Source organism: Dipodomys merriami, unplaced genomic scaffold, assembly GCF_024711535.1.
Source record: "Dipodomys merriami isolate MVZ:Mamm:240054 unplaced genomic scaffold, mDipMer1.0.p SCAF_39, whole genome shotgun sequence".
NCBI lineage: Eukaryota > Metazoa > Chordata > Mammalia > Rodentia > Heteromyidae > Dipodomys > Dipodomys merriami.
In genome coordinates, this window is record NW_027205492.1 from 3,453,857 (window position 1) to 3,582,500 (window position 128,644).

The window sequence follows — 128,644 nt, forward strand, 5'->3', positions numbered from 1 at the left end:
TAGCTAAGATTACAGGTGTGAGCCACCAGCACCCAACTGAAATCTTCCCTCTTAACATTCTTTAATTCCATGATGAAATCTTACATAAACAGTAAGTTCAGTAAGGCACTTGTACAGCTCATAGATAATATCAGATCTATTTCAGAGAAACAAGATCTTGACCTTCTTACTATCTTTTCAGCCTGACCCCTCCTACCTACACCTGTTGAACCTTCTACTTACCAGAAGTCAATCCTCTGCCAGCAAGAAAAGGAAAAAAAAAAACAAAACACTGACATATAAAAAATGGGCTTCTGCCAGGTGCCGGTGGCTCATGCCTGTAATCCTGGCTACTCAAGAAGCTGAGATCTGAGTAATGTGGTTCAAAGCCAGCCAGGGCAGGAAAGTCCATGAGACTCTAATCTCCAATAAACCACTCAGAAAACTGGAAGTGGTGCTGTGGCTCAAGTGGTAGAGCACTTGCCTTGAGCTGAAGAGCTAAGGGACAGCACCCAGGCCCTGAGTTCAAACCCCCTGACCAACCAAAAAAAACCCCCAAGTTTCTAGAAATTTAAAATGTGACTGTAGAAACAGAAATTCAACACAAAGGTTGAAAAAAGAGAGATAAAGCCATTCCTCAAAGAATAGAATAAAATGACAAATGAAAAATGCAGAAGAATTTAAAAAACCAGAAGACTAATATACAATAAATAGGAATTCCAATAAGAGAAAATAGAGAAATTATATGATTGAAAAACAAAAGACAGGGGTGGGAATATAGCTCAGTGGTAGAGGGCTTGTGTAGCATGTGTGAGGCCATGAGTTTGACCTCCAAAACCAGAATTTCTTCTTTTTTAAAAACAGGAACTTTCATAGAGTTGAGAAACATTAATCTTTAACTTGAGAAGCCACATGAATGTCTAGTGCAAAGGATATAAAAGAAATGACATCAAGCCACCTTGTTGTGAAATGTCAAAATAATGTAAAGACACTAAAGGTTTTCAGAGAGAATAAAACAGGACTTAGCCAGAGAAACAATCACACCAGTAGAAGACTTCTCAATAGTGATGCCTGAAACGAGACAGTGGGAGAGCAGCTCCAACATTTCAAAGGCAAGGAAAACTCTATAACCCACACATGTTGTCAAATGGGAAGGCATCACATTTTCCAAGTTTATCTCCCATCCATCTTTCCTTGGAAAGCCACTGGAAAATCTGTTCCATCAAAGTGAGAGAAAAAGTATAAAAAGGAGGAGATCCCAGGAATGAGGATGAGTCAACCGAAGGAAATCTAGGTAATCTGACATAGAACTGGGACAGGGCAAGGGAACCCTTGATCATTTCAACTGACACAAGAAACATCTGACAAAGTTAAACATCCTTTCATAAAACCCACCACCAGAAAATTAGAAATGGAAGAGAACTTTCTCAACATGACAAAAGACATCTACAAACACTCTACGGCTGGCATTATGCTCAGTGGTGAAAGAATGGACACATTTCCCCCTTAATCAGAAATAAGAAACCAAGACAGAAACAAAACAAGACCACCACTGTTCAATCATGTATTGGATGTGCTAGCCAAGGCAAGTACGTAAGAAAAGGAAAGAAAAAGCATCTAAATTAGGAAGGAATAAGATTATATTCTCAGTAACATGGTCTTAGATCTAGAAATTCCCCCAGAGAATCTATAAAAGGGCTGCCAGAGTGAATGGATTAATATAGCAAAGCTTCAGGGTACAGAATCAATGTTTCTGTACACCTACAAGGCCAGTCCGAAAAGGAAAGTCAGCTTTCCATGACTTTTACAATTATACCACAAAGTTAAGGGAAAAATATTTTTTGTGGCCAGTTCTGGGGTTTGAACTCAGGGCCTGGGGATGGTCTCTGGAGCCTCTCTGTGCTCAAGGCTAGAGCTCTACCACTTGAGCCACAGCACCACTTCCGGCCTTTTCTGTTTAAGTGGTACTGAGGAATCAAACCCAGGGCTTCATGCATGCTAGGCAAGCACTCTAACACTAAGCCACATTTCCAGACTGAGAAATATTATTATTTTGGGGGGGGGGTCCGGTCATGGGGCTTGAACTCTGGGCCTGGACGCTATCCCTCAGCATTTCAGCTCAAGGCTAACGCTCTACCACTTGAGCCACAGCGCCACTTCCGGCTTTTTTTTCTTTTTTGCTTATGTGGTGCTGAGGAATCGAACCCAGGGCCTCAGGCATGCAAGGCAAGCGCTCTACCACTGAGCCACCTTCCCAGTCCCTAGCTTGAGAAATTTTTTTTTGGGGGGTCCGGTCGTGGGGCCTGAACTCTGGACCTGGGTGCTGTCCCTTAGCTCTTCAGCTCAAGGCTAGCGTTCTACCACTTGAGCCACAATGCCACTTCCGGCCTTTTTTTTTCTTTTTGCTTGCCACAATGCCACTTCTGGCTTTTTTTTTTCTTTTTGCTTATGTGATGCTGAGGAATCGAACCCAGGGCTTCATGCGTGCTAGGCAAGCGCTCTACCACTGAGCCACCTTCCCAGCCCCGTGAGAAATATTTTTATAAGACATCAATGGTCAGGCGCTGGTGGCTTATGCCTAGCTACTCAGAAGACTGAGATCTAAGGACCACTGTTCAAAGCCAGCCCAGGAAACTCTGTGAGACTTGTCTCCAACTAACCACCAGAAAAGTGGAAGTGGTGCTGTGGTTCAAAGTGGTAGACCACTAACCTTGAGCAGAAAAGCTCAGGGACAGCACCCAGGCCCTGAGTTCAAGCCCCAAGAACACCACCAACAACAAAAAAAGTCTGGCAAAAAGCAGGACCTTAACAGAAATAATTAAAAGGAAAAAAAGGGCTTGGAGTAGAATGACTCAGAGAGGACTTGCCTAGGAAATATAAGGTCCTGAGTTCAAATTCCCAATACTAATAAAAAAAGAAAGATGATCATATAACATCATGGATGTATTTCATGCCACTGAATCATACACTTGAACTGGCTAAAATGGTAAGTTTTATGTTACATATATTTACCACAAAAAGGTTTTTTTTTTTTTTGTATTTTTATTGTGAAAATACTGTACAGAGGGGTTACAATTACATGGGCAAGATAATGAGAACATTTTTTTTTTTTTTTTTTGGGTCCGGTCGTGGGGCCTGACCTCTGGGCCTGGGCGCTATCCCTCAGCTCTTCAGCTCAAGGCTAGCGCTCTACCACTTGAGCCACAGCGCCACTTCCGGCTTTTTTCTTTTTACTTATGTGGTGCTGAGGAATCGAACCCAGGGCCTCATGCATGCAAGGCAAGCACTCTACCACTGAGCCACCTTCCCAGCCCATGAGTACATTTCTTATCAAGCATTGTTGCCTCCTCCTTTGTTTCCCCTTCCCATCCCTTTCCATATCCTCCCCTCCCTGCCCCAAAAGGTAATTTTTTTAAAAGAGGAAGACATATGATCTAGAAAGTAGGCCATCCTACAAGAGGGAAACACAGAATTTTCTTTTTTTTTGGGGGGGGGGTCCAGTCGTGGGGCCTGAACTCTGGGCCTGGGCACTGTCCCTCAGCTCTTCAGCTCAAGGCTAGTGCTCTACCACTTGAGCCACAGCGCCACTTCCGGCTTTTTTTTCTTTTTTGCTTATGTGATGCTGAGGAATCGAACCCAGGGCCTCAGGCATGCAAGGCAAGCGCTCTACCACTGAGCCACCTTCCCAGCCCAAAACACAGAATTTTCAAAGTGATGGGAAAGGAAAGGTTGGGTTGACAGCAGATATCTGTCAGGTCAGAATGGGAAGATGAAAGAAGACAGAAGGATGGAGGATATTCTGTACTCTGTCAGAGTTCCATAAAATAGTGTATCAATCTCTGTAAAAATATCAAATATGCAGTCAAACACTGATTGAACCTATCAGAGTAAATCATCTAGTGACATTGGAGCCAGCACACTGGTTTAGGTGACAAAACCTACAGAGGGATTTCTCACTGCGTATATCCATCGTTGAACAGCACATGACTATATGCATATACATAGAATATATGTGATATATGTTATATCCATATGTAGTTTCTGAAGCCATCTGGTGAAGCAATTCTAAGTCCTCAGGAAAAGGAGAAGTGTGTGTTGAGCGGATAAAGTCTAAATCTCTATGCTGTGGAGTAAGAAAGAGGCCCTTGGAAGGCTTACTTGACTGAAGTCTGGAAGAAGAGCAGCATTAGTCCAGTGTTCACACACAGACACACAGAAGTCTATTCCAAAGGGAACATTAGAAAAGGGTGAGGAAAGTGGGGAAGAAACTGATTTTTTAATTTAAATTTTATTGTAAAGGTGATGTACAGTGGAGTTAAGTTATATAAGTCAGGTCATGAGTAAATTTCTTTTTGAACAATGTCACCCCCTCCTTCATTTTTTCCCAGTTTCCCCCATTGAACTGATCTTTTCCTTATCCACCTACAAATACTATTGGATTTTTAAATTGTGTTTCTTTGGGTTTTTTATTGTTGTTATTTTACTTTCTAGGATACTTGTTTTTCCAAAAAGAAAACCATGGCCTATATTCCTCCTGTTAGTAAGTCTGCTGGGTGACGGTCCTGCTCACATGGGAAATGGATTTCTCTGTACTGACTCTGACCCATTCATTTATTTCATTCTGCCTGTAGATGAATCTGCAGGTGAGGCTACTGGTGAACATGGGGCAGGAGCAGATAAAGACCCTATAGGTGAGCTGCAGTATGTCAAGGGGGAAAGGGGAATATTCATGGAATGGGGGACAGATATCTTTTGGCTCATGGTATCAATCCAAACTGGGCTGGCTCCATTACCTGGGACCTGAGATGAAGCAGAACATCATGACAGGGACAATGACAAAACATAACTGCTTACCTCATGGAATCCAGGAAATAGACAAAGAGGAGCACAGGACAAGATATAGCCCCCAAGGACACCCCCTAGCCAGTATCTATTACCTTCAGCTATTTCTACTTCCAAATATGGCCATAGCCTCTCAATAATGCCATCACATGATGAATCCATCAGTGGCTTGACCTAATCATTGATTAGATCAGAGTCTTTATGTTCTAATCACCTCTCAGTGGTTGCATCCACCAACCTGGGATCAAGCCTTCAACACCCAGCCTTCTGAGGAATGCGCTCAGCCCTAATAGTGAGTCCCACTGGTGGTTCAGTCTTCTACCCTGAGAACATATCTTTGACCATTGTATCCAATCAAGAGTGCATTCGGGGAGGGTGGCAGAAGGATGAAGAAGGAAGGTAAGGAGGAATATGTCATTGTACCAGTGGCCTTGATCATTATCTGCACATCATTAAGAAAGAAGGGCAAGGCCAGGGCCAGTGGCTCACACCTGTAATCCTAACAACTTGGAAGACTGAGACTGAGTTAGCCTGGGAAGACAGAACCTTGAGACTACAATTAAGCAGCAAGAAGCAGGAACTGGAGGCTTGTTGGTGCCTCCCGTTTGTGGTAGAATGCCAGTTGTGAGTGGAAAATTCACACGAGTACGTGAGGCCCTGAGTTTAAGCACCCCCACCAAAAATAAATAAAAGGAGAAAGGGCAAGTTCAAACATTGCTAGCAGGCTTTGTCCATTGCTCTTTTTTTTTTTTTTGAGGTAGTACTCACTATGTAGTCCAGTCTTCCTGCCTCTGCCTCTCAATTACTGGGATTAAAAATGCACCACTATACCCATCTCTACCAAAGTCAGTTGAAACAACTATTTATAGTAACTTGGTAGATAAATCAGAAATCATCAAGTGCTCCCTCTTACAGGAGTTTCTATCAGGCAGAAGTACTAGCACAATGCCACAGGATACAAATGCAAAAGCTATTCTCCGGAGCCTTACTCCAAATTTTTGTGTGTGCCAATACTAGGGCTTGAACTCACAGCCTTGGGCTAAGCTAAGGGACAGTCCCTTAGCTTTTTCATGCAAGGCTAACATTCTACCTCTTGAGCCACAGTTCTACTTCTAGCTTTTTGGTGACTAATTGGAGACAAGAGTCTCATGGAATTTTATTCCCTGGCTGGCTTCGAACTGTGATCCTCAGATCTCAGCCTCCTGAGTAGCTAGAATTACAGATATGAGCCAGCTCAATGTTTTGAAGACTGTAACAGTCCCAATGCTCAACAGCAATGGAAGGGGGAACTTGCATTATGAAAATAGTCTCACTCTATACAGTATCACACAGCTGTTAAAATAAATTCAATCTCTCCATGTTGGCATGGAGAGAGATACACAGGAGAAAAGGAAGTGACTTAAGGAGCAGTATGTTCTCTGGAAGAAAATAGGTGACAATCTGTCCTTTCAGGCACAGACCAAAGTCTGGAAGGATTGTCACTCCTTCGCTGTTGCACTCACCTCTGGAAATGGGATTGGAGATAGGGTTGGAGGAAGCTTTCACTTTTTATATGAGCTTCTTCTGAATGTTGAAATTCTTGGAGACAGGGTGTGCAATCAACACTATTGTGGGATTTTTTTTAAACCCAGCTATGGGAGTCAGGGAAGGAGGAGTCTGGTAGAGCAGCAACTCAGCAGGGGCCAAAGGGACAGGCTCCCTGGCTGCTGTCCTGATTTGCTCTGTGCATTGGGGCCAGCCACCTCCCTTCTCTGGGCCCAGGCCAGACACCAGCCACAGTGACACTGGGGGAAGTGGGGAGTGTAGCCACGCAGAACTCCTCTGAACCACAGTTCTTAAAGCACTGGACCTGACCATGAAGTTGTTGACATCTTGATGAAATGACAGTAAGAAAGCAGAAAGAAAGTCACATTGACTTTCACAGTGCCTTCTGAGAGGTCACTGGCCAGAGCTTTTGTCAGCTGTCCAGTGGGCAAGGTCCTGCATGGCTTGGGTTAGAAACCCTTGGCTTGGGCAACGTAGAGTTGATCGCAAGAAAGCTTTTTGCTCCATGGGAGCTGGGAGTGACTGAGCCCTGGGTCCCTGAGCCTTGTATCTCCAAAGGGCAGAGCAAAGTGCAAATCTCAGCTCAGCTCTAATTCTCTTTCCAGGAGGGTGCCAGGGCAGGAACACCCTGAATTCCAGACATTGGCTAAACACAAGAATTCCAGAGGTGGCTAACAGTGAGGCTGGTGCAGAGGCCGTGAGCTGACCTTCCCTGGAAGTATCTATAGGACTAAGTACAGAGGCTAATGGGAGAGAGAATTGGATGAGGTCCCCATTATTCGTTCTCCAGCTCCAAGGGAAAGGGAAAACAGCTTAGCTGATGGAATTAGGGAGAGTTATGGGGAACAGTGGGCATTTGAGCTGAACTTCAGAAGGGGGGACATTTTAGAGAATGAACACATGAGTGTTAAAAAGGGAGCTGAACTGGGAGAGATTGAGGGAAGGGGTGACATTGTCTAAAAAGAAATGTACTCTTTACCTGACGTTTGCAACAGTAATCCCTGCAAGCATCACCTTTATAATAACAATTTAAAAAATTATAAAAAGGAAAGAGACTTGGGAGACCCTCCCTCAAGGCCCAGCACCCCCCTTCACCCCTTCACTTGAGGCTCTGGTAGCTGAAATCCCTCGCCCAAGGTCACATAGCTGAAGTTGTGTAGTAGCTTTTAACACTTCACAGGGTCTCCAGAGCCAGGGCTGTCCAGAAACCAGTGGGCATAGCTAGCATGGTAATTCAGTACAGCGGTTAATTAGTAACTTGAAGGCCCCAAAAGCGAGCTTTCAGCTGGCAAAGCTGGAAGATTGAACTTGAGTTGGTTTGAGAGCTAGGCGAGTGGGTGACAGGTCGTTCCTGTCCGGGAAGGTTGCTCAGTGAGTCAGGATTGGGTTTCAGGTCAGAAGGGCCAGGAAGAAAGAGAGAGGGCAAAGCTCTGCAGGACCTGCTGTGGGACCCAGGGATTCCAGGTGAGGGGCTCACCTGGGAACAGGGCATCTGCTTGCTGGCCTGCTAGTCTTGGGAACTAACTACTTACCTAGCTTCTTTCTTTCCTCATGCCTTTCCTTTTTTCCTTCCTAAATGTGTGCCTTCTTTCCTTTTTCCCTCTATCCCTCTCTCCTTCCCTTTCTCCCTTCTTCCCTCCCTCCCTCTCTTCCTTCCTAGTTGTTAGTTATTTCTTGCTTAATTAATTCTTTCTTTCTTCTTCTCTCCTTTTCTCTTTAAAAATGGTTTTATCATTCTTCTAAAGGTGATGTACAGAAAGGGTTACAGTTACATAAGTCAGGTAAAGAGCAGATTTCTTTTTGGACAATGTCACCCCTTTCCTCACTCTTTCCCAGTTTTTCTCTCCCATCCACACCCAAAAGTTGCATAGTTCATTTTCAACATAGTATCTGGTGAGTACCAATTTGTGTGTGTGTGGATGCTAGGACTAGAGCTTGAACTCAGCACTTGAACTTAAGGCCTTGTGCTCTCCTGTGGCTTTTTCATTCTAACACTTGAGACACACCTCCAGTTCCTCTTTTTCTTTTTTTTCTCTTACTTTCTATCTTTCTTTTTTCTTTTTTTGGTAATAAGACTGTTATCACTAGTCCTTTTTCTTGTTAGTTTGTTTCATTTTGTGTTTTTTTTTTGTTGTTGGTCAAGGGGCCTGAACTCTGGGTCTGGGTGCTGGCCCTCAGCTCTTTAGCGCTCTATCATTTGAACCACAGTGACATTTCACTTCTGGCTTTTTTCTTTGTGCTTATGTGGAGCTGAGGAATTGAGCCCAGGGCCTCATGCATGCAAGGCAAGCGCTCTACCACTGAGCCATCTTCCCAGCCCCTCATTAGTCCTTTTTCTTTAACTCTGTTTTTTGTTTTGTTTTGTTTTTTGGTAACAGGACCTAACTGTGTAGTCCAGGCTGGCCTGGAATTCATTATGTACTCAGCTTCTTTCCACTCTATCTCCTTTCTTTGTCTCCTCCTTGTTTAACTCACTGTCTTATTTTCTTCTGAGTCACCCAATTTCCCTTCTCCACTGCTCAGGTTCTTATTCTCTAATGAACCAACTTACATCTTCACTTCACCCCTACTTTCATTCCTCCTTTCCTCTACTTTCCTAGCCTCTTCTAGAAATTCCAGGCCATGGGCTTTGGAGTCAGACTGCCTGGTTCAAAACCTGGTTATACCATTTATTGACACTTATTTATTCTGTGCTGGTAAAGTCATTTTTGCTTCTCATGCCTCAATTTCCATTTTCTTAAAGCCAGCATAAAGAGACTGGAGGTATATCCCAGAGGTAGAGCATTTGCCTAGAATGCATGAAGCCCTCAGTTCCAGGGTAGGTTAACAAAGATATTGTTCCAGGAGATGCTCGGGCAAGTGGCCATCCCATTTTACAGATGTGGGGGAAGGGGAACGGAGAGAAGCAGGTCCATAAGTGATGGACCAAGGGAAGGCAGGTCTGGAGGGACTCATGTGAGTTCACAGAGACAGCCATGGGTTATGGAGTCAGAAAAATAAATTGATGCTTAACCTCTAGCTGGAAAAAAAATCACATGACAGTGATGCAGAAGAGAAGGAAGCCTGAGGACCCAAGAGCTGCTCGGCGTGGGGGTTCCCAGGTGAGAGGGTGGAGGCTGAGGAATGGGTCTATCAAAGCTGCCCGGGGCTGTGAACTTAAATGTTATGTGAACACACACACACACACACACACACACACACACACACACACACACACACACACACACACACACACACACACACACACACACACACACACAGAGTGTATATATGTACTCGGCTCCTTCTCACTTTTACAAAATTGGTACTCCCAGCATACCTAGCACCTTGAAACTCACTTTTATTGCTTAATCTTGCACCAGATACACATGTTTGCTTTTTTTTTTTTTTTTTTTTTTTGGTACGGTTGTGGGGCCTGAACTCTGGGCCTGAGCACTGTCCCTCAGCTCTTCAGCTCAAGGCTAGCGCTCTACCACTTGAGCCACAGTGTCACTTCCGGCTTTTTTCTTTTTGCTTATGTGGTGCTAAGAAATCGAACCCAGGGCCTCTGGCATGCAAAGCAAGTGCTCTACCACTGAGCCACCTTCCCAGCCCCTGCCTTTTTTTTTTTTTTTTTTTTTGTATGTATGTGCCAGTATTGAACTCAGAGCCTCTCACTCTTGCTTAGCTTTTTTGCTCAGGACTCTATTACTTGAGCTACAACTCCACCTCTAGCATTTTAGAGATGAGTCTTTGGGGGCAAGGTACCTGTGGCTCATGCCTGTAATCCTAGCTACTCAGGAGGCTGAGATCTGAGAATCATGGTTTGAAGCCAGCCCAGGAAGGAAAGTCCATGAGACTCTTATCGCCAATTAATCACTGAAAAAGCTAGAAGTGGTACTCAAGTGGTAGAATGCTAGGTTTTGAGCAAAAAGAGCTTAGGGACAGTGCCTGTGCCCAGAGTTCAAGGCCCAGGACGGACAAAAAATAAATAAATATTAAAATGTCTTGGATTTGTTCTCTCCACCCAGCTTTGAACCTTGGTCCTCATACCTTAGCCTCCTGAATATCTAGGTCCTATCTTTTTTTTTTTTTTTTTTTTTTGGGTCCGGTTGTGGGGCCTGAACTCTGGGCCTGGGCGCTGTCCCTCAGCTGTTCAGCTCAAGGCTAGCGCTCTACCACTTGAGTCACAGCGCCACTTCTGGCTTTTTTTTTCTTTTTGCTTATGTGGTGCTGAGGAATCGAACCCAGGGCCTTGAGCATGCAAGGCAAGCGCTCTACCACAGAGCCACCTTCCCAGCCCCTAGGTCCTATCTTGACTGATGTAGGTACATAGAGTTTGGAGTTATGAAAGCTTCTGTTTCATATATGTAACATAATTCATTCCTTGATTTCATTAGTCAAATTTGTCCTGTGCACCTACTATGTCCTGGGTCCATTTGAACCAGGAGAGTTCAATAATGAGCAAGGAAAGTTTTTGCTCTTGTTAAGCTGATCTTCTGAGTTTGTTTATTTTTTGTTTTTGTTTTTGTTTTGTCAGTCATGGGGCTTGAACTCTGGGCCTGAGCGCTGTCCTTTAGCTCTTCAGTTCAAGGCTAGCGCTCTACCTCTTGAGCTACAGTGCCACTTCTGGTTTTCTGGTGGTTTATTGGAGATAAGAGTTTCACAGACTTTCCTGCCCAGGCTGGCTTTGAACCACGATCCTCAGATCTCAGCCTCCTAAGTGGCTAGGATTACAGGCATGAGCCATCGGCGCCCAGCTTTCTGAGTTTTTATGTTTGTTAGTTTGTTTTGTTTGTCTTGTTTTGTTTTGTGCGAGTCCTGAGGTTTGAACTCAGGGTTTAGGCATAGTCTCTGAGCTTCTTTTATTCAAGGCTAGCACTCTACCACTTGAGCCACAGTTCCACTTCTGGTTTTTCTGTGATTAATTGGAGAGAAGAGTCTCATGTACTTCCTTGTGTACTTCCTCAGATTTCAGCCTCCTGAATAGCTAGGATTACAAGCACAAGCTACCAGTGCCCAACTCTGATGTTCTAATTTGAGCTTGAAAATGCAAACATTGGGCTGGGAAGGTGGCTCAGTGGTAGAGCGCTTGCCTTGCATGCCTGAGGCCCTGGGTTCGATTCCTCAGCACCACATAAGCAAAAAGAAAAAAGCCGGAAGTGGCGCTGTGGCTCAAGTGGTAGAGCGCTAGCCTTGAGCTGAAGAGCTGAGGGACAGTGCCCAGGCCCAAAGTTCAGGCCCCACGACCGGACCCAAAAAAAAAAAAAATGCAAACATTTAAACTGGGGCATGATGAGGGTCAAAGAGTAAGAAGTGTTGGGAGGTAAAATCTGAAGCACTGAAAGTGCTGAGTGATGAGCTAGGTAGCTATAGTAGTGGGACCACACATCTTATTTTGCCCAGGATTGAACCAGGTTAGCACTGATAGCCCCAGATCCCAGACAGATCATGATGAGCTACCATCTGTAGTCAGCACAGGCCTCTCTAGGTAACACTGAGGTACAGACTTCTGCTGTGCTGGTAAAAACCAACCATGCAGATATTGAGGGACGAGCTTTTTTAGACAAAGCCAAAGCACAAGGACCTGGGGACAAAAGGGCACTTGATGTGCTTGAAGGATATGGAGAGAAAGCAAGAGAGGTTGGGGTGGGGGAGGGGGGCAGTCAGGGATGAGGAACCACGGGTAGGGTAGAGCTGGGAGCTAGGAGCCAGGTTGAACATTCACAGACCACGTACAGGCTCGGGGCTTTAATTCTAGAGATGATGTGAAAGATGCTGCAGTTTTAGATCAGTTAAGACACATGATCTAGCCAGGTGCCTGTGTCTCATACCCAAAATCCTAAATACTTGGGAAGCTTAGATCTGAGGATGGTGATTTTAAGCCAGTCTAGGCAGAAAAGGCCATGAGATTCTTATCTCGAATTAACAAAAACACTAAAAGTGGAGCTGTGGCCCAAAGTGGTAGAGGGCTAGCTCAGGGAAAGTGGCCAGGTCCTGAGTTCAAGCGGCATGACCAACTAAAATAATTTTTTTTTTTTTTGTCGGTCGTGGGGCTTGAACTCTGGGCCTGGGTGCTGTCCCTGAGCTCTTCAGCTCAAGGCGAGCGCTCTAGCACTTGAGCTACAGCGCCACTTCTGGTTTTCTGGTGGTTTATTGGAGATAGGAGTCTCACGGTCTCTCCTGCCCGGGCTGGCTTTGAACCACGATCCTCAGATCTCAGCCTCCTGAGTAGCTAGGATTACAGGCGTGAGCCACCAGCGCCCAGCAATAATTTTTTTTTCTAAAAGGCACAAAATCTGATTTACATTTTAGAAAATTCACCCTGGGGGACTGGGAAGGTGGCTCAGTAGTAGAGGGTTTGCCTCTCATGCATGAGGCCCTGGCTTTGATTCCTCAGCACCACATAAATAGAAAAAGCTGCAAGTGGCGCTGTGGCTCAAGTGGTAGAGTACTACCCTTGAGCTGAAGAGCTGAGGGATAGCACCCAGGCTCAGAGTTCAAACCCCATGACCGACAAAAAAAAATTCACTCTGACTTTTGGTGGAGAAAGGTGAGGGAGTAAAGGAGTACAGATAGAATCAGAGAACAAGCAGAGAAGTTATGGCAATGATACATCCAAGTGAAGCTGATGCTCAGACAGGTGGCCGTGGGACTGGGGTTTGGGGATTGAATACATCCATACCCATATAGGTTTGAGTTTATTGTTAGTTGATCCATGATAATGGTACATTTGTAGGGTACAGTGTGATGTCTTAGTGCATGGGTACATTACGTAATGATCAAATCAGAATATTTTGGGCTGAGAATGTGGCTTAGTGGTAGAGTGCTTACCTAGCATGCATGAAGCCCTGGGTTCAATTCCTCAGTACCACATACACAGAAAAAGCCAGAAATGATGTTATAGCTCAAGTGGTAGAGTGCTAGCCTTGAGCCAAAGAAGCTCAGGGACGGTGCCAAGGCCCTGAGTTCAAGCCCCAGGACCGCCCTCCCCCCACCAAAAAAGAAAAGAATATTTTGTATGTCTGTCACCTCAAGCATGTCTTTGTTCTTTGGAGGCAAGGATTTAAAATCCTCTCTCTTAGTAACATGGAAATATATAATGTAGTATTGTGAACTATCGTCACTTTACCATGCAACAGGACACTAGAATTTACTTCTCCTAGCTAACAATTTTTTTGGGGGGTCCTGTCGTGGGGCCTGAACTCTGGGCCTGGGCACTGTCCCTCAGCTCTTCAGCTCAAGGCTAGCGCTCTACCACTTGAGCCACAGCGCCACTTCCAGCTTTTTTCTTTTTTCTTATGTGGTGCTGAGGAATCGAACCCAGGGCCTCAGGCATGCAAGGCAAGCGCTCTACCACTGAGCTACCTGCCCAGCCCCCAACAATAATTTTGTATCTTTTAATCTTTCTCTCGTTCTCTACCCCAGCCTCTGGTAACACCACTATTCTACTCTCTACCTCCATGAGATCAACTTTTAATTTTTAGATTCCACAAATGAATGACATCATGTGGTATTCATCTTTTGCTGCCTGTCTTTATTTCACTTCGCATGATGCCCTCCAGGTTCATCCATGTTGCTACAAATCACAGGATTTCACATTTTTATGGATGAATAATATTCCATTGTGTGTGTGTGTGTGTGTGTGTGTGTGTGTGTGTGTGTGTATATACCACAGTTTCTTTATCCATCTATGCTCTGATAGACACTTTGACTAATTCCATATCTTAGCTATCATGAATAGTGCTACACTGAACATATGAATACTGTACAAGTGTCTCTGACATGTTGGTTTTATTGTCTAGATAGGTTTTGAAGGGGATGTCATGAAGAAGTGAAGGTGGGTAAGGGTGCAGTGTTTCTAGAACGAATTTCAAGTCACTGTCTTGAGCAGATATAGGTAATAGCACCATTACTGAGTTGGAAGATTGATGGAAGAGCCGTCTGGGAAAGGCAAAGGAGTGGAAGACCAAATCTTTGTTTTGGACATGTAATTAGTGAAGGGTTGAAGAAACAGATATGTAAGTTTAGGGATCACGAGATCAGAAAAATTAGAATTGGGAGATCAATCAGGGATCATTGACTATAACTGGTTAAGCCCTTAAACTGGTTTTGATCAACTAGGAAATAAGTAACTAGAAATCCAAGGACTGAGCCGGGGCTGAAAGACAAAAAGAGGAAAGAGAATGAAATAGGAGAGGTGAAGAAGGGGCAGCCCGTGAGCCAAAGGAATCCCCCAGGAGCAGGTAGACAGAGTGTGCCAAGGACAGAGGCGAGTAGGGTGGGGGTGGAGGCACTGAGGAGTGAAGGTTCCATCAGGGCCTTGTTGTTGAAAAGCAGCACCCTTGTGCTTGAGCTGTGTTGTGTCAACACGACACCCTGCAGATCTGTGTACTGGTGCAACATTTCTATTTTATGGAAAGACATGGGCCTTTGAGGCTGTTTACTTGAGCTTTTCCGGCTCCCAGCATTTCTGAGCCTTCAGAAGACCCCCTATGCCACTGCGCTCAGTTTCCACCCTGTCCAACCTCCTCAACCCTGTGGACCCCTCCTCAGTAGTGAGTTGGAGAGCCATACAGAAAGTTCCAGAAGGGCAGGGACTCTGTTGGGTCCATCAGTAAATTCATTCTCCAGAGCACCCGTCCATTCTTCTTGGGCCCATGGGACGGGAATGGACCCAGTGAGAACCTAATTTCATACCAAAACACACAGCCTTCGATGAGCCAGGGTGCCCCTGGGACCCTGCTTGGCTCACAGACAGCCGGAGAGCTGTGTGCCAACTAGACCTGCTCCAGGAAGAGTGCATCCAAGCTCTGGAAGGGAAGTCCCAAGGGGACCAGCTTCTCAGCACTCAAAGGCCAAAGCTGCCTAGACTCTGACCCAGGCCCAGCTTCTCTGGAGCTTCTGTGGGTTATTGGAAAGTGGTATATCTCAGAAGCCATGGTACAGGTCTTTGGGCCTCTTCTCCAGCCTAAGTGATCTCCACAGGGCCTAGGTAGGCCCCTCAGATGCTATGTTCTTACAGACAGACCCCACCCAACACATGTGTACATGTGAATCTATATATTCACACAGAAGTTTACTGGTATACCCCAATGTGGGCACACGATCATGTACATGCATGCATCACATTACACAATCACATACTAATAGCAAGCACATACTCACAACAAACACACTCACATAAAATACATATAGATGCACTACACAGGTATGTACCCTAACACCCCACATGCACACCACACAGTAGAATACAATGATGTACAATCACAGGTGCACAGATACATCTGTCCCTACAACCACAATGATACATAAACACACACACACACACACACACACACACACACACACACACACAAACACACTCAAACACTTGAAATAATGGGCCACAATGATACACCAGAGACACACTGAAGCACATCTCTGAACAGCACACACCCTGACCCACACACTCACACCCGACCTAACAAACCCCAAGGGTCTCTAGGCTCTTTTAGGGCTGTCGTCTAACCCACTTCTACCCCCCAGGGGGAGATGGTGTCTCTGAAGGAACAGAGATCCCCCATTGCATCTTAAGCTCTGCTGGATCCTGGGTGACATCAGCCAGCCCACTTGCTGCTGTTGCTGCTGCCACCGCCGCCACCAGAAGCTCTGAGCTCTGTGCTGAGGGCACCAGGCACTAACACTTCGCCCTTGTTGGGAGAACAGAGAGAGGCTCTTGTCCACTGCCTGTGCTGGGCAACAACTACTGCTTCTCCTAGAGGCCTCTCTTCGGGACTGCACAGGTACGTGGGACCAGGGAAGCCAGGGGACCTGGCACTGGGGCCAGCTCGGAGAGGGGAGGGAGGGTGTTACAGGTAATGCAGGATCCAGCCTTGATTCCCCTCCAAACCAACCTCCTCTGCCTCAGCACTGCGGGCCCCTTCCCCTGTAGTGAGTTGTATAGTCAGCCACACAGAAAGTTCTAGAAGGACGTGTGGCTATGTTGGACCTAGCTACTTCCCAGAACATGTATTCACCCCTTCCTGGGCCCCTGGGGACTGGAAAAGACCCAGTGAGAATCTAGGAGGCTTAGATGAAGCCACATGGTGCTCCTACAGATCACTGTGTTGGGGCTGGGCAGAGCTGGGCCTCTCAGACCAGCCTAGCTGGAGGTTTTTGTTCTTTCCTTTGGTCTCTTTCTTGGCCTCCCATAAGGCCATACATAGGGTAAGTGACTCCCTGTCAAGAGGATGGTCTCCTCTCAGAGAGCCAGGCTCACAGCAGACCACAGTGGGGTCTTGAGATGCACGTTTTCCCTCAGCCCTCATGGGAAGTGCAGGGGCTTGTGTGGTCCTGAGCTCCCTGAGCCACGGCCTGGAGCTCCTGGCTGCTTCCATGAGGGCAGACACTGTACTGCTGGTTTGAATAGACCAGCTGGCCACCCCTCCACTGCCTGACTCAGATAGACACTGGCTAGTGTTGGGGCTTTCCTGGCTCTGGTCCAAAGGCCCCCAGGCCAGCTACTGTTCCTCTAGCACTGAGTAGAAGCCCTGTGGCGAAGAGACCAGTGCAGAATCTAGCCTAGCACTGTCCACAAAAGCACAGGACTGCCAGCAAGCCTGTGAACTCAGCTTGTCCCTTGCAAACTATGGGGCTCTAGAAAGTGCTTTTTTTTTTTTTTTTTTTTTGGTGCTGGTGGTGGTACTGGGTTTTACAAGTAATCACTTAAGTAATCACTTAAGCCACACTCCCAGCCCCTACCCTTTTATGTTTATTTTTGATAGAGTCTTAAGTTTTTGCTAGGGGCCAGCCGCAGACTGAAATCTTCTCATCTTCTCATCCTCCAGCTCCCTCCTAGCTGGGACCACAGGTACACATCACCAAGTCCCAGCTCATTTTTGAAATAGGGACTCACTGATGTTTGTGTCCAGGCTAGCCTCAAACCACAATCTTCCTATCTCCACCTCTCAAGTAGCTGGGATTATAGATGTGGGTCCCTGTGCCCACCTTAAAAAATATTTTTCTAATATTGAATATAGTGGCACATGCATACAATCCCAGCAACTGGCAAGTTGAGGCAGTGGACTCCTGGCTGGCTTTGAGTATATGTGAGATCCTGTCTTAAAAAGAAATGTAGAGAGAGACGGAGGACAGGGGAGGAAGGAAGAAGGAAAGAAAATAAGGGAGGGAGAGAAAGAAAGACCTTTTCCAAGCCTCAGGCCTTCAGTGGGGGAAAGGTTCACACTTTTGGCCTATAAGAGGCCTTCCTGCGCTGAAGGAAGGATACCTTCTGGTATCCATCCTTGAAGCACTAGGCTGAGGCTTTCTCCTCTCTGTACCTACCCAATCACAGCTGCAGAATGGCTTCCAGCCCAGCCGGGATCTCTAGCCCCCAGGTGAGTGATTCTTTATTTCCTACTCTGCAGTAAGTGGGAATCTGTGGAGAGACTGACTGATTCCATAGGCTATGCCAGACCAGGAGCAGGAGCAGGTGAGATGGTGAATGGACAGATGGATGAGGGTGGGGTCAGTGGGTGGGTAGAAGAGTGGAAAGAAAGGAAAGAAAAAGGTAGCTCATAAGAGATGTTGAAGGGACCTGAAACAAGACCACGGAGGGAGGGGGATCTGTTGCTCTCAATCACTTTTTTTTTTAATGTCTTCAGCCATCCAGGGCCAATGGGAACATCAACCTGGGGCCTTCAGCCAACCCAAAGTGAGTTCTGATCTCTCAAGCAACTCTCCTACCTGCATTCTCTCAGAGCTGGTTCTCTGTGTCTTGGGTCTGGTGTTTAAGCCCCTCAGCCCTGGGATCTTCCCCTGGATTCCTCTGCCGCTGATTTCTGTGGCTCTTCCTGGTCTTCTGTCTGAATGCCCCTCCAATCAGCAGTATTAGCAGTTGCCAACTCTCAGGCTCTTCCTCAGGGTTGAAAGACCAGATCCTGGTCTCTTGTCTGTGCCTTGTACCTTTGGGCCTATTGTTGACTAGACAATAAACTACCTGTGGGGGAGAAGGGCAATCTTAAAGTTCCTCTGGGCTGAGAGGACCTGACACCCTTAAGAGTAAGTCCTGGACACCTGGATGATGGCCCACTTCCAAAGTAAGAGAGAAGCCTGGATTTGCACTCACTCAGAGACAGAGCTCAGTTTTCTGGGTTTGCAAATACTGATTCATGCATGCTCTTCCATCATCTTACAGTGCCCGGCCCACAGATTTTGACTTCCTCAAAGTCATTGGGAAAGGGAACTATGGGAAGGTAAGTAAACAGATCAGAGGCCTGGGCCTCCCTTCTCCAGTCTCTTTTACCCAGTGCACCCAGCTCACAGTGGGTGGGCTGGAGGTCCTCTCCTGCCATCAGAAAATCCACAGTTACCCATGGGACCTTGCATCTGTGCTTTTGCTCAGGTCCTACTGGCCAAGCGCAAGTCCGACGGGATGTTCTATGCAGTGAAAGTTCTGCAGAAAAAGTCCATCTTAAAGAACAAAGAGGTACCGGAGCTCAAAGCAGACATTTTCTTGCTTCTTCACTGCCACCCTAGCATGGCTTCCTTTCCCAAATGCACCACCACCACATCACACACATAACCCTCCAACACACACACCTCCAAGAGTCCATGAGGTTGGGTGCAGAGGTAATCCCAACAGGACATGAACTCTTCTCAAGGAAGACAGGTCAGAATGCCTCACTAGGGAGCCTTCAGGAAGACCAGCAGGGTCTCTGCCTTCCCATAATATGGAGACTGTGATGGACATGCTGTCTGTCATTGCAATGTGAGAGTCATACTTCACATTCTGCCCTTTCAAGCCATTCCATTCTAGTGCTTCAACTGACAAGTCTCTTCCATTTGAAGGGCGGGGAGAGAAAGGGGGCAGGATTATCTGTCAAGTCAGGATTTGGCTGAGTGGTTTGTGCTAACAAGGACCTCATAGGGGCAAGAGGTAACCTTGCAGCTGGTCTTGGCAAAGAGAGTGAACTTCCAGACTGGGTATAGGACATGAGCAAAGGTGTGAAGATGGGTAGTACCTGGCTTTTTTAATCCTATGTTTCCTACAGATTTTTCTTGGTACTCATTTCTATAGTCATCGTGTATGCTTTTCCCTTTACTCTGGTCACAGGGATTCTGATCTAGGGGCTAGAGTTACACTCATGAATACTAGGCAAGGAGTCTGACTCTGAGGAAAATAGCCATTGTGAGTGAACAGGGGCACGAGAAAGTCTTGGGCAGGACAATCCCCATTGGTGAGGCCACCGCAGATGACGCGGGATATGAAAGCCCTGTCTGTGTTGACTCCGCAGCAGAGCCACATCATGGCTGAGCGCAATGTGCTGCTGAAGAATGTGCGACACCCCTTCCTCGTAGGCCTGCGCTACTCCTTCCAGACCCCAGAGAAGCTCTACTTTGTGCTTGACTATGTCAATGGGGGAGAGGTGAGTGGAACTGCAAAGGAACGCATGAGCCAGCTGCTAGCTGGGAGCGATCCATCCCGCCTGCACCAAGCGCTGGGAGCAGCTCCCTGCATCTTGACAACAGACCCCCCCCCATTTAGTAGCTGAAAAAACTGAGTCTCAGGGAGGTGAGTCACTTTTCAGGACCACCAGGATTTGAATACAGGCCTGTCTGGCTTCACACCATGATTTTCTTTTTTCCTCACCCAAACTCACCTTGAGAGACTGGGAAAGGTGAATCCTAAGAGGAGCTCTGTAGACACAATTTCCCCTGTTCCCAGTTAACATGTCATGCCATAGGGTAGAGATTGCCTGTCACTATTGTAAACAGAGACCTGAGCTACCTAGTGACCCAGAAGCGGAGCTGGGATCAGCTGGGTTCCCTCTTGGACTTTACTCTGTGTCACAAGATGAGATGACAGAATTTAGTGGGACTCCTCAATGACCCCAGATTTGACCTATGTGACCGAATGCCTTTATGTCTGATGCCAGGAGGTGAAGTTTTGTCCTGAACCCCTAAGAGAAGGATTTTGCACACCAAGAAAATAGACCAAGAAGCTGGACACTGGTGGCTCACACCTGTAATCCTAGCTATCAGGAGGCTGAGGTGTGAGGATCACAGTTTGAAGCCAGCACAGGCAGGAAAGTCTGTGAGACTTATCTCCAATTAGCCATCAGAAAACTAGAAATGGAGCTATGACTCAAAGTGGTAGAGCACTAGCCTTGAGCAAAAAGATAGTGCTCAGGCCCTGAGTTCAAGCCCCATGACTGATGAGAAGAGAGAAGGGAAGGGAATGGAAGGGAGGGGAGGGGGGAGGGGGAAAGGGAGGGGAGGGGAGGGGGAAAGGGAGGGAAGAGAAGAGACCAAGAGCTTGGCCCGTGGGGAGATCTAACTTGGACTAAGTGTAACAAATTTCAGCTATGATTCATGCCATTAATCCCAGCTACTTGTAAGGTAGAGACCAGAAGGATCATGGTTCAAGGACAGTCAGGGAAAACACTGATGAGATCCCATTACAACAAAAAAGCCGGGTGTGGTAGCTTTTACTTGTCACCCCAGCTAAGTAAGAGGTGTAAATAGAAGAATCTCAGTCCAGGCTAACCCAGACAAAAAGATGAGATGTTATTTGCAAAAGGGCTGAGGACATGGCTTAGGTGGTAGGGCATGTGTCTAACAAGCATAAGGCTCTGAGTTCAAACCCAGCTATGCCAGCTTCAAGTTACATGTGCTTAGACAAGTCACCTAGCTGTCCCACCCTCTACCCCCTACATGAAATTAGGACCATGTTGAAATCTTGAAGGTTGTCCTGAGAAATAAGTAAGATGGTGCAAGGCATGACTTGGAAGCTGGAACACTGAACAGGCTTTATCAGTGCTAACCCCCTCTTGCTGACTTCGGATATGGTGAATGGGCAATGGAACCAGTGTGCTCTCTTTTGCTATGAATACCCTGAGGTTGAGGTTGGGATGACAGAGCCATGAACCAAGTGAGGATCTGTGGGCTCCTGGCCTATGCGAGGGGCTGGAAGCCAGCAACCTCTCTCACTGCCTTCTCCCTTAGCTGTTCTTCCACCTGCAGCGGGAGCGCAGGTTCCTGGAGCCCCGTGCCCGGTTCTATGCCGCTGAGGTGGCCAGTGCCATTGGCTACCTGCACTCCCTCAACATCATTTACAGGTGAGGCCTCCAGCTTAGGCCTGGAACAAGGCCCTTCTTGCTCCAACAACCAGGCTTTGTATGAGCCATGAAATCCTGGTGACCTTGGGTCTTTGTCCCAGTGACTGGGATAGGACTGGAATGCCCTCCTTCCTAAAGTCCCTCTGCACTTTGGGGCTCCTATGAATAGTCCTTCCACCAGGATCTGGGTCTCCAACCCCCCCAAGCCCCCTCCCTATTACTAAGAGGCCATGACTCTAGTAGGATGTCTTCTCTTATTTTCTGCAGGGACCTGAAACCAGAGAATATTCTCTTGGACTGCCAGGTTGGTGAGGGTGTGGGTGACCATAAGTCTGTGTGCATAGGCATGCATGTATTTTGCATGCTGCACACTAGTAGAACATTATATGCACAGGAGACTGTACATACTCACAGATGTGTGTACATATGTGTATATGCGAGGTTTGTGTGGAGTGGGGGTGGAGCTGGTGAGGGTTAGTAGATTTTGTTATTCTTCCATATCTTGGCTCAGGTTCCCTGGAAGCAGATACTGAGGTGGGCAGGTGTGTGCAGGTCTATCAGGGAACACTCTGGAAAGATATCGCTTTAGGAAGTGGGGGTGGGGAAGACAGGGACGGGCAGAAGAAGCGTTTCACCCACACTGTGGTTGCAAAGGTGGCCTCAGCTGATCTCACAGGGTTGATATCTGAGCTGGATAGCTCTTTTGCCAAAAGAGCCCTTGTCCCAAATTAAAGCAAGGAAGCTGGGCCTCTTGGCCCCTATTCTGCCCAGTCATTGTGTATTGATTGCCCCTAAGGAGGGACTTAACTTTGACCAAGGGATTTTCCAGTTATGGGGACCCTAGCAAAGGAGCCTGAGCAGATCCCTGTGAGATTCATATCCTCTAGCTGCTACAGATGTGGTCACTTTCTGAGTCTCTAGCCCTCTGTCAAAGGGCATTGGAGCCCAGTAGGGACATCCTGGAATTGCTACTGTTGTTGACATGGGTCAGAGTCTGTGATGAGCTGTGGAGGACTATGAGATGCCAAGTCCCTACCCTGTGCCTGCCCTGTAGAACCTGTGATGACACCTAGTCTCTTAGCCCTGGGTCTGTGTGGAGCCTGGAGTCTGTATTTGTGCATCAGCCCCACAGCCAAGACTCTGGGCCTTGGATTAGGCCAGCCACACCCTCCGTTGTTTCTCTTCTCAGGGACACGTGGTACTGACAGACTTTGGACTTTGCAAGGAAGGTGTAGAGCCTGAGGAGACCACGTCCACCTTCTGTGGCACCCCTGAGGTAAATGTACACTCCTAGGAGAGGCAGGCTGGAAATAGATGGCTCCTGAACAGAGACAGGCATCAAGTTACCGCAGAGAGCCTCTCTCCATTCACCCAAGCACTTCCCAGAGCCAGCTGTGGACCAAGCCTTGGCTTTCACATCTGGGTAATGGCATCAGCTCTCAGGGTAGCTGGGACCTGGTCAGCTATGATGAATCTCTGTAGCACTGCTTCCCAATAGAAATAGACACAGATGTATGTATACCATTTCAACTTTTCCAGCAGCTACATTGAAAAGGAAAAAGAAATTGAACAGGTCTGTAATCCCTCTGCTTAGGAGACTGAGGCAGAAGGATCAAAACTTTGAGGCCAGCCTGAGGCCAGGGAGCAAAACCCCATCTCAGAAAAGCAAACAGAAAAAACAAACAAACAAACAAAGTGAAAACACACAGGCAGGGGGTGGGGTGGAGGGAGGAGGTTAGTGATAGAACATTTGCCTAGCATGTGTGAAGCCCTGGGTCCCATCCTTCAAACCAGCAAAAGTTAGCTGATTAATTAATTAATTAAAAAATGCAAACAGGTAAAATTAATATACCATCAAAATAATATTGTTGAAATCATTGTTTTTTCTGAAGCTTTGGAGTCCAGCATGTATTTTTTAAGTCACAGCCCATCTTAATTTGGTTCAATCACACTTCACATGTTTAGTAGCCACACATAGCCAGTGGTGGCTGTACTGATGACACTGGGGAAGGAGGGCCTGGCCTGAGGGTTCAGAGCAGGGCCTGCAAGTGTTAAACACAGGTTTGCGTCCCTCTTCCAACCACCAAGAGCCTGTAAGGTTAAAATTGTTCATCTCAGGAATTCCACATATCTATCTGTCCTTCCAACACAGCTTCCCATAGCCCTAAGGTTATAATCTTATCTTGAGCCAAGTATGGTAGGCATGCAGGTAATACTAGCATTTTGGGAGGATTGAGTCCAGACTAGCCTGGGCCACATAGCTAGAGAGAGAGAAAGAATGACAGAGAGACAGAGAGAGGGGGGGAGGGAGGGAGGGAGAGAAGAAGGAAGGAAGAAAAATCTTTTTTTGATCTCCTGCCTACCAGTCTTGGGCCTTGGGCCTGAAGGGGACCCCTGTGGCTCATACAGATACCATGGTAGGGGTAGAGAGCTGAGGCTTCAGTGCAGAACAGCTTCATTCTATGGGGGCCTGGGGTGAAACTTAAACTGGTGTATTCACCACATGCTAAACAACTGGGTTGGGTTTGGTATCTAAGTTAGACTCCTCCATCTAGTGCCTGGTAGCCCCTGGATAGTTGACTTCACTGAGCAGCAGCCATTGTCTCTGTGTATCTGTGTGTGTATGTGTGTGTGTGTGTATGTGTGTGTGTGTGTGTGTGTGTGTAAAACACTTGGTAAAGAAGTCCTTAAGCATGTCATCCATGCCATCCCTTCCCTGGATGCTGCCTCCGTGGGAACAGGGGAGATGGACCCCTGGCTCGTATGGAGATGCATGGCCCCAACAACTTCTTTCTTCAATGATTCTGCCCCTGCTGCAAGCCAGGGAGCACCGACAAGAGTAAGCACAAAGTTCGCTCTCATTGTTGGAGATCTGGGCACATCCTGATCCCAGCCCAGTTAAATTTCTGGAGCTCCACTTCATGGAAGAGGAGACCAAGGTTCTAGGAGGTTAAATAACCTGCCTGAATCACTCACCAACAAGTACTCAGGTCTGTGTGAATTCCTGGCAGAGGTCCCAGGCAAAAAGTCACCAAGCCCTTGGCTTTGGTAGAAAGCACAGCTCTTCTGCAAATACTCTCCCAAGGTGTGCATGAACTCCTCTAGCAAGGTGATGTCCCTTCTCTCCTCTGTCCTATATTCCTATTCTTTAGATTCCTCATGTAATGTGCAGAATTTCCCAGGGTTTTCCTATTCCCAAGACACTGATAGCCTATTAGATACCCATGTGCAAATTAGAAAGCAGACTTAATTAAAAAGGTGTCCCTTTACACTTGATGCCAGTGGCTCAAGTCTGTCATAGCTACTCAGGAGGCTGAGATCTGAGGATGGTGGTTCAAAGCCAATTTGGGCAGGAAAGTCTGTGAGATTTTTTATTTCCAACTAACCACCAAAAGAGCCAGAAGTGGAATTGTGACTCAAGTTGTAGAACACTAGCCTTGGGAAAAGTAAGCTAAGGGATAGCTCCCAGGCCCTGTGTTCAAGCCCCAATACACTCTCTCTGTCTCTCTCTTTGTTTCACACACACACACAATTTTTAAAATTTTATTTTATTGTCAAAGTGATGTACAGAGGGGTTATAGTAAGGTAGTGAGTACATTTCTTGTCAAACTCATTACCCCCTCCCTCATTTTTCTCCCACTCTCCTACCCCCCAACCCTCCCCCGTACACACACAATTTTTTATTATTTATTTATTTATCTATTTATTTATTTATTTATTTATTTATTGGCCGGTCGTGGGACTTGAACTCTGGGCCTGGGCGCTGTCCCTCAGCTCTTCAGCTCAAGGCGAGCGCTCTACCACTTGAGCCACAGCGCCACTTCCGGTTTTCTGGTAGTTTATTGGAGATAGGAGTCTCACGGTCTCTCCTGCCCGGGCTGGCTTTGAACCACGATCCTCAGATCTCAGCCTCCTGAGTAGCTAGGATTACAGGCGTGAGCCACCAGCGCCCGGCCACACACAATTTTTTAAAGATACTCTTTTAAACCATTATAAAGTTGCCAGATGTACTACTGAACTGAGGTTGGAACTTGGGGAGAGGGCTATAGCCTGGATGAGAGCTCCTCTTAATCCTGTGGCTGGTAAAACTTCTGTAGAGTGCCTGGCATGTAAACTGTACAGGGCAGTTCTGGCTATCTCCTCAATGTCCCTGCAGAAATCACAGCAGGACCAACTCTTGCTTGATCTCCTTCAAGTGTTGTCTTTGCAGATGTAGGCTGGGGTCTGCTGAAATAAGTGTGTTTCTCTCATAGTACCTGGCTCCTGAGGTGCTTCGTAAAGAACCTTACGACCGGGCTGTAGATTGGTGGTGTTTGGGAGCTGTCCTCTATGAGATGCTGCATGGCTTGGTGAGTGGGGCTGGAAAGAGGGGCTGCTACTGGAGAGAAAGCTGGGAGAGCTGAGCTTAGCTGAGAGTGGTCTCCCCTCTGGGTGGCTTCCTCTAGCCCTACACAGGGAACTAAATGAACCACCTCTCTACCCCACATGAGAAAAGATGATGCCAAACTGTTATAAATATGTTCTCCAAGAACCACTGGAGTCACAACCATAGACACAAAAATAAAGAGTTGTCTCCACAATGCAAAATGTACTTCTGCAGAAGTTAAAACATCTGGCAAGCAAGCCCAGGAGCAGGCAGGCCACTCCCTAATACAGCAGGCCTGGCTCCTTTGGTTGAGCCCAGGTTCATGATCTGCTCGTGATTGGCTAGTTGGAATAGGGTAAAATGTGTTTACATGAGGTGACTTTGAAATAAGATGAACCGTTCACAAGTAATCTCAAAGTAGGCCCTTACCCTCTGCTATTTCTTGAACAATCTGAAGCGTGTCTTAAGTTTATCTTGAAAAAAAAAAAAACACTTTCAGACCAAACCTTACCTTTCAAAAGTCCTTCTTCATCACAAAGCAGTCGTCTTTTCCTTAACAAGAACCAAGTCACCATTTATACAGTTTCCTTTAATTGTGTCTATTTCTTTATATTCATCAAAGTAGAAACAAGTGCTACCTATTGCCCTACCCCAAATTAACCCCTTGCAAATTCAGGTTCATATTTCTAACTCCATAGGCTATTTTTGACACAGATCCAAACCCTCTAAGTCAATGTTTACCTTCCAGCCCTGATCACCTTTCCTTTTCCTGCTTACCCAGACCAATTGTTTGTAACTATGGCTTCTATGTTTTTGTGAGCTTTAGTGTCAGATGTACCCAGAACAAAGCTGTGGAGATGGGTACTTATTTGTGTAGGCAGCTACCAGGAGCGGAGCCATAGGGCATGATGAGGACAGGGTTTGTGGCTGAGCTCCATGTCAGACCACCACAACTCTTGTCACATTTGCATCAGCTTGGCTTGTAGGGTAGCAAGCAACCCACCTCTAACATCCTCATAAATCTCCAGTGGTGCAGGATAATGTTCATGCTTTAACTTTGTCAGTCCAGTGGTGTAGTGTGGGACTCCCAACAGCACATTTATAGAGCTGGAGTTCCCGGAAAAGCTGAAGGTTGTGAGCCGGGACCCATGTCTCAGGGCAGGCAGGATGACAGTGAGTTGGAGGTACATGGTCCCACATTCCTCTAGGCTCAGGCCCTGGAGGTCACTTTGAGAGTCTCAGAACTGAGGTCCATCAGACAGAGCAAAGCAGAAACTTTTTTCTTTTTTCTTTTTTGTCAGTCATGGGGCTTGAATGCTGGGCTTGTGAGCTCTTCCGCTCAAGCCAAGTGCTCTACCACTTGAGCCACAGTACCACTTCCAGTTTTCTGGTGGTTTATTGGAGATGAGAGTCTCACGGACTGCAATCCTTAGATCTCAGCCTCCTGAGTAGCTAGGATGGCAGGCATGAGCCACCAGTATCGGGCCAAAGCAGAAACTTTTAAGCAACATACTTTGATAGAAAAAGACAGTGTTTCTCATAAAAGGGAAACCAACGGTTATACGATGATATCTTTTTCTTCTCATATCTTTTTTTTTTTTAAGATGGTATTGAGCCAAGATATAAGACACAGTCTGGTTAAATCTTCCCTGCTACCCAGCTTGCTCCTCGAGGCCCTCATTCCTTATTTGCATGGGTAATCCTCTAGCTTTGCTCCCTGTCTCCCCAGCCACCCTTCTTCAGCCAAGACGTGGCTCAGATGTATGAGAACATTCTGCACCAGCCACTGCAGATCCCCGGGGGGCGGACAGTGGCTGCCTGTGACCTCCTGCATGGCCTTCTCCACAAGGACCAGAGACAGCGGCTGGGCTCCAAGGCAGACTTTGTGAGTGGCCTGCAGCAGAGCCCTGGCCCCTGGAGGACTCTCAACTTCCTGAAGAAAGATAAGCATATCAGTGTGCTTCCTGCTGCCCTCTAAAAGCAAGAGCTGCTAACACAGTCTTCTGGGAAGTTCTTAGTCCTGGAAGCAGACTATTTTCTTTAGTCTCCTTATTTCAGTTAAGCGATATATGCTGAGCACCAACTGTGTGTCAGCATTGAGCTGAGTGCTATGATTTTAATGGGCTTGATCTCTGCCTTTATTAAAGAAGATGACAAAACATAGATTATATACAGTTACCACACAGGGTGATGAATGTCAGGAAGGAAAAGACAATAGTGGGAGGGGGATCACATTTTGGCGTGGTCCAGGTAGACCCTCTCTGAGGAGTGACAGTTATGTTGATATTGGAGAGTTGTCAGGTGTTTTGAGCAGGGGAGTAGCATGACCAGATTTAAGTTTTTAGAAGCTTCCTGTGCCTAAGTTTGAATTGGACTCTTTTTACAAATAGGTGAGCACTTTACCTTGCCAGACCCCAACCTGGGCACTTAGGATATAAAGATAAATAATTCACAGTCTGTCCCCGTAATGAGTTAAATTTTTTAAAATTAAAGTATCATTAAGAAAAATAACCCTGGCAGCCAGGCATGCACCAGTGGCTCACATTGTGATCCTAGCTACTCAGAGACTGAGATCTGAGGATCCCAATTTAAAGCCAGCTGGAGACAGAAGATCCAAATGACTCTAATTTCCAATTAACTAGTAAAAAGTCAAAGGTGTGGCTCAAGTGGTAAGACCACAAGCCTAGTGAAAAAGCCAATGGACATCAGGGGACACACAGAGACACACAGAGACACACAGACACAGACACACACAGAGACACACACAGAGACACAGAGACACACACAGAGACACAGAGACACAGAGACACAGACACAGACACACACACACACACACACACACACACACACACACACACACACACACACACACACACACACACACACACACACACACACACACACACACACACACACACACACACACACACACACACACACACACACACACACACACACACACCCCAGTACTCAGGAACTTGAACTCAGGAAGACTGAGTTCAAGTTCAGCCTGGACAACATTGAGATCCTATGTCAATTTATTTTAAGTTATACATCAAAATAATCTGGTTCTTTAACATAAGATCATTTGATTTTACATAAAGAAGGCTGCAGTACAGATGCCCCTTAGTAACTGGGAATTGGATTGAGGGATGCGCTCAGGATAACAAATCTTGCTAGCTCAAGAGGCTGAAATCTGAGGATCACGGTTCAAAGCCAGCCCAACCACGAAAGTCAGTTAGACTTTTATCTCCAATTAACCATCAGAAAACCAGAAGTGGTGCTATGGCATTTGCCTTGAGCTGAAGAGCTGAGGGACAGTGCCCAGGTCTAGAGTTCAAGCCCCACACCTACAAAAAAGAAAAAAGAAAGAGAAAAAAAAAAGATAACAAACCTTTGTAAGCACAAAGTAAGGGCTTTGTAGGCATGTTTCCAAAAGCCCAGCATGCCAGATAGTGAGAGATATAATGGCATTTAAGGTACTGGTCCAATCCTTCCCTAACCAGCTTACAAAACAAGAGCTTCTAGAAAGCTCCTTAAGGGAGGTGTGTAACTTGCAAGATAAGCTGTGTATGCATGCAGACCTCAATTTAAAGGGTGCAAATGGTACTCAAGTTCCTCTCTTCCTTCTCCTCCAGTTCTCAGCTTAGCAGTAACAGGAATTAGCAGTTTCTTTGGTGTTCTGCAGCTCTTTGGGACCTGGCTTTTTAAGTAGCCGCGTGGGCAGTTCTGATGTAGGGAATGAGAGCACTATCCTGTAAGAAACATCCTGTAGAGGTACAGTCCTACTGGGAAGGAAGGAGGTTGGTGCCAGAGTTGGTATTGATTAGGAAAGAAGCTCAAATTCCTGGGAATCTGCAACTTTTCTTGGAGGTTTGTTTCAAAACTTTCCTGTTGCTTCTTTGGTCTATTTTGTCTGGATTGAATTCTGGAAGACTCAAGATGTCCTGATGTGGAGTGGGAGGGCAGGTTCCCCAAGTTCTTCCCTGTCCATCCCCCTCCCCCAGCATGTTGACTCCCTCCTTCACTGACCTTCCTCCAGAACCCTAGCAAAGTATGGGCTCTACTCAGTAAGCCGATGCTATGGGAAAGGTTGGGGTTCTGGATGATGTGGGAAGTGGGAGGCCTACCTACAGAGCTCTCTCTTAGCCCAGGAAACCAGCCAGAACTGCAAGGGACTGTCTTATCTGACCACCTGCTGGTATAATTGGGGCTTTGAAGGATCTGGGAAGTGGGGAGGCAGGAAGCCCCTATGGCTACTTCTGATCAGTGCCTTCTTCCTGTAGCTGGAGATAAAGAACCATGTGTTCTTCAGTCCCATCAACTGGGAGGATTTGTACCACAAGAGACTGACTCCACCCTTCAACCCAAATGTGGTAAGATGTCTCAGCACTCCAGATTTGGGATTCCTAGGGCTGGTGAAAGTTTGGAGGGTATCCGGGCCAACTCTTTTTGTACAAGTAGGAACACAGGGGGCCCAAGGGACACAAACTGAGTTAGTGGCAGAACAGTTGCCTCCTCCCTCACCCCACCCAGGTCTGCAGTGATGAGCCAGACTACCATTCCAGTATCTTTAGAATGGTAACTAACAGTCTTTAAGTTTTAAAGTGCTCTGTGTCTCATAGTACATCCAGGCAGAGCCACACCCTAATGACATATTCAGACTTTTTCCTGATGATAAAGTTAACCTGTTTTCCTTGCAGGAAGTGTGTAAAAACAGAAATGTAAAGCATTTAAACAGAAGTTTATATGCTTTGTATCTCACTACCCAAGGGAAATCAATATTGGCATACTTCTGGAACTTTTTATGTGTGTATGTGTGTATCTCTACACCTTTGTCCTCTAGTATCTATGGGATAATCAAGTTCCTTATATAAAAAGGCCTAGAATTTGCATATGACCTACATGTACCATATACTGTAAACTATCTTTAGATGATGTATAATACCTAGCACAATGTAAATATTATGCATATAATTATTACACTCTATTGTTTAGGGAATGACAATAAAGTTTGTACATGTTTGGTACAGTTAGGATTTTTTTTTGACATTCATGGGGCCTGAACTCTGGGCTTGGGTGCTGTCCCTCAGCTCTTCAGCTCAAGGCTAGCACTCTACCACTTGAGCCACAGCGCCACATTTGGCTTCTTCTGCATATATGGTGCTGAGGAACCGAACCCAGGGCCTCAAGCATTCAAGGCAAGCACTCTACCACTGAGCCACCTTCCCAGCCCCAAGTTAGGATTTTTTTCCAGAACATTTTAAATTTGCAGTTGGTTGTACCTATAGCTTTAATGATCATGGAAGCGGAGCTCTGATCCTGTCCATATCTTTACTTATATCTATAGAACCTATATAATCATTCCACTTTTGGCTTAAGAACCTTATATGTCATATAAAACTTTAATAGTGGCTGTGCATTGAGTGTGTGTGTGTGTGTGTGTGTGTGTGTGTGTGTGTGTGTGTGTGTGTGTGAATGTGGGGGGGGGGGCTTGAGCTCAGGGCCTCTAGCTCTTGCTTGGCTTTTTCACTCAAGGTTAATGATCTTGAAACTCATCCTTGGTCTGGGACCACTATACCCTGCAATTTGTGTGAGGACAAGCATGGCCTGTGTACTTCTTTAAAAAAATTTTTTTTGTGGCTTAGCCTGTGGAGAGCTTTTTTAATGGACTCTTGCACCAGACCTTGAATTTCCACACATTTTGTCCCTTCTTCCCACCATGATAACCTAGCTCTATCACAGAATTAAATTATATCTATTAAAAAATTTTTTTTGTCAGTCATGGGATTTGAACTCTGGGCCTAGCCGCTGTCCCAGAGCTCTTCAGCTCAAGGCAAGCACTCTACCACTTGAGACACAGTGCCACTTCCAGTTTTCTGGTTGTTAGTTGGAGATAAGAGTCTCATGGGCTTTCCTGCCCAGGCTGGCTTTGAACTGTGATCCTCAGATCTCAGACTCCTGAGTAGCTAGGATTACAGGTATGAGCCACCAGCACCTGGCTTGGCCTGTGTACTTCTATAGTCCAACACTGGTTATGTTAAGGCACCACAAAACCAGGAATCTTTGAATAGCCACCTTCATTTTGTTCAGGTTCCAAGGGTTAGCTTGGTGGCTTTCGTCAGTCTGGGCCAGGTGGCTAGCCACTCTCTGCAGTGCCTTCTCATGTCTGTGGTCATAGTGGGGCAGCTGGAAGCTGATACTCTAGAATTGCCTCACTCAGGTCTCCTTCCTGAGGCCTCTCATTCACCAGCAAGCCAGTCAGGGCTTGTTCACAGGGTTGGCTTCAAGATTCCAACTACATCAAAAGAACTAACTCCCAAAGTGCATTTTCCCAATCTCTGCTTGGGATCTCCTTTGACAGTGTCCCATTAGCTTAAGCAAGTCACTTGGCTAACCAATGTTATAAACATGGAGAAATGTACTCTTGGAGTGGTGGATGGAAAAGTTGTGATCATTTTTTGTAATCTCCTACCCAGGTCTTCCCTCTCTACCACATTGTCTTGTCTTAACACCCTGAATTATGTACTTATATACCCATGCTTATTATCAGTTCTCTTGTCCTCTGCATAATGTCAGCTTCTTGGAAGAGAAGCTTGCTCTGTTTTCCTCCTTTATCACCAATGCTGTGAACAGTGCCTGGAAAGCATTCAGGAAGTATATAATCACCTGACTTGTCCGAGGATTGAGCTGAAGCAGCCAAAGCATTAGAGCAATCAGCCATATGGAATGACATGATTCATGTAAATGCATGGAAACTTAAGAGTTAAGTCAGGATGAGCAGGGGGTACATGGAGCGGAGGCTGGGCTTCCCTTCCAAAGCTCTGGATGTGTTAGTTCTGACTATAGTGATTTCTTCTCATTGTTGGCTTTTATGGACAGGCTGGACCTGCGGACTTGAAACATTTTGATCCCGAGTTCACCCAGGAAGCTGTGTCCAAGTCCATCGGCTGTACTCCTGACACTGTATCCAGCAGCTCTGGGGCCTCAAGTGCATTCCTGGGATTTTCCTATGCACCAGAGAACGATGACTTCTTGGACTAAGAGAGAAGCAGCTGTGAAGCCACTGAGGCCACTAGTAACAGAGGGGATTACCTTCAGCTCCTAGTCCGACACAAAGAGCTGGATGCTTAGACAAGAAATGGGTCTTTTTTTTTTTTTTTTTTGGCCATCCCAGGGACTTGAACTCCGGACCTTCGTGCTATCCTTGAGTTTCTTCAAAGGATAGTGCTCTACACCTTAAGCTACAGTGCCACTTCTGGCCCTTTCTGAGTAGTTTATTGTAGATAAGAATCTTATGGACTTTCCTGCCCAAGCTGGCTTGGAACTGCAATCCTCAGATCTCATCTTCCTGCATAGCTAGGATTACAGGCATGAGCCACTTGTGTCCAGGTGGGGTCTTTTTTTTCCCCCAGCAGGTAAAAGAATGTTATTTGGACCCAGACTAGTAAGATAGTTCATCAGATACTCTTGAGGCTCTTAGTATTTCTACTCCATCCTTCTTAACGAATGGCTTCTGTGTTCCTTTTTTATCCCCCCCCCCCCACCCCATGATCTACTACCTAAGAAAGGCAACTAAAGAGAAGACAAGACTTATATTTTACTCATAGTTTCAGAGGTTATAGTCCATGGTCATCTGGCTGTGAACTTGAAGCAAGTCTGAAATACCATGGCCTAGACCACTGCTTATCTCAGGATAGCAGGAAGCAGAGAGAATGGAAGAGATTTGGAATAAAGTGTAACCTTTAAAGGTATGTTCACAGTGACCTGCTTTCTCCAACAAGGCCCCCATTCTCGTAGTTTCCATGATTTCCTAATAAGGCTATCAAATTGATAAAGTCAGAGTCCTTGATCCAATCACTTACCAAAAGCTCCACCATCTGGCAACTCAGCCTTTAACATATGAGCCTTCCAGTGACATTTCAGATCCAAGCTGTAACATTAGGATTACTACATTATCACAGTTACCACTTTTTTTTTAATCCAGTCACCACTTTTGTGTTCTGGGAAAGTAAAAAAAGTAGGATGGAGGAACTAAAGTACAACATTAAAGAGTTTTCTAGTTGGGCTTAGGTAGCTCAAGCCTGTAATCCTAGCTACTCAGAAGGTTCAGATCGAGGACCTCTGTTCGAAGCCAGCCAGGACAGGAAAGTCCATGAGACTCTTATCTCCAATTAACCACCAGAAAAACCAGATGTGGAACTGTGGCCCAAGTGGTAGAGTGCCAGCCCTGAGTGAAAAAGCTATGGGACAACACCCAGGCCCCAAGCTAGATCAGGAGGAACTGCTGCTAAGCTTTGACCTGTGCTGAGAATATTCAAAGAGTCTGGTGTTCATGTTAATAAACCTTAGTAAATGCCAGATATGGAAAATGAAGAGGCAGGACCAAATACCCAACTCCCCAAAGCAAAATCCAAAAGTGTAGTTGTCAAAAACATGAAAATACTGTTTAAAGCACATAGCAAGCTTTGGGCTATGAAACACACAGTGGTTCCATCAAAGATGGTAAAGCTCACTTTTTTTTTTCACCAGAATAAGAAATAAAAATGAAAAAAAAAACACCTGCTAATGAATTGATCGTGGTACACCTATGTTTATTGAGCACATTCTAAGTGTTCTATGCATTGCCTCTATCCTCAATATAAACCAGTATTCAGAAATCATTAACTCCATTTTACAGACAGGAAACACTGACTCAAAGATATCCAGCAGCTTGCTCAAGGTCACCGAGCTAGCACAAGCAGCAGCCAGGAATTGAATTTGGAGGAGTTAATGTAAAATCCTTGCTCTTTCTACCTCTGGTAGGAGAGCAGTGGGAGAGGTGTTCTGGGTGGGTGCTTTTACCCTTTTATAGTAAACACTGTGCAAGAAAGAGGCAGAAAGTTCTTAAGAGTCCCAACTATACATCACTTTCATTTGCATCTCTGTCCAATTTGTCTAATTTAAACAATGCAGCATCCTCAGAATTTTCTGAACTGAGGACATCGCTCTGTTGTGGTGTTGGTGGTGGCAATGATTTTCAAATCATCCTCTTCTTCAATTTCAATATGTAGTTGTAAAATGGCAAGACAAGTTGTGTCTGTGTGCGTTTCAACATCCTAAGCTCGTACTTTGTACATGCTGCATATAAACAAATGTTCACTAAAACAGATGAAGGATTTTTGCAACTTGTCTGACTGAGCCTAGAGGCTGCCAGAGCGTCCTGTGCAAATCCGCAGCCTTCTTGGGGCAGGCAGAGAACGTTCCCTGAGAAGAAGGGTGGCCTGTTTGTGGCTCGGTTCTCCTGACCGTGGCGGGCAGCTCGTACGAGGTAGGAGCCCTTCGGCCCCCAGCCAGTGTCTTAACGATTACGGTTACTGTGATAATGTAATCCTCTTTCAGATGTCAGTTCACCAGAGGCGCCATTCTGACTTAGCTCGAACCCTTCACAACTCCCAAAGACAGTTCATAGTTGTACATTTTGGCACGATCTGACTGAAGTCTCAGTCCCTGTTAGGGCAAGATCAAGAGGATAAAAGGAAAGCAGACAAGAGACCTCAGTAGATCCCAACAGGCTTTAATCATTGCTGCAGAGGGACTCCATGTAACGGCGAGTAGGGTCGGAGAAACAAGGGGCGGGAGTAGGGGGCTTTAGGGCTTTTAAGTATAGACAGGGAATGCGTTCCTAGAACGTCCTTGTATTTGTAGCGGAGTATACAATGTGCTTGCAGCTGTGGCAGACGGTGCACTTTCGGGTAAGGTCGGGGGTGAAGTTTTGCTGAGAATGACTCAAGGGCAGGGTTAAGATTCCAGGGAGATCTTCAGGAGGGATCCCTGGGGGAGGGTGGTCAGTGGGCCGTGGGAGCCACATTGAGTTAGGAGAGCAACGCAGATTCCCACCAACCCGCCCCCCGCCCCATCCCCCGGGCAGGCAGGTCACTGTCATAATCCCGGGGCTCAGGGCTGGCCGTGGAAGCTTGAAGATGGAGGACTAAGAACATTTTGCATTACCATTTGCCCCATTACATTTGTCCAGCCCTTCCGAGAAGTCTCACCGCTGTTCCCGGTCAAACGGTTCCAGCAAGGGCTGTAAGGCTACGGTAGGTCAGATGGCCGGATACCGGCGCCCCGCCCCAATCCCGGCCCAGACCTTCTGCGCCGGTGCCCTGGGATCGAGGCGGCGGAGGGGGCGGCGGAGGAAGCCCTCAGTGTTCTCCTTCATGGTGGCACGAAACTTGGGCCCTTACATCTTATCATTTTTGTACATTTTCAATAATAACTCTTATTAAACAATATAGTGAATGGACTCCTTTTCTCTCCGGGAATGAATCCTCGTTGTTTTTATGTTTACCCCCACCATCCGTAGTAATGGTACAGTCCGGAAGTAGCCCCGCCCCTACCCCCCCAGCTTCTGAGGCCCGCAGGCATCCGCCTCGCTGACGTCATCACGCCGCTGCGGAGGTCGCTTCGGAGCGAGGCCCCGCCTCCTCGGCGCGCAGTGGTGTCTCCGTCGTTGCTAAGCGGCCTTGGATACCTGGCGGCGGGATGTTGGGCAGCGTCAGGTGAAGATGGTGGTCACCGGGGCTCAGGTAAGATGGGCTCCGACGGTCATGAGCCAGTCTCGGCATTGGGGCGGCCTGGGGGCTAACGACGGACTAGCCGGACTGCCTTGGAGACCTCCAGGCCAGGATTCTGGAAAGTCCGAGTCTGTTGGGGTCGGGTGGGTAGGCCGGAACCCTGTCCGTGCCCGTGGGTGGAAGTCCCCGACGGGGCTAGGGGCCTCAGACCAGTCTGTCACTACTGCCGCGCTTCCATCCCTCATCTGGCAAAATACCGATTAAACCGGTGTCTAGAAAGTAGTTGGGCAGGGTACCCAAAGTGGTTTTCTTTTTATGTTAGTTCTGTGTTTAGTTCTCTTCCTATCCTTAAGGGAACTCATTTCTGAGTAATTCTGATAAGAAAGCACCCCATATCTTCTACTGTCCCCTGGGACTGAATTACAAAAGCTATTAGCTGGACGTGTGGCCCTCATCGCCCTCTTCCTCCAACAGCCATACAAAACCCAAAAGACTTTTATTTCCTTTGACTGGGAATCTCTCCTCCATCAAAAATGATCATAGTAGAAGCCGAAATATGTCAGCCCAGATACTAAGATGGTCGAGTTTAGTAGTGTATAATCTTGCAACAGGTCTTGCTAATCTAAATTGTATTTTTAAATCAGAAAACTGGAAAAAGCATAATACATATTGTATGCACACAACAGTACAACATAAACGCAAGCATGCGTGTAACTGGAAAAAGATAGCTGTGTCAAATAGTAAAATCATGGAGGATTTTTTTTTCCAACTGGACAAAATGTTTAAAAAATTACCACTGAATTCCAGGCATAGTGCTTCATGCCTGTAATCTCAGCTACTTGAGTCAGAGACTGAGAGGAATGCTGTTGGAGTTCAGAAGTTAGTGAGACCTCCATCTCAATAAAGAAGCCTGGCATGGTGTTTCAAATCTGTATTCCCAGCTGTGTGGGATGTGGCTGCAGGAGGTAGGTAGAAGGATCACAGTCTGAGAATGGGTTGGGCAAAGATACTAGACTCTACTTGAAGAATAACTAAAGCAAAAGGGCTGGGACATGGCTCAAAGGTAGAGCTCAAGTGATAAAGCACAAGTATGAGGCCCTGAGTTCAAACTCAGAACTTTGAAAAAATAATGCTTACATGATGGGATGAAAGAAGGAATTGTGATATAGTAGTAGGCTGTTACGATAAGGGTTACTTACACAAAGCACTATGATACCAAGATACCAGCAAAAAAAAAAAAAAAAAAAAGCAAACTGATAGTTTAGAAAGCAAAAACAAAGATAAGGTGGACTACTGTATTTTATTGGTAAAGATAAAGATCAGAAATAGGATTGTATGGAAGCAAATGCATTAGTACTAATGGAAATATAATTTATTATAGTTCTGTGGAGAATAATTTGTATATTGTTTACTCAGCCATTCAGCAGATAAGAACTTATTCTGACAAGTATACAAAATGCATGAAAACTTCATGTTTGAAAATGAAGCTTTTAGTATTTTACAAGCAAGAATTGGAAAAAAGATAAATCAATCAGTATTTGTTTTTCACTTTCAACCTTTTGAGAATTGTAAGCATTTTACAAGTAGGTTGCAATTTTGTGTACTATTCCTTTATAAATTAGAGGTGGAAGGCATCTACTTGTTCCTCGACTGCCTTTCTTTGGAATTCTTTTTCTGATCTTCCCTTCTTTCACAGGTAACCATGGATAAGGAGGTCCGAAGCACCATCCTTTTCAATGCCTATAAAAAGGAGGTGTTCACCACCAACAGTGGCTACAAATCCTTGCAGAAAAGACTTCGGAGCAACTGGAAGATTCAGAGGTGAACCTGACTATGTGTATTGTTGTCCCCCCCCCTTTTTTTTTTGTCAGTTGTGGGGCTTGAACTCTGGGCATGGGCACTGTCCTTCAGCTGTTTATCTCAAAGCTAGTGCTCTACCACTTGAGCCACAGTGCCATTTCCAGTTTTCTGTGTGGTTTATTGGAGATGAGAGTCTCAAGGACTTTTCCTGAAAAGCCTGGGCTGGCTTTGAACCTTGATCCTCAGATTTTAGCCTCCTGAGTAGCTAAGATTACAGGTGTAAGCCACCAGCGCCCGGCTTTGTTTTCCCTTCTAACTGGTGATGACAGACTACTAGTAAAACTGAAAAGTATTCCTCTTTAAATTCTCTAGGTGGGAGAAATTCAGTGGGTCTAACATTTGCCTTTAAATCATATTTTCAGCTTAAAAGATGAAATCACATCTGAAAAACTAATTGGGGTGAAACTCTGGATTACAGCTGGGCCAAGAGAAAAATTTACTGCAGCTGAGGTAAGATATACCCATAAAGAAGAAATATAGTATCTCGGTATATTGGCACATGCTTGAAATTCTAGCATTCAGGAGGCTGAATCAGGAGAATCAAGAATTCAAGGCCAGCTTGGGCTGCATGGAAGGCCCTGTTTTCAAAAGAAAAGAAGCATGGAGAGATGGTTAGGAACATGGGTCTGAAATCCCCTTTGCCTCTCTCTGTGTTGCTTATGACAGGCACTTCATTTTTTCTCCATTGTGGAATTGTGATGATCCATACTTCTTTGTGATATTTTTGCTTTAAAATTAGACTTCTTACATTTTGTTTCATAAACTAAATAAGAAACAATGAGGATGTGAAAATAATTTGAATCCTCTTTACCGTTGGGGAGTATAATAGGTGAAATCACTAATGCAAAATAATATGGCAGTTCCTCACCAAAATTAAACATAGAATCATGCCATGATCCACATTCTCATTCTAGGTCTATATCCAAAATAATAGGAAGCAAGATCTTAAGCAATTTGTACACCATGTTCAGAGCTGTACTTTCACAATGGCTGAAAGGTGGACATGGCACATGTATCTGTTTACAAATGAGTGTAGAGCAAAAAGGAGTATTTACCTTACTGTGGAATATTATTCAGCTTTAGAAAGGAAGAGGGCCAGGGTAGCTCAGTGGTGAAGTACATGCTTAACATACTCAAGGCCCTGGGTTCAAACCCCAGCACCAAAAAAAAAAAAAAGGAAGAAGAAATCCTTACACAGACCAGAACATGAATGAGCTTTGAGCATGTTATGCTAAGTCACCTTATGGTATTTGTCATTAAAAGACAAATGTTGTCTGATTCTACTTCCTAGAGTAGTTAGTTGAATTCAAAGAAACAGAATGGAATGGTGGTTTCCAGTCTTGAGAGAGAGGAAAATGGGGTGTTGTTTCTGTTTTGAAAGATGAAAAGAGTCCTGGAGATTCGTTACACCACAATGTTGGTGTGTTTACCATTGTTGAATGGTAAAAATTAAGCCGGATGCCAGTGGCTCATGCCTATAATCCTAGCTACTTAGGAGGCTGAGATCTGAGGATCATGGTTCAAAGCCAGCTTAGGTAGGAAAGTCTGTGAGCCTTATCTCCAATAAACTACTCAGAAGTGGCACTGTGGCTCAAGCAGTAGGGTGCTAGACTTGAGCACAGAGAGTCTCAAGGGCACAGCCCAGGCACTGAGTTCAAGCCCTATGACTGGCAAAAAAAAACAAACCTAATTAGCCCATCTTCCATCTCAGCAGTCCTTGCCAGGAATATACCTTCTTCCTCTACAGGAGTGGGAAACCTTTTTAATGCTAATGGCCATTTAGATATTTATAACATCGTTGTGGGCCATATTAAATTATCATATAGGCAGACAGCCAAGGGCAGCTGACAAGAAGCAATATGGCAATATGTGTTTATCCTGTCATGAACCATATGCTTTCAAGGCCTTAAATAGTCTGTAGGTTGAGCATTCCCTACCCCTACTTATGTATCCAGAAATTAAACCATACAGAACATACTTTGTATTTAAACAGAAAGTGGGGTTAGATTCTAGGTTCAGTTGTTGGGTTTTGCTTATTTTTCTTTTTATTACCTCTATGACTTTCTAGACAGACATTCAAAATTGTAGGACATTTCTTCTCTGGACTGGCCTGAACATTTGTAGGACATTTAGCATGCCTTTCCCCACCCTTCGCTTTTAGACATTAATATTGTGACAGTTAAAAATAATGACGTGATAAATGTCTTAAGTGCCTCCTGTGAGAGCCACAGCCTGGATCATACCATGTCAATAACATAAAGATAGACAAGCTTGCTTGCTTGCTTGCTATGACCAGCCAGAGTACAACAGATATTTAGGACTATTGGAAAAGGAGTTTGATAAGAAGTCAAAAAGAAAAACAGATTGAATCTAGGTTTAGTCCTGTGTAGAGTTCAGGGTCCATGCAATTATGCCTTACTTCTTCCCTCTCACTATTTTCCAAAATGGTTTATTAGAGATCTTTTATGAGGGATAGTGACCTCAATGTCATCTCTATGACCAACACTAGGGAACAGAATCAAATAACATGGTCCTGCTCACAAGGAACTGATAGTATAGGGGAAATGGAGGAAGTTGGTGATAACAATGTTCTAAGTGCCATAGTTCCACAGAAGCACAGAAAAGAGGCATTAGATGATAAGGCCCAGAGAAAATGCCTTTGAACTGATTTTTTGAACTAAATTATTTAAAAATCTTTGATTCTTTTGTTGTCCATATTGTGGGTAAGGTGAAGGGGAGACATCCAGAGAGCGTGCAAGAGTGAAAGGGCTGAGCTGGAGCAAAGCTGGGCTGGACCAGTGGTTCCCAAAGTGGCTGCATGCAAGGGACCACTGAGCTATAGAAGGAAATGGTATCTCTTATCTGTGCTTTTCTTATCCTTGAGAGTTCCTTTTGAGGAGTGTGTTTTAAATTATAATCTATACAGGCACACTCATTGGTGTGCACTTCACATTCTTTGCTGGTGGAGTGTTTAGTGAAGAATGTTAGCTATTGGTCTGGACCTCAGTTCCCAAGGCTTTCTTAGGCTGGGTTAACAAGATTAGGTTATAGTTCTCTGTCCCTTTAGGCTTTGTGAAAGCAAGAGAGCTTCCCAGTAGAAAGGAGGCAAGTTGTATTTGTCACTGTGGTTTAGTCATTTGATGACCTTGAGCAGAATTCCTTCCTTCCTGAGATGATAGGGAATGCTTTCTCATGGATACCCCTGGTGGGCAATGAGGGGAAGGGATGGTCTACATAAGTGGTTCTCAACCAGAGGAGGTTTTGCTTTTCTCCTCCCAACGTGAGATTTGGCAAACCTCGTGAGGGGTTTCCTTACCAAGGAACCGTATCTAGTAGGTGAGACCAGGAATGTTGCTGAAAGGTGATCGGTGAGCCTTCATTAGCTTATAGTTGGCCACTTCTGGTTTGCTGACCAGATAGTTAGCTTTGAAAATGGCAATTAATTTGAGTATTTTGTAGTTTTATGTTCAAAGACAAGCTTGGAGATCCTGTATACATAGTAAATTTTTTATTATACTGTATTTTCATTTTAAAGCCTTTTTGAAGTGCTTACTTTTTAGCTGGATACGGTCTTAGTCATAGTACATGTATTTTGGACAAAAATCTGCACATATTCATAGGTTGATTTTTTTTTTTCTTTATGTAGTTTGAAGTTCTAAAGAAGTACCTTGACAGTGGTGGAGATATCCTTGTGATGCTAGGAGAGGGTGGAGAATCCAGATTTGACACCAATATTAACTTTCTCTTAGAAGAATATGGAATCATGGTGAATAATGGTAACTATTATTGATTAATTGATTGATTTTGTCAGTTGTAGGACTTGAACTCAGAGCCCAGGCACTGCCCTTGAGCCTCTTTGTGTTCAGGACTAGCACTCTACCACCTGAGCCACAGCACCACTTCCAGTTTTTGAGATAAGTGTCTTATGGAGGCTTTTCTGCCTGGGCTAGCTTTAAACCATGATCCTCAGATCTCAGCCTCCTGAGTAGCTTGGATTACAGGTGTGAGTCACAAGTGCCAAGTAGTAACTATTATTTTTAATTAGAGGCAGTGATTTCCAATTTATCATGCATATTATAATCTTCTGGGTCCACAAGTACAAGGTAAAAGCCCTGGGATGCGATTACGTGGTCCAGAATTCTGGGCTAACCAGTAGTTTGGGTCTTGGGCCTAGGTACAAGATAAAATGGGAGGAGGGATGCCAACAGAGCCCCATGGGACCTTTCAGGTCGAAATTGTATAGGTCTGTGATATTCTGCTTGCTTCTAATCTAAAATGAACTTTCTTTTTTTTTTCCTCCTGTAAGATGCTGTGATTAGAAATGTTTATTTCAAGTATTTCCATCCTAAGGAGGCTCTGGTTTCCAATGGTGTGCTGAATAGGTAAGTAGATAAAAAGCAAAAATGTAGCCGGGCGCTGGTGGCTCACGCCTGTAATCCTAGCTACTCAGGAGGCTGAGATCTGAGGATCGCGGTTCAAAGCCAGCCCGGGCAGGAAAGACTGTGAGACTCCTATCTCCAATAAAGCACCAGAAAACTGGAAGTGGCGCTGTAGCTCAAGTGCTAGAGCGCTCACCTTGAGCTGAAGAGCTGAGGGACAGCACCCAGGCCCAGAGTTCAAGTCCTACGACCGACAAAAAAAAAAAAGCAAAAATGTCTTTAAAAAATTATCATTATCTTGAGTAGTCATACAAAGGGGTTTAATTTCAACAAGTCAGACTATGAGTCCAGAGCATCTTGATCAATGCCACCTCTGCTGTCTTTCCCAATCTCACCCATAGAAATGTCTTTACAAGTGGCTTTCATATCTTCTCATATATTCTTTTCAGGGTCATTTCTTTTTCTTTTTCTTTCTTTGGCAGTGCTAGAGTTTGATCTTAGGGCCTTGTGCTTTGTGAGCTGATACTATTGCTGAGCCATGCCTCCAGCCCTATTTTCACTTGCCATTCATGTTTATGCCTGAGCCATAATTCACCAACTCCAGGCTTCTCATCATTAGTTGGAATCCAGAAGCACATCCACTTCCCTTGTCCACTTTCTTGTCTGTTTGCTTCATTTTATCTTGTCACAACTTACTAGATTACTACTTATTTATCAAATTATATTCCTCCCATCTTTTGAAACCTTTTATCAATATACTTTCTGTAGAAACCTTGCCCAAATGGGTTTAAAATAAGGATACTTTATTGGTTTGTGTAATCGAAGGTCCCAGAAATAGGCTTTGGGTGTAGTTTGACTGTACAATTCTATCATCAAGGGCTCCAGTTCCATTTTTTTCCAATTCTCATGGCTTTCCACTCCTGTACCTAGGCCTATGTGCTTGCCACACCATTTAGAGAGCATGATTTGGACCCAGCATTTCCAGCAAATGTTCTGAGATTTACTCTATGGGTTCACATGCCCATCCTGACTGTCCTTGTCCTAGAGCCTGAGATGAAGTCAACTTTCCCACCAATTTAGAGCCTAAAATATAGATGAGGGACATTTGGGCATTGAAAAATGAATGCATGAGGGAACAGCATCAGATGCCTGTGTGCTTTTTCCCACGGTCAGAAGTATTTATTCTGCACTTGAATTTGCCATAATGCTAGATAGCTGTTGACCCTGAAGATACAGTCTAGAATGTGAGTTGAGGGTACTGACTCAAAGAACAAGGAACTGAGTCTAATATTTTCATGGTAAATTTTACAAGCTTCTCCAAGGAGGCATTTTTTATTTACTTCCTAAAAATTATATTTCCAAGTTTCCAGAGTTCTTAAATCTAGTTCATATTTACTATTGATGGACGTGGTATGTAATTCCCTTGATTTTGTTTGCTAGACTTACACTTTGTTCTTGTAGGGAAATTAGCCGAGCTGCAGGAAAGGCTGTGCCTGGAATCATTGATGAGGAGAGCAGTGAGAACAATGCACAGTGAGTATGTTTCTGAGGCTGCTTGAGGAGGAGTTTGCATTCGAGTTATGTTTTTAAAGTGAAAAGAGTTTTCTGATTATGAAAATAAGGCTCAAAACTTTTTTAAAAAATGTGAACAATTCAGAAGGAAAATGGTAGCAATCCTATACTGTAATTCTAAGCGCATCCCTCACCCTCCCTCCCATCCCTCCTTACCCCACCCCACCCCCACACCACAAGGACAATCAGTCTTTAACACTATGGATTTAGATTTCTAGTTGTGTTTTCAATATCTAATGACATAAGTAAGTACTCTCTCCTTTTAATGACCAGGGTAAACTGAACATGTACCATAATCTAGCTAGTTCCCTGTAATTTAACATGTAGGTAATTTGTAATATTTTGCCTATAGGTATGTTGGCCCATGCCTATAATCCTAGCTGCTCAGAAATAGGGAGGATTGTGGTTCAAGGCCAGCCTGAGCTAAAAGTTTGTGAGACCTCCATCTCAACAAATAAGATAAGCATGGTGGTGTGTACCTGTCATCCAGCTATGCAGGGGGCATGGGTAGGAGGATTGTGGTCTGAGGCTGGCCCCAGTCAAGACAAAAAACATGAGACTTTATAAAAAACAAAACACTAAAAAGCAAAGAAACAAATATTGCCTTAATTATACTACCTACCATGCATTGAGCATTTACTGTACAATAGGCAATTGTTGCTTCATTTAATTTTTACAATAATCCTATATGGTTTAAGATGAGATACTAAGAGGCAGTTGCCTAAGTTCACATGAGTAATGTGTCACAACTTAGATTGTCTATTGTCTAGGTTGTCTGTTTATTTTTTAATTTTTGTGTGTGCCAGTCCTGGGGCTTGAACTCAGGGCCTGGCACTGTCCCTGATCTTTTGTACATAAGGCTAGTACTCTACTACTTGAGCTACAACTTCATTCCTTACTTTTTTTTTATGGAGATGAGTCTTACAAATGTTCCTGCCCTGGTTGGCTTTGAATTACAATCCTCAGATTTCATCCTCTTGAGTAGCTAGGATCATACCACCAGCACCCAGCTTGAACCTTTATTTCTGACATGGTCATTATGTAGCCCAAGCTGGCCTTTTAGGGCCCAGTCTTGTACATGCTAGGCAGAGGGTCTGCCCCTAACATCCCAGTCCCCCTTTACCCTCTTTTATTTTTGAGACAAGGCTAAGATTGCTTCCATCTCAATCTTACTACGTCAGCAAAGGTCCTAAGGTTGATCCCTAACACCAAAAGAAGAAACAAAAGTAAAAAGATGGAGGCAAGCCCAGCACCCGTAGTTCAAGCCTGTAATTCTAGCTACTCAGGAGGCTGAGATCTGAGGGTCATGGTTCAAAGCCAGCCCGGGCAGGAAACTCCATGAGACTTTTTTTTCTTTTTGGTTGGTTATGGGGCTTGAACTCTGGGCCTGGGTGCTTCCTCCATGAGACTCTTTTTTTTTTTTTTGGGGGGGGGGGTCCGGTGTGGGGCCTGAACTCTGGGCCTGGGCGCTGTCCCTCAGCTCTTCAGCTTAAGGCTAGCGCTCTACCACTTGAGCCACAGTGCCACTTCTGGCTTTTTTTCTTTTTGCTTATGTGGTGCTGGGGAATCAAACCCAGGGCCTCATGCATGCAAGGCAAGTGCTCTACCACTGAGCTACCTTTCCAGCCTCTCCATGAGACTCTTTTTTTTTTTTTTTGGGTCCGGTCGTGGGGCCTGAACTCTGGGCCTGGGCGCTATCCCTCAGATCTTCAGCTCAAGGCTAGCGCTCTACCCCTTGAGCCACAGCGCCACTTCCAGCCTTTTTTTTTTATGTGGTGTTAAGGAATCGAACCCAGGGCCTCAGGCATGCAAGGCAAGTGCTCTACCACTGAGCCACCTTCCCAGCCCTCCATGAGACTCTTATCGCCAATAAACCACTAAAAAACTGGAAGTGGTACTGTGGCTCAAGCAATAAACTCTCGCCTTGAGCTGAAGAGCTGATGGACAGCGCCCAGGCCCAAGAGTTCAAGCCCCATGACTGACAAAAAAAAAAAAAAGGATGGAGGCATCATAGAAAGTAGAAACAAGAAAATTCATAGAAGAAACCACATCAGCCTATCTCTCAAGAGCTTTTGGGAAAAGTGGGGCCAGGAAGGAAATATACTGACATCCCTAAAGACTGTTTTACTTACCTTTACTTCCTCTGTCATCTACTGCTCATTTCCTCTACTGCCTGGAACTTACAGTTGCAGCCTCCCCTTATTGGGATATGCCTGGGCTGTGGGCATAGAGGGACTTCACTGAATAGATGGCAAACAATAACACTGGTAGAAAAAAAAAAAAAATATATATATATATATATATTTTGTTGGTCGTGAGGCTTGAACTCTGGGCTTGGGCGCCTTCCCTGTGCTCTTCAACTCAAGGTGAGTGCTCTACCTCTTGAGCCACAGCACCACTTCTGGTTTTCTGAGTGGCTTATTGGAGATTAGAGTCTCACGGACTTTTCTGCATGGGCTAGCTTTGAACCCTGATTCTTGGAGCTCGGCCTCTTGAGTAGCTAGGATTACAGGCGTGAACCACTGTGTCTGGCTAGAAAATAATTTTAAACTAAAAGTTTCTTACATTCTGGAGGATTCCCTCTAAGGTGCTTTGGCTATAATTCCGCTCACCCCTAAGTTTCTAACTTTATGCTCTGATCTTAAGCTCTCTGTTTCACTCTATTCTCTGAAGCGCTTTTTCAAGTGTTCCATCCAAATAGTACCTTTGCAGAGCTCCACATTTCGGTAAAACCCTAGCCTGTCCTGTGTGGATCAGCCTCACCCCAGGATTATACTCCATTCTACACTCACACCAGAAGCACAGGGCCCCACATCAGACCAAATTATTTTAGCTACTACCTAGCCCATTTAGCTTTATTTTTCAAGAAGTAGGTTCTCATTATTTATGCCCAGGCCAACCTGAACTGCAGTTTTGCTATTTATGTTTCTGGTGTAGCTACAATGACAGAGAAGAGCTACCATGCCCAACTTTGAATTGTTTGAGATGGGATCTCTCAAAGTTTTTGCCTAAGGCTCCTGTTAAACTGCAGTCTCTGCTTCCCAAATTGCTAGTAATAATAGTCATGAGTCACTGCCTCGCTGCTCTAGGTGTGTCCTAGGTGAGGCCTAATTTCCTCTTCTCCCTATATCAGGGTTGCTTCAGCTCTTCCAGTTATAATCATTTGCACTTAGAACATGAGTTAAATCCCAATTTTTGAGTTAAACCAAAGTTTAGAAGAAACTTTGCATTTGAGGGTAAATAAGACAGATTTTTTTGAGATTTAAAAATGTTTTTAAAACATTTGGGCATGTTACTTTAATTTCTAACAGGGCTCTCACCTTTGTCTACCCTTTTGGTGCCACATTGAGTGTCATGAAACCAGCAGTGGCTGTTCTGTCCACAGGCTCCGTCTGCTTCCCACTCAACAGACCCATTCTGGCTTTCTACCATTCAAAGGTATTCCCTTTCTTAGATATGGGTATGTTTGTTACCTTCAACAATGAAACTACCTTACCTTTTCACAGATAAAAAACTTTATATATGGGGCTGGGAAGGTGGCTCAGTGGCAGAGTGCTTGCCTCACATGCATTAGGCCCTGAGTTCGATTCCTCAGCACCACATAAACAGAAAAAAGCCAGAAGTGGCACTGTGGCTCAAGTGGTAGAGTGCTTGCCTTGAGCTGAAGAGCTCAAGGACAGTGCCCAGGCCCAGAGTTCAAGATCTGTGACCGACACACAAACACAAACTTCTTTTATTTTCTCACTAGTCTTCATGCTAACTTCTGAGAAGTAGGTTATTTTATTTTATGATGGTACTGTGGTTTGAACTCAGTGCCTTGTGGTTATTAGGAAGGGCTTTGCCAGTTGAACTTCCTTTCCAGCCCTTATTTATTTATTTATTTTCAAATTTTTCTTTGGGCTGGACTGGACCTCCATCCTCCTATTTCTGCCTCCTTGGTAGCTGGGATATCAGATATGGACCACAACACTTAGTTTTATAGGTTGAGGTAGAGTTTTGCTAACATTTTGCTCAGGGTGGCCTTGAATTATTGTCCTTCTAAACTCCATTTCTGAAGTAGCTGGGATAACAGTTGTGAATCACTGCACCTCACCATTGAAGTTGTGTTTAAGGATTCTGTATTTCACTCATGGAAAAACATTGAGCTGAACAGTAATTGGTGGAGTCAAGCCCTAAGCCTAGCTCTTACCTTCCTAAGTCCCCAAACTTGGATTATTTATTTATTTATTTTGTTGGTCCTGGGGCTTGAACTCAGGCCTGGGCTCTGTCCCTGAACCTCTCTACTTGAGCTCTTTACTACTTCTGGCTTTTCTGCTCATGTGGTCCTGAAGAATCAAACCCAGGGCTTTATGCATGTGAGGCATGCACTCTACCACTAAGCCACATTCCCAGCCCTCCAAACTTAGATTTAGTTTTATTTGTCAATATGATGATAAAATTGTGTATTTTTTAAATTTAATTTAATTTTATTTTTTTGTTGGTCGTGGTGCTTGAACTCTGGGCTTGGGCACTGTCCCTGCACTCTTCAGCTCAGACTAGTGCTCTACTACTTGAGCCACAGTGCCACTTCTGGTTTTCTGGTGGTTAATTTGAGATAAGAGTCTCATAGACTTTCCTGTCCGGGCTGGCTTTGAACCGTGATCCCCAGATCTCAGCCTCCTGAGTAGCTAGGATTATAAGCGTGAGTCACCAGGGCCTGGCTGTATAGTTTTGGTTTTTTTTTTTTGCTAGTCACGGGGCTTGAACTCAGGGCCTGGGCACTGTCCCTGAGCCTCTCTGTGCTCAAGCTAGTGCTCTACCACTTGAGCCACAGCGCCACTTCCGGCCTTTTCTGTTTATGTGGTACTAAGGAATTGAACCCAGGGCTTTGTGCATGCTAGGCAAGCACTATCATCAAGCCACATTCCTAGCCTGGCTATGTAGTTTTTTAAAGAAACATGTATTTCAGGCTACTTTGTTGTATATATTGACAGCTTAAATAAACCTGTGTAAAAGAACCCATTTTAGTGAAACCTGACCAACACTGTTTATAGGCATTTTTTCATTTTTATTAGTCTGATAGGCAAAATACTTTTAATTAATTAGAATGGACAAATATGGAGTTTTTTTCTTATTAAATGTTTAACCCTTCTTTTGTACAATTGCTCATGTTTATAGCTTGGTTTTCACTTTGGATCTTAAGCAGTTTTTTTTGTACTCATAAATGTCTTTATGTTGTGGGTTTTTCTTTTTTCTTCCTTCAAAATTATGACTACATATGTATCTGTGTATATAATCTATATGCACATATATATATACATACATATATACATAATAACAATTGGAAGAAAGCTATAGAGTCTCCTTAATACGACCTTTGTTAAACTGAGACAGAGGAACATAGAAGTATCTATAGTGAAAGGCAGGCAGGTTAATGTGTGTTTTCATAGTTCTGTCTTTCTCAACTGCTAAAATCACAGTGTGAGTTTGCACTTACCTAATACGTGAGAGAGTTGCTGGCATGATGATGACAATAACTGCTTGGGAACAGGATGCATGCATTGTGGTTGGGATCTGAATATCTGACATTGCTTTGTCATCAACAGAACCAAGGCGGGAAACTGGCAGTGCTTGGCTCCTGTCACATGTTCAGTGACCAATATTTGGATAAAGAAGAAAACAGCAAAATCATGGCAAGCTTTTCTCTTTCACAAAGTTAATATATACTGTGTATGATTTTCACATCATTTAAAAATAATCAGTAAAAATATACTGATAAGTATACTTATTCATTTATAACCCACTCCTTAAAACCCATTAAAAATACAAAATTGAATCATGGATAGCCCTTGCGAAAGCAAGTTTATAGTACGTGGGAGACAGGAAGATTAGTAAATCCTCTCTTCTGGAGGGGCAATACTAGGGTTTGAATGCTGGGCCTCATGCTTGCTAGGCTAGTGCTCTACCACTTGAGCCACATCTCCAGCCCAGCTTTTTGCTTGTTATTTTGGAGATGAAGTCGAAAATTTTTTTGCTCGGGCTGGCCTCAAAGTGTGTTCCTCCAGATCTTATCCTTCTGAATAGCCAGGATACAGTCATGAGTCACTGGTGCCTTTCCAGAAAGAACTTGCGAGCATGCTGAGTTGGGGGCAGAAGCTGACATAAAGAGAAAGCTGATGAGAAGCTAACAAGGAGCTTTAACTTCATACTGAAAGTCACAGGGAGCCCTTGGAAGGTTGGAAACATCCTTGAACATAATCAGATCCCTGTGACAATCATGGGGAAAGTAGAGAGGAAGAGGCAACCCAGAGCCAGTTAGGAGGCTGGGAGCATTAGCCAGGCAAGAGAACATCAGAATTGAGTTAAGATTGTAAAGGGTGAGTGGAGAGGAAGGGTTGACAACATGAGTGGCAGTCATGAAGGGCCATGTATAGGACTGTTCAGTGCAGTTCTGTGAGGAAGCAAATGTCTCCATAGTGCATCCAGACTTGTGCACAGTGGGATTCCAGCCATTTATTTGGCAGAGGAAGACATGTCCACCCAGGCTTTTCATGAATGAAATTAATTCCTTAGCCTATAGTTGTTGTACTGGGAGGTTGATTGTGTGGTGTTGGGAAGTCTCAGTTAATTTTTTTTTTTTTTTTTGCCAGTCCTAGAGCTTGAACTCAGGGCCTGGACACTGTCCCTAAGCTTCTTTTTCTCAAGGCTAGCACTCTACCACTTGTGCCACAGCACCACTTCCAGCTTTTTTTGTTTATGTGGTACTGAGGAATCAAATTCAGGGCTTCATGCATACTAGGCAAGCATTCTACCCCTAAGCCACATTCCCGGCCTCTCAGTTAATTTTGATTTGTTTTCTCAAATAGCCAGTTGTCTAATTCTGTGTTTATTTTTTTAATCCAGGATGTTGTTTTCCAATGGCTCACAACAGGAGACATCCTCCTAAACCAGATTGATGCTGAGGACCCAGAGGTAGGAGCTTAGGCATCATCAGGAAAGTTACATGTAAAATGGCTTCAGCTTCTCAATACCACTTCTAATAGCTTCTAACAGTCTGTCTTACCTTATATGTAAAACAATGGCAAGAAATGAAGCTTTTGGGGGAGAGAAAGGTCATATTGTAGAAAACAATTAAGTCAACAAACTATATAATTAGTCATAGATACAATTAATTGGGGGTAGACTTATGTGTGTGTGTGTGTGTGTGTGTATATATATATGTGTATATATATATATTTATGTATATAAATTTGGAATTTAAAATATACTGTCTGGGTTGAGGCTATAGCTTAATGGTAAGGTAAAATCCAGGGTCCAATCCCTAGCACTGAAAAAAATAAAATTAAATAAAGTTCATACCTGTAATCCTATCTTCTCAGGAGTCTGAGATCCGAGCATCATGGTTCAAAGCCAGCCCTGGCATGAAAGACCATGAGACTCTTATCTCCAATTCAGCACAATAAAAACTGGAAGTAGAGCTGTGGCTCAAGTGGTAGAGTGCTAGCCTTGAGTACAAAACCTCATAGACAGCATCCAGGCTTGTAATCCTAGCTATTCAGGAGGCTGGGATCAAAGCCAACCCAGGCATGAAAGTCCTTGAGACTCTTATCTCCAATTAAATCCCAAAAATAAAAATAAAAGCTGAAAGTAGAATTGTGTTTCCTGTGGTAGAGTACTAGCCTTGAGCACAAAAGCTCAAGGATAACACACAGGTCCTGAGTTCAAGCCCTAGGACCAACACACACATCCAAAAAATAATAATGATGATAAATGATAAATTTATTGATCTGGGATTATAGACATGCACAAGCGCATCCAGCAAAAACTAGTTATTTTGTGATGCAATGTCAGTCTTCAGAATTTTAGGTTTAAACTACCTTTATTGCTTTTAGAAATAAGGTGGGTTCTAGTGGCTCATGCCTGTAATCCCAGATACTCAGGAGGCTGAGATCTGAGGATTGTGGTTCAAAGCCAGCCCAGGTAGAAAGTCCCCATAAGACTCATAGCTCCAATTAACCATTCAAAAACAGGAAGTGGAGCTGTGGCTCAAAGTTGTAGAGTACTAGCCTTGAGTAAAAGGTTTCAGGGAAAGCACCTAGGCCCTTAGTTCAAGCCCTACAAAACAACAACAAAAAACAAAACAAAACAACAAAAAAAGAAATAATAGTTTTGAGGAGAACGATGAAAGGGGTGACTTTGATCAGGAGATACTCATAAGCTGACATGTTGAATTGAAACTTCTTTGTACAACTACTTAAAAGATAATTTTAAAAAATTAAAGAGGGGGAAAAAAAGACAATCCTGAAGGCACTATGGTACTATTTCTCTGAAAAGGGGGCATGAGAAAACTATTCCTAGATTAGGAAATCAGTAGCCTGCACTCTGAGTCTGATACCACCACCAGCTCTGGGACCTCAGCAGGCTCCTTCTATCTTTTTACTCCAGTGTCCTCATTTGTGAAGCAGGGACACAAATACCTATGTGCATTGCCTCACAGGATGATTGTAAAGCCTAACTTCAGAGATGGACATTTCATAAAAGTGCTATATGTCTAGCTTTCATTCACTTGTTTTGCAGTGTCAGAGTTCACATTGCCTTATGCTTGCTAGGCAGTCATCCCACCTCTGAGCAACATCCTCAGTCTGATATTTTTTAAATATTTTATATGCCAGGCATTTATATGCCAGGCATTATATCATATTTTTGTCTGTAAGTCATCTTACTTAATTCCAAACTTGTGGGAGGTAGATGTCTTATTCCCATTTCACAGATGAGGAAACAAAAATTATACACGGTTACAGATAGCAAGCAAGTACAGAGTCAGGATTCAAACCCAGGTCCCTTGAGTTGAAGTCTGCTCATGGTGTAGTTTTTCTGTTTCTGAAACTGAAAAGGCAGGAAAAAGGATTTCTTGCTGTGTAGGTGGAGGAGATGGAGAAAGGCAGTCTTAGCCATCTCCAGGCTTCTTCCTCCCACACAGCTTCCTAGAATCTGCCTTGGGGTAGGAAATAGGAGAGCCTCCAGTCCAGCTAGAGTCTGTGGAAACATTAAACATATCAATATTTTGTTTAACTTCCTCCTCAGAAGTGAGGTAAGCCTCTGAAAAGAGCTAGGGACAGCCAGGAATTTGCTTTCCAGTTCTCACAGTATCCACCCCTGGTCACTGCCAGTCCAAGTTAATGTCATGAGTCCAGGGAGCAGCACTAAGAGATGTTGCATATGCACCTGTTCTGTGTTCCTACCTTGCTCCTGCTAAGTTTGTCAGTCCCATATCCCAGCTGAGGAAACTGAAGTAAGTGAATCTTCAAGGTCTCCATTTAAGTCAATACCTGGCCATGCCATTGTTAACCCCTAGGTCAGGCAGTTTTTGGAGCCAGTCCCATTTCTATTGTCCTGTGGTTTATTGCTTACCATACCTGACATTACACTAGTGCAGAAGGGAGGAATTCATGAAATACCAGGAGAAGATGATGGTATTAAGGTCTTTTTCTCAAACTTTGCATTTACCTTCCAGATTTGAGACCTAGTGAAAAAAATGTACTTTTGGGGCTGGGAAGGTGGCTCAGTGGTAGAGCGCTTGTCTTGCAAGCCTGAGGCCCTGGGTTCGATTCCTCAGCACCACATAAGCAAAAAGAAAAAAGCCGGAAGTGGCGCTGTGGCTCAAGTGGTAGAGTGCTAGCCTTGAGCTGAAGAGCTGAGGGACAGCGCCCAGGCCCAGAGTTCAGGCCCCACAACCCGACCCAAAAAAAAAAAATGTACTTTTTTTGGGAGGCTGAGGCAGGCAGGTCAAGAGCTCAAGGCCAGCTTGGGCTGCATAGAGATTTCCAGTCTAAACTGGGTGTGGTAGGATATACTTGTAATCTCAGCACTTAGAAGATGGAGGCAAAAGACTTGCAAGCTGGAGCCCAGCTTGAGATTCTGACTCAATGAAATGAAAAATAGGCAGGCATATCAGGGTCCCATCCCTATAATCCTAGTTAACGCAGGAGGCTGAGACCTGGAGGATAAAGGTTGAAGCCAAACTGGGCAGAATGGTCCAGAAGACTTCATTTCCAAAGATGACCCACACAAAGCTAGGTTGAAGTATGGCTCAAATGATGGAGTACCAGTTGATCAAGCAAAACAAACAGGTGCTAGGCTCTCAGTTCAAACTCTGGTACCAGCAAGAATAAATGAGTACACACACATACACACACACACACACGTACACACACGCACACACACACACACACACACACACACACACACACAGTATTATAAGGCTTTGGAAAGTAAAATGCTCATCCAGCAGTATTGCAGAATGAGAAGTGCTGAAAACTTGAATTCCCTGGTTATTTCAGATTAAATCATGTTGTAACAGAATGGGTTTCAAACCAGGAACCATCTCAATTTCAAATGGTATTTAATAGAGTAAAATGGGAGCTCAATAAAGAGCTGTGGGAGTTTACCTAAAAAGTTGAGCATTGCTAGGTGTTGGTTGCTCATGCCTGTAGTTCTTGCTACTCAGGAAGCTGAGATTTGAAGATCCCAGTTCAAAGCCAACTCAGGCAAGAAAGTCTGTGAGATTCTCTCTTATCTCTAATTAACCACCAGAAAACCAGAAGTGGAGCTGTGGCTCAAAGCGGAAGAACACTAGCCTTGAGCAAAAGAGTTCAGGGACAGCACCCAGGCAAGAAAAAAAAAAGTTTGACATAAAAATTTGCCAGCAAATTGGAAGACCTGTGATCCCAGGAGCACACAGTTTTGTTTTTTTTCCTAGACTCACAAGGCCTTGAGGGCTTCCTGCACCAGGATTTTGTGGGAAGATCTCTGTGCAGAGAGATAGGAGAATCAGCCTCAGGACCTTTGAGACTGCTGGCCCTTACTTGGTCTCTGTGGTGTGAGGGGTATCCCAACATAGTTAAGTTGTTTTACTGTTTTCTCCCTCACCCCATGTTACATTAGAGGCTGAAGTCTTGGAAACTGCCACAGGAAATGTAATGATTTATGGTCTTTCCTTAATTCTTGTTAAAAAAAGAAAAAAAATTTTTTTGAGAATCCCCACGCACAGTGACTCATACCTGTAGTCCTAGCTTCTTGGAAGGCTGAAAATGGAAGATTATGGTTCAGGGTCAGCCAAAGCAAAAAGTTTGTGAGAAACCTCATCTCAAGCAATGAAAAGCTGGGTGCAGTGGCATGCGCTTGTCACCCCAGCAATGGCACAAATAGTAAGATTGTGGTCTAGACCCACCAGGTTAAAAATGAGACTTTATTTGAAAAGATAATGACAGAACAAAAACAGATAATTTGAGGATGAGGAGAGCTTGTGACCCTTGGGCTGTTACATTACTTCTGTAATGCTCAGGCCTATCTTCCCCAGAGCCAGAGGTAGAAAATGCAGGGAACAGCATGTTTTGGGAGATTTTAGAGGACCAGTCTCTCAACTTTTCCTAAGAAGGCCCCATAGCTAAGTGCAGTTCAAAGGGCAGTAAGAAGTAAGCTTGTCAACATACACTTTTTTAGTTTGAGTAAGTAATACATATTCACATAGTGCAGGATTGGAAAGCATACACAGTGAATAGTCTTTCTTGTATCTTTCAGCCCAGCTACTTTGTTACCCTCCAGTGACAACAATCTTAGCAGTGTCCCGTATGTGCTTCCAGAGACATTTTATACTTAAATGAGCAAGTATGTGTATTCTCCTCCCTCCCCTTTTATACAAACTGTATAAATATACTGTGTTTGTATACTGTCCAGCATCTTGCTTTTGTGTGTGTTTGTGCTAGTACTTGTGCTTGAACTCCAGGCCTTATGCTGTCACTTGGCTTTTATTTCTCCCTTTTGGTGCTATGTCACTTGAGTCACACCTCCACTTCTAGCTTCTTGTTAGTTGGAGGGGAATTATCTCAGATTTGTCTGCCCAGACTGGCTTTGAAACCTTGACTCTTAGATCTCAGCCTCCTGAGTAGCTAGGGTTATAGGCATGAGCCACCAGTACCTAGCTGTACTTTCTTTATGTTTGCCTCTGTTTTCTTACTAAAATAGAAAATAAAGTCAACCGTAGAGATTACATAAAGCAACTTGTCTTGGATGGTTGTAGTGACAAGTATGCCTTAGAAAGTGGGAACACGAGGGATTAGGGAGGTAGTATGAATTGCTGAGTCCTCACAGATGAAAGTTTGTGAAATTAGACCAGTCAACAGGGTTGTGTGCCTCTCCAGCTGTGGGAAAGCTTTGCAAGTAATTGGAGAGTTGTACTTAGCTGGCCTTGGAGTTTATTTAGCCCTGTTTATTCCTCTTTCTGTGATTATAAACAGATACTCAGATAAAGCTCTTGGCAAGAAGGTATAAATATTAAAAATTGAGACCTGAGAGGCAAAGACTAGAGGATACGCTTTCATTTCTGCTCAGCTAAAAGGAACTCTCTTGTGGCTTTCAGATTTCTGACTACATGATGCTGCCCGACACAGCCACCCTGTCAGAGCGGCTCCGAGTGTGTTTTCAGGAGGGTGATGAGAACCCGCGGGACTTTACCACACTCTTCGACCTGTCCATTTACCAGCTGAATACCGCCTCCCTCCCCAAAGTCATCAAGTCAGTACCTGGAGCTCCCTGTGCTGCACTGCAGTCCACTCTGTGTTTGGTGTGAAAACATGAGCCTGGGGGCAGTAGTTAGGGGCTGGAAACCTGTTCTTAGATCTGAGTTGAGGTCAACCTGTGGGATGTGTGGCTGCTGTAGAGGAACTGTCAGTAGTTATTAGCCCCTGTGTGTTCCACTCTGCCCCCAGCCTTTAGGAGGAGCAGCCTTTTCTGTTTGATCAGGGCATTTCTAGTTTTATTATAGAATCCTAAATCCCAGAACTCACTCAGTAAATCAAAGTTGGTGGTTCAGTGCCATTGTCTCTGCTTTAATATTTCAGTAGTGCTCTGAGCCTCATACTCACATGAGGAAACAGAGATTTAAAGAAGGGAAAATAGAAAGATTTATAGTCAGGCCTGGATGACTTTCAAGCTTCTTCTATATTAGTGTTTACTTCTTTTTTTTTTCCTCTCTTGGTGACAAAGTCAAGGAATAACATTTTGAAAAATTAACTAGATAAGCTAGAAGCCAAGGGTGCAGCCACAGACACTTTTTTTCCTACCCTTTACTTATGTTCAGAACCAACAAACACTGAACACCTACAGTGCCAGGCACTATGCCTGAAATTTCCAGTTTTATGGGGGAGACAGACAAAGTTCTCATACAGACTTATTAGATAAATCCTAAGTGTGGAGAAAAATAAAGCCAGGAGCACAATGAAGAAAGGGAGTTTGATTTGACTGAGATCCTTCTGAAAGAAAGGCTTTCTTAGCTACACACTTATTACTTCAACCAATACTTTAGGTAGGGTCTGTGTCTGCTGTGGATTGTGGGCCTTCAGGGCTGAGTGGGATTTCAGGAGCTGAGTGAGGGCATTAGGAGAGGGTGTTCTGCAGCACAACCTGCTGTGCTTAAAGCCTCTCACCACTCACACTTGTGATAATGTTGAGGCTAGGGGTAGCACAAAGCTGAGGACCAGGCCAGATCTGTGAAATGGGAGACTAGGAGAGTCCTTCAGGAGAGGGTCGTGGTTGAATCTCTGCTTTTCAAATCCAGCCAACACAATTTCTTGCAGCAGTTTGTATAATTCAGTTGGAATCAGGAAACGAGGTGAAAACAATGGTTAAGAGACTTGTGCAGATGAGGTGGTGGAAAGGTGGAGCTCTGGTGATCTCTCTTCCTCTTCAGTTCAGGACTTTCCTTGTAAAAACAAATTTTTCAGGAGGCTATTCCACTAGCCAGTTGCAGTTCATCCAGTTTCTGCTCTTTGGTCCTAATTCTTTTCTGGTGTGTTCAGACCTGCCCAGGATAAGCGTTCGTAGTTGTTGAATGAAGGATTGTTAGAAACTGCGACTTTTTTAGTTTTTGTAGAGTCAAATAGTGGATGTTTTGGAGGCTCAGCCACAGCAGAGGGCAGTAATTACTGGTTTACAACCTTGATATGGTATGTTTGGGTATCTTTATTTGCTACTAACATCTTTTGAAAGCAAAATATCTCTTTTCTGCATTTTTTTTCCTTTGGCCCTGGGCTCAAGGCTAGCACTTTACCACTTGGGCCCCAGTGCTACGTCCAGCTTTTTCTGTGATTAATTGGAGATAAGAGTCTGATGGACTGCCAAGCCTTGATCCTCAAATCTCAGCCTCCTGAGTAGCTAGACTTACAGGTGTGAGTTACCAGCGCCCAGCTTCTAAGTTTTTGTTTTTTTTCTAAGTTATTTTTGTGGGCTTATGTAAACTAGGGGGTGTTTCTCTGAAGTTACCCCCTTCATTCATCCCATACTTATTGATGCCGATGTGATATGAGGTCAAGAATAGTGTGGAATCCCACCCACCCAGAGTTCATGGTCAGGTAGGTAAGGATTGAGACCCTAAGTGGCAAAAGGGCATTACCAGAGCTCAGGCTAGAATGTGGAAATTAAGATTCACAAATTTGTATTTAGCTCTTCTATTAATTCTTCCCCATTTCCATAAAGATCAGCCTGCTGAACTAGGCTTTGCTTGGCTTCAAGACTAGTTTCTTCATTCTATATGTGCTAGCTGTAAGGTGGTGAGCTGAGTGGAGAAATGGAAGACTTAATGGAACAAAGCATTTGCTCTCCATAGTCAGTTCCACAGGGGCAGAAAAGCACAAGTTCATGGCTAGATGGCTAATACTAGTGCTCTGCAACAGAATTCTTTGTGTGTTGACTATGGGGACCATAGTTTACTGTCCCTGTGACTTTTGCTTACTGACTAGATTGAATTTGGAGGTTTTAGTTTTAGGCTGGTGAGATCCAAGCTCCCATCTTACCTCTGGTCCTTACAAACCATGTGGACCTGGAAACTTACTTTAAGTGTCTACACCTCAGCTTTCTCTTCCTGAAGACATTATACCCATGTTCCAGGCTTGTTTTGAGTATTTGAATTTGAGTTTAGTACATAGTACAGGGTTAAGTACCATGTAGTAGGTGCTAGAATAAAGTTACTTGTCTTCACTCATTGGAAATCTGCTCAGCTGATTGCCTTTCTGCAGTCACATATCTCACTCTTTTCTGAAATCATGGAACCTTCCCTGAGCCTTGTATACCCATTGGCATTTACTTTTCTAGCTTACATTTGAATGCCACAGATATGCATCAAATTTAATTTGGGTAAAAATATTTTAATTTGCTTTACCATCAGAGTCCAGCCATCTTACAAAATTATATACAATGCAAAAACTATGTACAAATAAATGTTAGAGTGAAGCAAAGGAGAAGCCACCATAGCCCAATATCACAGGGTAAGATTAGCACTTACCTATAAGCTCCCTCCTCCTACCACTTTCCCTGTTGTTCTGTGACAAAACGCGTAGTCTCCTTTCTCATGCCTCTGCCTGGGACACTTTTGAAGACACCACATGACTTCTCTGAGGGCTCCTCTGACAAACCACCCCAGGCCCTTTCCTGTCTCCTGATTTGCTTCTTCTGAATATTGGAATGTTACTGGGCTTTGTGTTTATTGTTTCTCCTCCCCTGGAATGTAAGCTTCATGAGGGCCTGCCCTGGTGTCTGTTTACTGCTGCTGTACTTGTAGTGCCTTCTTCGTAGTGGTTAGTGCAGTAGGATTTGCTGAGTGAGTGAACCAACAGGTGTACACATAATACTTGCTAGAGCAGTCTTCAGATTGGATTCCTGTCTCTTGTTGATGGAAACAAACAATGAGTCATGGGGATCTCATTGTGCCTCAGGTAAAACCCAGAAGCCTGGTACTTGAAAAGTTCTCCTATCTGTAGAATTGAGGCCTAATGGGATCATTACATTAGCTGGAACAATACATTTTGTATGTTTTATTAAGTAGCATTGAACCATCATCTCTGATGCAGAACAATGTAAGGAACAGTCAGATATGCTTTGCCATGACACCTTGCCTTGATTCCTACATTTCCGTTCTATTATAAACACAGGGCTCATGAGCAGCTAAATGTGAAACATGAACCGCTCCAGCTCATCCAGCCTCAGTTTGAGACACCGCTGCCAGCCCTTCAGCCTGCGGTAAGCATGCTTGGGGAGTCCTGTTGCAGAGCCCCACCATATGTCCTCACTGTGGGCCCTTCCAGACGTCAATGTGGTGCTCCTCATGGAGTCACAGTTCTAAACTTAAACATGTTCTGGCACCACACCTGTGAGTACTCTGTACAGACTTCGATGTGGGAGGTCTCAACTGATAAATCCAGGGCATGGACTTTCCTGGCTATTCAGCTCTTCCCCTCTTGTGGGGTTAGAGGGCATGTATGAGAATGCTTGAGGAAAGATGGCGAGGTAGGGGGTGGGAGGCTGTATCAATAGGGTACATTAAAATTTTTTTGATCTAGCATTAACCAAACCTACCTTATAATGTCCTATCTCAGTGTATTTTGCAGTGTTATAAACTATCAGGCTACAACTTGCTAGCTTGAAACTAGCCACGTGGGTGTGTTTACATCATAGAAAATGTCAAATCCTAGAGCTGATAGTTAAATGTTTACTAGTACACTGCTGGTTCATGCCTGTGCATTCTGACTCTTAAGTTCATCCTTTCTACATGAGTCTGTATTTGCTTCCCAAATAATGTTTGTCCCTGAAGGAGCTCATGATTGAGCTGTGTGTCAAGGTGCACATTATAATCCCAGCATTGCAGAGGCCAAGGCAAGAGGAACCCAGATTTGAAGCCAGTCTTGATTACAGGGTGAGATCCTATCTCAAAGACAAAAAACAACAATCCCCAAACCCCCTCATTATTAAATGAGAAACAGGTTTTATAATCAGATCTTCAAAACAAACCTAAGCCCCAAGCTTTGCATTGTTTGTGAGTTAACTGCCATTAGTATGCTGGCTTGGTTAGTTTGATATTGTAGTTGGTTCCCTTTGGTTGCTGATAGTCCAGTTTGCTCTACATCTAATGGGTGATGGATGGGGGAGGCAATGGGAATTTGGATAGTTCATCCCAGGGGAAGGCCTGAGTTTGCCTTGTTTCCCATGTGTCTCTTCACTCATTATTAGTTATGGCTTCGAAAACATCTTTCATAAAAGACTGCATTTCCTTTTAGGTTTTCCCTCCTAGCTTCAGGGAACTGCCACCTCCTCCTCTGGAACTGTTTGACTTAGATGAGACATTTTCCTCTGAGAAGGCACGGCTTGCTCAGATCACTAATAAATGTGAGTTGGACTAATACATTTTCTTTTCTTTTATGAGGTTTATTTAATCACAACCTCTGAGATAGGCTATCTGACAAAGCTTAAAACAAAGTGTGAAGCTAGAGCTGGGGGCTCACGCCTGTAATCCTAGCTATTCAGGAGGCTGAGATCTGAGGATTGCGGTTCAAAGCCAGCCTGGGCAGGAAAAGTCTGTGAGACTCTACTCTCCAATAAACCACTCAGAAAACCAGAAGTGGCACTGTGGCTCAAGTGATAGAGTGCTAGCCTTAAGCTAAAGAGCTAAGGGACAGCACCCAGGCCCAGAGTTCAAGCCCCATGACCAACAACAACATCAAAAAAAACAAAAACAAAAACAAAAAACAAAGTATGTTTAAAGTTAAATTTTTATTCATTGTGCATGAATGATAATAGTTGTTTTTCTTGAGGGCAGTTACTTAGGTGAGTGATTATAGATAAGATATTAAGCAAAAAGCCAAAGGTTTCAGCTTTGATCTCTGTAGGCCTTTAATTCTGACCTGTTGAGTGACCTTGGCTTCCATCTAGCAAATCTAGATCATTGGTCTTGGGAACAGTTAGATTAGAAAAGCGAGTCAGGAAGTTGGGCATTGGTGGCCCATACCTTTGATCCTGGATACTCTGGAGGCTGAGACCTGGAGGATCTAGGTTTGTTGTGTGCCCAGGCAGAAAAGTCCATGAGATTCCATGTACAAAATAAACAACAAAAAGCAGAGCCAAAAGCATGACTTAGGTGGTAGAGTGCCAGCTGAAAACAAAGCAAGCTGAACAAATGTGAGGCCCTGAGTTCAAACCTAGGTATCACTAAGAAGAAAGAAAAAGATCAGGGAAGGAAGGAGGGAGGGGAAGGAAAGAAAGACCTAGAATTTGTCAGTGTGTAAGTCCTGTGGTCATATCATTCTAGGAAGAGGTGATTAATCTTGAGAGATTCAGGAACTTAACAGGGAATACCTACTAAAATACATTGTGTGTACTTTGAGGGCAGAAGTGAAGGGTTAATCTAACTTTATTTACTGTGTGTAGGTACTGAAGAAGACCTGGAGTTCTATGTCAGGAAGTGTGGTGACATTCTTGGAGTAACCAGTAAACTACCAAAGGATCAACAGGATGCCAAACATATCCTTGAACACATCTTCTTCCAAGTGGTGGAGTTCAAGAAATTGAACCAGGTACAGAGTGCAGGAGGCTTACTGAAATGGGGCCATTGAAATGGCAGTACTGTGCCTAAGCTGTGTTTTATAACATTCATTAGTTCTGTAGGTACTTATTAAGTATTACATATGTGTACACCAGACAGTCCTTACGCTTATGGAGCTGTAGGCTCCAGACAATGAACAATAATAGAATATATAAATACATAACCTAGCATGCTAGAAGATGGTAAATACTATAGTATACAGAAAGTAGCCAAGCTAGAGGGATCTGGTATGCTAAGTTGGCACTAGTGACTGGTGGTATAAAATAGAGTGATCAATCAAGGCTGGCTTACTGCACCATTGATTTTAGAGCAAAGACTTGAAGTCACCTGAGGGATTTAGCCCTGCAGATAGCCCAGCTGTAATCCTAGCTACTCAGGAGGCTGAGATCCGAGGATCGCAGTTCAAAGCCAGCCAAGGCAGGAAAGTCCTCCAGACTCTTATCTCCAATAAACCACTCGAAAACCAGAAGTGGCACTGTGGCTCAAGCGATAAAGTGCTTGCCTTGAGCTGAAGAGCGCAAGGACAGCACCCAAGCCCAGACAGAGTTTAAGCCCCATGACAGACAAAAAAAAAAAGGTAGTGTCCCCTTCAGAAGAGCTATGCAGAGTCCCTAAGGTTGGTAAGGAGTCTAGCAGATCGTCTCCAACTATCTTTGCTAGTACTCATCATGGTGGGTGTGGACATTGGTCAGAAAACCTGTCCAGGTTGTAAAAACTTGTTCCTCAGCTGGAATTCAGCCTTAAAGCTAAAGACAAAGCCCGGATGGCGCGGGTGGCTCACACCTGTTATCCTAGCTACTCAGGAGGCTGAGATCTGAGGATCGCGGTTGGCCAGGAAAGTCCTTGAGACTCTTATCTCCAATAAACCACTAAAAAAACGGAAGTGGTGCTTTGGCTCAAGTAGTAGAGCGCTCGCCTTGAGCTGAAGAGTGCAGGGACAGCGCCCAAGCCCAGAGTTCAAGCCCCACAACCGACAAAAAAAAAAAAAAAAAAGGCTAAAGAGACCAACAACAAAAAAAAAAGGCTAAAGAGAACCTGTGTTCTACTTAATGATGATTCCAAATCTCTCATTAACATCCAAAACACTAAAGAATTCATATTTCAAGGTCTATACTGCTAAAACTAAAATTCTGTTTATTCTCTCATCCAGGAACATGATATTGATACAAGTGAAATAGGATTTCCTAACAATTTCTGAGGACTGCCTGCTGGAGCATTTCTGCCTCCTGATTCTCTTTGTATTTTTGAATCATTCCTCAACTCCTTACCAAAGGGTGTATATCCTTTATATCCTCTTTCCTCTATAAACTGTGGAAATCTGTGCCTCTTCTGCAGCAGCCATATAGGTAAGGTTTATAACAAAAAATCCTTATGGAAGAGACATTCCATTTTTTAAAATTAAATCTGTGTCAAACCTGTACTTTTACAATTTATGAAAGTCTGTCATTGAAGTCTTTTCTTCTGACTCCAGGATTTGTTTCTTATGAAAGACCTATAAAACTCTCAAGCTTTGGGAAATACTGCACAACTTTCTGGGCTAGTTAAAAAATAATACAAAATTTAAACTCAGTGTGTTTGCCCCACTGTACCTAAGGAAAAAAATAAATGAGCAGCTACCTTCCTTAGATCGCTCACCATATTGTCTGCCAGCTGTCCATTGAACTCAGCCATCTGCATGCATCCACATTTTCTCCCTCAGGTGAATTTCTGGAGAACTTGATTATATCATAATTTTGGGTTATAATGCAGGGTTAAATGTGGTGTTCTGTCCCAAGGAGGCTCAAGGGCATTCTCAGGGAACAGTGAGAGAGATGGTTTCCATCTAGCAGGAGCAGTTGATAGGTGGAAATGCACAGTAGTGTATTTGAATATACAGAGAACCATCTCTGGGGGACATCAGAAGCCAAATTGAAGGTGGCAGAGCTTCCAAAAGAATATTTGCTCCTAAGCCGGGTGTGGTGGCTCACACCTGTAATCCTAGCTACTCAGGAGGCTGAGATCTGAGGATCGAGGTTCAAAGCCAGCCTGGGCAAGAAAGGCCATGAGACTATTATCTCCAATAAAACCACTCAGAAAACCAAAAGTGGCACTATGGCTCAAGTGATAGAGCGCTAGACTTGAGCTGAAGAACTCAGGGACAGCGCCCAGGCCCAGAGTTCAAGCCCCACGAACAACAACAACAACAAAAAGAATATTTCCTTCTAATCTGAGTGCTGCTGGCTCCCATCTGTTATTTGAAGTTTGAACCAACTGAGGCAGAAAATTCTGAGATTCTATCTCCAATTAAACCAGTAAATTGCTGGACTAGAGTGTGGTTCAAGTGGTAGAGTGCTAGCCATAAGCAAGAAAGCTCAGCTCAGGCACTGAATTCAAGCCCTAATATCTGCAAAAATCAATCAAAGAGCAACAAAAAAATGACAGGATCAAATTTATCAGGAAACAAAAATAGAAAGTTTTTTGTTTTTGTTTTTGCTGGTCCTGGGCTTGAACTCAATCAGGGTTTGGGTGCTGTCCCTGAACTGCTTTCTTTGTGCTCAAGGCTAGCATTCTACCACTTGAGCCATAAGGCCACTTTCAGCTTTTTCTGAGTAGTTTATTGGAGATAAGAGTCTCACAGACTTTTCTGTGTGGGCTGTCTTCAAACCACTATCCTCAGATCTCAGCCTTCTGAGTAGTATAAGCTACTGGCGGCATAAGCCACCAGTGCCCAGCAATAACAAGGTTTTTTTTTAAAAAAATTATTTATTATTTGTTAGCATTTATTAGTGGTATAAGGAAGGTTAATTGTGATATATGTTTGTTTGTTTGTTTGTTTTGGGTCCGGTCATCAGGCATGAACTCGGCCTGGGTGCTGTCCCTCAGCTCTTCAGCTCAAGGCTAGCGCTCTACCACTTGAGCCACAGCGCCACTTCCAGCGTTTTTCTTTTTGCTTATGTGGTGCTGAGGAATCAAACCCAGGGCCTCATGCATGCAAGGCAAGCGCTCTACCACTGAGCCACCTTCCCAGCCCTGGTTTTTTTTTAATGATTTTTTGAGATTAGGTGATTACATAAATTTCACATATTTCACAGTATTGTGGAATAGTGATACTTATGTAAAGTCACAAACACATTTTAACCTTCATAAGGCAAGTTGTCTTTATCATGGTCTGTAAGCTTTGTGAATTCTATGAGCTTTGACAATACAACTATTTCTTCCACATCAGGTGATACTTACATTTCTTTCCTTTTGCTTTTCCCTCCCTCCCATCGCTGCCTTTGAGTTGCTTAGCTCATTTTCATCAATGTCCAGTGCAGCTGATGGGCCCCTCTGTTGTATCTTTTCCTGTTTCCCTCTGATTCTGTGTCCTCCTCCTAGCTTCCCTCAGATGTGTGCATATATATAGATACCATATATGTGGTAAAGAACATGGAGTCATTCCTTTGTTTCTCGAGTCCTCTTTACTTTGTCTTATATCCTTGCATTATGGCTTTAGTATCCACATATCAGGGAGCACATGTGCCGTTTATCTCTTTGTACTTGGCTTGCCTGGCTCAAAATGATTTGCTCTAGTTCCATCCATTTCCCTGCAAATGCCATTATTTTGTCCTTTCTAGTGGCTGCATAATAGGTACCTCAATTTTTGGATCCACACATCTGTAGTGGGGCATCTGGGTTGTTTCCTTATCTTGCCTATTGTGAACAGTGCTGCAATGAACATAGAGGTACATGTGTCCTTGTATCCTGGTTCCTGTTGCTCAGGGTAGAATGCCTAGAAGTGGTATGGCTGGGTCATAGGGGAGGTCTAAATTTAGCTTTCTGAGGTATCTCCAGACTGCTTTCCAAAGTGGTTGTATTAGTATATATTCCCACCGGCAATGATGTAGGGTTCCTCTTTCTCCGCATCCCCTCCAGCAATAACAAGTTTTTGTGGATGTGTGTATGGGGCTTAAATTCAGGGCCTGGGGGTGGGGGACACTGTCCCTGACCTTTTTTTCTCAAAACTAGTGATCTACCACTTGAGCCACAACTACTTCCAGTTTTTTGGTGGTTAATTGAATGAGTCTTTTCTGGCCAGGCTGTCTTGAACTACATCCCCCAGATCTCAGTCTCCTGAGTAGATTATAGGTGTGAACCACAAGCCCCTGACATGGAGAATTTATTTATTGCAATAAAATACATCTGTGATTAGATTCATTTCAAAATGAAGTGGAAATGACTAAAAGCATAACTCAAGTGGTAGAGCACCAGCCTTGAATGGAAAAAGCCCTGTAAGGACAAAAGGCCTTGAATTCAAGCCCCAGTACCCACTCTAAAAAAAAGTGTTAAGAGGAAATAATGAGAAAGGATAATGCAGGTAACAACCACTTTCTATAAGAATAAGGAGAAACATTTGTGGCATTTCATGATTCATATGTCTTTTTTTTTTTTTGTCAGTCATGGGGCTTGAACTCTGGGCCTGGGCGCTGTCCCAGAGCTCTTCAGCAAAAGGTGAGCACTCTACCACTTGAGCCACAGCGCCACTTCCAATTTTCTGAGTGGTTTATTGGAGATAAGAATCTCATGGACTTTCCTGCCTGGGCTGGCTTTGAACCATGATCTTCAGATCTCAGCCTCCTGAGTAGCTAGGATTATAGGCGTGAGCCACCAACACCCTGCTCATCTGTCTTTTGTGTGGCTTTGCTAAGTTATAAAACCCAGTATTAGCAGGATACAGGTGGTATACACTCCTGTAACCCCAGCAATATCTGAGGAAGGAAGATCAAGCTTTTAAGATAGCCTGGACTACATAGCAAGACACTGTCTCAAACGTTAAACTAGGCCTAGGAGGTGTGGCTCAAGTGGTAGAGTGCCAGGCTTGAGTGGAAATAGCCTAATAAGTTCAATAGCCAGGCCATATACACATTCACAAAACTAAACCAAAATCAACCAACCAATCAAAACCCTCTACACATTAGAGGGTAAGTGTGTTTTATGTCTTAGATTTGTTACCTAAAAGGTTCTAGAGTTGTACAAATGCCTTACTGGACTTAATGTTTATGTAAGATTTCATCATGGAATTAAAGAATGTTAAGAGGAAAGATTTCTACCCTTTTACATCCATCCAATTTCCCTCTGCAACTGATGTGTATCTTCAAGACAGTTTCAGAACAATAAAGAAATCTCCTTGTTGATGTGATATTTAATTTTCATATGTGGCCTAATGAATCCTCTGGGTTTGAACTCTCCCCCACCCTGCATCCTAAGCAGCTCACAATCTAATTGTAGGAGGAAGTTAACCAACAGTCATAAATGGTGACAAATATCAGGAAGAAAACTTGGGTGCTAAAGGAGCTGGTCCAGAGACTAGGACCAGGACTGAGCTATGAAGTCCCATGACCTGTGGTCACAGGCTAGCCATATCCCCATTTGGTGCTGTCATTGTTCTTTCAGAGACCCTCTGCATCGCCTATTTATAGTGGGGGGGGGACCTTGGAGGTACAGGCTCCCTCAGAACTCAGCACCCCAGCTACCAAGCCCACTGGGGATCTGGTACAGTGGCGCTCCCTAGGAACAACTCCTGTGATGCTCCTTGGGAGATCCCTGCTCCTTCCCTGATCCATGGGCTCTAGCCCTGGCTTCTTGGGCCACTAGGACTTGTTATCAACCTTTTTACTGTTTAATTTTTGAGCCAGGCACTGCTACACCTGCTTCTGGCTACCACACTTGCTCTGGATCACTCGCAGGCAGCAAGACTGCTAGATTGACTCTGAGGCCTAATCTTCCCTCTCTTTCCTCACAGAGGAGGGTGAGAACTCGTCCACTTAAAGCCACAGGGATGGCCAAGAGGTGTATCTGGTGTCCACCTGGGTGGATAAGGCCCTAATGTCCAATGGCTATTCCTCCCTGACTTTGTCCCCAAGCTCTCAACCCCACAAGTCCTTACTTCAATTGTTGGACTTCAAGTGATCATCATACAGAAGAACAAATGAAAATATTAGTGAAAACTGATGCCCCAGGAAGTCCAAGGTAGAGGTCTAGAGCCAGCCTGGGTATGGTATGTAAATAAAATTGTTCTCTTACCATTTGAATCATGCCTCTGGCCTTGCTTTCTGTTCATTAGTTTGGAGATGGCATCTCTCAGACTTTTCTGCCCATACTTACACTTTTTGAACTGTAGCTTTCCAGATCTCAGCCTCCTGAGTAGGATTACAACAGTGAGCTGCTGGCACCTAGCAAGAGTGAGAATTTTAATATTCCTCCTCCCTGCCATGCAGTGATGGTTCATTGTGCCATTCTTTACATTACTTGTTTTGCAAACTCCTAAATCATTCAGCTCTGAAGAAATCTCAGTGACCCTAACTGGGTGGGCACTCAGCTTCAGTCCACTGGGCCAACGCAGTTTACTTAAAAACTTTACTCTGTCATCTTATCTTTAAACTGTAGGCTGGGAGTAGCTTTATGGTAGACTAATTGCCTGGCATGCCTGAAGCCAAGTTTTGATTGTTAGGAGGGGAAAAAGAAGGTGGGGATAGCAATTACTTTTATATGTAAAGAAGGTAGAGAAAGCTCTAGGCAGATCCTATTATCATTTTTCATCTGCCAGTGTTAGTTTTGTGTTCAGTCTGTTGCTGATCTTTTTCTTTTTTTTTCCTCAGTCGTTGGGCCTGAACCCTGGGTCTGGGTGCTGTCCCTCAGCTCTTTACCTCAAAGCTAACACTCTCCCACTGAGCCACCTTCTCAGCCCTATGTCTTGATCTTTTAACACAAGGACTAGCTAGTCAGGATACTGGGGCAGAGTAGATGAAGTGCCTATGTCTAGAGCCTCTTCTACCTCACTCCCATCCAAAGAGGGCATGTTCCAGATAATATTCCCAGCAAAGTTCAGGATGTATGTTACCTGCCCAGAGCTCAGAGACCACTACCAGGTATGGTTATTCTCTGAATGTTAGGATTCCTCTAAGATTCTTCTCCCTCACGGGTGTCTGTTGGTTAATGGAGAAGAAATATTCCCAGACTCTTCTGGTTAGTGTATTGGGGTTAACTGACCCAGCAGTTCCAGGTTCCAGATGAACTCTCTACCTCCTTGCTTCTTACCTTCAGTATATGCCTTGCCTAAGCTATGTGCATCATGTAAAGTGGCTTCTTGGACCTCAGAAGACAAGGGTGAGGGCATCTAGGCTCAGAATAATAGTAATAGTAGTCATAGTAGTGTTAGCAGTGGTAAGGGCTGAGGGTATTACTAAGTAACAGTATGTGGGAGGTCCTGAGCTTAAATCTAGCACTGAAACCCCCAAATTCCTACTAGCAATACGGTACTTATTGCTGGGCCAGAGTCTTCTCTGCTTTTACCTGTTCATTTATTTAATAATACAGGCATCCAACAAAGTAGATCCAATAACCAGTATAATGATTAAGAGCATAGTGTTAGAGCTTATGACACACTACCCCACAATTTGACTAGAGGGAAAGCTCAGTATATCACTCAAAAAATACTGGTATATTTTGAATCAGGTTATTCTGAGAAACTAGACATGTGAATAGCTCCACAAAGCTGTCATTATGCAAAACAAAAACAAGACCTTCCTTTTATCCTGGCACCAATTGCCCATATCTGTAATCCTAGCTACTGAGGAGGCTGAGATCTGAAGATCAAGCCTTAAAGCCAGGCTAAGCAGACAAGTCCATGAGAGTTTCAACTCCAATTAGCCAGCAAAAAGCCAGAAGTGGAAGTGTAGTGCTTAAGTAGTAGAATGCCAGCCTTCAATGAAAAAGCCAAGCATGAGCATGAAGCCCTGAGTTCAAGACCCAGTACTGGCATCTACAAACTTGTTGGGTGCCAGTAGCTCACACCTGTAATCCTAGCTACTCAAGAGGCTGAAAGCTGAGGATCTCAGTTCAAATCCAGCCTGGGCAGGTAAGTCCATGAGACTCACCTCCAATAAACCACCAGAAAACCAGAAGTGGCGCTGTGGTCCAAGTGGCAGAATGTTCAACCTTGACTGAAGAGCCCAGGGACAGCACCCAAGTCCCACGACCAGAAAAAAAACCCAAAACATATTTTTACAGATGAGGAAACTGAGGCACAGAGGAGATAGGTGGTTTGTCTAACTAGTGCAGGATAGGCTGGGAAAACTTAGGAAGTTAGTCTATGTATAATTACCTTGTGAGGGGAGTGGGTGGGGGAAGCCAGAACTAAGTCTTTTTCTCCTGTGCAGAGAAGTTTGTAGAGGCTGGCTGGACTGTCCCCAGGTGGCCAACAGTTTCTGGAAGAGCCATAAATTGGAGCTAAGAGGTTGAGGTTTGGTCTAGCCTCCCCAGGGTTCCATCTTACAGTTACCTTCCAATCATTACTCCTCCCTGGAAGCTGTGGCGACGCTCAGTGGGGACTTATTAGATGACAACCTGAAGGAGAGAATTCTGCTTAGGAGTTTGAACTCTGAGTTTAATTCATTGGTAAACTCTATTTAGGTCAATAAACCTTTACTTGGGGCCTTCTATATAAGCTCTTGTGATGGCTACTGGGAGGAATTAAGAGACTGCTCACGGGGGGGGGGGGGGGGGGGAGGGGGGACGTGCAGTGAGCCAGCAGGTGGGCCTAGGATGCAAGATAAATAAGAATTAGCCTGGTGGTGAAGTTCCAGCTTCAGGTAACGCTTGCCCACGCAAAGGAAGGGAATCTAAATATCCCGAGGGCTCGAGTGGCAATTCAGTTGAGCCCTAGACATTTGATTATGGAGCAAGGGATTTACACCCAGGAACAGGAGAGAGGTTTAGGTTCGGGGACCATATTTACGTTTTTAGGAAGGGTCACTCGGAGGCTGGAGCCCAAGCTAGAAACGAGCTACGTGGGCAGCTGCGGAGCCGCTCTGGCCTCAGTCACGCAGCAGACTGGTCGCGGACTGCTGCAAGCACGGCGGTGGCGGGTCCCGAAGCCTCCCGTAGATGTAATAGGACACCAAGCCCCGGGCTGCGGCCCCGCCTCTCCCCGCAGACCCGCCCCAAACGAGCCTGTCAGCCCCGCCCTTCCACCCTCCCTCAGGCCCCGCCCTGCCCTCAGGCCCGCCCTATCTTGGAGCCCGCGGACCACACCCCCCGCCGGAGGCCCCGCCCCCCGCAAGCCCCGCCCTCACGCTCGCGCGCCAGGCTCGGGCGGCGCCGACCAGCTTGGCGGGAGATAGGAAAGTGCTTCCGAGCGCGCCCGAGGTGCCTGCAGTTCCTGCGAGCGCGCTGTGGGACCTGCGGACACGCTGACGCCTCCGAGCGCGGCCTGGGGCCCGGAGCGGCGGAAACAGCCGGCGTCCCGTCCCCGGCCCGGCTCCCTCTCCCGGCTCAGCGCAGCCCGGGCCGGGGGGGGATGTCTCGGCGGACGCGCGGGTAAGCGAAGCGGAGCGAGCGGGTCTGGGGTCCCCCCTTCCCCTGCCCTCCTTGCCGGGCGTCTGAGCGGGACCTGGGGCGGGGGTTCTGAGGGAAAGCTGGGTCCTGGGCCGCGCGGCATTTCCCTCAGGGAGACCTGAAGGGCGCGCGCAGCCCGGGGCTGGCCGGACCCCGGCTCGGGTCCCCGGGTCCGGGTCCGAGTCGGGGTGGAGGGCCGGAGGCCTTGAAGCTGGGGCGGGCGGGCTTCCGGAGACCCGGACCTAGTCCTGGCTGAGGTCACTTCGTCTCCCGCCTAATTTCGGGGCGGGGGCGGTCAGGCGGGTGTCAGCTGGAAGGCCCCCCGCGGGGCGGGGTGCGGCCCCCAGGCGCCGCGGGTGGGAGGCCGCACCCCGGCGGGCCCCGCTTGCCCCTCAGGCCCGGCGGCGGGTCCCGGGTGCGGGTCGGCATCCTGGCCGGTTCGTGGCTCCCCAGCCCGTCGTCCCGCGGAGCCGGGTGCCGGGGTGGGGGCGGGGGGCTCCTTTGTCTGTCTCTTCCTCTTGGCTTCTGGGACGACTCGGCCTGCCGTGATGGGGACGCCGGGGCCCAAGGCTCCGACCGACGGTAGGTCTTGGGACCGCCCTGCCAGTAGCCCCCGGGGCAAAGGCAGGAACTGCGGGCCCCATTTTGCTTGTTCCCCTGAGACCAAGACTCAGTCAAGCTTGGGCCATCCTTACACCTGTGTGTGTGGGGAGGGGGCTGGTCAGCCAGTCCTGATCCTACCCTCTCCCAACCCCAACCCCACCCAGATCGTGTCCCTTTTCAGTTGGAGCTGGCTCTCCTAGGATGAGGATGCCCATCTCAGACACCCTATTGCTGGCTATTTTCAAGAATTTCCTCTGGGCCCTTGACACCTTGCTTTCCCAGTTAACCTAAGTCAGTTCCAGTGCCTACGGGGAAAAGTTCAGGAAGTGTTTGTCCAAAAGTGGCTGTTTCTAAACCACTCTCAGGTCCCAGGACTCAGAAGAGGGCTCTCCTGTGTACAGGAAGGGCTCTGCACCTGCAGGCCTCTTCTCCTTTCTTGGCCACTTGCTCTAACTCCTCTGTGCCCCAATGCCCCACTTCCCGCCCAGCCTCTGACTCACCCTACCATGGAGCAGAGCCCAGCACATCCAAAGGCAGGAGAAAAGGGTATGTGCCCAGAAATGTGATCATCTGGCCTCTGCTTTTAAAGCTGGGATTACCTTACCAGACGTGAAGATGTGGAGTTAGGGAAGTTCAGAATGTGGCTATGGATTTGGCAAGTGTCCTAATCCCTTTGTGCCTCAGCTTCCACATGTCAAATGGGAACACTAAGAGTGTGCAGGATGTGGGTGGCTAGCACAATGTAAGTGACAAAAGCTTTCTTTGCTGTCTGAGATGCCAGCCCCATTACACAGAGCACTGGAGCACCAGAGCTTGTCCATACAGTTACCTTTCTTCCTGGAACAGACTTTGGCTGAATTTCTAGTAGAAGCTGAGCCTGGTGCTGGATCTGGAGAAGCCAAAGAGAGAGAGAGAGAGAGAGAGAGAGAGAGAGAGAGAGAGAGAGAGAGAGAGAGAGAGAGAGAGAGAGAGAGTGTGTGTGTGTGTGTGTGTGTGTGTGTGTGCCGCTCTCTAGCACTCTACCATAGCACCACTTTCAGCTTTTTTTTTTTTTTTCTTCTGTTTATGTGGTACTGAGGAATCAAACCCAGGGCTTCATGCATGCTAGGCAAGCACTCTACCACCAAGCCACATTCCCAGCCCAAGCCAAAACAATTGTGTCAAGGAGTCTGGGAGCTTTGGATTTTAAAAGCCAGGTATATTCTTTTACTAGGATCTTGTGGACTTTTGCCTCTTGACAGTGGTGGAAGACACATGAGTTAGATTTAAAATGACACAAGTTTGAATTACAGATCCTTCCATGGCTAATGTGTTGCTGGGTTTAGGCATTTCTACTTAGAAATTTTTTACTTAATAATTCTCATGTCTTACTAAGAGGCAGAAAGCTTTGCATGTCCATTCATTCACGAATCCCAGTCATTCTCTAAGCAAACATTTCCTCAGGCCTTTCAGTGCCAAACTCCAGGATATGGAGGTGGGGTTGACCTTTGTGGTACTGTCAAGAGAGCCTGAGGTAGGGTTTCCAGGGTGCTATGGGCATGTAGAAGTGACTGATAGATAGGCTTAGTAGATACCATAGGAAGCTTCTTCCTTTTGGCACAAGGCTTATTTGCCTTGCTTGTTTAGGACTCTAGATTTATAAACAGGAGGACTTTGGGGAGCAACTTGGAAAATTACCTCTTAGTAAAAGCCTCCACAATTCAGATAATTGTCCTGATTTTTCTCAACTGCCCAAATGTAGGCCAGGATTAAAAGAGGATATGCTAAAATGAACATAGTTTCTGAGAACATATTTAAAATGTTTTCCTTAGGTAATTAGTATTTCTTTAAAATTCTGATATTTTACTTTTTTGACCAGTTCTGGGGCTTGAACTCAGAGCCTGGGCACTGTCTCCAAGCTTCTCTGGGCTCAAGGCTAGCTAGCACTCTGTCACTTGAGCCACAGCACCACATCTGGATTTTCTGTTTATGTGGTACTGAGGAATCGAACCCAGGACTTCATGCATGCTAGGCAAGCACTCTACTACCAAGCCACATTCCCAGCCCTCTGGTGTTTATTAATTGCATATATTATCTTTCAAATATCCAGTGTATATGTATGTTTGTTATTGAAAGCATAAAGTATGAATCTGGTTTTTAACTTGTTTATTTATATTTGTGTTGCTGGGAACCAAACCCAGGGCCTTGTACATACCAGGAAGGTACTCTACTACTGAGCCAACCCCCCAGCCCTTAATTCCTTTTTTTCTTAAAGCTTTTGAAATTATTAGGATAATCCTGAAAACAAGCAAAAAAGAAAGAATTGCTGGTGGCTTATGCCCATGATCCTAGTTATACAGGAAGCTGAGATCTGAAGAGCCACACTTTGTCTAACCATCAGAAAGCCAGAAATAGAGCTGTGGCTTAAGTGGTAGAATGCCAGCTTTGAGCAGAAAAACTAAGGGACAGTGCCCAGGCCTTGAGTTCAAGCCCCAGTACTAGCATACAAAAAAAGAAAATGTAAATAGCTAATAACTCCATTTCATTAAAAAAAAATTGTGTCTACTTGTTCTTTGCTTAAAAAACATTATGGGGGATTGAACTTCAGGTCTTGTTTTTATTTTTTGAGATAGGGTCTCACTAGTCTGCCTTCACCTCTTGGATATCTGAGGTAACAAGTATATACTACCATGCCTGGCTACTTTTTTGTGGGGGTGAGGGTCAGTCTCTAGTTTGAACTCAGAACCTCTGTGTTGTCTCTGAGCTTTTTCACTCAAGGCTAGTGCTGTACTACCTTTTTTTTTTTGGTCGGTCATAGGGCTTGAACTCAGCCTGGGTGCTGTCCCTCAGCTCTTCAGCTCAAGGCTAGTGCTCTACCTCTTGAGCCATAGGGTCAGTTCTGGTTTTCTGGTGGCTTGTTGGTGATAAGAGTCTCATGGCCTTTCCTGCCCAGTCTGGCTTTGAACTGTGATCCTCAGATCTCAGCCTCCTGAGTAGCTAGGATTACAGGCGTAAGCCACCAGTGCCAGGCTAGTGCTGTACTACTTTGAGCCACAGCACCACTTCTGGTTTTCTGGTGGTTAGAGTCTCACAGACTTTTCTGCCTAGGCTGGCTTTGAACTGTGATCCTCAGATCTCAGCCTCCTGATTAGCTTTATAGGTGGGATTATATAGTAGGATTATAGGTGTGAGCCACCAACAAATTACTGGCTACTTTTTTTTTTTTTTTAAGTAGAAGACTTAGTTCTTCAAAGGGGACAAAGATAAGAATTGCTGGCCAATTGGTTGGCACATGGTCTACCATGATGTCAAGGTATGTGAAAATACTATCTTTTACCTTTACTTTGCTCTTTCTGAAGTGAGGAATTGGATGAGCTGCACTACCAGGACACTGACTCAGATGTGTTGGAGCAGAAGGACAGCAAGTGCAAGGTCAAATGGACCCATGAGGAGGTGAGCGTCACCTTGGTTCCATGGAATTGGGGAGGAGAGAGTAGCTGGCAATTGGGAGACTGGCCCCAGGTGAGCCTGAGTGGCTTCTTTGGGAAGAGGAGGAAGTGCCATTTTGAAGGCTAGTGAATCCTCTACCCCTCTCCCTGACCTTCTTCAGCATTCTGGGGACTTCTAAATCTTTAGGTGGAGTAGGAGGTTGTGTTTTGGGAACTAGTCCCTGTGTATGCTTCTAGTCCTTTCTGTTCTAACAATACCAGAGACTGAGTAGTTCATCTAGAATGAGAGTTGATTCCCCTTGCCATTGTGGTAGTTGGGAGATACAAGGTTTGTGGGGCACTTCTGGAGAGGACTTCTTGCTGGCAGGAGAATGCTTGTCCCCAGGCCTCACCTGTGTAGAGCATCATGTGGCACAATACAAAATATAGCCAAATTGGCTTTTACAATAGACCTGCCCTCAAGATCTTAACTCTATAATCCAGGAATCAGTAATGAAGGCATGAAGACAGAGGCCTCAAGACCTAGTCACCTTTTCAAAGGCCCACATGATCACATCTCTTAATACCTCACCGTGGGTACTAAATTTCAACATGAGTACTCGTGGGAATATTTGAACCGTAAACACCTTTTTGACTAAAAGGAGTTCAACGAAATCTGTGACTTCCTTTTTGTGTGTGTGGTGGGGGGTGGGTTTAGTGTGTCAGTTTTCAATGTGGGGCTTGAACTCAGGGCTTGGGCACTGTCCCTTAGCTTTTTCTGCTTATGGTTACTGCTTGAGCCATAGTTCCACTTCCAGCTTTTTGGTGGTTAAGTGGAGATAAAGAATCTTACAGAATTTTCTTGCCCGAGCTGACTTCAAACTGCAATCGTAAAATCTCATCTTCCTGAATAGCTAAGTTTTCAGTGTGAGCCATCAATGCCCATTTGCCTTTTATTTGTGCTGGATCTGGACTCCCAACTCTCCATTCTCTTGTCTACTCTTGAGTAATTATAAGTAAAACCACTATGTCTAGTCCCTCCTTGTTTTAAAAAGAAAAAAAATTAATTATATCCCTCCTAAGTTTACACTCAATTGATTTTTTGTTTTCTTTTTAGGTTAGTTTTCAATATGTGGCCCAAGTGGCTTCATCTATTGAAGGATTTATGACTATTATTTAAGTATAATCTACATATAGTCAAACCTTTTTTACTTTATTTAAATTAAAATTTTTTGTGTGAAAAAAATCTGGGCTTGAACTCAGGGCCTTGCATTCTCTGCTCTGCTCTATTTACTCAGAGCAGTCATTCTACCACTTGAGACTGGCCTTCAGTTTGACATTTTGCTGGTCAATTGGAGATAGAATTGCTCCAACTTTTCTACCTGAGCTGATTTTCAACCATGATCCTCAGATCTTACCCTTCTAAGGAGCTAGGATTATGGACAGGAGCCTATTTATTTAAAAATATTTATTATTACAAAGGTGATGTAAGTCACCTTGCAACACAAGGTAAGGAGTACATTTCTCTTTCTCCTCCCTCTCCCATTTTCAATGCACCTTTTTACAGTGAGCACAGTTACACTGTCTTGGCAAAGGCATAAATTCATGTAAACACTGCTGATCATTCCTGAAGTTCTTTAGTGTGCTTCGTGTTTAAGTGGCTCCAGCTCCAGGCAATTGATGAACTAAACTCTCAGATTAAGTTGCCTGTTCTTGAATGTAAATGGAGTTAAATAGTTGTTCTCTTTGTGCCTTCTTTTGCTCAGTATAATGTTATATGATTCAGTGATTGGTCTCTTTGGGAGCACAGTACTGGAGTGTGAACTCAGACAGGCACTCTTTTACCACTGACTGAGCCCTTTTTTGAGTGGTCATTTTTTTTTTTTTTGCCAGTCATGGGGCCTGAACTCTGGGTCTGGGCTCTGTCCCTCAGGTCTTCAGCTAAAGGCTAGCTCTCTACCACTGGAGCTACAGCACCACTTCCAGCTTTTTCTGCTTATGTGGTACTGAGGAACCGAACCCAGGGCCTCATGCATGCAAGGCAAGCACTGTACCGCTGAGCCACCTTCCCAGCCCGTTGAGTGGTCATTTTTAAGGGAAGGTCTCTCATGCTTCCTTCCTGGTCTTCCTCCTGGACTTCAGTTTGACAGTTCATGGAGTTTCATTAATTTTTATATCTGGATTAGCCTGAAACCATGATCTTTCTCCCAGTCAGCCTCCCACGCAGCTGGATAACAGACATGAGCTATTGATAGAGAAGGGGTCTCTGATATATGTATGCCTGGGCTGATGTCCAGTTGTGATCCTCCTAATTGCAGCCTCACAAGTAGCTAGGATCACAGACATTAACCACCAGTGCCCAGACACCAATTTGTCTCATTTTTATTACTGGAAGATACAAATATATGGCTATGCCATCATGTTTTACCTCTTTATAAAAGTTACTAGGACTGTTAATAGACTTTGGCAGTTGTGGATAGCCTAGGTCTTTTTGTTTGTTTTTCTTAAGGGTTTTTTTTTTTCTTTTTGCAGACTTATGTTTCCATTTCTTTTCAAAAGATTCTTGGGCATTGTTATGGGGTGGGTGAGTGTTTGGGGACAGCTTCTTTTTTTTTAAGCATAATTCATGCTAAGCACTGAGCTATCTCCACAGTAAGACTTTTTCCATAATTGATTGTTCTATTTTAAGACTCCTACTGGGCTTTTTATTCCACCTCATATTTTTACTTATGTATTTAGTTTTAAGTTTAATTGTTTATGTAAAATTTGCTATATGAGCCAGACACTATATACTTGTCCAAACTACTCAGGAGGCTGAAGTAGGAGGATTGCTTCAGAAGTTGGAGGCCAGCCTGAGCAGCGAGGAACCTGCCTCAGACAAACAATCCCCCAAACTTTGCTTTAGGAATTGTAACTCATTCTTCAATCATTAAATTTTTGTTTCGTTTTTAAACTCAGGGCCTGAGCATTGTCCCTCATGTGTTTTTTGCTCAAGGCTAGCACTACCACTTGAGCCATAGCTCTACTTCCAGCTTTTTTAGGGGGTAGTTTAGTGGAGATAAGAATCTCACAGACTTTCCTGCCTGGGCTGGCTTGAAAACTGAATAGCTAGTGTTACAGGTATGAACCACCAGTATCCAGCTTAAAGATGATATTTTTTAGACAAGTACTAAGCAGACTTTTTCTGTTCATACCATTGTGGTAACTAGGGATTATATTTGGCTCTGTGGGTTACAGGTAGGGAACGCCATCCATCTGGCCATAAAGACTTATAAAGTCATTGAGTACATTTGGATAGACAGTGCTTTTCTCCATATGCTTCTGGGCAGTTGACCCAGGTCTATGTGCCGGTCTTGATAATTTTGTATGACTTGTGAGTAATGTTATAAATATCCTAGTGGTTCTTGGCAAAAAAAAAAAGTTCCCACCCCTGGTAGAAGAATAAACAAGACCAAATTCCTACCCTTCTGCTAGAGAGAAGGCTGATTACAGGTCCATGTAATGTTCTGAAATTGTCACTGGGTTGATGTCCAGCTGCTGACCACTGTCTCCTGGCACAAAGGCTCCTGGCACATGGGGGCACTTTCTGTCTGTTGGATGAGAGGATGTTGACATACCTTTAGAAGGAAAAGCTACTTTTACCTGAATAGGTAAGGGAAAAGTAAACTGAGAATGTGGCCTTTGAGCTCAGGATGAGGACCTAGAAATTCAGTAGTGAGGAAAGACAAACTGTAGTAAGCCAGATGAGTCACCATAGGCAATGGCTGTAGGTGGAAAAACTTGAGTACAGGAGTCCAATTTGTTCTTGAAGTGGAAAAAAGTAGGTGACGTGGACAAAAAAAACAGGTGGACCAATTCCTAGAGGGCCTTAAATGTTGAGCTCAGATGATCTAAGGGTATGCAGCTTAGTATTTAGCCAGGGGAGGTTTATAAAGCCTTGGAGTGACTACAGGAGCCTGATTTCAAGAGTGCTGATCTGCTGTGTAGGCTGAGGAAAGGCTTTGGGGGCAGCTCACTGAGACCAGTGCAGAGGAGTGGAAAGAAAGCACAACTACACCATGCTGCTTTGCCTTATGAACCACTTTTCAGTTAATTGAGTAGTGTGAAGTATTTTCCCATTAGTGTGCACCAACACTTTGTTACTGTGTGTGTGTGTGTGTGTGTGTGTGTGTGTGTGTGTGTGTGTGAGTGTGTCAGTTGTGGGGCTTGAACTCTGGGCCTGAGTGCTGTCCCTGATCTCTTCAGCTCAAGGCTAGCACTACCACTCGAGCCATAGTGCCACTTCTGGTTTTCTGGTGCTTAATTGGAGATAAGAGTCTCAGGCCTTTCCTGCCCAGGCTGGATTTTTCTTTTGTGCAGGTACTGGGGCTTGAACTCAGGGCCTGAGCATCCTTTAGTTTCTTTTCACTTAAGGCTGATACTCTGCCACTTGAACCATAGCTCTACTTCTGGCTTTTTAGTATTTAATTGAATATATGAGTCTCATAGACTTTTCTTTCTGGACTGGCTTTAATCCCCAGATCTCAGTCACTTGAATAGCTAGGATTATGGAAGTGTGCCACAGGTTTGCAATAGTCTTTTTTTTTTTGGTCTGAGACCAGGACTCAAACTCATTACCTGATCTTTTGCTTATTGGCTAGTGCCCTACCAACTGAGCCATGACTCCAATCCTTCTTTTTCCTTTTAAGATTGAACCATATTCTATTGTTTTTTGTTTATTTGTTTTTTTTCTCTTGGCTGTACTGAAGCTTGAACTCAGGACCTTGCACTTTTAGCTTTGGTTGCTCTGCTGGTGTGCTACCACTTGAGCAATGCCTCTAACTCTGCTTTTTGCTGGTTATTTTGGAGATGGAGTCTCAGTATATTTCTTTTTTTTTGTTGTTGTTGGTAGTGGGGCCTGAACTCGGCCTGGGCGCTGTCCCTCAGCTCTTCAGCTCAAGGCTAGCGTACTACCACTTGAGCCACAGCGCCACTTCCGGCCTTTTCTGCTTATGTGGTGCTGAGGAATCGAACCCAGGGCTTCATTGCGTGTGAGGCAAATACTCTACCACTGAGCCATCTTCCCAGCCCCTCTTAAGATTTTTTTAAATTAGAAAATATGGAACACTTCATGTATTTGCACATCATCCTTATGCAGGAGCCATGTTGATCTCTGTATCATTCCAATTTTAGTACATATGCTGTGGAAGCAAGCACAAGATTTAAATTATCAGCATATTCAGAATACAGAATATTTTCTATTTCATGTATAAACCACATTTCTTTTAAAATCAATTTGAGGAGTACTCAGTAAAATTATCACAACCAACATATCTCTAGCAAGAAATGACTTTTTCCCTTGAAGTTTCACTTAGTACATTCCCCTCTCCAGACCACAAATTCTGAAAGGTCTGCAGATTTCTTGTCTGCTTCTGTGACTCTCACTGTGCACATAGTAGGTGTTCAGTTTTTGTGATTGAATAGTCGAACAAAGCTGGTGTCTGTATGGCATTGCACACGTATGAACCCTCTGTCTTTGTGACATTGTCAGGATGAGCAGTTGAGGGCTCTGGTGCGGCAGTTTGGACAGCAAGACTGGAAGTTCCTGGCCAGCCACTTTCCTGTGAGTATAGCCCCTCTGTGGTCCCTCCCCCAGAGCAAGAACTACCAAGAAGATAAGGAAGTTCTCCCACAACACAATCTATGTGGGACCTTTCCTCTCACAAATCTGATTCACCTTGTTGGAAACATCATGCAGCTACTTCAGCAGTTTTGGCAGTCTAGGCTTAGAGACTCCTTAGTCTACTTAGAGCATGGATCCAATTGCATGTTGGTATTTCTTCCTGCAAAAGAGGTGCATACAGATACTGTGTTTCTACACTGGACCTAAAGTAGCAGACCTCCTGGTCAGCCCCCTGAAATGCTGATAGTAGGACCACATCTGAATATTAACTTTCCTGACAATGAGGGGTCTCCACACTCCAAAGCTTCAGGTGTCTGGGAAAGTGTATAGCCAGAGCCACCTATCTGGCTAACTCCCTGGGTCCTTGAGGCTTCTCAGGGGTTAAGTCACCCTATTCCTTTGCCCCACTTACCTCAACTCCTTCCATATAATTTCAAGGAATATTTATTGCACTGGAAAATGGGGATCCCTAGCATGTCCCACAGGCTTTTATAGAATTGGAGGCAGTGACCTATCTGGGTTTGGTGGTAGGAAGTGACTTTCCATAGGGGAGGGGATTGCCCTTTGTTGCAAAAGGAAAGCCTCCCTGTTCTGGCCTGTGAGCCCGTGTCATGTTGTGTGTGCATGGGACAGAATACACCCACTGAGGTGTGCCTGAACTCAGTGCTTAACCAGAATCTGATCTGGTGTCAGAAGTCACAGATTACTGTTCCTGTGTTCTTTGCAGAACCGCACAGACCAGCAATGCCAGTACCGATGGCTGCGGGTTTTGAATCCAGATCTTGTGAAGGGTCCATGGACCAAAGAGGAAGACGAAAAGGTAAGAAGAGAAAGAAGATGAGTGGCATGGGGCTGCCCACAGGGTTCACCCACTACAGGTGAAGTAGGCACTGAAAGGTTGTACTTCCTCTGAGCAGAGCTGCTCCACTGAATATGGAAGTGAGTCATCCCAGTGGTCGGCCTTCATATGGCCCATGCCACTCTAGTCTCAGGTGTTTCCCAGGCTTTCCCCTTATGGGCCAAGAGCTGTTGGGCTTCTAAATCCCTGCTTCTTAATTGGTAACAGCATTTGCCACATAAGAGTTGCGAAAGGTAATAAGTGATGTATGTGTATAAGGAGCTTCCTCAGCCAAGAGCATCTGGAAAGTGTATGTCTGTGTGTGTTTAGGGCTTGAAGTCAGGGACTAGGCATTGTCCCTTAGCTTTTGTGTTCAAGTCTAGAACTCTGTTGCTTGAGCCACAGCTTCACTTTCAACTTTTTGGTGTTTAATAGGAGATAAGAATTTCATGGGCAGGGACTTTCCTGCCAGCCTAGCTTCAAACCATTATCTTCAATTCTCAGCCTCCTGAGTAGCTAGGATTGCAGGTGTGACCCACTGGCACCTGACCTGCTGTTCCTTTTAATGGTATGATAAGGATCACACCACATATAATCACAGGATTTAGAGCCTCAGGAGACCTTGCTTCAATTGGTCCCCATAGTCGTGTGAGGTGGGCAGAAGAGTTGTTATTCCCTCTATATAGATGTGGAGACCAAGATGCAGAGTTAATCATGACCCAAGCTAGAAAGGAACAGCATCATGACCATCCACAGCTGTTTTTCCTGTGTTTCCTAAACTTCCCAAGCCAGCCCAGAATATGTCATTCCACACTGGCAGACAGCCTACAGGGAAAGGAGGAGATGAAGAGTACTAGATATTTTTCAGATCTTTTTCTTTCCCAAATCAGAATAATAATCAGTTGCTGTAAAATTTTAAACTGTACAATAATCTGGGCACAGCAGCACATACCTATAATCCCAGTTCTCAGGAAGCTAAGGTAGAAGGATCACAAGTTCACGGCATCCTGGGTTACCCTAGAGTATTTCCTTTTGCATAGAAGTGTACACGCCCTTTAGTTTGCTGTGGCCTGTGTGCATATGAGCTTGTGTGTCCAGAATTGAGAGGGCTCTGGTTTGGCTTGGGTAACTATTGTGGTTTGTGTTCTGAGCAAGGGTACTTGGCAGAGGGGCAGTTGGTAACTGAAATCCAACCCTGGATAGCTGTGGTTCTGAGCCTTTCTGATTTCCACAAAAGTGCTGGAAGGGTTCATGGTGCCCTGAAGTGGGGCTGGGCTAAGAATGTCTATCTGTTGCCTGCTGTCTTTTAGTTTATTGTGGTTCCATATTGAAAAGTGAGCCATGGGTGTCCTGGATAGGGAGCTTTGTAAGTAGATCCTCTTCTGCCCTTCTCAAAGAGGGAGGCAAGATGCTGGCACTTGGCTTGATCTTTACTCAAAGATTTTAATTACCCTTAGCCTTGATTTATTCTAGACAATGTGGTAAGATCCTCAGTCACGTAGGCTACACAAAGTCATCCCCAATAACAACCACAGTGGCTCACATGTTGGCTATAGACTGGGTCAGTGGCACCTCAAAGAGGAGACCCACTTGTATAGTCAGTGGCATCTCCCAGTGACAACCCTCTTGGATATGAGGGTGCTAAAGTGGAGTGTGGCGGGGCAGGCCCCTCTGGTTCATACAGGCTCTTCTTCAAGGTCATCGAGTTGGTCAAGAAGTATGGCACGAAGCATTGGACACTAATTGCCAAGCACCTGAAGGGCCGGTTGGGGAAGCAGTGTCGTGAGCGATGGCATAACCATCTCAACCCTGAGGTGAAAAAGTCCTGCTGGACTGAAGAGGAGGACCGCATAATTTGTGAGGCTCACAAAGTGCTGGGCAACCGCTGGGCTGAAATTGCCAAGATGTTGCCAGGGAGGTAAGTTACCTTCTGAAGGCTTGGAGATGGGAGCAGACAGCGTGAGATTCCAAGAGGTGAGGGCCATGCCAGGCCTTATAATGGGAATAATCTATTCCCTACTCTTCAGCTGTATTTCCAGAGAAGATTGAGTGTTCCAGAAAGGTTCTTACCTTAAAACAACAGTGTCCAAGGAAAGTTTTAGCCAGAAAGAAAGGCAGGTTGTAGTGTAACCTGTTATTAAAAGAGTTATGAAAAACATCAATCTTTTGTCCTCTTTTCAAGTTCCTACTAAAACGTAAAGAATCTTGATAGGTATCCCAAGTTGGCCTTACAAGATCCTCTTTCCTCAGCCTCCCAAGTGCTGGGAGTGTCCCACTACACCTTGCCAGACCCATTCCAAGAAAATTTGATTTTATCTCCATAATTATAAATAGTTTTTTAATCTTAGTTTTCAGCTAGGAGATTTAGTTTTTTTAGATATTACTATTCCTCTTATCTCCCATTGCCCTAATATACTACTATAATTTTTTTGTTATTGTTGAGTTCAAGACTGAGCACTGTCCCTCATCTTTTCTCCTCAAGGCTAGCACTCTACCACTTTGAGCTACAGCACCACTTCTGGTTTTCTGGTGGTTAATTGTAGATAAAGAATCTCATGGACTTTCCTGCCCAGGCTGGCTTTGAGCCACCAGTCTCAGATCTTACCCTCTTCCTGAGTAGCTAGGATTATAGACATGAACCTCAGCACATGGCTTATTTCCTTTACTGACATTTAATTTTTTTCCTGGAGTTAAGCATTGCCTTGTTTTTTGCTTTTTGGGGTTTTTTATGCTGGTACCAAGGCTTGAGCTCTGCATCTTGGTGTTATCCCTTTACTATTTGAGCCGTAGTGCCATTTCTGGCTTTTCTGTGGCTAATTAGAAGAGTCTCACAGACTTTCCTGCTTGGGCTGCCTTCAAACCATGATCCTCAGCTTTTAGCCTTCAGAGTAGCTATGATTGTATAGTATGAGCCTCCAGTACCCAGTCTTTCTCTCTCTCTCTTTTTTTTTTTTTTTTTTTTTTTTTGGTTGTTGTTGGTTGTGGGGCTTGAATTCTGGGTCTGAGCACTGTCCCTCAGCCCAAGGCAAGCACTCTATCAATTGAGCCATAGCGCCACTTGTGGTTTTCTGCTGGTTAATTGGAGATAAAGAGTCTTACATACTTTCCTGTCTGGGCTGGCTTTGAACCCTGATCCTCAACTCTCAACCTCCTGAGTAGCTACTATTATAGGCGTGAACCACCGACGCCCAGCCCAGTCTTATTTTTTGTGGATTGGAAAAACAGTAGTGGGATATCAACTCACAGGGCCTAGGTATTCAAATACTTGAACCATGCTCCCAGCCCTTTTGCTTAGTTTTTTCTTAAATAAGGTCTTGCTTTTTGTCCAGGCTGGCTTGTATTACAGTCCTCCTGTTTATGCTTCCAAATCACTGAGATAGGCATTCCTACATTCCTGGCTGTTCCTCTTTTTAGTCCTACAAGTTCTCCTGTCAATTCCCTACTACCTTGTGCCTGTTGTATACCTCATGGGGTCTCATTCTTTGGGGCTTGCTGGGTAGAGCCTGCTGTTTCTTCAGAGAAATTTCGTCTGTTCTTCCAGACCCCTGCATAGTGCTCATGCCTGCCTTCTAAGTGGTGTGTATCCCAAATGCAGGTAGATAAAATGCCTAAGTTTCTCCACTAGATGAGCCTATATGACAACGTTTAACCTGCCTTATTTGCTAGTATATATCCAGCATCTAGGATAAAGCTTGGCTGGCAGTAGGTTCTTCATAAATATAAGTGAGCAAAAGCATGGTTCTCATTCCTTGCAGCACCTCAGATTCTGACCTTGAGGTCAGAAGGGCTGGGAAGTGATTTTGGTCAGACTTCCCTATAGAGGTTAGAAACCTGAGATGGAGAGATTCAGTTACATGGGATATATAGAATGAAGACTGAGAAAACAATTGTAAAAAAATGAGAAGAGGCTAATGAGCAAGAGTTAGGGACTGTAGTAAAATCTACCCTTGACCAGAAACAAAGCCAAAGTGTTTGTGTGAGTGTGTGCCCACACACATGTGAAGCATGTGCATGTGTAAAGCAGAGGTATCTTTGGTGTCTTCCAAGGTCTTCTCTGCAGAGAGCGTCTGACTTATGTAGAAGCTGTCAGCAGCATCAAGCACTTAGAACAGTGGGGGCTTTGGGCATCCTATATCTATGGAGAATCTCAGCAAAGAACCAGCAGCAACCCTTGTCTGGTCAGCACCATGTCCTGAAAGTCTGGCATGCAAATGACCAGAAACAGAACCTGTTAGACTACTTACTCAAGCTATTACTCTGTTCTTTCACATTTCAGAGGGAAAACACTGAGCTAGTTCCAAAGAAGTCTGGGTGGAAAGCAAGACTTGCGTATAAGGGACTTGTGACACTTGGGCTGGGGGTCAGCATTTGTTCCTAGATGCAGAATGGGCAGCAAGGGGATGGGAGTTCCAAACACATTTTCAGTGTTATCATATCTTCCATAGTCTGAGAAATGCATTGATGTCAGAGTTATGAGGGAGTTCTCTACAACTCATTCTGGGCTAGAAACAGGAAGACTTGATCTTAGAGCATCGCAAAATTGATGTGCCTTCATTTGTGGAAGTAGGAGAACAGCTGAGGTAGTGATGTGCCCAGACTACAATAGCCACCATAGCACATCAAAGGTCTCTGTTTTCCTCTACAGGACAGACAACGCTGTGAAGAATCACTGGAACTCCACCATCAAAAGGAAAGTGGACACAGGTGGCTTCCTGAGTGAGTCCAAAGATTCCCAGCCCCCCTTGTACTTGCTGCTAGAGCTTGAGGACAAGGACAACTGCCAGAGCACCCAGCCTCCAGAAGGCCAGGTGGAAGGTCAGATGGAAAGCCAGGTAAGGCAGCTACCACAGCATCCCTCTATCTCATCAAATACCTTATCAAGGCTACTCACTAGTTTCTACCACAGGGTCTTCGTTTTCTAGGGATGTATGACAGGCTTATACATAATTAACTCATAATCTGCCTTCAGGAGAATAGCAGATCATTTTGATAGGGACATTGAGACGTGGGTTGAAGAGGACAACTTCTGCCTCCTGTTATTTTCAGTAGAGATTTTACCTGTTGCTCTTCCCATTCCTAAAATTGAAAGAATGTTTGCCACTAAAAACAAGCAAAAGAAAAAGTGTTGGATGCTCACGAGACAGAATTTTGGCTCTGTGCCAGCCCAGCAAACAAATCTATGCCCATACTCTATCTCCAAATTACCTTTACAAAACAGGAAGTGCCAGTAGGTCACACCTGTAATCCTAGCTACTCAAGAATCTGACATCTAAGGATCACAATTTGGAGCCAACCTATGAAGGAAAGTCCAGAAGATTCCCAGCCAAAAGTGGAGCTGGGCTCAAGTGGTAGAGTGCTAGCCTTGAACACAGAGAAGCTCACAGACAGTGCTCAGGCCCTAAGTTCAATCTCAGAAGCAGAACTAGAGGCATGGCTCAAGTGGTATAATGTCAGCTAAGCAAGTATCAGTCCCTGAGTGTAAACCCTAGTACTGCCCCACCCCCAAAAAAGATTAATTGGAATGTCATGTGCATACAGTAAACTTCGTGTTCATTTAGTGCTCAGCTCTGTGTATAGTTGTTTTAGCCATCACTATCAAGATATAGAATGTTGACCCAGGATTGTCTAATGCTATTTTTGTTTCTCCTCTCTTTCCTGTTCTTAGCTCCCTGATTTTTTTCGTTTTATCTTTCTTCAAAAAGTCATGCAAATGAAATCATACAGTATTATACTACAATTAAGAAAAAGAAGCCAGGGCTGGGCCTATGGCTTAGTGGTAGAGTACTTGCCTAGCATGCATAAGTCCCTGGGTTTAATTCCTCAGAACCACGTAAATAAATTAAAAGATAAATAGAAGTCACATATTTTTTTAAAAATAAAACTAGCCATAAGTAGTTTATGCCTGTAATCCTAGCTACTCAGAAAGCTGAGATCTAAGAATCACAGTTCGAAGGGACAGCCAAGGTAAGAAAGTCTGTGAGACTCTTAATTAACCACCAAAAAAGCCAGATATGAAGCTTTGGCTCAAAGTGGTAAAGTGCCAGCCTTGAGCACAAAAGCTGAGGGACAGCACCAAGGAAAGAAAGAAAACCAGTATATGCACACGTTAACTTCCCCATCCCACTCCTAAAACAAGCATTTAAAATATATCTCAGATGATTGATTTATTTTATAAAATTGAGGTGGTAAGCAAAAATGGCAGATTATAAAGTTCTGATTGTGCTGAGCCCAAGATCTACAATAGACATCTTGCAGATACCTCCAGCCTTTTTTTTTTTTTTGGGGGGGGGTGTCCGGTAATGGGGCCTGAACTCTGGGCCTGGGCGCTGTCCCTCAGCTCTTCAGCTCAAGGCTAGCGCTCTACCTTAAGTCACAGCACCATTTCCAGCTTTTTTCTTTTTTTTGCTTATGTGGTGCTGAGAAATCAAACTCAGGGCCTCAGGCATGCAAGGCAAGTGCTCTACCACTGAGCCGAGCCACCTTCCCAGTCCCAGCCTTTTCTTTTTTTCCATCTTTGTTAGTGTGTTAATGGTACAAAGCATTGAGTTTCACTGACATTTTCATACATGTGTGTAATGTACCTTGTTTATATTTACCACCATCTACCTGTCTTCCTTCTCTTTCTAATCTCTAATAGTTTTTTTTCTACTTTTTTTTTAAAGTCTATATTATATGTATAAGGGAAAACAAGGCTTGTCTTTTTGAGTCTGGCTTATTTACTTAAAAGATGACCACCAGTTCTATTCGTTTTCCTGCAAATATACAATTTTGTTCTTTGTGGCAGCATAACACTCTACTCTGTATATATTTTCCAGTCTTTAGTAATTTTGAACAGCTTAGTTTTCCAGGTGTTTCTCTCCTCCCCCCTCCCCCCCCCCCCCCCCCCCAGTCTAGGAATTAACCTCAGGCCTGGGTGCTATCCTTGAGCTTCTTTTGCTGAAGGCTAGTGCTTTACTACTTGAGCCACAGCTCTACTGGCTTTTCGGTAGTTTATTGGAGATGAAAGTCTCATGAACTTTTCTTCCCAGGCTGGCTTCATCAAACCATGATCCTTAAATCTCAGTTTCTTGAGTAGCTAGTGTTAGAAATGGCTTGGGATAATGGGGTATTGTCACATACTAATGTAATAAGGATACCAACTCAAAAGAAACTCAACAAGGCAAAAATTTACTTTTGTTTGTCACATACTAATGTAATAAGGACACCAACTCAAAAGAAACTTAGCAAGGCAAAATTTACTTTTGTAGAAGTGTGTACCATCAACTAAAATTCTTTTTTATCCCTAACCTAGCAGGCCCTGCCCCTCTGCTGGCAATTGGCTAAACTCAGATTCACAGTCTGCAAAAGGATATGGTGTAATTAATAGGCTTTAACTAAAATTCCAGGAGCATCTAACAAGATGTCTTAATTAAACTGTAGCAGGAAAAGGATGTGATGTAACAAATGTAATTAACCAAGGACCAAGCCAACCAGTCAAAGCAGGAACTTTTCAGAAAAACAATTCTTACAAGATTAGCATAAAAGTAGCAAACTACTTGGATAGAAAAGACTATTTTTTCACACTAGGATTACAGGCATGAGTCACCAGTGCTGCCAAGCCCAGCAAGAGCTATTTAGTTTTTAGTAGGGGTGATGGTGGTCATTTGGGACAAGGTCTTACTAGAATTTCTCAGGCTAGCCTTAACTTCCTGCTCCAAATGCTAGGATTACAGATTTTTTTTTTTTAAGTTTCCTTTTCACTGATTAGAGAGAGTTCTTTGTACTACTTCTCCATGCCCTACTGGAGGACTGCATAGTGCTTTTGCCTATTTCTTAATTTCCCATCTTCAGGGAGTTTCACAATTCTCTAATGTAAATGTGCCTTTGGGCAAAATGAAATGGAGACGAGCCTTCAAAATGAAAGTATAATGTTGCCTTCCTTAAGTCTCATCCTCCTGCTGTGTGCTTTCACCCTGAGACTTCTGGAGAGGGGAAAAAAATACCCTTTCTACAAAGCAGAGTGGATCAGCACACTGCAGTCTTTCAGCACAGGGTGGAGTTCACAGATATTCCTTAGCATCTGAAAACCCACTTTGCTCAGAGTTAGCTATTGACTTGGCCTTTGTGCCCTGCCATTGTACTCTCTGCAGTGTACTGGCTTATTGGACTGAGGCTGAACCCCACACAAGGGCATTGGGCATTCATAAGGCCATTAGTCCACCATGTGTTTTCAGTCTTACCCACCCATTCATCTCCAGTTATTTCAGTTATTTTTCATTTAGCAGATTCCTTACTGATGAGTATAAAGGTTATTTCTCATTTATTATTTGAAATCAAACTTGGTTATTTTTGTGGCTTTTATCACTACTGTTTTGCTCTATTTCAAGAAATTTCTAAACTTGGACAGAGAATTTTTTTGGGGGGGGGTCTGGTCATGGGGCCTGAACTCTGGGCTTGGGCACTGTCCCTCAGCTCTTCAGCTCAAGGCTAGCACTCTACCACTTGAGCCACAGCGCCACTTCCGGCTTTTTTCTTTTTGCTTATGTGGTGCTGAGGAATCGAACCCAGGGCCTCGAGCATGCAAGTCAAGCGCTCTACCACTGAGCCACCTTCCCAGCCCCTTGGACAGAGAATTTAAAAGAAAGAATAGATACATTTTGGCCCATTGCTTGGTATAGGACCACAACCACGCCCAATTTTCCCCACACACTGGTGAATTTTCCTGGGCTTCAAAAGCCACTGGTGGCTCACACCTGTACTCCTAGCTATTCAAGAGGCTGAGATCTGAGGATCATGGTTCAAAGTCAGTCTGGGCCGAAAAGTCTGTGAGACTCTTATCAGCCAGCCCAGGCAGGAATGTCTGTGAGACCCTTATCACCAATTAACCCCCCTTTCCCCCTATCTACCCCCCCCTCAAATGGCAGAGCCCTAGCCTTGAGCAAAAAAGCTCAGGGACAGCACCCAGGTCCTAAGTTCAAGCTCTAGTACCAGCACACACAAGATAATGGATTTTTTAATTGTTACCATAAAGGTGATATAAAGAGGGTACAGTTACATATCTCAGGTAATGAGTGTCACTCCTTCCTTCATTTTCTCCCAGTTTTTCCTTTTGGTCCCCACCCACGAGTTGTATAGTTTTTCAACATAGTGTCTAGCATTGGGTATCTTTTTTTTTTTGGGGGGGGTCCAGTCGTAGGGCCTGAACTCTGGGCCTGGGCACTGTCCCTCAGCTCTTCAGCTCAAGGCTAGCACTCTACCACTTGAGCCACAGTGCCACTTCCTGCTTTTTTCTTTTTGCTTATGTGGTGCTGAGGAATCGAACCCAGGGCCTCAGGCATGCCTTTACCACTGAGCCACCTTCCCAGGCCTTGGGTATCCTTTTAAAATAAGGAAAACATAGGATGTATTTGTCAAAATTTATTACTAAGGTTCTTAATTTAAAATGGGTTATATGTTATAGTCCCTTTTTTCTGCCCCTCAGATCTTTCCTCCTTTTTTGAACTTGTATCTTCTTGAACCATTTTCCTATTGTCACTTGTTACCATTTCCATCAGTGCTGTAATGAATGTCAGATTCTTCTCAGATTAGCCTGTTGTGTGGTTAATTTTATGGCTGTGGAGTGGTTGAGTCATGCTGTGTGGACAAATGAAATATTCAAAGTGTGTTGAAATTGAACACCTGGCTGACTTTCTAGTTTTTAACATTAGCTCAGAGTTTTGTTTTTTTTTTATGTCTTAAACTATTAGAGAGTATTACTACATTTTTACTTGTTGAATTCTTTTAACATGGATTTCCTAAGAATAAGGGCATTTAGTTTATATACCTATAGCACTATGGTACAGCTATGTCCAATTCAGGGACTTGAACAGTGATTCTGAGAAACAGATCATCTTGTTTCATGCTCCATTTTTCCTCATGATCTATCAAGGATCAAGCTCCCGTATTTGATTGTTTTGTTTTGTTTTTGGGTCCGGTTGTGGGCCTGAGTTCTGGGCCTGGGCACTCTTCAGCTCAAGGCTAGCGCTCTACCACTTGAGCCACAACGCCACTTCCAGCTTTTTTTTTTTTTCTGCTTATGTGGTGCTGAGGAATAGAACCCAGGGCCTCATGCATGCAAGGCAAGCGCTCTACCACTGAGCCACCTTCCTAGCCCCAAGCTCCCCTATTTGAAAGCTGCTGAAATCCATTGCCCTTTCCATGCTGGTACCCTGTGTGGGTATGGGTATGGGTATGGGTATGGATGTGGGATGGAGGGAGCAAAGGAAGAAAGGAGGGAGGAAAAGATCAGAGGTTGAGATCAGGGTCTGGAATTGTTGCTCAGCTTTCTTGCTCACCAGCACTCTACCACTTGAATCATGTATTAAGCATCTACCTATTGTGTTATTTTATCTCTTGAAAGTTACATTTTTTGTAGGGTAGGTCGTGATGATTTTATAGAATCACCTCTCAGTTTGGGTTTGTCTGACTGTCCTACTTTTAACAATGATTAAGGTATGTTTTTTTACCTGGAAATGATTGCCTAGCCTATAATTCAGCAAAAATGTATACACAGTGTCCTTGTGTGTTAGCAGGGAAGTCTTGTGACCAGCTGGCCCTCAGAGCCCATTGAGATCAAGGAAGAGGAGGTCAGCGAGGAGGAGGCTGCCACCACTGCCCCTAGTTTGAAGCAGGAGCCTGTTCCTGCAGAGCTGGATGGAGCAAACACACCGGAGCCCTTGGAAACGTTCCCCAAGTCTGAAGACCAGGAAGATTCCTCCACAGAAACAAGCCTGCCCTACAAGTGGGTGGTGGAGGCAGCAAACCTTCTCATCCCTGCTGTGGGTTCTAGTCTCTCTGAAGCCCTGGACTTGATCGAGTCGGTACGTTGGTTACAGCACTTCATAATGGGCACCGAAGCCTTTGTTCCCTCCCCAACATGGAGTACTTGTGGACCTGCATCTTTTTGTTATTGCTGTCATCCACTTCTGTTTACTGACCAGTGTGTTAGCTGGTCCTGAGCAGGGCCCACTGCATGCAGTTGGCCCTCAGAAGTTCCCAGTGTGAGCAGCAGGGGTGTGCAGAACAGCTCTGATCCATGAGTACAGCACAGGATGAGGTGGACAGCCTGGTATATGAGGGCACTGCACTGTTATCAATGGTGACAAGCTGTAATAGCACTGTAGTATGTGATGCTACATGGTTAGATTTCCCTGGAGAGGGATCCAGGAAGTGACCGGTTGTGACTGGTTCTACAGTGACAAATGTTTTGCTACTTAGGATGAGTAGCCTGTGTACTGACCATTGCACACAGGGTAGATTGTAACCCTTTGTCATGGGCACTCCATGGAGCTACCCCCCTTAGTGTAAATGACATCCAGCTCCTAGCTGCACTAGCTTGGAGTCAGACCTCCCTGTCTGGCCCAGAGCTCAGGCTCTTTTCATAATTACCTTCCATCCCTACCACTGAAGGTGGTTGCTTCATTAGCAGAAACTTGCTTTCTCTCCCATGGATCTGCTCCAGGCAATTTTTTTTTTTTTTGTCAGTCATGGGGCCTGAACTCTGGGCCTAGGTGCTGTCTTTCAGCTTTTCAGCTCAAGGCTAGCACTCTACCACTTAAGCCACAGTGCTACTTCCGGCTTTTTTCTGCTTATGTGGTGCTGAGGAATTGAACCCAGGGCCTCATGCATGCAAAACAAGCACTCTACTACTGAGCCACCTTCCCAGTCCCTGCTCTAGGCAATCTTTACAAGATGTGAGCTGTGGCCAGCTCTGGGCAGGCCTTAACAGTACACTGCTCCAGGATCTGGCAAATCCTGAGGACCAGTGTCACCAGTAGAATCCACCCAGGGCCACACTTCCAAGACCAAAGTGGATCTCTGTTTTCAGCAGCCTTTGGGCTTGTACTGTGATTTTCTGCATAAAGCTGAATGACTCTCAGGTTTGTTCTTAGAAGCTCAGTGGAGGTTCCTTGGTTAAGAAGCTGGAAAAGGGCTGGGAAGGTGGCTCAGCAGTAGAGTGCTTGCCTCTCATGCATGAGGCCCTGGGTTCGATTCCTTAGTACCACATAAACAGAAAAAGCCGGAAGTGGCACTGTGGCTCAAGTGGTAGAGTGCTAGCTTTGAGCTGAAGAGCTCAGGGACAGCACCTAGGCTTAGAGTTCAAGCCCCATGACCAAAAAAAAAAAAAAAAAAATCAAGCTGGAAAAGCCATACTGCTCAAGCAAGACGGGTGTTAGAATGAGAAACAGCTTATAAAGTGTCCTCTGGAGGAGGCACCACATGGGCAAGCACCATTTCTTCCTCTGTGCTGTATCTTGATCTATTAGAAGCATAGGTGGATAGGCCCCAAAACTGAGGGAGTTCCTAAGTGATTTACCCTGGGTGGGACCATGTTTGACACTTGTATGTTTCCTTCAGTGTTGGAGCCTGAACTTTGAAACAGTGATTTCTAACTTCCTTCTCTGGGTAGGACCCTGATGCTTGGTGTGATTTGAGTAAATTTGACCTTCCTGAAGAGCCCTCTGCAGAGGGCAGCATTAACAGCAGCCTGGAGCAGCCTGAAACGTCACAGCAGCAGCAGGTACTGCCGGTTCGCCAGCCCACCACACCAGGCCCCAGTGTGACTGAGTACCGCCTCGATGGCCACACCATCTCTGACTTAAGCCGTAGCAGTCGTGGTGAGCTGATCCCCATCTCCCCCAACACTGAGGTTGGGGGCTTGGGCATCGGCACGCCACCCTCAGTGCTCAAGCGGCAGAAGAAGCGACGTGTGGCCCTGTCTCCGGTCACAGAGAATAGTGCCAGCCTGTCCTTCCTGGACTCCTGTAACAGTATCACCCCCAAGAGCACACCTGTCAAGACCCTGCCCTTCTCACCCTCCCAGGTATGTGAGCCTCCCACTGTTCATTGGGTTCTATTTAGACACCTAGTACCCAGCACATACTGTTCAGCCACCCTTCATTGAGTATGTACTATGGACCTGTTCCTGCCTCCTTTAACTTACACTGTGACAGCAGAGTAAGAAGGCTCAGATAAGTGTGATAGATGGTGTGAGGGGAGAGGGTTATGATGCTGTGCATGCTACTAGCTGGGACTCAAGTAGGGGAGAGAAAAGCAACTTGCACTGAGCAAATGGTCCCTGGACAGTGAAGTGGGCAGAAGGCTTGGCTACATTTTTCTGAGAGAACTCTTTCCACAACCACTTGTTTATAGATGGAATTGGGACAGCCTTGCCTGCCCTTGAGGCAGTGGCCAGTGCTGGGAGAAGGCTTCTGATAACTGGCCAGAATGGAGTGCAGAAAGCTATGGGAAAGAAAGCAGGCCCTGCATCCTCCATAGCATCCTGGGCTCTGGGTCCAACGCTGGAGCTCTGTAGTACATGAGTAAGAGCTAGGCAGGCAGGCCCCGGGAGGAGCTCAATCTTCCTGGAGAGCTACATGGAGCAGGCTCTCTTTTGCCTTGGGCAAAGATAGGGGAATTAGGAATACTGAGTAGGGGAGTGAAGTTTGGCAGAGTGGATGGGGGTGGGGCACATCTTTGAGATATGGATAATTTAGGGTCACGTACTGCCCTGAGTCTGTGTGAAGATTGCTGGAGCCTGGTCCTGCTGCTCCCGTGTCCACGTGGAGGCTTTGGTTTTTGTTGGGTCTGTGTTTCTCCTGGCTAGGGCAGAAAACAAGCCTCAAGCTGGCATGTTGAAGATGAAGGTATCTGCGTGGAATGATTGGGATAGCTCGTGGGATATCTGAGAAGACTGTCAGTTTTCTAGGGCCACCACACCCTTACCAAGGTCTAGGTGACATGGGCAACAGGAATGTATTCTCACAGCTCTAGAGATTAGAAGCCCTGAGATCAAGGTGTTAGTAGCCTGGAGTTCCTCAGAAGCCTCTTTCCTGAGGCTTCACTTGGTCATTCTTTAAGTAACTTTGTCCTAATCTCTTACCTTTTGTAAGTACTTCCTGGTATAATCTCATAAGGACTTTAGTTAAGGAGTTTGGGCCCACCTAATGATTTCATTTCCAAATGTCTACCTCTTAAATTTTTCCACACCTCCACCCTGAGATTGATTGGGGTTAGTACTTCAGTGCCTAAAACTGAGAAGGGCATTTCAGGTTCTGGGCTGCTGGTTAAAGAAGGAAATCAGCTCTCAGCTGCTCTCTTTGGTTCTGAATGGCGAGTGGGGGGTGGCTGACCCATCTCAGAGGCCTGCCTTGGGTGATAGGCCTGAGGCAGTAAGCCTGAGCCCTTGGGTACCTCGCCTTCCAAGCACCACTGTGTTACTGTGTCTTACGTTTCCATACATCAGTTAAAAGGTGCTTTTATTTCATTTGATCAAGAGCTGTCTCAGTTTGTTTTTTTTTTTTTGTCTTAACCACCCTGAGGCAGTAAGTGCTAGAATTGACAACCCTACTTGGTGGGCTCCTGTCCATCTCTAGCTGTTTGTTTGTACCCCACACATCAGGAGAGACCTCAGCCTCACAGAACAAATGTATTGAGAGGGACTCTTAAGGGTCTCTTCTACCCTTACGTAGGCTTCTTTGTCTCATGTTGCCTCTTTGTCTGGCAGTTTCTGAACTTCTGGAACAAACAGGACACCTTAGAACTGGAGAGCCCCTCGCTAACGTCCACTCCAGTGTGCAGCCAGAAGGTGGTGGTCACCACGCCCCTGCACCGGGACAAGACACCTCTGCACCAGAAGCATGCTGCGTAAGTGCAGTGACCCCTGCTCTGGCCCCAGTGGGGAAGAGTTCTGGGGAAAACAACTGATGACGGGTTCAGGAGCGCATTCTCCTTGCTATCCACCACAGCTCTTCATTTCTGTCAGTATTCTACTACATTACCTTCTTTGTTTTCAGTTTTTAAGTTAATAGTTTTATAATCTTAGGAACAGAGTACAGATTGTCACACAACAAAACCCCATAATCTTCCCCCTTTTTATAAATGCTAAGTGCCAATCCATTCATTTTGAGCCAGAAGGTAGTTCTGGCCTATTGGCCCTTGGGTTTTGATCCTGCCTTGGGAGTTAGAGCACACAGATTCTCCTGTGGCCTGCTGGCAGCCTGCTTTTTGAAAGGTTTCAGTAATATGTTTGCATCCTTGTTTGGGTATGTGACTGAATTTCAGATAGTTGCTTCACTGCTCCTCTACTGGTTTTGCTGCAAGAGAAGCATTGCTGTTACTCCATGAGTACGATCTGTGTTCAGGAATTTATTTAGCCCCCTGCAGTGAAGAATTAATGTATATGTACAAAATTAAGAAAAGTGAAGGAAGTGGTGGATTGGGAGGGATAGGTGAGAATGATGAAAGAGGAGCCATTGATAAAGGTGCATTTTATGTATTCATCTACTGCTTTGTAAAATGGCAAACTCCTTTGTATAACTAATTAAAGACAATAAAATGTTAAAAAAAATAAAAATAAATTTAAAAAAGGAAACAAAAATAATCAGGCTCCAGTGGCTCATTCCTGTAATACTAGCCACTCAGGAGGCTGAGATCTGGTTCAAACCAGCCTGGACAAGAAAGTCCTTGAGACTCTTATCTCCAATTAATCACAGAAAAAGCCTGAAGTGGAGCTGTGGCTCAAGTGGTAAGAGTGCTAGCCTTAAGCAAAAGAAGCTCAAAGACAGAACCCAGGCCCTGAGTTCAAGCCCCAGGACCAGCAAAAAATATAATTCTGGCATCAGCTAGGCTGCTGTTTGGAATGAATGGAGTGAAGAGCACAGCAGGACATAGTGGATGAGAGGAGCTTCAGTAATATCACAGAGCTCCAAAGTTCCGCTGCTTCAGAAGAGCAGGCGAAAAGAGAGTTATTTTCTGGGTTGGTCAGTTTTCTTGAGTTCTCAGCATTCAGGTGAGACTTCGCTTTCTGTGGTCTGGTCTTGTCCCATGGTTTCTTAACAACTAGAGCTAGATACAGAAATCTGGAGGGAAAATAGTTGTGATTCAAACAGTAGTCAAGGCTTTGTTTTCTCAGAAGCATTTATGTTGTGTACAATTCCCTTATCTATCCAGCAGCTTTCTTAACAAGAGGGTATTTTTTTTTTCATTTTTTGTCTGTCTGGATCCTTGTAGATTTTTTTTCCCTTTTATTTTTTCACATTTGTCAAGCTATTGCAGGTATGGTATTTCTATTAACTTTTTAACTCCTTTCTCCATCTTCATATTCTAGTTTACCCATTTTAAGTCCTTTCTTTGACCTCTGCAAGAAAATCACGGGATTTTTTTTTTTTTCTTTCTGCCAATGCCTCTCTAGCCCTCTGTCTTCCAGGATTGTATTTTCCTTTTCCAAGAAATTTTCCGTGTTCCTTTTCATGACATGTTCCTGAGGTTTGTTTTCAATGCAGGATATGGAGCCTTGGACCTCATACACACTAGGCAAGTGCTGTACCATTGAGCCACATCCAGCCTCTTCCTGATTTTGTGATGCTATAGATAAAAGGCTCTGGAGTTTCCTCTTGTCCCCATCCCCTACCCCCAGATGCTTAATGGAGGTTCATATTCTCCCTTTGAACTGTGTGTAGTCTGAACTGAGGTGTTTACATTTACTTGTGTTTTTCTTTGCTGTTCCTTCCCATGAGGAGGGCGGATCCCTATGGGAGATAACAAGGATTGGGAGATTATAATCTGTGGATTACTACTAGATCGCCAAGAAGTAAAATAGTCTGCATTTGTTCTAACTTTTTATCTCCGCACGGAGATATCTGGACTGCTAGGTATCTGGGACTTTGTCTCCACTCCCAGTGACCCTTTCTAGTGCTTTGTCCCTTTACTGTTCTAGTGATGCCTTGAAAGTCAGCTGAGAAGCATTTCTAGGTGACCATGTCCAATTAGACCCTTACAGGGATCATGCTTAGGGATCTGACCTCGGTTAGTAGAGCTAGGGTTTGCCATAACCCTAAGTCCTAATGCTCTGGTACACTGTTCCTGCCTCTTCCTGCTTCTGAGTCACCTTTTCCAGTGCAGGCTAAATGCTGGTGAAGGTTTATATCTGCTTTAGAAGAGGCTCTGGTTCTGCTTTTGAGCCAGGCTGCTTCCATGTTTCACATTGCTAACATTCCTTCTGCCTTTCTGCCTATACTGGGGTGATTCGAGGAGACTTACTTGGGAGATCTTCCTGGATCTCCCCTGCCCCATACTGGCTCTGAAGCTCAGCCACATGCCCTTGCTCCTGGAAGATGTCTTGTTGAGTCTGACCATAACTGAGCAGCATTCTCTTTCACCATGGATGGGTGGGCTCCTCTTAAACCCTTTCTTGTCCTTTCTGTTACTGAGAATGGCCCTTTCTGTGCCCATGATCTGTATCTGGGAACAAGGCAGAGTTGTGGGCTGTTACATTAGTGCAATGGGAAGAGTTCTCATGTGTGATGCTTTCTAACACTGGGCCTGGAGTTGGGGGAAAGGAAAGCCGGGAGTCTGCCCTCTCCTATTGGTGAGCCACTTCCTTCGGTGCCTGGCAGGTTTGTAACCCCAGATCAGAAGTACTCCATGGACAACACTCCCCACACGCCAACCCCGTTCAAGAATGCCCTGGAGAAGTACGGACCACTGAAACCTCTGGTATGTGACTCAGTCACTATGTAGGTCGCTGTAGCAGGCTCATCCCACATTGGTGTTTTTCAGAGCCTTTCCTCTGGATTTCCCTCTCAGGAGAACATGCAGACATCTCATTTTAATAAGTGGGCACCTCAAGACTGGTACTTGCTACCACCTAATTGACATTTAAGTGTGACAGGCAGGCACTGGCTAGTGGTGGAAACAGTAGTATTCTGGAGCAGCAGCCTGTAGGATGTTGGAAGCAGACATTAAACACATGACACAATACTCAGCTGAGAGGGAAATGGAGGGTGCTGGAAAAGGGCTCCTGGCTGTCTCAGTCCTTTGGGGCTCCTCACACCAGAGCCTTTTGACCAACTCCTAACTCTTAGAGAACACAGGGAAGCCACTTGGGGTCTGCAGTGCCCAGTGAGGACACCCTGGGGCATCTTGCTCTGGCAGCACACTTCCTCCTAGATGATGGGATGACTGTGCTTGCCTGTTGTCTCTGACACAGGCAGAACTGGGGTGTAGGTGGAAGAGAAGAACAGCAGGGCTGCAAAGTGAGTTTCAGTTGACTGCACAAGCCTCCGTGGTGCCTCCTATCTCTGCTGTGTGCAGTAGAGGGGTGGGCTGGGTTTCTGGTACCACAGGAGTAGACAGTTCAGTAGGGTTTTAGGGACTGCTGTGGGTGACCAAAAACTAGTTAGTGCAGGCGGCTCTTTCTTGTCAGAACGGAGGCCTTCATGCTATCCAAACTTGGGCAACTGAATGTAAAGTTACACAGCCTTTTTGGATGACACTTGCGATGTCACTTTGCCCTAAATATTTCACTCAGGAGCCTTCTACCTCCCCTGCTCTCTGCTCTCTGTGGCTACAGAGGTAACTTGGAATTCCCAGATCTCGTCAGGGCAAGTGAACCCCTGAATGTCCCTGTTAGGTGGAACTGAGGGAGCCTGAGCTTTCAGCAGCTCCAAGTTTTTTGTTTTTATTTATTTATTGTTTGAGACTTCCTATGAAGTCTCATGGCCTTGAACTTGCTATGTAGCCCAAGCTGGCCTTGAACTTAGGATCCCTTGGCCTCAGCGTCCCAAGTGCTTGGATTTCAGCTACGCTTTTTTGAGATAGAATCTTAAACTACTGGGCTCAAGTATTTCTTTTGCCATAGCCCCTCTCTCACCTCACTCCCACACATAGATGGGATTTCAGGGCACAGAGGGCTTGAGAATTTAGATTGCCAGGACAGCTGTAGCCTTGGGTAGGCTCTTGGTTTCTGAGCCTGAATTTCTACTCTACAAAACCAACAGTTATTGCATAGAGCTGTGTGGGGTTACTGTGTGTAGGGGTCTGCTGACCATGCAGATCCTTGTGATCAAGTCTACTTGTCCAGAGCTGGACAGTTAATTTTGTGAATGATGCACTAGAGGTCAGCAACTGGCACATGCCTTCCCCCTGGCTTGCCCAGTATTGCCCAACAATGACTAGTCTGCCCTGAGTCCTACACCTACCCAGCTTCACGTGCACTGCCCATAGCCCCAGACCCCACACCTGGAGGAGGACTTGAAGGAGGTGCTGCGCTCTGAGGCTGGCATGGAACTCATCCTGGAAGACAATGTTGTGAGACCTGAGAAGCAGAAGAAGAAGCCCGGGGTAAGACTGCAGAGCTGGGGAGCCCCTATTGCTAGTCAGGTCAGTTCAGAGGGGAGACATTGGAGCCATGGGGAGAGGCATGGCCTGGGGAAAGGAGATAAAAGTGAAGTGCCTTATTGACAAAACTGACAGTCAGGCCCTGGTGTCTTACCTAGACCTCTCTTCTTCCCCCTTGGATAGTTCACTTAGGTATCCAGCATTGTGATTAGGCCTTTAGAGTGGCCCCTAGGCTGGGTATAGCCAGTGCAACCATGATTAGGACCCAGACAGTCTCTCCTAGAGTTAAGCAGGTAGAGACAGACATATATGATAGACATCTTTGACCATCTGAGTCACATGGGATGAAAGATGGTGAAAGGGCTTTCTTTACCTGGAGGAAGAGCTAGCCATGTGAGGGTGCAGGCTGGATGCTTAGACTGTGGGAATGGACTTAGGTGGGAAAACTCATTCACCTGAGGTAAAGTTGATAAGGACACTGGGATTAGAGGGGCAGGAAGGGACTGGCACAGATGCCAGACTTCAGAGTTTGCTTTATCTCTCCCAGTCTGGGTGGGCTCCTCATTGGCTCCCTGAGTGTTACAGATGTTACTAGGATGATTATCTGCAGGCATCTCAAGGGGTATGTTCGTGATAGAGGCTTTTCAGGGGTGAAGAGCGGTTTTCTTGGTGAGTGGACATTTGTGTTGGGTCCTGCTTGCTGCTGCAGTTGGACAGAGCAGGAGTCTGTCAATAGCAGAGTTTAAGGGAGCTGAAGTACCCTGGGTCCCCCTGACCCAAGAACAGTTTCGAGCTAGGCCGTGAAGTTTCCACTGCTGCAGGGCCTGGTTCTGAGATCATCTGCAAGCATGATCATCAGACACTGACCACAGGAATCCCCAGTGCCCTGTAAACAGCCTCCTTCCTCCTCAACTCCCAGGTACGGCGGAGCCCCATCAAGAAAGTCCGGAAGTCTCTAGCTCTTGACATTATGGATGAAGATGGGAAGCTGATGTCCACACTGCCCAAGACACTGTCCATGGTAAGGGGCCAACTGTGACCACCCTGCCCCAGGACTGCTGAGCCATCTTCTGCCCTGGGGCGCATGGCAGAGAGGATTCTGGTTCTCCAGCTGGTCTTCAGAAAGTCTGGGTCCCTACCCCAAGTTTCATTCCTCAGTTCTGCTGTATTTCTTTCGGCAGTTGTATTGCTCTAACACCATGGTTTAGAGACCCAGATGATGAGCCTCCAGACATAGCTTGGTGGTTGGGTACTATCAGATCCACAAGTGTTTGCAGTGTGGGCAGAAGGGCACTGCCTTCACAGAGTAAGGGTACCAAATTCCGAGCTGTGTGGCTTCTAGGTGCTGAGCATGGCTGTCCTGGTGCTGCTCAGTAGGGAGAAGTGAGGAATGGTGGGGTCATGAACAGGGGTGTGCATTGCATGATCAAATTTTGAAAGTAAGACCTGTGTCCTCAAGCTCCTTGGATAGAAACCTCTGTGTCTAGTGACCTCGACTTGCTCCCCCTCCTTTTTTTTTTTTTTTTTTGAATATTGAAAATGGAATCTAGAGTGTCATACATGGCTATACATACACTTTGCCACTGAGGTGAACATGTGAAGTAATGATCAGAAAGCAAAAAAGTGGTGAAGAGGACCCTAAACTGGATTTGAATCTGACATCGCCACTTGCTGCCTAGAATCTTAGATCCAAGTTTGTTGGCTATAAAAGGTCACTGAGCATATGATGGTATAGGCTTGTAATTCCAGCTACTCAGGAAGCAGAGAGAAGGAGGGTCTTGATCTAAGACTCGCTCTGGGCAAAAACAAAAGGACTCAGTATGGCTTGAGTGGTAGAGTTGGTCCCTAGCAACTGTGAGTCCCTAAATTCAATCTCCAGTATCCCCAAAAGGGGAGAAGGCAAGTCACCAGTGTCAGCAACGGAGGCTGGACAGGTGTGAGCTGTGACTCCTCAGGATTTTGGGTCCATACTACATCCCTTTTCATGTATGTGGATGCTTCTAGGACGGACTGAACTAAGGAGCACCCTGACTCCGGACTACATGTGAAAGGAGTGGACACTGCTAAGTGTGTGCTAGGAGGTGCTGGGGCTCCAACTCTTTTTTTTTTTTTTTTGTCGGTCGTGGGGCTTGAACTCTGGGCCTGGGCGCTGTCCCTCAGCTCTTCAGCTCAAGGCGAGTACTCTACCACTTGAGCTATAGCGCCACTTCCTGGGGCTCCAACTCTTGAAAAATACTTACTTAATTCTTTAAGAAATAAAATGATCTTGTTTAAAGTCCTTTAGCATTCTGCCCAAACTTCAGTAGCCAAGAGGTAGTACTGAGAAGTGTTTTGTTGTTCCCTCCCTTCTGTACTTCCCTCTTCTTTCCTTTTCCCTCTCTCCTTTCCTCTCCCTCTTAAAATGTTGACTGACTTGATTGTGATTTTGATTTTAGCCAGCAAATGTCCCATCTAGCTCTTCCAGCCTTACTCTGCCAGGTATCAAAGAGGACAACAGCCTGCTGAATCAGGGCTTCCTTCAGGCTAAGCCTGAGGTGACACCAGTCCAGAAGAACCGGAGCTACTTGCCAATCCCTGCCCCTGTGAGTACTTCCTTAGAGTTCTGCTTTGTTGTCCATTTCACCCCAAGGCCTTGGCACAGGCTTTTCTGTTGCCTTCTTTTGACTGTGTTTATGTGATTAACTTTCTTATGATCTCAGTTCAAAAGCCACTAGGGAGGCCTTCCCTGACCTCACTCTGGAGAGATGCCCCAACCCTGGTTCCCTTTCTGTGGCTGGGTCGCAGTTGTTACTAAATCATTGTCTTTGGTTTGTGTGTCTGTGTGCATGTTTGCTTTGGTGCTTTCTCAAGGGTGAGAGCAAGGGCTGGCCTAGGCCATTCCCATCTCAGCATGCTCACAGGTGCCACCTTGGGGCACAGTACATCTCCTGGCCCAGCCTCCTGTTTCACAGTTGAAGCTCAAGAAGGGAACACAGATGGCTTCCAGCTGGGGTGTATCAGAGAAATGGCCCCTACTCTTCTCTCCCACCGTGGTTTATTGGGAGCATACAGTCCCTCTTAGATAGTCACCTTCTTGCCTCCCCCCAGATGACCAGTGCCTGGAAGATGGTGGCCTGCGGAGGGACCAAGGACCAGCTCTTCATGCAGGAGAAGGCCCGGCAGCTCCTGGGCCGCCTGAAGCCCAGTCACACATCTCGGACCCTCATCTTGTCCTGAGGGGCTCGGAGGGGAAGAGCCCATGTCTCATGTTTACAGGGGCTGGGGTGGGAGCGGAAAAGGGCCTGAGCTAAGAATCTCTCAGGTGACCCCTTGTAGGAGTGTTCTGTTGCCAGCCCCTCCTCAGACTGCTCAGGTGGTGGTGGAAATGCCACACACTGACCTTTCACCAATTCTGGTTACAGGCAGCTCTGGTGCTAACAACCCAGTCCCACTCCTGGGCTTGCCTGCCCCCTCCCCTTGCCATAGGAGCCTTGTTAACATCTCCCAAGTTTGAATCAAGCCTAGCCTCATGACAGACCCTGCTTAAGACAGGGGACGTGGCCAGGATACATCTTCCCTCAAACCCTGTTGTGTTCATTCTCTTGAAAGAATAAAGTTGCCTTTTTTTGTGTGTATGCAGCTCCAGACTCTACCTTTTGTTTTTTTTTTTTCTTTCTTTTTTTTTTTTTTTGTGCCAGTCCTGAGGTTTGAACTGAGTCTGGGCTCTGTCCCTGAGCCTCTTTGTGCTGAAGGCTAGCATTCTACCACTTGAGCCACAGTGCAACTTCCAGCTTTTTCTGAATAGTATAGTGTCTTGAGATAAAAGTCTCACTGACTTTCCTCTCTGGCTTTGAACCACGATCCTCAGATCTCAGCTTCCTAAGTAGCTTGAATTACAGATGTGAGCCACCAGTACCTGGCGTTTGGACTCTACTTTTCTTCTGGGCCCCATTCCAAGTTTCCTGGTGAATGTCTCCTGAGATGTGGGCACGTGTACCCTCAGGCATTTCGGAGACTCTGTACCCTTTTCTCCAGAGAGACCCAGAGTATAAGGGAGCAGTTTCCTTGACTCTACACTTGGTAGGCATCTCTGCAAAGATCCCACAGCTCTGCCATGGTGTGTGTAGAGATCCAGTTCATGAGAAGGGTGGTAGAGTAGTGCATTTGGGCTTTGCTTGGGGCATTAGTACCTTTCTTGGTTCTCACCTGGCCTCCAATAAACTACTTGCTTAAGCTGAGCCAGCCCCTAGGTCAGACCAGTAACAAGAAAAAGCAGGCAGGAGCTGCTAGCCACAGTGGCCAAGGCTGAGCAGTAGGCTGGGTTGCTCTAGTGGCCCTCTGGCAGTTGCATGTACTGTATCTTGCCTCAGCCAGGCCCATTGGGCAAGTTGTAGCCCATGGCTGGTGGTGGAGTCACTGGTTTAAGCCAGAGGCTAAGCAGGAAGTGATGTTCTCAGCAGTGCAGAAGGAGGCCATTTCTGGTGTGGGTAGAGCCAGGTTGACCCATTCCTAGATCTCGCTTGAGTTCCTCTGCTCAATGGAGGCACTAGTTCCTCTCATCTGGGACAGGAATGGGTACTTCACTGAAGAGATGAGGCCTCATCTAGGCTTGCCTAGGGTAGTAGGCCCAGCTAGAAGTCCCATCAGCCATACCAGTTGTGCTTCCTTTATGCTAAAGCTAAGGCGACAGACTCCACGCTGCCTTCTCTTAACCTATGTGGGCTCCACTGCTGAGCCTGGAACCCATCTAGGAGATCCTACCAAGGCCCTTCACCTAGTGTATTCTCTCTGGTCTCGTTCTCTTAGAGACCAACCCTAGGCCTTTTCCTCACTAAAGGAAATGAGGAATTGAACCCAGGTTCTTGCACATGCTAGGTAAGTACTCTACCACTTGAGCCACATCTCCAGACCTTCAATGTTCTTGAGAAAGTCTTAAAGATAATAATTTTGTTCTACCTGGTTTCAAATTGTCAGTTCTTCCATTTCTACCTAAGGCGTGGCTGGGATGTTACAGGAGTACACCCACTGTGCCCAGGGAGGTTAGCAGGATGGTTTATGTCATGGTAATACCAGCTTAGCAGGAAAGTGAAGTGAGGTGAGGTAAAAGAGAGTGAGTGAGGTGAGGGGTGTACTTGGGGGCCAGGTGGGCTTCTTTGAGGAGGAAGAGAGGGTCAGGCTTGTGTGAGGTTTGGCACATCCTCCCCCTCCCCCATCATGGTGTAAGGAATGAGTGCCCACGTAGCATGGGTACTACTGGCCATTTGGTGATGTCCAAGACCCAGCTGTTTGGCCCTGTTTAGGGCACCTCAGCCCCAGTGGAGACCTTACAGACCTTGGGAGATCATGATCACATGACTGACCTAGGGTTGGTGCTTCCTAGGCTGGTGTGATAAATATGAACTGGAGAGGTCAGCCAGAGAGTGCCAAGGGCAAGTAGGAGCTCAGAATTGAGAGGAGGGGTTTAGTTGGAGGAGGGCAAGTGTTTGTTGTGACGAGAGGGAGAGTCTGGCATTTGGTATCTAATGTCCTGAGGTGAAGTTAAGCAGCAACCAGAGGCTGTTGTGGAATATTCCAGTAATGGCCCCAAGGAATCTCTTTTCCTTGTTACCTAAGGTTGGTCACATGACTCTTTTTTTTTTTTTTTGTCCGTCGTGGTGCTTGAACTCTGGGCCTAGGCACTGTCCCTGCGCTCTTAAGCTCAAGAGAAGCACTCTACCTCTTAAGCTACAGCACCACTTGCAGTTTTCTGGTGGTTTATTAGAGATAAGAGTCTCACGGACTTTCCTGCCTGGGTTGGCTTTGAATTATGATCCTCAGACCTCAGCCTCCAGTGTGGCTAGGATTACAGGTATGAGCCACCAATGCCTGGCAATCACATGACTTTCTTTGTCCAATGAGACTCTAGGGGAAGACTAAAAGAGGCAAGCATTCCTTCAGCTCTTAATGACACTCCAGATATGGAAGTGACTATCCTAAACCAAACAGCCTGTCATAATGTGGCTCAGATGAGACAAATTGTCCAGTTGTTCCCAGTTATGAGAAATAATCAATTGGTATTTTAAACCACTGATATTTTTACTTTATATTTAAACTTTTCATTTTGAAATCATATTAGGTATACAGAAAAAGTTCATATATATGTGTACACACATACATACATGTACACACACATACATATTCTTTTCCTTTTCCCAGTTTCCCCTAACATTACAAAATGATACACTTAAAACTAGGACATAGCATTGGTACAAAACTGCTCACCTAGGGGCTGGGAAGTGGCTCAGTGGTAGAGCGCTTGCCTTGCATGCCTTGCAAAAAGAAAAAAGCCGGAAGTGGCGCTGTGGCTCAAGTGGTAGAGTGCTAGCCTTGGGCTGAAGAGCTGAGGGACAGTGCCCAGGCCCAGAGTTCAGGGCCCACGACCGGACCCAAAAAAACAACAACAACAACAAAACTGCTCACTAAACTCCAGACTATTTGGATTTCGCCATTTTCCACACATCTTTTTCTGTTCTAGAATGCAATTCAGCCACAACCTGGCTGGCCTACAATTTACAGATGTGTATACTCTGCTTCTTTTCACATAAAGTTGGTTTTTGGTTTTTTGTATTTTTTTCCCCTGCCATGGGGCTTGAACTCTGGGCCTGAGTGCCACTTCCAGTTTTCTGGTGGTTAATTGGAGATAAGAATCTTACAGACTTGGCTTTGAACCACGATCCTCAAATCTCAGACTCCTGAGTAGCTAGGATAACAGGCATGAGCCACCTGTGCCCAGCTTCTTCACACAAAGTTTGAGCTCAAGGCCTCATGCTTGTGAGTTAGGGGCTCTACTATTTGAGCCATGCCACCACCCTTTTTGCTTTATTTTATGGGTCGTGTGTCACAGTTTTGCCAGTCTTCACTGAGAAATGTTGGCATGCCCTGTAGACTGCTCTGAGTTTGGCTTTTGTCAGTTAAACTCAGGAGCTGCCACATGATGTCCCACCAGTCAGAATCATCTCACCTGTTTATGTAGATAGTTTTATTGGTTCACGTGTCTGCTTGTTTAAATACCTGCTTTCATGGTAAAGATAGCCAGAGACAAAGTGGAACAAAGCCTCAAGTGTTTACTATCTAGCCCTTCACCAAACAAGATTGTTGACCTCTGAGTTAAACATACATTCAGCCTTTCCACACGGTGGAAGGAGCTTCCTCACTTTGGTTCATGGCCACCTTTCCTTGCAAGGTTGCATTTTAGTCCACTTTGTCAGGCCTACCAAATATAGCTATTTTGGATTTCGGTCCTGTTCTGACTTTTTGCGATTGCAGGTAATGCTACATTGAGTAACCTCAGGCTGACTTCATTCTCTGCCTCTGGTGTTTGCAGCTTGGAGTTCTCCACGAGTGTGTTGCCCAATCAAAGCCCAGGTGCATGAGATGCACATACAGAGCCCGTACAGAGATGGTCAAACCTCTCCCCTAAACCTCCACTAAATTCTCCCCCGTGTGACAGCCCCAACTTTTCCTTTCCTTTTGAGATGTAATTTGAAAGCCAACATCCCAGCTCTTACTTTACATTGCCTCTTTTCTGCAGAACTGAATCTGTCCATGCATCTGAACTGTGTGTTCTTCCTCCTAGTAGTTTACGCTCCTGGTCTGAGGGTCTTCTAGAGTTTCTCCCCTCTCTTTGACTCTTTTGTGTCATTTCCACAAGCAAGCTTTTGGGGGGTGAAAATTTTAAGGACAAATACAGAGTAGCAATTGAGGCCATTGACATTCCAGATATCAGGGTTGGGAAGCCAGGAAGAGACCTGAAAGGGGTCTTTTTTTCTGCTCCAAAGTTGGAATGCCTGCTTTTTTGTTGTTGCTGTTGGTCATGGGGCTTGAACTCCGGGCTTGCTCTTCAGCTCAAGGCGAGCACTCTACCACTTGAGCCACAGCACCACTTCCAGTTTTCTAGTGGCTTGTTGGAGATAAGTGTTTTACAGACTTTCCTGCCCTGGCTGGCTTTGAACCAAAATCCTCCAATCTCAGCCTCTTGACTAGCTAGGATTATAGGAGTGAGCCACCCCTGCCCAGCAGAATGCCTACTTGAGAGGGTTTGAGGTGTCTTCTTTCTTCCTCTGGGCCTGGGTGCTGTCCCTGAGCTCTTCAGCTCAAGGCGAATGCTTTACCACTTGAGTCACAGCAGCACTTTCCAGTTTTCTGGTGGTTAATTGAAGATAAGAGTCTCATGGGGGCTGGGAAGGTGGCTCAGTGGTAGAGCGCTTGCCTTGCATGCATGAGGCCCTGGGTTCGATTCCTCAGCACCACATAAGCAAAAAGAAAAAAAGCCTGAAGTGGCGCTGTGGCTCAAGTGGTAGAGTGCTAGCCTTGAGCTGAAGAGCTGAGGGACAGCGCCCAGGCCCAGAGTTCTGGCCCCATGACCTGACCCCCCCCCCAAAAAAAAAAAATAAAACAAAAAGTCTCATGGACTTTGCTGCCCAAGCTGGCTTTGAACCGGGATCCTTAGATCTCAGCCTGCTGAGTAGCTAGAATTACAGGTGTGAGCCACCAGCACCCAGCCTCTTGGGGTTTTTCTCTCTTGCATGATGCCAGATAGTACTTGAATCTGCTCAGTGGGATGTGAAGGTGGGGATCATCAGGGAAAATTTCTAAGACTTCTGGCTCCATGAAATTGAATATTTAGATACTGCCCAGGGTCTGCATTGAAAGGGCCCCTAGGGGAAAAGCCCTATTGTAAGAATAGAGGTATCCTCTGCCCAGCCTTGGCTCTTGGGTATCTGTGGGTGAAGGTCTTAATTCATAAGGCTCTGTTGGCAGCAGCTACCCAGAGAATAGAGCTAGCAAACAGCACATGAGGTAGAGTTCTCTAACACAGATACAAGAGCCCTACACCACAGCAGCCTCAAGGGAGGGAAAGAATTTGTGGCTGCACCCCTTGGTGCAGAGGGTTGGGGTACATCGTATGACTTCCTGTCCATCACTTGGGAAGGGTGGCTTTGTAGTGAGCTGCTATTCAAGATGGTTCATGACATAATATGTTGTCACTTAAGTCTTGACCATCCTAGTTTAATAAAACTCCCGATATACTGGGGTTTAAATCTATCATCTTATTTTTGTGGTTTCTAATCCATTCTTTGGTTTACTTTCTCTCCTTTGCTTACTTTATTTTTGTGCTGGTCCTTGGGCTTGAACTCAAGGCTTGGGCACTGTCCTTGAGCTTTCTAGCTCAAGGTTCTAGCACTCTACCATTTGAGCCACAGCTCTCTACATCTGGCTTTTTGGTGGTTAATTGGAGATAAGAGTCATAGGTTTTCCTGCTTGGGCTGGCTTTGAACCAAGATCCTCAGATCTCAGCCTCGTGAATAGTTAGGATTATAGATGTAAGCCATCAGCACCTGGCCCCTTGGCTTATTTTAAATACATAATCTTTGCTTAAAAAGAATCTTTGCATTTCGTTCCCCTTGTGGTAATGCTCTAATTGCTTAGCGATTATAGTTACAAATATTTAAAGATAACTTACCAAAGTTTAATGCTTTATTCTCTTCCTGGCATTTATTTTCCTCCCAAGTTTTTGTTGCTTATACTTTAAACTTTATTTAATAAGCATCTGGCCACACACCAGTGGTTCAGGCCTGTAATCCTAGCTACTCAGGCTGAGATCTGAGGATCGCAGTTCAAAGCTAGCCCAGGCAGGAAAGTCTGCGAGACTCTTATCTTCAATAAACCACCAGAAAAACTAGAAGTGGTGCTGTGGCTCAAGTGGTAGAGCGCTAGCCTTGAGTTGATGAGCACAGGGTCAGCGCCCAGGCCCAGAGTTCACAACCAAAAAAAAAAAGCATCACTGGACTCTTATTAGTATTGTCATTTGGTATAGTGGAAGTGCATTTACATTTTCCTCATATGTATGCTTTTTTCCCCCCTTTGTTTTGCGTTTGGTGCTGGGGCTTGAACTCTGAATAGAACCTTGCATTCTCCCTTGGATTTCTGGCTTAAGGCTGATGCTCTACCGCTTGAGCCACAGTTCCCCTTCCAGCTTTTTTGCTGGCTTACTGAAGATAAGAGATTTGAGATCTGTCTGCCAGGGCTGGCTTCAAACTCCCACCCTCAGACCTCAGTCTCCTGAGGAGTGCAGTTCTGAGGGGCTTTCAGTGTTTCTTTCTCCTTCCAATGTGCCACGTTGTTGGGGCCCACTCTGACCCTTTGATTGACAGTTGTCAGAGCACACCCCTGGGTCCAGCTGCCTTGAACACTGCACATGCGCCTCTGACAGCCTGCACCAGCTCCAGGAGATGGCTCTTCAGTCAGGGCAGACCCAGTGACCCCCGGATGACCCCACCTGCAGCCACCCCGGAAGGCTCCGCCCTGGCCTGCTCTGGTAACAGCAGACCTCCTTGAGGTCCAGAGGGAGAAGGGGGAGCACCGCCCCCAAGTGACTCAGCAAAAAGTTTGTGATTGACAGGAAGGAGGCTGTCTCCATGAGAGGCTTGTGATTGGTGCGTAGATGAGGCTCCTGATTGGTGGAACTAGAAGTCATGCGTAAGGGAGGCTGTGATTGGTGAAATTACAAGTTGCGGATAAGTGGGCTTCGCCCCTCTGTGACTATATAAGTAGGCTGGTGTTTACCCCTCTTCAGTTTAGGAGACTTCACTCTTCAGTGAGGTCTCCTTCTCTCCTGCTCCAGGGCTTGCCGCTTTATTGCCTGTCCTAGCAATAAAGCGACATGCCATGGAGAGAGTCTGCAAAAAAAGATCCTCATAGAATAGCATTTAGCAGGAGCTGGACAAGCCAAGTGCTGGACAAGGGGAGATGACAGGAGCCTCTGTGGCATAGAGAAGGGCAGCATGGGGAAGTCCTCATGTGTAGATGGGCTGTGTTGGTAGTACTGAGTTGATAGTACTGAGTTGATAGTACTGAGTTGGTAGTACTGAGTTGATAGTACTGAGTAAGACTAACCTTCCTGGTATCTGGGAGCAGCAGCTAGTAGGGAGCTGGACAGTGACTCCCAAAGCCGTAGAAGTGGAAGTAAAGACAGTAACTAGGCCCTGAGTCACCCGGCAGCTGTGAGGTAGCCTGAGGGGTCCAGAGAATGGCTGAGAGCTGGCTGGGAGTGAAGGACCATGTGGGCCTCTGGCTTCCAGAGGTCAAGAGCTAAGAATGCTGACCCCCTTCCTCATTCTAGTCTTGCAACACTAGCTCCCTGGGGGCAGAGCTTGCTGACCTGAAAGAGCCAGGGTTCACTCTGACCCAAGCACCAGTCTTGCTGGCATCTTGATCATGGACTTCCAAAACGGTGAGAAAACATATTCATGTCATCTAAGCCACCACCCAAAGCTGCAGGGCTGGTTGGTTGGCTGGTTTTGTGATGTGATTGCGTGCTCTCACCGTCGGACCCTCCAAACGAACCTTACATGCATTCAGTATTGTCTTTTAATCTGAAAAGTCTCTTCTGCATGTAGGGCTAAATGTCCTTTGCTTTTATCAAGCTATGTTTCTCTACTTTCTCCATTGCTTGTGCCTAAACCCCTCCCTTAACAGATTATTTTATTTTAAATGCTGGGTTATTATTCTTTTAAATGCTGGCATTTTTCAGCTATTTATAAATAGACATGTCTTAGGTGGGCGAGAGCTACCGATTTTTTTGTCAGTCACAGAGTTTGAACGTAGGGTCTGGGCGCTGACCCTGAGTTTTTTCACTTAAGGCCAGCACTCTACCACTTTGAGCCACAGTGCCTGCTACTGTTTTCTGATGGTTAATTAGAGACAAGAGTCTCACAGGCTTTCCTGACCAGGCTGGCTTTGAAACCAGGATCCTCAGAGTTCAGCCTCCTAAGTACCTAGGCATGAGCCACTGGCACCTGGTGAGATTTTTATGTTTTCTTTTTCATTAATTTTTACCTTTACGCTTCTTCTCTAGGTTTATCTTGTTGTTTGTTTTCTAGCTTTTCAGATTGGATGCTTCATTTACTTACAGTCTTCCCTGTTTAACAACCAAAAACACTTAGAGCAATGGGGAGTACTTTGGTTGTATTCCTTAAGTTTTGCTCTGTGGACTTTCATTTGTCAGTACATTCTGAATGCCCTATAATTGTACTTTTCTTTCTTTGATTTGAGATATTAAGGAATAAATTTCCAAGTGATTTGAGTTCTTAACATTTCTCTCTTGGACTAGGAAATTGGCTCAATGGTAGAGTGCTTGCCTCGCATGCTTGAGGCCCTGGTTCAATTCCTCAGCACCACATAAGCAGAAAAAAGCTTGAAATGCCACTGTGACTCAAGTGGTAGAGTGCTAGCCTTGAGCTGAAGAGCTGAGGGACAGCACCCAGGCCCAAAGTTTAGCCCCCACGACCATCAAAATAAATAATTAATAAATTAATTCTGTCTTTATTGAATTGTGGATAATTGGACTGGGGAAAAAAACACAATTGCTTGTTAGTGTTGCTGAGGGCTATTTTTTTTGTGGCCTAGAATGTTATCACTTGCTGTCACTTCCTTACAGATGTTTCTATTAAATATCTTTTCTGCGGGCTGGGAAGGTGGCTTAGTGGTAGAGTGCTTGCCTTGCATACATGAGGCCCTGGATTCGATTCCTCAGCACCACATAAGCAGAAAAAGCCAGAAGTGGCACTGTGGCTCAAGTGGTAGAGCACTAGCTGAAGAGCTGAGGGACTGCACCCAGGCCCAAAGTTCAGGCCCCACAACTGGCAAAAAATAAATTAAAATCTTTTCTGCTTAGACATAGCTTTCAAATGAAGTATATTTTTCCAAGCTGGCATTTCTCAGAACGTGAGTCCTATAAGTCTCTATAGGAATTGGCACACTGCACCCTCTCTTGTAGAATCACCACACAGTGTGGACACAAGGCTTCCAGGATAAAACAAATCCTGCTTAGACCAGCTTGACCTAGCATGTCCTAGTTGTAGCCTCTGCTCCTTATGCTTGACCAACCATTAATTTAGATTTGAAGTGGCCCCCAAGGCCTATCTGTGTGTTGAAAGTCTTGGTTCTCAGCATGCTGTGTTGTTGAAGGTGTTGGAGCCTTTTGGAGGTGGGGCTTAGTGGGAGGAAGTTAGGTCATTGGGGCATGCCTTTGAATGTGATATTGGTACCTCAGGCCCTCCTTCTAATTGCTTCTTGGCTGCTATGAGGAAGGCAACTCACTTCACCATTTAATTCCACCAGGATGTCCTGCCTCACCACAGACACAAAAGAAACAGGCCATCAGTGGATACCTGGAATGAGTTGGCTCCTTCAGCATCACTATCACTAAGCCAGTGCCCCTGGGTAAGCCAGGACCTGTGCCCCATCCAGAGAAGCCCAGCACCATGTGGTGAGGATATGCAAGCATGCCACTTCTGGAGCTCCCTCTATTCAATAACATTCTGGACCAGCACCAGTAGATAGTAACATGGTACTTCCTCCAATGGCTCCTAGCCTAAGGTAATTGCTTGAAGATCAAGCTCCCTACTTATTGGCCAAAGCTTGAGAGTGTCTCAGCTAAACTAAAGAAGGCAGAGACAGCTATGAAAGACTAACTTTGACCTCTCATTACTACCACTCCTGTTTCTGGCACTAGAAAAATCACACATGCACTGAATACTGTGCTTTTTTTTGTTTGTCCTTGCCAGTCCTGGGGCTTGAACTCAGGTTCTAGGCACTGTTTCTGAACCTCTTTGTGCTGACGGCTAGACTCTACCACTTGAGCCATAGCTCCACTTTGAGTTTTTTCTGAGTAGTTTTTTAGAGATGAGAGTCTCATGGACTTTCCTTTGAGTGCTGGCTTTAAACCAGGATCCTCAGATCTCAGTCTCCGGAGTAGCTAGGATAACAGGTGTGAGCCACCAGTCTATGGTTTGTTTTTTAACCAGTTCTGGGGCTTAACCTTAGGCCTTCAAGTTCTCACTTCACTTGCTTATTGACAGTTGGTGCTCTACCAATTGAGCCACACCCAAGATGTAGAGCACCTTGGCCCCAGGGTCCTTTCAGCTCCTTGTTTAGTGACATAGAGTAAGCAATTCAGTAAATGTTTAACCACCAATCAGCATTCAATAAAACAAAAAATAAAATCTTGATTTGTAGCACTCACCAATTCCTGTGATGTAAATTTCCCACAGCCATTGTTGACCTTTAGCATTTCACGGGATGTGGACTTTTTGTAAACAGCACTGCTTAGGGAGACTGCTGCTGCCCTCTACTCTAACTTCTCTTCCAGAGGAGCTACTGACCTCATTGCCCAGGTTCCAGATCGAAGAGTATGTGTGGAGTCACCTCCTCTACACAGGGCTAGGTGGGTGCCATCTTTCTTTTTCTTTGGTTCCCATTTTTCAATACGTGCTGTAATGTGCTGAGTTGCTTTATAAATCCAAGATACCCAGAGAGATTTGAATTTCAGATAAACAAATGCTTTTTTTTCTTTTTTTAAAAAAATCACTATGTCCAAAAATTTGCTGGGGTACGCTTATGTTAAAAAAATTTATCCAGTGTCTAGCTGAAGTTCAGACATAACTGGGAATCCTGTATTTTTATTTGCTTAATCTGATAAACCAATGTCTATTTGGTCGTGGGATGCGTCTCCTGGGACAAATAGCTATCAGAGCTAATTTTGGGTTCCTGTGGAGACTCTGGTTAGGATTCTGACCTAATCTTATTAATATGAAAACTTGCTTCCTCATTTTTATTGTTGTCATTTCTTTTGAAAGGTTATCCCTGGGGAACTTCATGAAGAAGGGTGGGATTGAATTATTCCTGTGTCTTTCAGTAAGCTATCATCAAATATTTTCAAAACTTCACTTTTCTGTCTGAAAAATTAAATTTTACTTTTTGGAATTGACTCCAGAGTTGTTAATGAATTTAATCTGTGCCTATTTACTGTAATTTACTGTGACCTCACATCTGATGAATTTAAACTCTGAATTTTTATTGTGGTACTAGGATGTTGGTCTCAGTCTTGATAAATTTAACCCATGTATATTTATTGTATCACTTACATTTGGTTTCAGTTCTGTTTGTTTCTAGAGTCAACTTTTTACTGTTGTATTGTTAAACTAGCTTCTTCTGGTATATTATCAGAGGTTATACTGGTTTTTTTTTGGTGGGAGGGGGTAGTTTGGACCAATGGTGTAACTCCTAGTTCAGGAGCAGAAGAGGAGATGAGATGTCCCTGTTCAAGCAGTGAAGAAGGAAAAGGGAGTAAATTCTACCGCATATTGCTTTATTCCGGCTCTCCATGTATCAGAGTGTGGCCCATCTACATTGGAGAAGGTTATCTATTTCACCCAGTCCTCAGATTTAAGTTCTGGATTTAAGTTCTGATCTTCTCTGGAAACTTCACTAAAGAGACACCAAGAAGTGATGTTTTATCTGGGCACCCTGTGGGCTAATTGAGCCAACATTTACATTAACTAACTCAGAGGGTGATAACCCAGAAGTTCTGCTCCTACTTCCAAAACACAGGTCTAATGTTAGCACAACCAAGTCCTGTCACCTAACTTCCAAACAACTGTGGCCTCTGGGTCTCCCAGAGTGGATTAGCAGGGGTCATCACTAAATTATAGTCACCTCTGTAGAAGTTCTAGAGACCAAAGAGACTCAAACTCCAGGGAGAGTCAGTGAGGACTAAGGATCACCCTCAAACAGAAGACACCTCAGGTGCTGGTGTGGGAGTTTTCCCTTCACAGATAGATCACATTTGGATGGTGTGTGTGTGTGTGTGTGTGTGTGTGTGTGAGAGAGAGAGAGAGAGAGAGAGAGAGAGAGAGAGAGAGAGAGAGAGAGAGAGAGAGAGAGAGAGAGAGAAATACCAATGCATTCACCTAAAGAGGGGTTTAGTGAGCTAGTTCATAGTACATATCAGTGATTCGAACACCTAGGAGTCTGAGGCAGGAGTTTGAGGACAGCCTAGACTACAGAGTAAAGCCTTGTCTTAAGAAAAAAAGATAGAAGTGTTTTGTGAAGGGGCTTTTCTACTTTGTCTTTGCAATTTTATTTCCCACTTTTAATGGAAATGGATGATAAAAAGCTCAGATGAGCTCAGTATGAAGGAATAGAGCTGTTAACTGATTCTTATTCCTGCAGATATAGTCTAGGATATTTTTTTCACTTGTTCTAAAGACGAAATCTCTGTATTACTCAGTGTTCCAGCAAGTAACTGAATCTGACTCAGATTTCATGGAGAAGGATCACAAGGCCTTGCATATGCTAGGCAAGTGCTCTACCTCTGAGCCATACTTCCAACAAGGTTTATTTTGCTTTGTGTTTTTGAGATTAAATCATACTATATAGCCAATTTTGGCCTGAAACTTCAGATCTTCCTGCCTCAGCCTCCTAAGTGCTAAGATTACAGGTATGAACCATCACTACTGGCTTTTTTTTTTTGGGGGGGGTGGCAGGTCATGGGGCTTGAACTCTGGGTCTGGGCGCTGTCCCTGCACTCATCAGCTCAAGGCTAGTGCTCTACCACTTGAGCCACAGTGCTACTTCTGGTTTCTAGGTGCTTAATTGGAGATGAGAGTCTCACGGACTTTCCTGCCCAGGCTGGCTTTGAACCGTGATCCTCAGATCTCAGCCTCCTCAGTAGCTAGGATTACAGGTGTGAGCCACCAGCACCCAGCTCTCCTGGCTTTTTTGAGATGAGCTTTTGCTAACTTTCTGCCTGGGTTGGCCTCAAACTTGATCCTCCCAATCTAGCCTCTTGAGTGCTAGGGTTATAGGTATGTGCCACCATGTTGAGCCACATATATGCTTATGTTTTGACAGTACTCAGTTTTTAACTAAAGGCTTCATGCTTGCTAAGCAGCAACGTATCTACTACCACCAAGCTATTTGTTCCCCACTTACTCTGGATGTTCAATTTTGTCTTTAAAATTGAATTGTTTACAGTTAGAACACAGTCATTGAGTTAAGATACAATGAAATGGAGGAAAGTGATGATTCCTTGCAGTGCCCAAGGAATTGAAATGCTGGAAACACTGATTTTGGATCCAGGTGCTCTGACCCCACACTGAAACCTGGACAAGAATGTTAGAGAGGACCAGGCCACAGGCACCAATTTGCACCAGTTTAGGAAGCTGCATGCGGCAATGTGGCAACACACCACCAGAGGGCAGCACGGCCCCAGCTTTGGACTCCCACTGGCTTCTGCATAGATGGGCATAGATGGAGGTATGGATTTGCCCAGAATCACTCTCGTCTAGGGACCTTGAAATGGAGATCTGGAACACAGAATTACCAGGGTACTTATTAACTATGTAGATTTTTCTCTCTTCCTGGACTCCCTTGTCAGCATCTTTGAAGCTCCAGGTGTGTGGTTTGCACAGCAAGGTCATTGGGAGAGTTTTCAGACTGTACTCTAGGGGGTGGGCTCTGGCTTCCAGGGCCAGAGGTGTGGGGCAGGGGCAGTTTAAAGCTCCTCTCATCCTTTGATCACTTCTTACTTGGAGAGTGTCAAGTCTTTTTTTATCATTATTTTCTTTAGGAAGGAGCTTAACCGACCTGGGTTTGTTTTCTTTAAAACATTATTGTTATTATTATTATTATTTTTGCCAGTCCTGGAGTTCAAACTCAGGACCTGAGCACTGTCTCTGAGCTTGCTTCTTTCCTTCTCTTTCTTTCTTTCCTTCCTTCCTTCCTTCCTTCATTTCTCTCTCTCTTCCTTTCTCTCTCTCTCTTCCTTTCTCTCTCTCTCTCTCTCTCTCTCTCTCTCTCTCTCTCTCTCTCTCTCTCTCTCTCTCTCTCTCTCTCTCTCTTTCATCATGGGGCTTGAACTCTGGGCCTGGGTGCTGTCCCTCAGTTCTTCAGCCCAAGGCTAGTACTCTACCACTTGAGCCACATTGCTACTTCCTGTTTTCTGAGTGGTTAATTGAAGATGGGAGTCTGGAGGACTTTCCTGCCCAGGCTGGCTTTGAACCGTGATCCTCAGATCTCAGCCTCCTGGGTAGCTAGGATTACAGTTGGCCACCAGTGAGCCAACAGCACCTGGCTCCTCTGAGCTTCTGTTGCTCAAGGCTAATGCTCCACCACTTGAGCCACAGTCTCACTTCTGGCTTTTTGTGTTTATGTGGTACTGAGGAATCAAACCCAGGGCTTCATGCATGCTAGACAAGCACTCTACCACTTCCCAGCCCTAAAACATTTTCTTTTCTACCCATTGTAAGCCTATCCTCTATCTGTTCATCTACCTTTCACCCATCATCCTTCCATCTGTCATCCACCCATCTATTATCCATCTGGCTACCTATTCCCTATCCATTATCTATCTATCCATCTATACACCCATGATCTATCCATTATCTCTCCATCTATCATCCATCCATCCATCCATCCACCCATCTATCATCCATTCATCTATCCATCCTCTATCCATCATCCATCTGTCCATCTTCTACCAATCTATTCATCATTATCCATCATCCATCCATCCATCATCCATTCAGTATATAGTAATGAAGCCTTTACTGTGTGTCTTTCTAGGTGGGGGGAAACAGACATCAACCCTTTCCTTCTAGAATCCTGTCTGTAGAGGAGCCAGAAAATAGAGGGGAAAAAAACCAACAAAACAAAACGTTACCTTTTTAAAAAACTACCGTACAGCGGGGTTACAATTACATGAGCAAGGTAATGAGTACATTTCTTATCAAGCATTGTTGCCTCCTCCTTGTTTCCCCTTCCCATCCCTTCCCATCTCCCTCCCCTGCTCCCCAGTCCTCCCCCACCCCCCACGCCAAAGTTGTAAAGTTCGTTTTTTCGACATCAAGACATCACCTTAAACATGAAATTACAGTTTATGGAGGCTGCCTGGAAGGATGAGGCGGTCAGGATGCCTCGTGAGGGAAGGGGAGCTACGGGAACCCAAGGAGGGGTGTGACGGGGTTTCCCTTAGGAAATTTTGCTTGATCCAAGATCTGAAGTGTGAAAAAGAGTTCACTAGGCAGAAGGAGCTACAAGAGAGGAAGAGCATATGCAAAGGCCCTGAGGTGAAAATGAGCTTTCTTCATGGAGGAAGCATAAGAAGGCAGTTATGGCTGGAGGGGGTGCGGGGGAAGGCATGGGGTGAGTGACGGAGCTGGGGCTGGATCGAGTAGCAGGGGCCAGTACCTCTGAGCTCTCAGATCACCTGGCCTCAAAATGGGCAGTCAAATGTGCAAAGGTGAACCGGAGTGTTTAGAATAGTACCCCACACGTGGTTTTGGTCTATGAGAGGGTGACCCCAGATGTAGCCAAAGTGACATCTGAGAGGAGGCCTGGGAAAAGAGTGAGCATGAGCCTGGGCCAGGCAGGTGCTGGGCGGGTGCAGACAGGGACCAGCGGAGAAGCGTGTTTGAAGCAGGTGAGCATTTCTGTTGACATTGGTCCCTGGCTGGAAAGGAAGTGAAGCCGGGGACACATCCAGCGTGCTCTCACTAGGCCAAGATGACTAACAATGGGACTCATCTTGAAAGCTTCCTGTGTACAGGCTGCGGTGAGGTGGGGAGAGGAGAGTTGGGGACCCTGATTCATTCCGAAACCTCTTGAGTTGGAACTCGTGCAGTTTCCGTGAGTAATGACTGTGAACATTTGGTTTGACACAGCTGTCACCAGCCCTGACATGCAGCAAAATGCGGTGCGAGAACCCCACCCCCACCCCCACCCAGGGACCAGCGAGGGCAGGCACAGGACGCTCAGACCCTGCCAGGCTGGAAGAGGGGCACCTGGGAGGAGAGGCACCAGCCCTGGAGTTGAGGGGGACAAGACTAGGTGTGGCTTTGCCACACACTGACTCATGGCCATGGCTTCCTGCTCATCCCTCTGGGCCTCAGTTTACCCATCTGGCAAGTGAGGAGCCAGACCAGAAGGGCCTCTAGTTTTGTTGGCCTCAAATATTTATGAATGGTATGTTTTGGGGGGTGTTATCTTCAGCTTTCTGGGATTTTATTTACCTTTTATTTTATTATATTTTTTGTTTTTTGTTGTTGGTCATGGGCTTGAACTCTGGGTCTGGGCGCTGTCTCTGAGTTCTTCAGCTCAAGACTAGTGCTCTACCACTTTGAGCCACAGCACCACTTCCAATTTTCTGGTGGTTAATTGGCTGTAAGAGTCTCAGCCAACCCAGGTGCTGGTGGCTCACGCCTTTAATCCTAGCTACTCAGGAGGCTGAGATCTGAGAATCGCAGTTCAAAGACAGCCTGGGTAGGAAAGTCCGTGAGACTCTTACCTCCAATAAACCACTAGAAAACCAGAAGTGGCACTGTGGCTCAGCAGTAGAGTGCTTGCCTTGAGCTGAAAAGCTCAGAGACAGTGCCCAAGCCCAGAGTTCAAGCCCCACGACCGACCAAAAAAAAAAAAAAAAAGTCTCAGCCAGCCCAGGCTGCTTTGAACCACGATTCTCAGATCTCAGCCTCCTGAGTAGCTGGGATTACAGGTGTAAGCCATTGGCACCTGGCTTTATTTACTTTAAGTCCTTCCTTCCTTCCTTCCTTCCTTCCTTCCTTCCTTCCTTCCTTCCTTCCTTCCTTCCTTTTTTCTTTCCTCCCTTTTTTTTTTTGTGTGTGCTGGTACTAGAACTTTAATTCAAGGTCTGGGTGCTGTCCCTGTGCTTTTTGCTCAAGGCTAATTAATGTTCTACTTCCACTTCAGGCTTTTCAGTTGTTAATTGGAGAGAAGAGTCTCATAGACTTTCCTGCATGGGTTGGCTTCAAACCCTGATCCTCACATCTCAGCCGCTTGAGTCGCTAGGATTACAGGTGTGAGCCCCTGGTGCCAGGTAAAATGCACAGACTTAAAAAAAATCAGTTTTGCTGTACAGTTTACAATGAAAATCAGCCACCTCCTGTCTACTTTCCTCCATTCTTGGCACTTATACACACATAGAGATGTGCACATGCATGTGTTCTCTCTCTCTCTGTCTCTCTCTCTCTCTCTCTCTCTCTCATACACACACACACACACACACACACACACACACACACACACACACACTTCAATCCTGTAAGTAGTTCCCTTTAGTTCTAAATGACTTGGCCAGTTTACCAAAGCATCTTTACTTTTCCCCACTTGGGGCACTATTGAAACACCGTCACCATCACATGTCTCTCTTCTCTCTTTCTCTGGTCCCTTTGGAGTTCTAGTCTGTTAGTTCAGTTCTCCCATTTTCATATTTGAAGTTCTCTCCCAGTGTCTGGGAGTCCCTATCTGTCTATTCATATTCCAGAGAGAGGCACTTAAAGTCTTATTGGAAGGCTGGGTGCTGGTAGTGCATGCCTGTAATCCTAGCTACTGAGGAGATGAAATCTGAGGATCAAGGATCAAAGCTAGCCAAGGCAGGAAAGCCTTCAAGACTCTTAACTCCAATTACCCACCAAAAAGTCATAAGTGGAGCTGTGACTCAAGTTGTAGAGCACCAACTTTGATGAGAGCCAAGAAAGAATGTGAAGTCAAGCCCTACCCAGTACCAGCGCGCGCACGCTCGCGCGCGCGCACACACACACACACATACACAGGTTCATTGGAAGCTCAGTGTGAATTAGGGTGGAGTTCTTATTGATCACTCTGAATTGAAGAGCTGAGGATTTGGGGGTACTATTGGGAGACTCCAATTGTCCATATCCCCAAGTCCCCAAGTGTTTTTCTCAGGGGTTATTTCGCCAGATTGAGTTTCTCTGTGCCTGAGGGCAGCAGCTTGTCTGTCAGGGCTCGGAGGAGTGGGTAGAAAAAAGGCTTCTGCTTCCTACTGCTCAGGGCTCAGATTTGCACATAGTTCTGGGGTTCCCATCACAGCAGCTCGTCCCCACCCCCAGCTGCACCTCACACTCATGTGTAAGATGGGAAGGCAGGCAGCAGCAGCATCGCCCAGCCGTGCTGGTCAGCCTGGGTCCTTCATGATCAGGGGACAGTGACTGCATCTGGCGTTCCTGTCTGCACAAGGGGCTGGCTGGCGCCACGCCACGTGAGTCCAACCTGCTTTCCCTGTCCGGGGTTATGGAGAACTCTGCTTTCTCTGGACCCAGTGCCACTCATTCATCCATTTACCTTTATCTTCGAACGTTTTCTGGTCTCTCTTCTCTGTTCTCATTTCTGCTACACGTGTTCTTTAGAGTTTAGTCTTCTACACATTTCTTTAGTACAGTGTTTGTGGGGCCTGAGGAGGGACTAAAGAGATAGAATGTAGTTGAGCCATAATAGTCAAACAAATGTCTCAAGAATTCATTCTTTTGTCCAGGAAATTCAATGAGTTTAATCAAAATACATCTTGGCATGCCTTTGTATACAATTTCCTAATCTGCAGAATGAGTTGTTTTTTTTTTCCTTCAGGGGAGATTTTCTTGTATTTTATCTTGAATACTTTGCTGCATTTGCTGGGCTTGCACCTGATTTCTGTATCTTCCAGTCTCTTCAGCGTCTCTGAGCATCTTGTTAATTGTTTACATCTTTGCCTTTCCTAGTAGCCATTGTCTTTCCCGTTGTGATTCTGTTTTTGGCAGCATCTATTCTTTTTTTTTTTTTTGACATTCATCTGTGGGTATTATAATGTTTTTTGGTCTCAGTTTATTTCCTGAGGTATCTCTTTTTCATGTCATTCAATTGTTGGATCAGTGCATCTTCAGAATTTTCAAATGAACTCATGTTCTTATTCTATAGTTTTATAGCCAAGAATATTCATGTGAAAATTTCTTCCCATTTGGGGGCTGTATTTTCTGGTAAGCTGGGTTGTCTTTTTGAGATGCTTCTTTCTTGATTCTGACAGGAGTGTGTTTAATGACCATCTAGTTTTTACTTATGTTTGGGTATTTCTGGCCAAGCATGCTGGATGTGTGGATTTGCATTCATTTCTCAGTGTATCTGAGATTGTGTACTAAATGGAAATATATATGTATATATATATATATATATATATATATATATATACACACATAGTAGGGCACAACATTGGAGGAAAGACAGTCTCTGTCTCTGTCTCTGTCTCTGTCTGTCTGTCTGTCTGTCTGTCTCCCTCCCTCCCTCCCTCCCTCCCTGCAGAGATTTTGTAAATACATTATGTTCATGTTATACCTGTTTGGTGAGAAAGCCAGCTTCTCTTCAGAGTATGTAGGAGAGTTAATAATCATGGCTTTCACACTCAATCGGGCTGAATTCAACAAGAAAAGCCCAGTTTTCTGGGCACTGGTAGCTCACTCCTGCAATCCTAGCTACTTAGGAGGCTAATATCTGAGGACCATAGTTCAAAGCCAGCCCAGGCAAGGAAGTCTGTGAGACTCTTATCTCCAGTTAACCACCAGAAAACTGGAAGTAGTGTTGTGGCTCAATGTGGTAGAGTACTAGCCTTGAGCAAAAGAGCTCAGGGACAATGCCCAGGTCCTGAGTTCAAGCCCCACACCCAACGTATCAACAAAAAGCCCAATTTATACATCCTAAATCATCAGTGAGTGCAGACTCTGGGTCACCACAGGCCACTACTGTCCATGTCAGGTTGGTTCAATGGAAAGAGGGAACAGGACAAGGACCACATGGCCCAGAGTATGAGTAGAATCCCAGCGTGGGACAGCCCAGTCTGCGTGTGCCAGCCGTGGGGTGAGTGTCCCTGTGGCTGCTTTTGGGAAATCATGCCAGAACCCAAATTGTGGGGGTGGGGGCCTGGAATGTTCTGAGCAGGTGGTTAAAGAATCTGGCTCTATAATAAGGTCCTGTCACCAGGGACGGTCTCCAGAGGTTTCTAGGGAGAAGTGGGCAGGAATACAATGGACTAAGATGATGTTCGCTTATTGCATCCTGGATGTCTTTCAAGGCTTGAGAAATGTTCTCCTTTGTCTAATTAGCTATTGTGACCATGTCTCCATGGCGACTTTTATGTTGGCTTCACAATAGACACGTGCATCCATTAGCGGGACACAGTTGCCGAACGTGAGCTGTGGGCCCAGGCTGGAGTGGCTTTTTGCAGCACGGCCATCACTGAGCTGCTGTGAAATGTGTCAGAAAGCAAGCAAATGGTGGTTTCTGTCCCTGGAGAGAGTCGCATCCTGTACCAGGCTAGGTTCAGGAGTATGGGATCTGGGAGAAAGGAGCATTCATGATCACATTGAAAAAAAATTCAGATTCATTCATTCATTCATTCATTTTTTAGCATGACTAAAGGACCTTTTTAACCTATTTGTTCTAGAAGGAGCTAGGAGGTATTAGAAATTTGTTCAGAAGAGAATCTGGAGAGAAGACATGAATATAGGTAAAGAAGAATATGGATAGGCCAGGCGCCGGTGGCTCACGCCTGTCATCCTAGCTACTCAGGAGGCTGAGATCTGAGGATTGTGGTTCAAAGCCAGCCCAAGCAGGAAAGTCCATGAAACTCTTATCTCCAATAATAATAATAAATAAAACACCAGAAAAACTGGAAATGGCACTGTAGCTCAAACGGTAAAGCGCTAGCCTTGAGCTGAAGAGCTGAGGGACAGCGCTCAAGCCCAGAGTTCAAGCCCCATGTCTTACAAAAAAAAAAAAAAGAATATGGATATAAAACCAGGTGTGGTGGTACAGGCTTGTAATTCCAGCACTTGGGAGAGGTTGGGAGTTTGAGACCAGCTTGGGCTGCATAGTGAGATGCTGTCTTTAAAAATAATTTGGAAGGGCTGGGTGTGTAGCTTAGAGGTAGAGTACTCACCCAGCATGCTTGAAGCCCTGGGTTCAATTCCTCAGTACCACATACACAGAAAAAGCGGCAAGTGGCACTGTGGCTTAAGTGGTAGAGCATTAGCCTTGAGCACAAAGAGGCTCAGTCAGGGACAGCACCCAGGCCCTGAGTTCAAGCCCCAGGACAGATCCCTCCCCCTAAAAAATTGGTAATGAGCTGGTTATAGATGCAAAATTGGCTTCTTTCTAGAGGCTAAAAGGAGTGGGAAATGGTTTGCTTGTTTGTTTATTATTTTCGTGTCAGTACTGGGCACCAACTCAGGACCTGGGCACTGTTTCTTAGCCTTTTCACTTAAGGCTGGTGATCTACCACAAGGGCCACACTTCCACTTTCAGCTTTTGTTTCTGCTTATTGTAGATTGTAAGAGTTTCACAGACCTTTCTGCCCAGGCTGCCTTTAAACCATGGTCCTTAGATCTCAGCCTCCTGAGTAATTAGGATTATAAGCAGGAGCTACCAGCATCCAACAAAAATTTTTGTTTATTAAAAAATAAAGCAAAACAAGTTAAGAACCAAGAAGTACTAAGTAGAGTGAGTGCTGGAGGGTAGACCAGCTGGGATGGGAAACTTTGGTGAGACCATGGTACTCAGAGGGGGAAGGGCTGTGGATGGACAAGACTGGGTGGGCTCTGCTGTTTCTGTTTAGCACCTACCCCTAGTACCCTGCAGAAGGCCTGAGAGTGATCAGTGCCAGGAGACCTTGGGCTCTGAGGGCTGACAGAGGCCCTTTGTGGACAGTGGAGTCAAAGCAGATGTGCATGCAAGTCCAGGTTCCAGGATGCAGGCTCTGCTGGGGATGAGGGGCCAGCATCTCTTGGATGACACTTCCGCGCTCATTCTTGCCCAGGACTTTTGCATTTCTCTAGGTTCTTTGTCTGCTAGGCTTTCAGGATTGGAAAGGCCTCTGCTAGTGGAAGATGAAGGCATCGGGCACAAAGTAGGGAGATCTACTGGTTCAGTGCGGTATGGTACGGTGTGGTATGGTATGGTATGGTACGGTATGGTATGGTACGGTAAGGTGTGGTATGGTACGGTGTGTGACTTCCAGGGAATGTGAAACTCCTACAGGTGGGCACCGTGTGTGGAGGCAAGCTCCAGCAACCCTCGTGCATGACCCTGTATACACAGCTCCGTGGCTGATCATGAAGCCATGCAGTGGCTAATCCTAAGTGCAGCCTCCTTCTGCCCCATATGTTTTGCTTTTTGATCTAGAGGTGCTTATCAGGACTCTCAACTTAGGAAAAGTTAGGGCACTGCACATATATTCCACATAATTGTTTGCTCCCATGGTGGCACAGGGACCTGAATTTGGGAGCTATAGCTCCACATGAGCTTTAGTTTATTTTTTGGATAGGGTATCCTTTTTGCCCAGGGGCTGGCCTCAGAACATGATCCTCCTGCCACTGTCTCCCATGTAGCTGGAATTACAGGCATTAGCCACCAGGCCTGAACTCACATATACTTGTGTGTGTGTGTGTGTGTGTGTGTGTGTGTGTGTGTGTGTGAGAGAGAGAGAGAGAGAGAGAGAGAGAGAGAGAGAGAGAGAGAGAGAGAGAGAGAGAGAGAGAGAGCACACATGTGCATGCATGTGTTGATCCTGGAGCTCGAACTCAGGGTCTAGGTGCTGTCCCTGAGCTTTTTTGCTCAAGACTAGTCTCTATCACTAGAGCCACAGCTCCACTTCTGGTTCTCTTGGTAGTTTATTGGAGAGATGCATCTCATTGACTTTCTTGCCTAAGCTGGCTTTGAACTTCAATCCTCAGATTCCAACCTCTTGAATAGCTAGGATTACAGCCGCCTAGTTCCCCCATATACTTTTCCTATACATATTATGCTTAGTAACAAGCTCAAAATGTTAGTGATAAGGATGATTTGCAGTGCTGGGACTCAAACCCAGTGCATGCTAAGCAAATTCTTTACCACTGAACCACATTGTCAGCCTATTATGATCATGAATATTATCACTTCAAGTTCATTTAGTCTTGAGCTCCCTGACTGTATAATGACGTGACAGCTTCTTCCTTACAGAATCATTAGAAGACCCAATGTTTATGACATCCTCATTCAACAAATACTCACTGGGCACCGACAGGCACAGCAATGGTTCAGGGTGCTGGTGATGAGGCAGAGTGAAGCAGATGAACATCTCAGGCTTACATGTAATCGAGGGGAGAGAGACACAGACATGTTGGCCGACAGCAACCATAAAACTCTGACAGCACCAAAAACAAAATCCTGACACATCCTCATCCCAAACGGTGAAGTTCACTTGGTTAGCTGCATTTGTTATTCGCGTCTATTAGTTGTACAAAGGGCTTTCATTGTGATATTTCCACACACCCATCTAATGCACTTTGATCAAATTCGCCTGGTTATGCAGTCTTGTTTAGAACAAAGTCAGGCCAGTGAAGGTTTATGGATGTGACATTGATAGTGTTGTCTTTTCTAG

At 45.2% G+C, this 128,644-nt stretch overlaps 3 protein-coding genes and 1 non-coding gene across 6 annotated transcripts; 3 read left to right on the forward strand and 1 right to left on the reverse strand.

Annotated features, from left to right (window-relative positions):
- Window positions 1-15,954: 15,954 nt before the first annotated feature.
- On the forward strand, window positions 15,955-33,562 carry Sgk2 (serum/glucocorticoid regulated kinase 2). Of its 2 annotated transcripts, XM_069989796.1 has the most exons (13): window positions 15,955-16,130; window positions 17,681-17,723; window positions 17,991-18,040; window positions 18,524-18,581; window positions 18,731-18,814; window positions 19,623-19,754; window positions 21,334-21,446; window positions 21,714-21,750; window positions 22,636-22,722; window positions 25,700-25,795; window positions 27,542-27,697; window positions 30,099-30,188; window positions 32,695-33,562. In XM_069989796.1, the coding sequence occupies exons 2-13, from the start codon at window positions 17,688-17,690 to the stop codon at window positions 32,854-32,856; spliced, it is 1,101 nt and encodes a 366-aa protein (XP_069845897.1). In that variant the 5' UTR covers window positions 15,955-16,130; window positions 17,681-17,687; the 3' UTR covers window positions 32,857-33,562. The 2 variants fall into 2 exon arrangements, with proteins under 2 accessions (XP_069845897.1, XP_069845896.1); XM_069989795.1 differs by lacking the exons at window positions 15,955-16,130; window positions 17,681-17,723 and adding an exon at window positions 17,758-17,818.
- Window positions 33,563-36,258: 2,696 nt separating this feature from the next.
- Ift52 (intraflagellar transport 52) lies at window positions 36,259-64,023 on the forward strand. Its single transcript, XM_069989797.1, has 14 exons — window positions 36,259-36,380; window positions 38,065-38,189; window positions 38,591-38,678; window positions 41,875-42,004; window positions 42,535-42,610; window positions 44,069-44,140; window positions 47,491-47,617; window positions 49,765-49,851; window positions 51,062-51,130; window positions 56,577-56,731; window positions 60,142-60,229; window positions 61,264-61,372; window positions 62,411-62,556; window positions 63,736-64,023. Exons 1-14 carry the CDS (start codon window positions 36,360-36,362, stop codon window positions 63,781-63,783), a joined length of 1,341 nt encoding a protein of 446 aa, XP_069845898.1. The 5' UTR covers window positions 36,259-36,359; the 3' UTR covers window positions 63,784-64,023.
- Window positions 64,024-71,790: 7,767 nt separating this feature from the next.
- Window positions 71,791-105,200, forward strand: Mybl2 (MYB proto-oncogene like 2). Of its 2 annotated transcripts, none has more exons than XM_069989799.1 (14): window positions 71,791-71,921; window positions 75,881-75,974; window positions 81,480-81,551; window positions 82,339-82,431; window positions 84,147-84,367; window positions 87,095-87,281; window positions 93,000-93,287; window positions 94,877-95,290; window positions 96,974-97,113; window positions 99,864-99,963; window positions 101,473-101,589; window positions 102,506-102,607; window positions 104,022-104,168; window positions 104,674-105,200. In XM_069989799.1, exons 1-14 carry the CDS (start codon window positions 71,902-71,904, stop codon window positions 104,800-104,802), a joined length of 2,124 nt encoding a protein of 707 aa, XP_069845900.1. In that variant the 5' UTR covers window positions 71,791-71,901; the 3' UTR covers window positions 104,803-105,200. The 2 variants fall into 2 exon arrangements, with proteins under 2 accessions (XP_069845900.1, XP_069845899.1); XM_069989798.1 differs by having other exon boundaries at window positions 71,792-71,921; window positions 92,997-93,287.
- On the reverse strand, window positions 81,042-81,145 carry LOC138805362 (U6 spliceosomal RNA). The gene has a single exon (XR_011365509.1). It is a non-coding gene; the product is annotated as a U6 spliceosomal RNA (small nuclear RNA).
- Window positions 105,201-128,644: the final 23,444 nt, after the last annotated feature.

Excerpts from the sequence above, each read along its gene's own strand:
- Sgk2 (XM_069989796.1), top strand. The coding sequence starts at position 17,688 with ATGGCTTCCAGCCCAGCCGGGATCTCTAGCCCCCAG. Across the intron at positions 19,755-21,333 it reads ACTATGTCAATGGGGGAGAG|CTGTTCTTCCACCTGCAGCG; the intron begins GTGAGTGGAACT and ends CTTCTCCCTTAG. Across the intron at positions 27,698-30,098 it reads TGGGCTCCAAGGCAGACTTT|CTGGAGATAAAGAACCATGT; the intron begins GTGAGTGGCCTG and ends TTCTTCCTGTAG.
- Ift52 (XM_069989797.1), top strand. The coding sequence starts at position 36,360 with ATGGTGGTCACCGGGGCTCAG. Across the intron at positions 47,618-49,764 it reads TGGCTTTCTACCATTCAAAG|AACCAAGGCGGGAAACTGGC; the intron begins GTATTCCCTTTC and ends TGTCATCAACAG. Across the intron at positions 56,732-60,141 it reads TCCCTCCCCAAAGTCATCAA|GGCTCATGAGCAGCTAAATG; the intron begins GTCAGTACCTGG and ends TTATAAACACAG.
- Mybl2 (XM_069989798.1), top strand. The coding sequence starts at position 71,902 with ATGTCTCGGCGGACGCGCGG. Across the intron at positions 87,282-92,996 it reads AAGGTCAGATGGAAAGCCAG|CAGGGAAGTCTTGTGACCAG; the intron begins GTAAGGCAGCTA and ends CTTGTGTGTTAG. Across the intron at positions 101,590-102,505 it reads AGCAGAAGAAGAAGCCCGGG|GTACGGCGGAGCCCCATCAA; the intron begins GTAAGACTGCAG and ends CTCAACTCCCAG.